Here is a 126588-nt window from a genome sequence, read left to right on the forward strand (position 1 = left end):
GGCCTCAATTACTCATTGACTGCCGCAGAGCAGATTTCCGTGCTTAAGCCAAGGGCGCTTGGGAAATTGCTAAATTAATTTTAAGACCCTTGCAGGGCTATTGAGAAGCTACATGCCATCAGGATCAGCTGTAAGCTTGTCCCCAGAGGATTTCTTTATGGTTTGGGCAACGGCTTGGACGTACAAAGGCATGGCTTTTAAACCATCTCTGCAGTAATCCACTCAGAGGGAATATGTTCCTACTTCCCAGGCCTGCGCCTCATGCCTTCTCTTCAAGACCTACTGCATGATCCCCTGAGCAAATCTACAGAGACATCACTTTGCTAACAAAGGTCCGTTTAGTTAAAGCTCTGGTTTTCCCAGTCGTGATGTATGGAAGTGAGAGCTGGACCATAAAGAAGGCTGATCGCCGAAGAATGGATGCTTTTGAATTCTGGTTCTGGAGTAGACTCTTAAGAGTCCCATGGACTGCAAGAAGATCCAACCTCTCCATTCTGAAGGAAATCAGCCCTGAGTGCTCACTGGAAGGACAGATCCTGAAGCTGAGGCTCCAAGACTTTGGCCACCTCATGAGCAGAGAAGACTCCCTGGAAAAGACCCTGATGTTGGGAAAGATGGAGGGCACAAGGAGAAGGGGACGACAGAGGACGAGATGGTTGGATAGTGTTCTGGAAGCTACCAGCATGCGTTTGACCAAACTGTGGGAGGCAGTGGAAGACAGGAGTGCCTGGCGTGCTCTGGTCCATGGGGTCAGGAAGAGGTGGACACGACTAAACGACTAAACAACAACAGAGGGAGCTTGCTTCTTATTAAGAATACATGGGTGATAAATTGAGAAACTGGGTGATCCAGGCAGCTCTCCCAAATCAGCCTCCTGCCCCCACCTCCAGGTGTTTTGCATCACAACTCCCAGTATAATACAGCTGAGCTTGCTAGAGCTGATGGGAGTTGTAGTCCAAAGAAAAACATAGCAGGGTTTCCCAGCCTTGGCCCTCAGCTGTTGTTGGACTACAACTCCCAGCATCTCTACCTAGTAGGACCTAGAGCAGGCACCCCAACCTTCGGCCCTTCAGATGCCTTGGACTACAATTCCCATCATCCCTGACCACTGGTCCAGTTAGCTAGGGATCATGGGAGTTGTAGGCCAAAACATCTGGAGGGCCGCAGGTTGGGGGTGCCTGACTTAGAGGGAGCCAGGCTGGAGAAGGCCATCCTATGTCCTTTGACTGTTTTATTGGAAAAGAAAATCTCAAGTTGTCCACTTTAAGCCATAAAGTGGACGGCCAAGGAACCAGAGCAAAATGGCGGCCCTTTAGATTGTCCTTCCTGCTGTGCCATTCAGAAATCCCCAATTCGCTCTCGCTTGACCCGGGGTTCTCACGCTATTCCATGCATCTTGGCACCAGAGCTTGAGAGAGAATAATTAATAATAATAATAAATTTTATTTTTACCCCGCCCTCCCCAGCCAAGACCGGGCTCAGGGCGGCTAACACCAAATAGAAAAACTGATTAGAATACAGCTTCAAAAACAAATTTAAAATACAACATTAAAACATTAAAATGCAGCCTCATTTCAGTGGAACTTTTTGGGGGATAAAAACGTCAAGTCTTCACCAAGGCTAACTATCCAGACTGGTCCTAAATGGGCCAGAAAAAAGCCAGGGAAGTCCCCAAATAGGAGTTCCAACACAGAAGGAGAAGGGAAGAAGGGGAAGGAATCAAATTGATTCCAAGCCAAAGGCCAGGCGGAACAACTCTTACAGGCCCTGGGGAAAGAAATCAGATCCCGCCTTGGTCTCATGAGACAGAGCGTTCCACCAGGCCGAAGCCAGTGTTGAAAAGGCTCTGGCTCTGGATGAGGCTAATTTGACTTCCTTAGGACCCGGGACACCTCTAGGGTGTTGCTATTTATGGACCTTAAGATGCTCTGGTCGTGCCACTCCACAAACCGTCCTAACATTAAAAAGGAAAGCAACACGCTGCCTGTTTCGAGGATGAAGATGATCAGCACATCAAGGCCAGTCACACCTTACCGTTGCTGCACCATGCAACAATTGTGTTTGTGGGATGGCAAAGAGGGGGAAGCTGTGTCGGCCAGCAACAGTCACGCCCCGTTGCAGCCGTTCTGGATTAAGCTCCTGGTTATGGGTATATTTTAATCCACCTATTTCTGCTCGTTTGGGAGCAAAAATAAAAATGAGGCAGCTGCAACTGGATACTGCAAATGGCCATTTAAAGCCATGTGCTGCCCTTTCATCAAATCCAGCTGTTGCCCAGGCAAGACTCGTCCGAAGGGAGCATCACTTTTTGGACTGGAGAAAGAAAAAAAAGTTCCAGAATTCCAGGAACGTGGCCCAGCTGCCCAATTTTCCGCCAGAACTGCCTCCGAGTCAAAGCCAGAACGGTGGAGGGTCTTTGGGAAACAAACCGTGTTGCCTGGAGCCTTCGCCAACCTGGTGATGCCCAGCTGCTCTGGACTGTGGGCTGATGGGAATTTTAATACAGAACAGCTATACTGCACTGGGCTGACAATGGCTGGGCCGAGAGGTTAACAATACAATTTGCGTTAAGGCAGCAAACATCTGAAAGGAATAATAATAATAATAATTTATTATTTATACCCTGCCCATCTGGCTGGGCTTCCCCAGCCACTCTGGGCGGCTTCCAACAAAATATTAAAATACCGTAATACACCAAACATTAAAAGCTTCCCTAAACAGGGCTGCCTTCAGATGTCTTCTAAAAGTCTGGTAGTTGTGTTCTCTTTGACATCTGATGGGAGGGCGTTCCACAGGGCGGGCGCCACCGCCGAGAAGGCCCTCTGCCTGGTTCCCTCTAACTTCTCGCAGCGAGGGAACCACCAGAAGGCCCTCGGCGTTGGACCTCAGTGTCCGGGCTGAACGATGGAGGTTATTACCTTATTAACTTGTTCTGACAGTTGGTGTCCAACTGTTCTAATAAAGCAGCCTTTTTCAACCTGTGGGTCCCCAGATGTTGTTGAACTACAACTCCCATCACCCCTAACTAGCAAGGCCAGAGCTCAGGGATGATGGGAGTTGTAGTCCAACAACATCTGGGGACCCACAGGTTGAGAACCGCTGGAATAAAGGAATCTCCCTATTGTTCCACACTCAAAACATACCAACTTGGTTGTCTCTGCTTTCCATGTGACCTCTACAAGCTAGCTGCATCACCTATAGCAAAGTACCGTATCGGCCTGAATATAAGCCTCAACCCCCCCCCCCAAATTCCGACCATGAAAAGTTAAAGTGCAGCTTAAATTCGCAACCTTACAAAAATCGGCTTCTGCGATATTGCTGCTGAAACAGACATACCGTAAAACTGGGCCAAAACAAACAAGATGAATTTTAACAGGGAGAAATGTAAAGTATTGCACTTGGGCAATAAAATAAAGTATTGCACTTGGGCAAAAAAAAATGAGAGGCACAAATACACCTGGCTTGAGAGCAGTACATGTGACACCTGGCTTGAGAGCAGTACATGTGAAAAGGATCTAGGAGTCTTGGTTGACCACAAACTTGACATGAGCCAACAGTGTGACGCGGCAGCTAAAAAAGCCAGTGCAATTCTGGGCTGCATCAATAGGAGTATAGCATCTAGATCAAGGGAAGTAATAGTGCCACTGTATTCTGCTCTGGTCAGACCTCACCTGGAGTACTGTGTCCAGTTCTGGGCACCACAGTTCAAGAAGGACACTGACAAACTGGAACGTGTCCAGAGGAGGGCAACCAAAATGGTCAAAGGCCTGGAAACGATGCCTTATGAGGAGCGGTTAAGGGAGCTGGGCATGTTTAGCCTGGGGAAGAGGAGGTTAAGGGGTGATATGATAGCCATGTTCAAATACCGTATTTTACGCACCATAGGACGCACTTTTTCCCTCCTAAATAGCAAGGGAAAATGTGTGTGCGTCCTATGGAGCGAATGCAGGCTTTCGCTGAAGCCTGGAGAGCGAGAGGGGTCAGTGTTTGACAGTGGAATTTGCTGCCAAGGAGTGTGGTGGAGTCTCCTTCTTTGGAGGTCTTTAAGCAGAGGCTTGACAACCATATGTCAGGAGTGCTCTGATGGTGTTTCCTGCTTGGCAGGGGGTTGGACTCGATGGCCCTTGGGGTCTCTTCCAACTCTATGATTCTATGATTCTATGAAAACGGAAAGAGTGCGAGTGCCTGCGGAATTTTAAGAGAGAGGCTTGTGTTTGTTATTGTCTTTTTCCCTCCCCGACCCCTATGAATTTTAAAGGTGCTGCTTATATTTGGGTGAGGCTTATATTCGGGCCAATACGATAATTCGGAAGGACAAGGTTTGGTGGCCAGGCAAACCTGCAAGATGCTACAGGACATACAGAAAAAAAGCACTGGAATAAAGCGCCTGCGAGGCCACCCAACTCAGCCAAGCACAGAAGATTAAAAACACGTCCAAAGCGCGACTTAAAAGATCCTGGAACTGAACTGCGCCTAGGGCCCGAATGACTGTCGTCCGATGAGAAAAGCTGCCAGCCTGTTTAGAATCACTCTGTCTGCACCGTCACTAAGCGAAGTGTCTGGGGCGGCTCTGCTGCCACCTTCTGAAACGGTGGTGGCTGCAGATTTCTGCGGTGGGAAAGGCTCCACTAAAAATAGCTCGTTTCCCACAGTTATGTCCCAGGCGGGAGGGTGGGGAGCCAACGGGATGCCAAGCTTTCATGTGCAGTTAAATGGGGATGAGCTCAGAGGCTGCCACTTCTTGCAATGAAGATCCTGGAATGAAGCGAGTGAGTGTATACACACAGAAACACAAGTTTCGGTTCTCAGTCTCGCCCTGTGTGCTGTTAACACGATCCAAGAGAACATTGCTTTTTTAAACAAGGAGCAGAGAGTGCTGATTTCATGTACACTTGGGAGGAGGCTCTCTTGAGAAGGTGAGACTTGAGGCGTTTAGGGATCCGTGTCGCTGGCAGTTCAGTTCTAGTTATTTACGTTTGTGAGCACAATTCAAAGTGTTGGCACCGACCTTTCAAGCCCTAAACGGCCTCAGTCCAGTATACCTGAAGGAGCGTCTCCACCCCCATCGTCCAGGCCAGACACTGAGGTCCAGATCCAAGGGCCTTCTGGCGGTTCCCTCCCTGCGAGAAGTGAGGTTGCAGGGAACCAGGCAGAGGGCCTTCTCGGTGGTGGCACCCGCCCTGTGGAACGCCCTCCTATCAGATGTCAAGGAAATAAACAACTACAGTGGTACCTCTGGTTGCGAATGGGATCCGTTCCGGAGGCCCGTTCGTAACATGAAAAGAGCGCAACCTGCAGCAGCGCGTCTGCGCATGGGCAGCTTGCGATTTGCCGCTTCTGCGCATTATGTCATTTTGCATTTCTGCGCATGCGGCAAAACCCGGAAGTAACCCTTTCCGGTACTTCCAGGTCGCCACGGGATGTAACCTGAAAGAACGTAACATGAAGCGGACGTAACATGAGGCATGACTGTATCTGACTTTTAGGAGACATCTGAAGGCAGCCCTGCTTAGGGAAGTTTTTAATGTTTGATGCTTTGTTCTGTTTTTAATATTCTGTTGTGAGCCGCCCAGAGTCGCTGGAAAACCCAGCCAGAAGGGGCGGGGTATTATTCTTATTATTCTTATTCCGCCTTTCTGACACAGAGCTCAAGGCAGGCAACCAGACTTCTGTCTTGCTCCCTTTTCCAATCCTTACAAAAATCCTGAGAGGTAGGCTTGGCCGAGAGACGGGAGACAGGCCCAAGGTCATCAGGAATTCTGTGGCAGAACCTACATCTGGCTTGCTCTAACCACGACTGGAACTCACAGTGTTTTATCAAGGTGGATAAAGGGGGATGCAGAATCATCCTTTGATCCAGATGCACAGGCCCTCAAGGCAAGGGCAGATATTCCGCTGGAGGAAATGAGATAAGGTCAAGAATCGTATCTCTCACCAAGCAGCTCAAGGTGGAGTATGTGGCTCTCCCCTTCTTCATTTGATACCCCCAATAACCCTGTGAGGTAGGTTAAGCTTGAGAGGCAGTGACCGCTCACACTCTAACCGCTATTCTATTTATTGTGCTTGTGAAATACAGCAGCCTGGCATTGGAGTGGGGGGTGATGTTGTTGTTGTTTAGTCGTTTAGTCGTGTCCGACTCTTCGTGACCCCCTGGACCAGAGCACGCCAGGCCCTCCTGTCTTCCGCTGCCTCCCACAGTTTGGTCAAACTCATGCTGGTAGCTTTGAGAACACTGTCCCACCATCTCGTCCTCTCTCGTCCCCTTCTCCTTGTGCCCTCCATCTTTCCCAACATCAGGGTCTTTTCCAGGGAGTCTTCTCTTCCCATGAGGTGGCCAAAGTCTTGGAGCCTCAGCTTCAGGATCTGTCCTTCCATTGATTGGGCTGATTTCCTTCAGAATGGATACGTTTGATCTTCTTGCACTCCATGGGACTCTCCAGAGTCTCCTCCAGCACCAGAATTCAAAAGCATCCATTCTTTGGCAATCAGCCTTCTTTATGGTCCAGCTCTCACTCCCATACATCACTACTGGGGGGTGATAAAGGACTTTAAACATTCAGAGTCAGTAATTAGTTCTGCGGCCATCTCCGTACGAGATGTTTTATAAGCAAGTTGTTCTCTTCCACCCACTAAAAAAAAAAGATTCAGGGCCCAATTTCTCTTCCAGAATTAAAACTGAACTAAAATTAGCTTCAAATATTAATTAGAACACGACTCTTGGGAAGGGGCCCAAAGAACATTTGTGAGCAAGTCAGGCTGAAACGAAGGCCATTGCTATCCTTTCATGGCGTTTCATTCATGTGCGATAACTGCCTTCTAAACAACTTCCATTTAACATTATACAGCATTCTTTCTGAGAAAATCCTGGGTCAGATAAACCGCTCCCGTGCCAGTTTCTTTGCGAATCAGTTCGGTTGTGTACTCACAAACACGAACCCCAGAAATACACACAGTTGCAGGCCAGCCTCCAAGAAAATTTTGTTTCAGGACGACGGGAAAATTGCAACCACCTTCTGGAGGAAAATGCACCAATTCCCTCCATAAAGTCCCTATCTAACCACAGCGCAGCTGAACAGGAAGAACAGAGGAAGGGCGGAAAGCCAAAAGCTTCCATCAACTCGACCCAGCCCTGGAAGGAGTGACTTTAGGAGATCTGAAAGCACCAGTCTTGTGGCCACACTGGAACATCACTTGAATACCCAGGGGCAGGAATCAGGGGGTTTTCCAGTCCAGGAATCACATGCCAAGAGAAGAATGCCCGGCCTTACATCAGGCTGACGACACAAATTGCTGAGCCAGTCTCATACTTTGACATCCAAGAAAGGTTTATCTCTTTTCTGTCTTGTCTATCAGGTATTTGGCTAACTGAACACTCTGCGGCCTTTTAAACTGTGCATGGCGATGGTGGGTAATTGTTTTTGTTTGTTCCTACGTTATACATTGGAGACGCGGGTGGCGCTGTGGGTTAAACCACAGAGCCTAGGGCTTGCCGAACAGGTCAGCGGTTCAAATCTCTGCAACGGGGTGATTTCAAAAAGCACGTCAAAGTGCAGTTCAAAAGCATGCCGAAGTGCAAGTAGATAAATAGGTACCACTCAGGCAGGAAGGTAAACGGTGTTTCCGTGCGCTGCTCTGGTTTGCCAGAAGCGGCTTCGTCATGCTGGCCACATGACCCGGAAGCTGTACGCTGGCTCCCTCGGCCAATAAAGCGAGATGAGCGCCGCAATCCCAGAGTCATCCGCGGCTGGACCTAATGGTCAGGGGTCCCTTTACCTTTATGTTATATATTTTGGGTTTTTTTTCTACTGTAAACAGTCCTGTGGTCCTTGAATGAAGGGCGGTATAGAAATTTTTAATAATAACAACAACAATAATATCATCAACTCGTGGGTTTCAATCCTATAGAAATAAAGATCTTGGGCCATCAAAACACTCGTTCGTAAGATTCCAGCTGATGCCCCTATGTGGTTTCTTCCAAATTGTTCAAACCTTTACATGTACTCTGCCAGGAATCTGTTCTCCCACCCCAGCTCCCTCTATCAAAACCCACCAAACCTGCCATGACGTTTGCCATTCAACTGTGCACATCACACCAGGAGAGCAAGGCCCATGCAGACCAGCGTCCTGTTCCACAGTGGCCAACCAGATGCCCGTGGGACAAACTGACAAGCAAGACCTGAGCACAAGAGCATCCTTCTCTCCTCCTGAGGTTTCCAGCAAGTGGGATCCAGAAGCATTGCTGCTTCCAGCCATAGAGGCAAAGCAGAGCCTCAATAGCCCTCTCCCAACTAAGGCCCGGGGGTTGGATCCGACCCAATCGCCTTCTAAATCCAGCCCATGGACGGTCCGGGAATCGGCGTGTTTTTACATGAGTGGAATGTGTCCTTCTATTTAAAATGCATCTCTGGGTTATTTGTGGGGCCTGCCTGGTGTTTTTACATGAGCAGAGTGTGTGTTTTTATTTAAAATGCATCTCTGGGTTATTTGTGGGGCACAAGAATGCGTTCATATTTTTTTTCCAAAATATAGTCTGGCCCCCCCACAAGGTCTGAGGGACGGTGGACTGGCCCCTTACTGAAAAAGTTTGCTGACCCCTGAGATAGGGGCTCAGCTGGGCCACGGAAATTTGAAGCCCCAGGATGGTATTCCTCCAAATTCTTAAGGATTATGGTGGGTTCTATCGTGGAGGGGGAGTGGGCAGGAAACTCTCTCGCTCAGCGCTACAGATTTAGAACACTCAATTGAATACACCAACAACTGCTGAGACTAGAGGGGCTGCGTTCATTTCAAGCCATCATCAACCTTTTTATTCGACCGTCAGTCAGAAAAAATACATTTGTCAATACACAGTTAAAACATCCAGGAAGATTTTAGAGCTTAGCCAACACTAAAATGGGCTAAACAGATAGCCCCATATCAATACAGTCAATTATAGTCTTGCGACGCTTAAAGGCTAAAAGAAGAAATTTGGCCACCAAGGAAGGTATAGCTCTAGTGACATTATTCTGCAAGTGTAAAACCTGGTTTTCTCCGGGTAGAAAGCTAAATTGACATAGGAGTGGGTCTATAAAGTTTTGTCTAAGCTCTGCATAAGAAGGGCAAGTCAAGAGAATGTGTTCGGTGGACTCAACCACACCCATGGCACAATGACAGGTTCTCTGGGCGTATGGTACTCCCCTGTACCTTCCCCACAATATCGCAGAGTCAAGGACATTTAATCTAGCCGCTGTAAGAAGTCTGTGGTACATTTCAAGCCCTCCCAAATGCAAGGCTGGATTTTCTGCATTCTGCTGTTCCAGGGTTCTCATTTGCTTTGCTTCATTCTGGCTCCCTCGCTATTTCAGCTTGCTTTTGCATGTACTGTAGAAATCCACCCACCTATTCCATTTCCTTCAAGTGCCCGAGGTGAGCTGTCAGAGCTGCCTCCTTCATCCCCATGCAATCGAGCACACACAAAAAATGCCTTGGTGCTTTGCAGGATTTTAATTTTTTTTTGGAGCAGGGTGGGTATGGTTGCTTTGTTTGAAACTAAAACTGCTAACTGCCTGAAATCCTCACACCCCCAGAGGCCTTTTTAAATTCTAGGTAGTTCAACACCTCTGATGTCCTAATAGCCTCACCATGGGATTCACCTGGGAAGGTAGGAAAAGGAAAATTCTGGTGCTAAACCACCACTGCCTCGCAGACATACTCATTTGTCAGAAAGGCCACTGAGACCACATAACACAGGTCCTGAAAGACCTACATTGGCTCCCAGTATGTTTCCAAGCACAATTCATTCCAAGCACAGTGTTGGTGCAGAACTTTCAAGCACTAAACGGCCTCAGTCCAGTATATCTGAAGGAGCGTCTCCACCCCCATCGTTCAGCTCGGACACTGAGGTCCAGCACTGAGGGCCTTCTGGCGGTTCCCTCCCTGTGAGAAGTGAGGTTACAGGGAACCAGACAGAGGGCCTTCTCGGTGGTGGCACCTGCCGTGTGGAACACCCTCCCACCAGATGTCAAAGAGAACAACAACTACCAGACTTTTAGAAGACATCTGTTCCCTGTTTAGGGAAGCTTTTAATGTTGATGTATTATGGTATTTTAATCTTTTGTTGGAAACCGCCCAGAGTGGCTTCGGGCAGGGTATAAATAATAAACTATTATTGTTATTGGGGACGCGGGTGGCGCTGTGAGTAAAACCTCAGTGCCTAGGACTTGCCGATTGTATGGTCGGCGGTTTGAATCCCCACGGCGGGGTGAGCTCCCGTCTTTCGGTCCCAGCTCCTGCCCACCTAGCAGTTCAAAAGCACCCCTAAGTGCAAGTAGATAAATAGGTACCGCTTTATAGCGGGAAGGTAAACGCCGTTTCCTTGTGCTGCGCTGGTGCTGGCTCGCCAGAGCAGCTTCGTCATGCTGGCCACGTGACCCGGAAGTGTCTCCGGACAGCGCTGGCCCCCGGCCTCTTAAGTGAGATGGGTGCACAACCTTAGAGTCGGACACGACTGGCCCGTACGGGCAGGGGTACCTTTATCCTTTATTATTATTCTTATTATTCTTATATTATTATTTATTATTATTACTATTATTATTATTTTGTTATAAAGGCTTTGGGCGGAAACCCTGGGAAGCAATCTGTACCTGCTGCCTTGCGGGACACATTCGAATGTGTCCTTTTATTTAAAATGCATCTCTGGGTTATTTGTGGGGCATAGGAATTCGTTCATTTGCAACCCCAAAAAATATAGTCCGGCCCCCCGTCAAGGTCTGAGGGACAGTGGACCGGCCCCCTGCCGAAAAAGTTTGCTGACCTCTGTCTAGCCCCATGTGCACATCCCTCTCCATATGAGCAAGCAAAAGGCTTTGTCAAGGACACATTCCAGCTGGGCAAAAGGTGCAAGACATGAGTTGGGGCTGGGTAAAATGAGTCAAAATAAAAAATTAATCCTAATGCACAACCAGAGCAAGAGCCACTAAATTCAGAAACATGCTGAGGACCTCTGAACAAGAAACCAATAGCCTTTCTTGACCATGGTGCACATAAATGGGACACACAGACACATCTCACGCACTTCAAGAAAGAAGATTCCACCTAAACATTAGGAAGAACTTCCTGGCAGTAAGAGCTGTTCGACAGTGGAATTTGCTGCCAAGGAGTGTGGTGGAGTCTCCTTCTTTGGAGGTCTTTAAGCAGAGGCTTGACAACCATATGTCAGGAGTGCTCTGATGGTGTTTCCTGCTTGGCAGGGGGTTGGACTCCATTGCCCTTGTGGTCTCTTCCAACTCTATGATTCTATGACCTGTACTTGCCAGGCCAGAGCAAAAATGTTGCTGAATCCCTGGAAGTCAGCCCGATCCGAGTACCAGATGGAATTTACTCCAAGACAAATAGAGAGATAGAGGCACAGCACACGGCTCAAACACAACTAGTACCGTATTTTTCGCTCTGTAAGAAGCACCAGACCATAAGACGCACCTAGTTTTTGGAGGAGGAAAACAAGAAAAAAATATTCTGAATCTCAGAAGCCAGAAGAGCAAGAGGGATCGCTGCTTTCGCTTTTTTCAAAAGCAGCAATCCCTCTTGCTGTTCTGTCTTCTGGGATAGCTGCGCAGCCTACATTCGCTCCTTAAGACGCACACACATTTCCCCTTACTTTTTAGGAGGGAAAAAGTGAGTCTTATAGAGCAAAAAATACGGTAATTCTATTCCGAGACTACGCTTCCCATTAAGTTTTCCAGAGGGGCTTCTTTAAGAAAATGAAAAGTTGCTTGACTAACACAACTTGTTCTTAAGTGACCTAGGGTTCAGGGGTCAGGTGGCCAAGTTTGCTGAAGGCACAGGATTATTTGGGATAGAAAAAAAAGAAAATAGTGTGATGAAGGGCTCTAAAAGAATCTTTCTGAAAACGAGTGACTAAGCAAGAAAATAGCAAATGTGGTTCTCTGCAAGCAGGTGCAGAATGATGCATATTAGGACAAATAAATACCGTATTTTTTGTTCTATAAGACTCACTTTTTCCCTCCTAAAAAGTGAGGGGAAATGTGTGTGCGTCTTAATGAGCGAATGCAGGCTGTGCAGCTATCCCAGAAGCCAGAACAGCAAGAGGGATTGCTGCTTTCACTGCACAGCGATCCCTCTTGCTGTTCTGGCTTCTGAGATTCAGAATTTTTTTTTTCTTGTTTTCCTCCTCCAAAAACTAGGTGCGTCTTGTGGTCCGGTGCATCTTATAGAGCGAAAAATATGGTACATAAATCCTCACTTCCTGTGGGGTCCGAGCTGGCAGTGGCTGATTTCTGAGGAAAGTGCAATGAAAACGTCATCTAGCTGTGAAAGTGGATGAACTTTGTGCCAGGGATCATTAGGAAAGGGACTGAAAGCCAAAGCGTCATAATCTTTGGGCTTTTATATAACTCTGTGATGCAATTGCACCAGAAATATTGTGTACAGTTCAGGACACGAGCCTTCAAAATAAAAATATATTGCCGAGTTGAAAAGGATGAAGGGCAACGAAAGAGATTTGAGGGTTAGATCAACGCATCTGTGAGGAATATAATTCTAGAAACTGAGCGCTGGGAGACATTGGAAAGACTAAAGACCTCTTCGCAGTCACATACCTTCGGCTATGGAATTTGCTTCCACAAGGAGTGGTGACAGCCACCAGGCTGAACAGCTTTTAAATGGGATTAGATAAATTAATGGAGAACAGTACCAGTCACAATGGCAGTGTCCTAAATGTATATTCAGAGGCACCAGGTCTCTAAAGACCAGTCACCGGGGAACAACAAAAAGAGAGCTACAGCCCTTATGTCCTGATTATGAGCTTCCTACAGCGAACTGATTAAGCCTTGTGGGATGAGGCCATGGGTAGGCAAACTAAGGCCCGGGGGCCCGGATCCGGCCCAATTGCCTTTTCAATCCGGCCCGTGGTCGGTCCGGGAATCAGCATGTTTTTACATGAGTAGATTGTGCCCTTTTATTTAAAATGCATCTCTGGGTTATTTGCGGGGCATAGGAATCCGTTCATTCCCCCCGCAAAAAAAATATAGTCCGGCCCCCCACAAGGTCGGAGGGACAGTGGACCAGCCCCCTGCTGAAAAAGTTTGCTGACCCCGGACTAGGCAGACCTTATGATCCAGAAACTAGGAGCTCTCTCCTTAAGTCCTTAACTCATTGAATACGTTAGTACAGAGCAGGCTGCTGAGGAGCAAAGGAATTCATCACACAGCAAGCAAAAGCAAAATACCGTATTTTTTGCTCTATAGGACACACTTTTCCCCCTCCAAAAATGAAGGGGAAATGTGTGTGCGTCCTATGGGGCGAATGCAGGCTTTCGCTGAAGCCTGGAGAGCGAGAGGGGTCGGTGCGCACCAACCCCTCTCGCTCTCCAGGCTTCAGGCAGCTATCTCCCGGGTGGAGAGGTTGCGCATGACTAAAGAGGCCTTTAAAGCCCTAAACGGCCTCGGTCCAGTATATCTGAAGGAGCGTCTCCTCCCCCATCGTTCTGCCCGGACACTGAGGTCCAGCTCCGAGGGCCTTCTGGCGGTTCCCTCACTGCGAGAGGCCAAGTTACAGGGAACCAGACAGAGGGCCTTCTCGGTGGTGGCGCCCGCCCTGTGGAACGCCCTCCCATCAGATGTCAAAGCGATAAACATCTACCTGACATTCAGAAGACATCTGAAGGCAGCCCTGTTCAGGGAAGTTTTTAATATGTGACATTTTAGTGTATCTTTCATCTTTGTTGGAAGCTGCCCAGAGTGGCTGGGGAGACCCAGCCAGATGGGCGGGGTACAAATAATAAATTATTATTATTATTATTATTATTAAGAGGAAGCCAAGACAGCCAGCGGAATGGATCCTGCTCGCTGTCTTGGCTTCTTTGCTCTTTGGGGCTGGGGGGGGTTATAATTTTTTTTCTTTATTCCCCCCCCTAAAAACAGACCCCCTATGGTCTGGTGCGCCCTATGGAGCGAAAAATACTGTATTCAACAATGGATGAGTCTGGTCTGGCACAGATCTTCTCCCCCTCCACTGCCAAATATTACCTGGTGACAGCAGAATCACCAGACCTCCCCAAGGGAAGGATTTCACAAGGTGCCTAATGGAAGCCTTTTGGGTTTGACAATACCCCCTCTACCCCAATACTTGCCACCTATGAAATACTGAGAGAGGGTGAGATGGAAAGGAAGACTGCAAATGTAAAACTCTCTGGCAACTGGGGGAACGGGACAAGGAGCAGGACGATATCACGATTCGTATCATCTAAATATTTCAAACATAATATTCCCCCCCCCGTCCAATTATTGCCAGCTGTGAAATATTTGAAGTGGGTGGGGTGGAAAGGCGTCCTGCAAATGTAGAACTATTTAGAAATTGGGAGGGGGAGCAGGGAGTAGAAAAACATTAAACTTGATATGATGTAAATGTTTTAAAGATACCAACCAAGACCTTCTTTATTATTGGCATACGTGAAATGCGAGGTGTGGGGAGAGGAAGAGGAAAATCCGGAGGATCTACCTCTGATAAAATTGAGGAGAGAGAGAGGAAAAACAAGAGCAGGACTGCAAATCGATCATGTTTTATTTCATTAAAAAAAGAAAAATCTCTCCCCCCCACAAACACACCTGGCAAGTTCTTATGAGCTGTGCAACAACACTCCCAACTCCAATTCTTATTTGGGGTGATCTGGTTTTTAAAAGAAAAAGTGGGGATAACAGGACTTCAGTTTGATCTTATTCTATTTAATTAAAACATCCGCACCCCGCAAATTTTATGGGTTGTGTGAACACCCCCCACTCCAATTCTTATGGGGGATATTCTGGTAAAAAAAGGGTGCAGGAGGACTTCAATTTGATCTTGTTTTATTTAATGAAAACATCTGCACCCCCCAATTCTTATGGGTTGTGTGAAGACTCCCCAACTCCAGTTCTTATGGGAAGGTATTTTGGTAAAAAAGGGGGCAGCAGGACTTTCAATTTGATCTTGTTTTATTTAATTAAAGCCTCCCCACCCCCCAATTCTTATGGGTTGTGTGAACACCCCCAACTCCAGTTCTTATTGGGGTGATCTGGTTTTAGAAACAAAAAGTGGGGATAGCAGGACTTTAATTTGATCTTGTTTTTTTTTTAATTAAAGCATCTCCAAGCACCCCCAACTCCAATTCTTACTTGGGGTAATCTGGTTTTTAAAAGAAAAAGTGGGGATAACAGGACTTCCATTTGATCTTGTTCTATTTAATTAAAACATCTGAACCCCCAATTTTATGGGTTGTGTGAACACCCCCAACTCCAATTCTTATGGGGGGATATTCTGGTAAAAAAGGGGGCAGCAGGACTTCCATTTGATCTTGTTCTATTTAATTAAAACATCTGAACCCCACAATTATTATGGGTTGTGTGAAGACTCCCCCAGTTCTTATGGGAAGGTATTCTGGTATAAAAGGGGGGCAGCAGAACTTTCAATTTGATCTTGTTTTATTTAATTAATGCCTCTCCACCCCCCAATTTTTGTAGGTTGTGTGAAAACCCCCAACTCCAGTTCTTATTGGGGTGATCTGGTTTTAGAAACAAAAAGTGGAGATAGCAGGACTTCCATCTGATCTTGCTCTATTTAATTAAAACATCTGAACCCCCAATTTTTATGGGTTGTGTGAATATTCCCAACTCCAATTCTTATGGGGGGGATATTCTGGTAAAAAAAGGAGGCAGCAGGACTTCAATTTGATCTTTTAAATCATCCCCACCCCCACCCCAATTTTTATAGGTTGTGTGAATATTCCCAACTCGAATTCTTATGGAGGGGGGGTATTCTGGTAAAAAGGGGGGGCAGCAGGACTTCAATTTGATCTTGTTCTATTTAATTAAAACATCTGAACCCCCTATTTTTATGGGTTGTGTGAACACCCCTAACTCCAATTCTTATGGGGGGATATTCTAGTAAAAAGGGGTGGCAGCAGGACTTCAAATTGATCTTTTAAAACAACACCCCCCCCCATTTTTATGGGTTGTGTGAATATTCCCAACTCCAATTCTTATGGGGGGGTATTCTGGTAAAAGGGGGGTGTAGCAGGACTTCAATTTAATCTTGTTCTATTTAATTAAAACATCTGAACCCCCAATTTTTATGGGTTGTGTGAATATTCCCAACTCCAGTTCTTATGGGGGGGATATTCTAGTAAAAAGGGGGGGCAGCAGGACTTCAAATTGATCTTTTAAAACATCCCCCCCATTTTTATGGGTTGTGTGAATATTCCCAACTCCAATTCTCATGGGGGGAGTCAGCCCCCCAACTCCCCCCTGCTCCCCCCGTGTATCTGCCCCTCCCCCACCCTTCCCCTAAGGCCCCGCCCTCCTCCCAGGCCCCGCCCCCTCTCCCCCCCCGGCGCCCCCGCCCTCCCCGCCTCACCTTTTTGCCCCTCTTGCCTTCCTCCTCCATGTCTCAGGCGGGGCCCGGAGGCATCTCCCCGCCCGGGCCGCGCGCTCCCTTCACTGCGCCGCCATCCCGGAAGAGCAGGAGCCTCAAGCCGAGCCAGAAGAGCCGCCGCCGCCGCCGCGGCAACAACTTTTCAATCCTGCCGCCATCTTGGGCGTCGGCGTTCCCGGCGTGCCCCGCGCCAGCGCTCGCCTTCATTCAGGCCGCGCCGAGAGGCGCCCAACGGCCCGGCGCGGGAGGACTGACGTCAGTCCTCCGGGAAGGGGGGAGCGGAGAGGGAGAGGCGGGAGAGAGAGGCTCGGTTGCCCAAAGAGGTAGGGGGAAATGTATGAGTTCCGGTTCGCCCTCAGTTCCGGTTCTGATGGGGTGGTCAAAGAGGGTGGAAGAGTGAGTGTTGCACCTGAAAAAAGAAGCGCCTTAATGACTATTATATATTATTATATTATATTATATTATATTATATTATATTATATTATATTATATTATATTATATTATATTATATTATATTATTATATTATATTATATTATATTATATTATATGTAATCTATTGTATTATAATCATATTATATTAATTATATTATATTATTCCAGTTACAGATAGGTAGCCGTGTTGGTCTGCCATAGTCAAAACAAAATAAAAAAATTCCTTCCAGTAGCACCTTAAAGACCAACTAAGAACTAACTTAGTTGGTCTTTAAGGTGCTACTGGAAGGAATTTTTTTATTTTGTTTATATTATATTATATTATTCCTGAGAAATCTCTATGTGGGACAAGAAGCTACAGTTAAAATTGGATATGGAACAACTGTTTGGTTCAAAATTGGGAAAGGAGTACGGCAAGGCTGCATATTGTCTCCCTGCTTATTTAACTTATATGCAGAATTTACCATGTGAAAGGCTGGGCTGGATGAATCCCTAGCCGGAATTAAGATCGCCGGAAGAAGTATCAACAACCTCAGAAATGCAGATGACACAACCTTGATGGTAGAAAGTGAGGAGAAATTAAAGAACCTTTTAATGAGGGTGAAAGAGGAGAGCGCAAAACATGGTCTGAAGCTCAACATCAAAAAGAATGAAGATCATGGCCACTGGTCCCATCACCTCCTGGCAAATAGAAGGGGAGGAAATGGAGGCAGTGAGAGATTTTACTTTCTTGGGCTCCATGATCACTGCAGATGGTGACAGCAGCCACGAAATTAAAAGACGCCTGCTTCTTGGGAGGAAAAAACCTAGACAGCATCTTAAAAAGCAGAGACATCACCTTGCCAACAAAGGTCCGTATAGTTAAAGCTCTGGTTTTCCCAGTAGTGATGTATGGAAGTGAGAGCTGGACCATCAAGAAGGCTGATTGCCGAAAAATTGATGCTTTTGAATTCTGGTGCTTGAGGAGACTCTTGAGAGTCCCATGGACTGCAAGAAGATCAAACCTCTCCATTCTTAAGGAAATCAGCCCTGAGTGCTCACTGGCAGGACAGATCCTGAAGCTGAGGCTCCAAGACTTTGGCCACCTCATGAGAAGAGAAGACTCCCTGGAAAAGACCCTGAAGTTGGGAAAGATGGAGGGCACAAGGAGAAGGGGACGACAGAGGACGAGATGGTTGGACAGTGTTCTCAAAGCTACCAGCATGAGTTTGCCCAAACTGCGGGAGGCAGTGGAAGACAGAAGTGCCTGGCGTGCTCTGGTCCAGGGGGTCACAAAGAGTCGGACACGACTAAATGACTAAACAACAACAACATTGAATCATCTCTCAGCCTCCAGCATTTCTGACGCTATAGCAAAGCTCTCCCCACCCAGCTGTTTTCCAGCTGTTTCAGACACCACCTCCTAGTGTGTGATGGAGCAACGCAGGACAAGAATGAAGGCTGCTGAATAGATCTGGCAGGAGGCCAAACTTGAGAAAAGGCTTTGTTTTTAACCGTGTGCCGAGGAAGAACTCCAGAGTGGAATTTTAATGGGGGAGACTGGACATGTATTCTGTCAACTATTTAAGCCACAGCCCATACGCAAGTTGGTGGACAGCGGAAGGAGTGGAATGTGACCTTGAACCATCCAGAAAAACACAACAAAAGAGCCCAGTGACCCCTTACAGCAGAACATGGAGGTGGCAACACAGGGATCATATTTTGCTGTAATAAAATCTGCCATCCTTTGAGGTGCCTCAAGGTTTTTCAACTCTACATGGATTTCTCTATACAGTATTTCCACTCTTCTTAATCCAGATTTCCACCAACTACAACTGACGACCGAAAGTCTCTATAGAGAACCAGTTAGACTGCATCCCCTTTGCTCCTCTGCCCCGCCCGCTCCGCGCAAGGCGAGACCCATTGCCGCCACCTGCTGGCGAGCGGCGCGATTGCAGTTCTATTGAAGCCATCCCTATAGAGATGCACGTAAGCCGTAAGGCCTGTGAGCCGCTAGGGGGCGAAGGGGAGACTTCGGGGAAGGAGGAGGCGGGGTTTCGACGCGGTGGCGTCACACGCACGGAGCAGGCGGGTCTTACGAAGCAGATGGCGGTTTCTGCTTCTGGGCCACCAGGAAAATGGATCTGTCGCCATCCGCGGCGACCGAGTCCGCTCCGCGGCCTGGATTGGTGCAGGTAGGTACTTTAGTCTCTGGTGTCTTGTGGGGATGTGGCCTTTAACCCGGGTTGTTGAGTCTCGGCGCTAAACGGGCTGCTGTGTTGGTCCTTATGGTCTTGGGTGGACTACAGTTCCCAGAAAGCAGCGCGGCCCGTTCTCCCTAGTCTACATATAAGAGGAGGAATGGGCGATGCTGGGAGTTGTAGTTTAGCTGTAGCTTTATATGCTGGTTTTCCATTTACTGCTGCATTTTCGAGCCTGTTTTCCCTTTGGGATAGATCTCTCGTTAGGAAAAGGCATGCTTTCGCAGCTGTAGGCTGGATTGCACGTGGTGTGGACTAGAAACTTGACTCTTTGGGGAAAACGTGGGCCAGGGGTGCTTAGAAACAGCCTTTTCCTTTTTTAAAAAAATCATTTTTATAGATTTTCCAATAAAAAACATCCAATGAATATATCCAATCATAACACTCCAATTAAAATAAAAAACTAAAATTTAAAAAGACCAAATTATAGTCCAAATTATATTTATTAATTTTTTGGAGCTCCCCAAGGTCTGGGGAGCAAATCTCCACATCTTAGTCCTGCTTCTCCTCCTTGTTTCAGAAACAGCCTTTTCGAATCTGCTTTTACTTTTATTTTTCTGTGCGTTCTCCCAATGCCCTGGAAGGAAGATTGTGGTTAATCACGAAGTTCTCCTTCCATTTTGTACTGTGGTCTTGGACCCAAAGCCTTGCGCTGCGTTCACCGGTGCTCTTCCCAATTCCTCTCCTTTTTTAGAAAATATTTTTGTTAGTTTTTTAACATATGATTTTCAACAATTATTAAACATACTTTTATATCTTCAAATTTTTTTTACTTCAATCACATCTGAAAATTTTTCAATCTTTTCCACTTAATTTACATTTCATATGTTCACTATTACATTTAAATATCATAGTTAATACAGTGGTACTTCGGGTTACATAGGCTTCAGGTTACAGACTCCGCTAACCCAGAAATAGTACCTTGGGTTAAGAACTTTGCTTCAGGATGAGAACAGAAATCGGTCTCTGGTGGCGCGGCAGCAGCAGGAGGCCCCATTAGCTAAAGCGATGCTTCAGGTTAAGAACGGAGCTCCGGAACGAATTAAGTACTTAACCTGAGGTACCACTGTATGTCTCTTTCTCTTCTTTGCAATATTTCATATTTTCCTCCTTACAAAACTTCTTGTAGTCCTACTACCGTAATTTGTTGATTAAAGTTCCTCCCAATTCCTCTCCTCCTTTTCCTCTTTATTTCTTAGGAACAGCCGCGCTTGTGTCCTGCTGGCTGGAGGCGTCCGATTGGCTCCTGCGATGACAAAATGGTGGACCAAAGGCACCTTTGGCTTGATCCAGAAAGGTCTTTGGGAGCTGGAGAAATTAACGCTCCCTTGGAGAGAGGTAACAAAGTGTTTCTCCATTTAAAAAGATGTAGAAACTCCCAATACTTGCAGCGTATCTCAGGATAGCGGACAGAAAAAGTTGGAGTTCAAGAACATCGTATGAGCTTCGAAGCGATTCTGTTACTTAGTTTATGCTTTGCTATATCGCCACAACACATTGGTCTTTGGCTGTGGCCGCACCGTATGCTTAAAGCACATGACTCCCCCAGAGAATCCTGGGAACTGTAGTTCTGTGAGGGGGTGAACTATAGTTCCCACAGTTCTTTTGTGGGGGAGCCATGTGCTTTAAATGCAGGCATGTATGTAGTCTTACACGCTGTGGGTTTTGCTACCCTAGTTTAACACCATTAGCAGCACTGTTAGAAACTTAGATATTCAACGGATGACTCCTGAAGTGATACCATACAATGAAATTGAAAAATCTACATAAGACATTCAAAAAACCTAAAAACTCTGAAACCCCATTTTAAACTACAATATACTCCTATAGAGACTCCTTATACCGTTCTGCGTTTAAAACCAGAATTGCATTTGGGTAGAAACTGTTTCTCAGGCAGCTAGTCCTGGTCTTTATAACCCTGTACCTTCTTCCAGAAGGCAGAAGGTGAAAGAGATCATTTCTGGGGTGCGCACTATCCTACGCTATCTCTGCCGCATTCTTATGGCACCTGGAAGCGTAGATTTGATCCAAGGTGGGAAGAGTGCACCCAATTATTCTCTCCGCAGTCTTTACAACCCTGGACAGCATTGTTTTCCCCCTGACCGTGCGACTCCCAAAACACACAGACCATACGTTAATACACTCTCCACAGTACAATGGTAAAATGCCATCAACAGGTCCTTTGAGAGATTGTTATGAGCCCCACAACAGACCGTCTAGTTGCTCTTTTTTCCAGTCGCGCTATTTGTGTTTCCCCCAAAAAATGCAAGAACTAATAGACAATTCACATCAGGGACACGTCGTTAAGATCACATTTCTAATAACAATTCTTCATCAGATACCACAAACATAAAAGGGGCTCAGTCCCTGCGATAGTGGCCAAAACCATAATATTTGCAGAAACCTCTGTGTGTTTGTGTGTAAAGTGTTATACTAGATTTGAACTTGCATGTCTGGGATGGGGAAGGGAGGCAAAGCAGCAAATTTATCCGACTCGGGAGCTGGGCTGGAAGACATTTCTCCTCCTGAGCCTCCAGCACCAAGCAATGTTAACCCTGAATCTCAGTCACATGTATGGTAACCGATTTTATGAACTGATTTTATATTGAATTGATTTTAGAATGTTGTATTATTTTACTGTTGTTAGCCGCTCTGAACCCGGCTTCGGCTGGGGAGGGCGGGATATAAATAAAATTTTATTATTATTATTATTAACCGGACTTCTCAAATTGCTCGCAATCGGACAGTTCCCAGTCACAAAAGCACCTGGCTTCTGCCTGATATTAGAGGCTGCTTAGCAGAAAACAGTACAGTCATATTTCAGGTTACAGACACTTTAGTTTGCGTGTTTTCGGCTTGCGCACCACACTGAACCCAGAAGTACCGGACGGGTTACTTCCGGGTTTCGGCGCTTGCGCATGTGCAGAACCACTAAATTGTGCCATGCGCAGAAGTGCTGAATCGCGACCCACACGTGCGCAGACGCGGCGCTGTGGGTTGCGAATGTGCCTCTTGCACGGATCACGTTCGCAACCCGAGCGTCCACTGTACTAGGCCAGAGAGAGAGACATGCACGGTGCACATCATAACAGTCCATTGTTGGTGCATTTGATCCAGAACTTCCATTTCTTAACCTCCGGTGCAAAGGATAGAGACCTCGAAAGCAAAGATCGCGCTGCACTCGTGAGACAACCTTTCCCAACCTGTTGTCCCACCAGAAGATGTGGGTCTCCAGTGCTCATGAGCCCAAGTCAGCGCCACTCAGCAGGTCTAGACAATGTGGTCTTGCTGGTGGGAGTCCAGCGTCCTCTGAGTGGCAAAATGTTGGGGAGGTTGTTGTAGCAAGATTGCGGGCCTTTCACTTTAGGAGGGTTCTGTGCTGCTGAGTTCTTCCCCTGCCTGTTGCACTAGGTCTAAATAGTAACACAACGAAAAGGGGGCATTTATTTATTTCGTAAAATTCATACACTGCTTGCTGGATTTGTTAAAACCTGAACTCAAAGTGGTTTACAAAAAAAATAAAGCAATGAAATACAGTTGTACCTTGGAAGTCGAACAGAATCCGTTCCAGAAGTCCGTTCGACTTGCAAAACGTTCAACTTCCAAAGCGCAGCTTCTGATTCAATCGGAAGCCCTGTCAGATGTTTAGCTTCCAAAAGAACGTTCAAAAACCAAAACGCTCACTTCCAGTTTGCGATCGTTTGGGAGCCAGAACGTTCGACTCCCTAGGCGTTCGGGAGCCGAGGTACGACTGCAATAAGAATTAGTAACAATAATTTAAGACTTTGGCAAAGTTAAAAGAAGAACAGCAGGCTAGAAACAGATTAAAACTCACATCAGCTTTCTAAACACAGGAATAGGGAATGCTGGACCATTCTATATTATTTTTGTCTCCCTCCCGTTTGCAGATTCTCTTTGTGATGGTGCCATTTAGAGAGGAACTTGGCTAAGAAGACTGCGATGTTCCGCATGCTTACAAGAAAATCCAGTTGGGCTTCCTGACGAAGGTGCCAGGCTGTAAGTCTCCTGCTCTGAATTATGAGCCGCCCGTTTCTCCTCGCAAGCCTTCCAGCATGGCTGGGTCTACGCTGTGACCCTGATCATTCCTGCAGTGCTTGCCAGAGCAGTTGTGAGATGGTTTGAGGCCTCCTTCTGCCCCAACTTCGGAGGGAGGTTATAGAAATCTCGGCCAAGCACTTTCCTGGGAGGCAGCTGAATTGCAGGCTTCACGTTTCACTCCTCACCCCTGGTCTCCCAGAACCAAGAGAGGCGTGAAGAGGGCGACGGAGAAGTTAGCTTTGTGTAGGCGTAGTCTCTGATTTCTTGGGGAAAACCCTGGAGTGGAGGGGAATTAGGCAGATGTGGTGAGGCAGTTAAAAAGTTAACTCCAACTTGCTCAGTATTATTTACTGCTGTCGCGCTCCTGTCAGAAGGGGAGGCAGTTAAAAAGGAATTAGATAGCGCCACACACCCTTCCTCATTTCGTCTCGCTTCTAGGCTTAGCTGGGCAAGATCTCTGCCTCCTCAGTCCCAACAATAGCCATTCATTTCTCTGTCTCTTTAGTTCGGGATGTGAGCTCGGATCACGTTGGATCCAGCAGCGCCGAGTGAAGTGGATCCTTCCTTAGTGACCTTCTCAGACCACACCGCCTGGCAATTAACCCACCTGACGGACTTGAGTCCCAGCTCCGAACAGTGTTTCAGCTCCGCGAAAGGTGAACAATTCGCTCTTGGGACTCGGCTAGATTGGTAAAGGAAAAATGTTTGATATGCGATACAACACCGTGGCACCAGATGGCGCTGTGGCGTTCTGTTTTTGCCAACCTGATTTCTCATTGTAAAGGTCATTTTTTCTGAAACCCTTTTTTTTTTTTTATGTGTCTAAATCCGACCTTGGCTTGAGGCTTTTCAAAGTTTGAGAACTCGTTCAGGCTGTAGTATACAAATTTAATAAATAATCCTTGATCTCTGGGGCTTTCTAGTGGCAGGTTGTGCTGGTCTGACTGCAACTGTCCAGTCTCCCAAGATGGTGCAAGATTTCCCAGTTTAAAAAGTGTTGTAAACAATAAAAATGTGGCCTTATTCCCTTATGGGGGACACAAGAGCCCTTATAGAGTCCTTTGCAGGTTCTCCGTTGGTCGAAGAAAATAGGCCAACCGGAGAATATTGAGAAGCATAGCAGCTAGTAAGCCTGATCTTTATTGATCTGTTGCAACAGGTGCTCCCCTCACACGCAGGAAAGGAGGACGACCTCGAACAGTGGTGCGCAAGGCCTTATATAGACATTTGAAATTCCCTGCCCTGGAGCTCAAGACCACCCCTTCATACATCACGGAAAAGGTGGTCTACAACAGAAATTTGAATGCTGCTGTTTTTCCTGTCTGCCAGGTTATCTGATAATTCCTTATTTGGTTGCCTTTCCTGGTAGTCTTTTCCTGGTACAGTGGTACCTCGGGTTAAGTACTTAATTCGTTCCGGAGGTCCGTACTTAACCTGAAACTGTTCTTAACCTGAAGCACCACTTTAGCTAATGGGGCCTCCTGCTACCGCCGCGCCGCCAGAGCACGATTTCTGTTCTCATGCTGAAGCAAAGTTCTAAACTTGAAGCACTCTTTCTGGGTTAGCAGAGTCTGTAACCTGAAGCGTATGTAACCCGAGGTACCACTGTAGTCTGTCACCCTTTGAAATGGTGTTTACTAAATTCCTGTGACAAGGAAGGTTTTTTCCCACCGTGTTGCTTGGTACATATATGAACATTTATTATATATCTAAGACCTTAAAATTCTTATTACAAAAACTTGAAGCTTCTGCATCTGTTTATCAAGGCTGGTGGACCTCTGCCTTTCCAGTTATGTTTACACTACATATCCCAGTGTGATAGGAATGTTATGGTCTTAGATATATGGTAATGTTCATAACCGCACATACATAGATCAGCACAGGGAGACCAACCTGGAGCCATTTTGATTCCCAAGCTGTCCCAAACTGAGCAAATGTTTTCTCTGCAAGGTCAAAGTGGAAAAGCCTCCCCATTGTCTTTTCCTTCACAAATCCTGTCTTAAGGGTATGTCTGTGTTTGAATAAGGGTGAGAGCCTTATCATTACAAAGACTGGCCAAACTCCTCAGGCAATCCAATCAAGTAACTTGCCAGACAGGAAATAAACAAGGATAAGAGAAAAACAATATTGAAATTTCTGTTTTAAGACCACCTTTTCTGTGATGTATCTGAGGGGTGGTCTTAGGTTACACCCCTTCTGTGATGTATGCATAATGTTTCTGGGGGTGGTCTTGATCTACAGGATGGGAATTTCAAAAGTCTTTATAAGCCCTTTGTGTGTCTTCCTCCTTTCCTGCGTGTGAGGGGAGCACCCTGTTGCAACAGATCAATAAAGATCAAGCTTACTAGCTGCTTTGCTTCTCAATATTCTCTGGTTAAAGGTAAAGGTACCCCTGCCCGTATGGGCCAGTCTTGACAGACTCTGGGGTTGTGCGCCCATCTCACTTAAGAGGCCAGGGGCCAGCGCTGTCCGGAGACACTTCCGGGTCACATGGCCAGTGTGACATCGCTGCTCTGGCGAGCCAGAGCTGCACACGGAAACGCCGTTTACCTTCCCGCTGGTAAGCGGTCCCTATTTATCTACTTGCACCTGGAGGTGCTTTCGAACTGCTAGGTTGGCAGGCGCTGGGACCGAGCAGCGGGAGCGCACCCCGCAGCAGGGATTCGAACCGCCGACCTTTCAATCAGCAAGTCCTAGGCGCTGAGTCTTTAACCCACAGCGCCACCTGTGTCCCTTCATTCTCTGGTTGGCCTCTGTTATTTTCTCCTACCAATAGGGAACCTATGTAAGGACTCTATATGGGCATAAGGGAAAAGGGCATACTTTTATTTACAACACCAGCATTCCTGAGCAGTGGCCATGTTGTCTGGGGGCTGATGGGAGTTTGACAGCATCTGGAGGACCTTTGCTTCGTCGCCCCTAGCCGAAGGCAGATGGGGATTCTTCATGTCGAAGAATACTGACCTAACAGCAGCTCTTGGGACCGAGGTTGTGTGCCTGTCTTTGCCTTCTCATTCTTCTCCTCCCGCAAGCCTTCCAGCGTGGCTCGGTCATACCCGTGACCCTGATCATTCCTGTAGTGCTTGCAAGAGCAAATCTGTGACGTTTGAGGCCTCTCTCTGCTCCGTCTTCGGGGTGAGGTTATAGAAATCTCAGACAAGCGATTCCCAGGAGAATCGGGTGCCAAAGAAGGCGCAGCTGCTGCAGTTAGAACAGGGCAAGCTGAGGGCACTGAAGCTTTTAAAACCATCTTGCAGTCTTAAGGGGTCTCGTCAACCGCAGGGCTGTCTAATCTGGAAATCTGTTGCCAGTGGAAATGAAAACGAGTTTATACATCTCTTTCAAAAAGCAAACTAGCAAAACCCTTTTTGTTTTGAACGGGTGCTTTTGTCGGACGAGAGAATCTTTCTTTAGTTGCTGTCCTGGGTGGATTCATGTGGAATTTGCTTCTGAGTAGGGAGTGCATCTGCTCATACCTTGCGTTTGACTTGGAGAGGCTTGGGTTGGCAGTTGTTTCAGAGGGGTGGCGAAAGCGAGGACTCCTGAGATCCTGAATGGGGTAACCGTGCCCCTGAAGGACCAGGTGCGCAGCCTGGGAGTCATTCTGGACTCACGGCTGTCCATGGAGGCGCAGGTCAGTTCTGTGTCCAGGGCAGCTGTTTACCAGCTCCATCTGGTACGCAGGATGAGACCCTCCCTGTCCGCTGTCTGTCTCGCTAGAGTGGTGCATGCTCTGGTTATCTCCCGCTTGGACTACTGCCATGCGCTCTACGTGATCTTCCGCTTGGACTACTGCCATGCGCTCTACATGGGGCTCCCTTTGAAGGTGACCCGGAAACTACAACTAATCTAGAATGCGGCAGCTAGACTGGTGACTCGGAGCGGCCGCCGAGACCATATAACACCGGTCTTGAAAGACCTACACTGGCTCCCAGTACGTTTCCGAGCACAATTCAAAGTGTTGGTGCTGATCTTTAAAGCCCTAAATGGCCTCGGTCCAGTATACCTGAAGGAGCGTCTCCACCCCCATCATTCAGCCCAGACACTGAGGTCCAGCTCCGAGGGCCTTCTGGCAGTTCCCTCACTGCGAGAAGCCAAGTTACAGGGAACCAGGCAGAAGGCCTTCTCGGTGGTGGCACCCACCCTGTGGAACACACTCTAATCAGATGTCAAAGAGAACAACAACTACCAGACTTTTAGAAGACATCTGAAGGCAGCCCTGTTTAGGGAAGCTTTTAATGTTTGATACATTACTGTATTTTAATATTCTGTTGGAAGCCGCCCAGAGTGGCTGGGGAAACCCAGCTAGATGGGCAGGGTATAAATAATAATTATTATTATTGTTGTTGTTAAGTACGGTAATTATTACTGTTGTGGGAGAGGAAGGGAAAGGAGATTGTTAGCCGCTTTGAGACTCCTTAAGGTAGTGATAAAGCGGGATACCAAATCCAAACTCTTCTCTTCTTCTTTCTCAGCTAGATCTTTCAGCATTACTGTGCAGATTTTAAAGCTCCTGCCTGTTTTGTCTTCCAGATCCCTGAGGAAGAGGTGCCTAGCAGCCCAGCGCAGCTGCTAGGATAAATGACCCATCCCTGCTGGACAACTGCTGTTCCCTTAACACCTGAGCCCGGCCGGCAGGCTGTTGCATTTAACCCGTGGGCGTGGCGTTGCGCTTTTCCGCAGCTCACCCACCCCGTTCTGAGTCATTTCGCTGGGTGACAAAATCTGGGCAGGATGTCAAACCTGAAAGAAGAAGTCTCTGGTCATAGCGCAAGATTCTTTTAATAAATAAGCAAATACAGTAAATCGTGCGGCGTTTTGTCTCTTGGGAGGGCGGCGTTTGGCTTTTTTCCTCTACTCTGAAAAGGGAAGTGCTTTTGCAAAGGGCTGGTGGGCTGAGCTCTGGGCAACAGGGTGCGGGCAGGTAATCGGGCATCTTATTAAGCTGTTTCCTGAGTGTGTGTTCGTTTGCCTTCCTCTATTCCAAGGAAGGAGGAAGTTCGCTCACCCTGAAAAAACATTTGCCATTTTTTTCCCCACCTGCTTTTATCTGCTGGACTAGTTAGCTGCAAAGTGGGACGCTGCAGTTGTTTAGAAGTTGGAGGGCTAAGGCTGATATACGACATCTTTATTGTCATTGTCCCATGCAGAACAATGAAATTGAAAAACTACATTCAAAAAACTCTGAAACCCCATTTTAAAATACACTATATTATAGAGACCCCTTATGCTGTGTTTAGAACCAGAATTGCATTTGCATAGAAACTGTTTCTCAGGCGGCTAGTCCTGGCCTTTATAACCCTGTACCTTTTTCCAGAAGGCAGAAGCTGAAAGAGATCATTTCTTGGGTGCGCACTATCCTGCGCCGTCTCTGCCGCTTTCTTATGGCACCTGGAAGCGTAGATTTGATCCAAAGTGGGAAGAGTGCACCCAATTATTCTCTCCGCAGTCTTTACAACCCTGGACAGCGTTGTTTTTTCCCTGGCCGTGCAGCTCCCAAACCACACACAGAGACCATAAGTTAATACGCTCTCCACAGTGCAATGGTAAAATGCCATCAGCAGGTCCTTTGAGAGATTGTTTTTCCGGAGAATTCTCAAAAAATATAACCTCTGCTGTGCTCTCTTCACCAGGTCTTTGCTGTTTTCTCCCCAGGTTAGGTCGTCTCTCAACTCCATTCCCAGAAATCAAAACACCGAGACCTGTTCCACGCACTTCCCCTCAATAATAAGTGGCTGAATATGGACCGGGGAAAGTGGCAGGAATAAATTCGGGACACATAAAACAGTTGTTTTTTTATGCAGCCCATAGTTAAACTGTGGAACTCACTTCCGCAATGATTGTGAGGCTCATGGGCTGGGGAATTTTAGGATCATGGGCACATTTTGCCTGGTTGTGGGTTCCCCATCACCCTCTTGTTAGTTGGGGCTCCCTTTCCAGGCTGTTCAGACATGCAAAATTGGATCACAACGTTCTCGCACTGCTTCTGCAAAATTCACTTGTAGCAAAGGAGTATATTCTTATAGCCGTATATTTACTTAACATCCCACGTTTTCCCCAGACTAAAGGTGGCTTAAACAAACTAAAACGACACAGGAAAAAATGCACAAAGCGAAAAACATAAAAGTGCAATAGTTAATGAGGAATTAAATCTAATAGGATTAAAACAATCTGGGAACAAATGATGAAAATGCAAATAGTAGGAGCAACGCAGCATTATTAAAGCCCTTTCCTTCTCGTAGGCTTGATGGAATAAAACAATCTTCATCTGCTGGTGGAAGGTAAATGAGGAGGGAGCCGTTCTGGCATTTATAGGGCAGCATTTGCAGAATTTGGGAGTAGCCTAGCAAGGAAATCTCTGCTGCCTACAACTATACGTGCTCAATAATTGGCTGCAGTTCTTTGAGGCAGCCCCATGTTAGACCACTTTACAGTACAGTGGTACCTTGAGTTAATAATAATAATAACTTATTATTTATACCCTGCCCATCTGGCTGAGTTTCCCCAGCCACTCTGGGCGGCTTCCAATCAAGTGTTAAAAACAATACAGCGTTAAATATCAAAAACGTCCCTAAACAGGGCTGCCTTCAGATGTCTTTTAAAGATAGGATAGCTACTTATTTCCTTCACATCTGAAGGGAGGGCGTTCCAATTCGTCCTGGAGGTCCGTTCTTAACCTGAAACTGTTCTTAACCTGAAACACCACTGTCAGGGAACTGCCATCGGAGCCAGAGGCGGAGGGAAGGCTCCAGAGGGATGCCGGAGAGGGTCCCAGTAGGGGGAGAGGCAGCCCATCTGCTGGGGAAGGAAATCAGCGTAACACCAATGGAGAAGGGGGGCAGATGGGGGAATCGGAGAGGAGGCTCCAGGACTCCTCGCCAGAGACCAGCGGGGAGAGCACAGGTCCTCCGCTGCCCACACCCTCCCTGCGCAGAAGACTTCCGCGCAGGGAGAGTAGGAGGAGACTTCAAAGAACGTCTTTGCTGGAAGAAGTTCAAGAAACGTCCACTGACGGATTCTGCCAGCGATTGAGACAGCCATGGGTGAAAGGCTGTCCAGACAGGGTTCCCCCAGGTAACCCAGCCAGGTGTGGCGACGACTTACGCACGAGCAACCCCTAGAACCATTACAACCACTTTAGCTAATGGGGCCTCCCTCTGCTAATTAGGATGTATTGGATTTAGAGGGCGTAGAGACGAGATTTTGGATGGCGTGCCTATCCAATAGATGAGAAAATCAAAGTACATAAAGGCTTCCTAGGGCTGAAGCAAAGTTCTTAACCCGAGGTACTATTTCTGGGTTAGCGGAGTCTGTAACCTGAAGCGTCTATAACCTGAGGTACCACTGCAATCCAAATTGGATGCAACTTAAGGCACATAGTAACTGTGTAATAACGCTCGGCCCCAGAGGGCGGCTGATTCAGCAAGGATGGTTTAGGGCTCTCTGATCCGAGCTAGAAGCACTTTCTGGTGCAAAGGCCTCTCGCAGAAGGGAGGAAATTACATCACTAGCCACAGGCCAGCGCCGAATGCCGGGGTGGCTGAGCAAGTGCTGCAAAATCGAACTGTGGAGGGTGCAAGCATCTCTTTCAAAGTGGGCAAAGCAAGGGAGAGGCTGGGTCTTCTCATCGGTCGTCCTGCTAGGACACTGTCCCTAAAAGTCTTTTAATTGCTCCATCACCTGCCTGGCTCAGAATGGAGAAGAGACAAAAATGGCACAAGGGATTGGAGGAAATGCTCTTGGGGAGATGGGGACAAAAATGAGGTTTTTAGGGTCAGTTGGGGTGGGAATAGGAAACGTCCCTATTTTCATTGGAGGAAACTTGGAGGACGTGTAAATGTGTGACTGTTCCATTTCAGAACTTGCTGGCCAGGGGACACGGGTGGCGCTGTGGGTTAAACCATACAGCCTAGGACTTGCTGATCAGAAGGTCGGCGGTTCGAATCCCCGCGACGGGGTGAGCTCCCGTTGCTGGGTCCCTGCTCCTGCCAACCTAGCAGTTCGAAATCACACCAGTGCAAGTAGATAAATAGGTACCGCTCCAGCGGGAAGGTAAACGGCATTTCCGTGCGCTGCTCTGGTTCGCCGGAAGTGGCTTAGTCATGCTGGCCACATGACCCGGAAGCTGTACGCCGGCTCCCTCGGCCAATAAAGCAAGATGAGTGCCACAACCCCAGAGTCGGCCACGACTGGACCTAATGGTCAGGGGTCCCTTTACCTTCACCTATAGGAAGAAAGGGGTGGAATAACTTGTTTCTCTTTCTCCACGCAAAGTCCCTGTGTTATAAACCTCTGGTGGCTTTTTACCATATGTGGTGGGAATGTGGAGAAATTTAAAAATTCTGGGAAATGATATATAATGAGTTGAAGAAAATGTTTAAATTAACATTTGTAAAAAAAAACAAAACAGAAGCATTTCTGTTAGGTATTGTGGGAAAAGACCTGCCAAGGAAAATAATGAACTTACTCATGCATGCGTCAACGGCGGCGAGAGTCTTAATAGCACAAGGATGAGGAAATCCCGACAAAATAACAGCAGCACGAGAAATTGATGGGTTATGCAGAATTGGCGAAATTGACATGATACAAACTGCGAGATAAGGACAACTGTGACTTTAAAGAAGAATGGGAATTCTTTACAAATTACAGTGGACGCTCCGGTTGCGAGCATGATCCGTGCAGGAGGCACGTTCGCAACCTGCAGCGCTGCGTTTCTGCGCATGCGCAGAGTGTGATTTGTCACTTCTGCGCATGCGCATGCGCCAAAACCTGGAAGTAACCCGTTCCAGTACTTCTGGGTTTTGGCGCATCTGTAACCCAAAAACGCGCAACCTATAACGTCTGTAACCCGAGGTATGACTGTACTTAAAAAAACGAACAAAATCAATTGGCAGGCTTTGAATAAACTTACACAAATTTATTGACGGTTGACATAATAGATAATTTAAGGATCTTTACAATTTTACAATATGCAGAGAATGACACGTGTTGGAAAATCAGAGAGAGGAACTGAGGGAAGTTTCGGGGGGGAACTGGGGGTGGGAAATGAACATGATATGATAATTTGTTATGTAAAATTCGTAATAAAACTATTTAAAATAAAATTAAAAATAAACCTCTGGAGGCACCCCCTCTCCCTAGTCATCATTCGTGTGAGTTTGGTCTATGGGTTTGCAAGGGTGCAATTTATTTTTTCATGCACGATGACACCCGAGCGAGCGGAAACGCAAGCTTCTCAAAAGTCCCAGCTAACCACAGGTCTCCACCCTCGCCTCTTTGAAGGAAGCTCTCCCCGCCATCCGCGACTTGAGTCATTTGCTTTCGGTCTGCTAGTGGTGGGATCCGGCCGCCCCACAAGCCTCTCTCTTTCTCTCTCTCCCCATCTCTGCACCCTTCACACGGCGGATCATGGCCGAGCAAGAAAGCCTGGAGTTTGGGAAGGCCGATTTTGTCCTCCTAGACCAGGTCACCATGGAAGACTTCATGGAGAACCTGAAGCTGAGGTAACAACTTGGAAGTCCCGAGGGTTGCGAAAGATGGCGGGGCCGGGGGTCAGTTGTGTCGGGCCTGTGGGACTCACTGCCTCAGGATATGGCTAGGGAGGGTCGCTGGCAAGAGACTGAAGAGGAGACGCAGGAAGAGAGCTGCTGGATCAGGTCCAAGGCTGGTTTCCCATTCCCCACAGTGGCCAGTCACAAGCCACAGCCATTTAGCTGGGACTGCTGCACTGCAGGCGGGTCAGGCTAGATGACAGCTGCTGTCCCCTCCAGCTCCACAGCTCTATGATTTCGGACAGCTGATGGGTAATCTACCTCTCCTTTAAATCGGAACCAGTGAAGGCGGTGAAGGTCCTGTGTGAGTGCCTGGAGGCGGTTGGAGGATGGATGGCAGCTAACAGATTGAGGTAGAATCCTGACAAGACAGAAGTACTGTTTTTTGGGGACAGGGGGCGGGCTGGTGTGGGGGACTCCCTGGTCCTGAATGGGGTCACTGTGCCCCTGAAGGACCAGGTGCGCAGCCTGGGAGTCATTCTGGACTCACAGCTGTCCATGGAGGCGCAGGTCAAGTCTGTGTCCAGGGCGGTTGTCTACCAGCTCCATCTGGTACGCAGGATGAGACCCTCCCTGCCCGCAGACTGTCTTTCCAGAGTGGTGCATACTATGGTTATCTCCCGCTTGGACTGCTGCAATGCGCTCTACGTGGGGCTACCTTTGAAGGTGACCCGGAAACTGCAATTAATCCAGAAAGCTGCAGCTAGACTGGTGACTGGGAGCAGCCGCCAGGACCACAAAACTCCGGTCCTGAGAGATCTGCATTGGCTCCCAGTACATTTCCGAGCACAATTCAAAGTGTTGGTGCTGACCTTTAAAGTCCTAAACGGCCTCAGTCCAGTATATCTGAAGGAGCGTCTCCACCCCCATCGTTCAGCCCGGACACTGAGGTCCAGCTCTGAGGGCCTTCTGGTGGTTCCCTCCCTGCGAGAAGTGAGGTTACAGGGAACCAGGCAGAGGGCCTTCTCGGTAGTGGCACCCGCCCTGTGGAACGCCCTTCCATCAGATGTGAATAAGCAGCTATCCTATCTTTAAAAAAACATCTGAAAGCAGCCCTGTTCAGGGAAGTTTTTAATATTTAACACTGTACTGTTTTTAACACTTGATTGGGAGCCGCCCAGAGTGGCTGGGGAGACTCAGCCAGATGGGCGGGGTATAAATAATAAATTATTATTATTATTATCATTATTATGATTTATCAAATACTCCATCTTTCCTGCAATGAGCTCAGCGCATGCTATGAGGTTCTGCCAACCTCCCCCCGTTTTATCTTCACAACAACCTGGCAAGGTAGGCCTGGCAGAGAGATGATGACTGGCCCAAGGCCGGCTGCTGAACTTCAAGCAGGGATTTGAACCCTGGCTCAGATTTAGTGCTGTCATCACCTCCGAATCTAAATATGATTTCCATATAGCTACCATCGTTGCTACCAGCCACTGAAAGGACAGCCCACACATTTGTGGCTTAGGGCCCTCGAATTTACAGGACCGCCTCTCCTGGTCTGCCCTGCAGAAGACCTTAAGGTCCATGAATAATCATAGTTTAGAGGTCCCGGGTCCTAAGGAAGTCAGATTATCCTCCACCAGGGCCAGGGCCTTCTCAGTGGTGGCTCTGACTTGTGGAATGCTCTGTCCCAGGAGACCAGGGCCCTGCAGGATTTAACCTCCTTCCGCAGGGCCTGTAAGACAGAGCTATTCTGCCTGGCTTTCAATTTGAACTTAGCCTGATCTTTTATTCCCTTCCTTCCCTCCCTCTCCCCTTTTTATGAAGATTACCCGCTCTGGGATCCCACAGCTAATTCTCCCCTGGTCTCCTCGCTGGCCCAAATAGGACTAATTTAGCCAGCTAGCCCTGGTGATCATCTAATGTTTATTGGATGGATTTCCCCTCCTAAATTGATTTTTGAATCCTGAATTTATTGCTATTCACTTTTTATACTGTATATTATGCTGTTTTTTGTTGCATCAATTACGTGTTTTAAATTTGTTGTTAGCTGCCCTGAGTTTTTGAACTGGGAAGGGCAGGGTATAAATTATTATTATTATTATTATTATTATTATTATTATTATTATTATTATTAGTCATCTCATGTTCTTTCCAAGTCACCTGAGCCGGTGGCTGTTGCCACATCTTGTGGCAGTGAGTTCCAAAGGTTAAGGGTGCATTTTGGGAGCCAAAAAAGGAATGCCCGCCACACACACACACACACACACAGAGGTGGTTGCTGTGACTTCAGGTTCCCAAACCAAACTGGTGACAAAAAGCGAGGCAGAAAAACAAAGAAACTGGGTAGGAACCGAAGAGGTTTGGACGCAGAGCAGACCCTCCCCGTCACTCGCAATGTTGCTGAGCAGCTTGGGCAAATGAGAACTCAAAGCAGTTTGCTGCTTCTCTGCTTCCCTGGCCAGGAGACGGAAGGAGCGATGGATGAAAAGGCAGAGGAAGATTGGAGGGGTTTTTTGAGTGGGTGGAAGCAAAGGCTTGCGATTGGGAATTCAGGACTCTGCGTGACAAAGTGAGAAGCCGCGATGGCTTACGGGTTTGCGTGAAGGTTCCGGCGGTTTCGTGGCAATTGGAGACTATGCTGTCAGCATCCTTAGACATTTAGTCGTGTCCGCCTCTTCGTGACCCCCTGGACCAGAGCGCGCCAGGCACTCCTGTCTTCCACTGCTTCCCGCAGTTTGGTCAAACTCATGCTGGTAGCTTCAAGAACACTGTCCCACCATCTCGTCCTCCGTCGTCCCCTTCTCCTTGTGCCCTCCATCTTTCCCAACATCAGGGTCTTTTCCAGGGAGTCTTGTCTTCTCCTGAGGAGGCCAAAGTAGTGGAGCCTCAGCTTCAGGATCTGTCCTTCCAGTGAGCACTCAGGGCTGATTTCCTTCAGAATGGAGAGGTTGGATCTTTTTGCAGTCCATGGGACTCTCAAGAGTCTCCTCCAGCACCATAACTCAAAAGCATCCGTTCTTCGGCGATCAGCCTTCTTTATGGTCCAGCTCTCACTTCCATACATCACAACTGGGAAAACCAGAGCTTGAACTAGCAAACTGCAACTCTCAGAATTATTTAGGGGAAGCTATGGCGATTTAAAGTGGCCCTAGCCATTCTGGGCGGCTTCCAACAGATATAAAAATGTAACAAAACATTAAACTTCCCTTCAGGGCTGCCTTCAGATGTCTTCTAAAGGTTGTATACTTTCTTATCTCCTTTGCTCGGGGGTCGCATAACCACCCAACATTTCTCCGATGAAAATAGGGGCAGCTTAAGGAAAAGTGTGACATTCCCGGATAAAATCAGAAGCCGGGACAACTTCTGTAAATCCGGGACTGTCCCTGGAAAATAGGAACACTTGGAGGGTCTTGCAGTAGGAGACTGCAAAGCTTCAGAGTATGAGTTTCTGGAAATCGCATGACGGGCGAGTTCTCTTGCATTCAAATGCTGCTTGCGGGTTTCCCATGATATCTCCACCCCCATTGTTCAGCCCAGACCCTGAGGTGCAGCTCCGAGGGTCTTCTGGCGGTTCCCTCGCTGCAAGAAGTGAGGTTACAAGGAACTAGACAGAGGGCCTTCTCGGTGGTGGCACCCGCCCTGGGGAACGCCCTCCCAGCAGATGTCAAGGAAATAAGCAGCTATCTTATCTTTATTTTTATTTTATTTTTAAAATATTTTTTATTAGGGATCTCAACATGACAATTTCTTAAAAATACATCATTCACATTCCCCCCATTTTCCCCCCTAAAAAAGAAAAAAACACCTCCCTCACATCCCTAGTCTTCCCTCAGCTCCTCTCTCTGATTTCTCAGCACATGTTATTCTCTGCATGTTATAAAATTGTAAAGATCCTTAATTTATCTTTATATATGTTACCAATAAAAGGTTTGTGTTTGCTTATTCAAAACCTGCCAAGGAGTCATTTTGTTGTTTCTTTAAGTACTTTGTGAAAGGTTCGCATTGTTCTTTAAAGTCACAGTTGTCCTTGTCACGAAGTTTGTGTGTCAGTTTTGCCAATTCTGCATAACCCATCAGTTTCCCTTGCCACAGTTCTTCGGTCGGGATTTCCTCATTCTTCCATCCTTGTGCTAATAAGACTCTTGCCGCCGTTGTCACGTACATGAAAAATGTTTTCCAGTTTCCTTGGCAGGTCTTTTCCTACAATCCCTCACCAAAATGCTTCAGGCTTTTTTTTACAAATGTCAATTGGAACATTTTCTTCAACTCATTGTTTATCATTTCCCAATTTTTTAAAAATCTTAATACAGTCCCACCACATAGGGTAAAAAGTCCTTTCTTTTTCCTTCCATTTCCAGCATATATTTGAAGCAGTTTTAGACATTCTTCTTATCTGCACTGGTGTTATTCTCCTTGTGTTCTTATGTTCTTATTTTCTTGCTGCCTGGCTCACACAGCTGTAGGACACACATGTTGGTAATAATAATAATAATAATAATAATAATAATAATAATAATAATAATAATAATAATAATTTATTATTTATACCCCGCCCATCTGGCTGAGTTTCCCCAGCCACTCTGGGCGGCTCCCAATCAAGTGTTAAAAACAATACGTTACATATTAAAAACTTCCCTGAACAGGGCTGCCTTAAGATGTCTTCTGAATGTCATGTAGTTGTTTATCTCTTTGACACCTGATGGGAGGGCGTTCCACAGGGCGGATGCCACCACCGAGAAGGCCCTCTGTCTGGTTCCCTGTAGCTTTGCTTCTCGCAATGAGGGAACCGCCAGAAGGCCCTCGGCGCTGGACCTCAGTGTCCGGGCAGAACGATGGGGGTGGAGACGCTCCTTCAGGTCTACTGGGCCAAGGCTGTTTAGGGCTTTTAAGGTCAGCACCAACACTTTGAATTGTGCTTGGAAACGTACTGGGAGCCAGTGTAGGTCTTTCAAGACCAGTGTTATGTGGTCCCGGCAGCCACTCCCAGTCACCCGTCTAGCTCCCGCATTCTGGATTAATTGCAGTTTCCGGGTCACCTTCAAAGGTAGCCCCACGTAGAGCACATTGCAGTTGTCCAAGCAGGAGACAACCTGAGCATGCACCACTCTGGCGAGACAGTCTGTGGGCAGGGAGGGTCTCATCCTGCGTAATAGGTGGAGCTGGTAGACAGCTGCCCTGGACACAGAATTAACCTGTGCCTCCATGAACAGCTGTGAGTCCAAAATAACTCCCAGGCTGTGCACCTGGTCCTTCAGGGGCACAGTTACCCCATTCAGGACCAGGGAGTCCTCCACACCCACCCGCTCCTTGTCCCCCAAAAACAGTACTTCTGTCTTGTCAGGATTCAACCTCAATCTCAATTAGCACATCTGAGCCTGGCTGTCGCAGCTTGCGTCCTTGTTTTTATTGCACAACGGTTGCGTACGCCGGAGAAGGGCCGTCGCTCCAAGGCGGGGCATCAGTCCTTGCATTGCAGGAGGCGGCTGAGGTGAAGATGGTTCTGCCCATCTTCCGTCCTCCAACCTGGCCTCTGTGGTTAGTCTCCCTTCCTCTTCTCAGTTTGACGCACCCTGGGAGTTTCCTGCAAGCCGCCCTTCTTCCTCTGTTTACAGGAAGGCGCTGGTTTCTCAACTTCAGAGCAGACGTTTGCCCTTGACAGACAGGGGAGCAGAATTTTGTTTCTGTAGCCCCTGCAGGTAGCTAGTGCCCAGGGGCGCCCAGTGGGCAGAGACAGGGCAAAGGGACCTGTTGTAGGTGGCGCCGTGTTGGGGGTGGACAGAGGAAAGGCAAAGAGTGGCCACTTCCGGACTGTCACTCTTTGGCAGGTGGGACTCAGTCGCATTCTTGCAAATTCAGTTTGCAGAATTATAGCGGGTTTGGCACTCTAGCTTATATGCCGTGCCCCCATAAACAAGCTTATAACATATTATAACATATAAGCTAAACAAGCTATAGCTTGGGGCTCTACTGTCTTGGGGGCCCCAAAAAAAATTAAAGGGGAAAAAACTGGATGTACATTTCCCAAATATAAGATAAAAGAGAAATACAGTGGTTACATACGCTTCAGGTTACAGACTCTGCTAATCCAGAAATATTGCTTCAGGTTAAGAACTTTGCTTCAGGATGAGAACAGAAATTGTGCTCCGGCGGCACAACAGCAGCGGGAGGCCCCGTTAGCTAAAGTGGTGCTTCAGGTTAAGAACAGTTTCAGGTTAAGAACGGACCTCTGGAACGAATTAAGTATTTAACCCGAAGTACCACTATGTTGTATTTTTCTGTGTATAAGACTATATTTCCCCCCAAAAATTTTTGTAAGTTTAAAATTGGGGGTCGTCTTATACACAGAATGTTGCAATTAATTATTTCTTAATTTTGGGCTCAAAAAATAGGGGTCGTCTTATACATGGGGGCGTCTTATGCAGGGGAAAATATGGGAGACGTCGGTGGGTTACTAGACCCAGAGGCTGCCTCAGCCTCTCCTGACCCAACCGGCAGTGGAGCAGCTGTAAGTGATGGCCCAGCTGGAGGCAACGAGGTCATCCCCACACCTGGAGCCAGGGCAGGATGAGGCCCCTGACTCGGCCCAGCTGGTGTTTGTTGCAGGGGAACCTGCGCAGACTGGGGCTCTTCAGGATCAGGCCCCAGACTTGGTTCAGATGATGGATCTGGTGCAGACTGGGACTCCTCTGGTTCCAAGTCCTAGCCCTAGCCCCAGTCCCAGGCCATCACAAAACCTCTTTTGTTGACCACCAGCATTACGCTTTCCATTTTTAAGTTGGGAAGAGAGTAGTTGCTCTGGAAGATGATAATCAGGCATGCCCTCCTAACTCTGCTCCTCTGGCCTCTCCAAGGTTTGAGAAAGGGAGGATCTACACGTACATCGGCGAGGTGGTGGTCTCCGTGAACCCCTATAAGCAAACAGTGCTTTATGGGAAAGATGTGATTGAGCAGTATCGTGGCCGGGAGCTCTACGAGAGACCGCCCCACCTCTTCGCAGTGGCTGACGCAGCTTACAAGGCCATGAAGCGCCGGGCAAAGGACACCTGTATTGTCATCTCAGGTATGGCAGGGGAGAGGGCTCTTGGTGCTCGAATCCTGTTTGTGGGTTCCCCTGTATAAACTGTTATAAGAAAAAACTGCTCCTCTTCCCTTATGGGGTACCCAAGAGCCATAGCTGTCAAGTGTCCCTTATTTGACAGTCCCTTATTCCAGACCATGTCCTGCTGCTGTCCCTTATTGATGGATGTCCCTTAAATGTCCCTTAAATGATGTCCCTTAAATTTCAAAGGAAGCAGCTCCTCTCCCTCCTTCCCTGCTGGCCAGGGAGGAGGGAGGCTCCAACTGTGTTGCTTGGCTGTGTTGCTCACCCAATAAGAAGTCTAAGAACGACGGGGGGTGGAGCTTGCATGCCTTGTGTGTGGCTAGTTAATGCAAGCTGAGGGGGGTTTTGAATGCTGGACGCCATTTTGTTGCACGTGCTGCTGCAAACTTTGCAGTGCAAAGCCAGGCCGGGGAGCCACCTTAAGTTGAGGCTGCATAGGCCTTGTGGTGCATGTGATTCAGATTCTATTCAGTTGAACCTCTGGTTACAAAGTTGGTTGGGCAGTGTTCTTGAAGCTACCTAGCATGAGTTTGACCAGACTGCAGGAGGACAGGAAGACTGGAGTGCCTGGAACAGGTGAGGCTGCAGGTCCCTTATTTTCAAGGCTGCTGGTCCCTTATTTTCAAATCTGTAAGTTGACAGCTATGCCAAGAGCCCGTATAGAGTCCTTATGTAGGTTCTCTATTGGTAGGAGAAAATAACAGAGGCCAACCAGAGAATATTGAGAAGCAAAGCAGGTTCTAAGCCTTATCTTCATTAAACTGTTGCAACAGGGTGTTCACACCCCCACACCCTCACACAGAAGGGAGGAGGAACCCAGAACAAAGGAGTGCAAGCCCTGATATAGATTTTTGAAATTGCCACCCTGTAGCTCAAGTCTACTGAGCCTAGGACTTGCCGATTGGAAGGTCGGCGGTTCGAATCCCCACGACGGGGTGAGCTCCCGTTGCTCGGTCCCTGCTCCTGCCAACCTAGCAGTTCGAAAACACACCAGTGCAAGTAGATAAATAGGTACCGCTCCGGCGGGAAGGTAAACGGCGTTTCCGTGTGCTGCTCTGGTTCGCCAGAAGCGGCTTAGTCATGCTGGCCACATGACCCAGAAGCTGTACGCCGGCTCCCTCGGCCAATAAAGCGAGATGAGCGCTGCAACCCCAGAGTCGTCTGCAACTGGACTTAGCGGTCAGTGGTCCCTTCACCTTTACCTAGCTCAAGACCACCCCCAAATACATCATACATACATCACAGAAGGGGTGGTCTACAGCAGAGTCCTGTCCGGCAGGAAACTTGTTAATGGGTTTACCTGGACAGCTTGACCATTCTTTTGTGATGATAAATACTTAATTCCTGAGTCCAGGTCACAGGCTCACCCTATTCATACCCAAATGTGCCCTTCAGGCAGGATTTGTGAGCACAGAGACAGTGGGGAGGCTTTTCCCATTTCCATCCAAACTGCAGAGGAATATCTGAGGTCACTGAAAGAGTCAAAATGGCTTTAGGACTGTTTTCCTGTACTGTTTTCCGACGTGTGGTTTAAATATCCATATATGTGTTTGCCTGGTACATTTATGAACAATTATTTTATATCTTAGGGCGACCTTAAAGTTCTCATAACAATAACAAAACCATCACATCACCACCCGCAGTCTGAAGGGGGACCTGTCCTTATCCCTATTGATGGAGGAAGCATCTCCCAGCTCCACTCCTTTCCTCAACGTCTTCTTCCCTTCTTCTTCTTCTTCTTCTTCTTCTTCTTCTTCTTCTTCTTCTTCTTCTTCCTCTTCCTCTTCCTCTTCCTCTTCCTCTTCCTCTTCCTCTTCCTCTTCCTCTTCTTCTTCTTCTATATTTTGAAAGTTGTTTGTCTCTCTGTCTGTTCTCTATGCTTTTTAAAATATATATATATATATTAACAATTTCAACATAACAAATTATCAAAACGAATCATCTTCATTATTCCCCCCTTTCCCCCCTTTCCCCGCTCCCCAACAAACCCTCCCTCCCCAAAAAAACTTCCCTCAGCTCCTCTCTCTGATTTCACAACTCATGTTATTCTCTGCATATTGTAAAACTGCATACACCCTTGTATTATCTATCTACTATATTAACCCTCAATGAATTTGTGTATGCTTGCTCAAAACCTGCCAAGGAGTTCAGTTCATTTTGTTGTCTTTTTAAATGATTTGTAAAAAGTTCCCATTCTTCTTTGAAGTCACAGTTGTCCTTGTCTCACAATTTGCATGTCAGTTTCGCCAGTTCCGCATAGTTCATCAGTTTCTCCTGCCACTCTTCTTTTCTCGGGGTTTCCTCATTCTTCGTGCTATCAAGACTCTTGCCGCTGCTGTAGCATACATAAATAAGTTATTTATTTTCCTTGGCAGGTCTTGTCCGACAATCCCTAACAAACATGCTTCTAGTTTTTTGTTTTGTTTTTTACAAATGTCATTTTAAACATTTTCTTCAACTCATTGTATATCATTTCCCAATTTTTAAAAATTTCTCTACATTCCCAAATGTCTTGTTTTTCTTTATAGGGGAAAGCGGTGCTGGAAAGACAGAGGCGAGCAAGTATATTATGCAGTATATTGCGGCGATCACAAACCCCACCCAGAGGGCAGAGGTGGAAAGGTAAGCAACTTTGTGGGTGCTCTTCCTGAAATTGTAGTCTAGAGTGTGTAGTTGTTTTTGGCTACTAGCCAGAGCAACAACTCGTAACGAAAGTGTGGAGGTTCCACACCCAGTCTGTCCCCAAGTTCCTGTGTTAACGGAGAAATCTGAGGGCTCCCTTTGACAAAAAAAACAAGGACACCAGCCAGGAATACCAGAGCAAAACAGCAGCCAGTAGGCTTGGTTTTTATTGAAGACTGTCGCGACAGGACTCCCACCTGCCACCAGGTGGAACAAGATGGAAGCCCTGAACAAAAGGGCCCCAAACTTTTATTAGCTGCTAATTCCCATGTTTAGTGATGTATGGAAGTGAGAGCTGGACCATAAAGAAGGCTGATCGCCAAAGAACGGATGCTTTTGAATTATGGTGCTGGAGGAGACTCTTGAGAGTCCCATGGACTGCAAGAAGATCAAACCTCTCCATTTTGAAGGAAATCAGCCCTGAGTGCTCACTGGAAGGACAGATCCTGAAGCTGAGGCTCCAAGACTTTGGCCACCTCATGAGAAGAGAAGACTCCCTGGAAAAGGCGGGGACGACGGAGGACGAGATGGTTGGACAGTGTTCTCAAAGCTACCAGCATGAGTTTGACCAAACTGCGGGAGGCAGTGGAAGACAGGAGTGCCTGGCGTGCTCTGGTCCAGGGGGTCACGAAGAGTTGGACATGACTAAACGACTAAACAACAACAACAATCCCCATGTTACACCCCCCATGTTACATGGTAAAAAATTACCTTTTTTTAAAAAAAATGATATTTATTAAAGTTTAACAATTACAGAAAAAAGAAAAACAAACAATAATAATAAAAAAGATTACAATACTTCAAAAAAATAAAAATACAATACTAAGAAGAAAAAAGAGAAAGAAAAGAAAAAACAAAAAACTCAAAAACAGTACAGCTAAACAATAAGAATGAAAAGGAAGAAAGAAAGAAAGAAAGAAAGAAAGAAACATTTAAAAACACTAACATCCAGTATTTTCATATCTTTATCTTTCATTTACTTGTTTCCTTGACTTCCTCACACCTCCCTTTTTGTATTCTAATTCAATTAGTTGTTTCAGCAAGTCCTTTCCCTGTTGCTCAGATTTTGTTCCATAATTTACCTTAACGCAATTTAACCTTAAGTTTTACACTTTGACCCATTAACAATCCATTTTTACTTAATTCTTTATAACCTTTCTGCTAAAACCATGTAAATTCATTCCAGCGTCTTTCTAGCATTCATTAATTTTACAATGCTTTTTAAAATATACTTTAAATTTTTTCCAATCTTCTTCCACCGACTCTTCTCCCTGGTCTTGGATTCTGCCAGTGATTTCCACCATTTCCATGTAGTCCATCAGTTTCATCTGCCATTCGGTAAAAAATTACCTTTTAGAACAGTTGATGTGCTTAGAGCCTTGTTACAACAGGAATATAAATTAATATTCCGATTGGGGACCATGTTTCCAAAAGGATTGAATACTGAATTTGATCTTGGATGTTATATATGAACTCAGATTAATGTCTTTGTTTGTGCTGCAATAGCAGAGAAGTGTAGCTGTACGTTTAATTATCTGTGATGATTGATTTTATACACCTGTGATGTTGGTGTGGTTTAGTATCCTAAGAATTTTTTTAAGTAATGTTCAGGATTCGGGGTGTGTGTGAACCCAAGTCCCACAAGCCTGCAGTGTGTTGCACTGAAAAGTTGCTGCAAATCCAGCAAGTTTTGCAGGGATGGGCGTGGAATTTGAACCTGGGTCTCTCCACTCGGAGCCGAGCCCAGCAATCGCTACATCCCCCTGATTCTTCCCTCTCTGTCTTCCTTCCTCTCTGCTTTCCTTCAGGGTGAAGAACGTCCTGCTAAAGTCCAACTGCGTCCTGGAAGCTTTTGGCAACGCCAAAACCAACCGCAACGACAACTCCAGCCGGTTTGGCAAATACATGGACATCAATTTTGACTTCAAAGGGGACCCCACGGGTGGCCACATCAACAACTACCTCCTCGAGAAGGTACTGGATGTGGGTGAAGGTGGGGTGGCCCAAATGAACCATTCTGTTATAAGGAAAAAAAACTGCTCCTTTTCCCTTTTTACGGAGAAATCTGAGGGCTCCCTTGGACAAAAAAACAAGGACACCAGCCAGGAATACCAGAGCAAAACAGCAGCCAGTAGGCTTGGTTTTTATTGAAGACTGTCGCGACAGAACTCCCACCTGCCACAAGGTGGAACAAGATGGAAGCCCTGAACAAAAGAGTCCCCAAACTTTTATTAGCTGCTAATCCCCATGTTACAACCCCCAAACTACATCACGGTTACATCATGAAAGGGGAGGTCTGGTGGCAGTCATCTGAGCATCCTGGACCCTGCCCCATGGTTCTCCTTGCCCTCCACCAAACACCCATCAAGTGTAAAAAAGGCAGTGGCGTAGCGTGGGTTGTCAGCACCCGGGGCAAGGCAAGTAATTTGCACCCCCTAACCCGTGGATTTGCGCCCCCTAACCCTAACCCCCAAGGACGCAGGTGGCGCTGTGGGTTAAAGCCTCAGCGCCTAGGACTTGCCGATCGAAAGGTCGGCGGTTCGAATCCCTGCGGCGGGGTGCGCTCCCGCTGCTCGGTCCCAGCGCCTGCCAACCTAGCAGTTCGAAAGCACCTCCGGGTGCAAGTAGATAAATAGGGACCGCTTACCAGCGGGAAGGTAAACGGCGTTTCCGTGTGCGGCTCTGGCTCGCCAGAGCAGCGATGTCACGCTGGCCACGTGACCCGGAAGTGTCTCCGGACAGCGCTGGCCCCTGGCCTCTTGAGTGAGATGGGCGCACAACCCCAGAGTCTGTCAAGACTGGCCCGTATGGGCAGGGGTACCTTTACCTTTACCTTTAACCCTAACCCCCAGATGTTGCGCCCGGTGCGGCTGGCCCCCCCTGCACCCCTGAAATATACTCAGAGTCGCAAAGTGATTTCATGCTCTTTATTCAGATCATAGTGGTGAGGAGGAGTGAATGAAAGTCCCCTCAAAGTATCTGCTTTATATACATTATTTACACAATGGGCTGCACATGATTGGCTAATTCTGGAATTCTACTGTAAGCCAATCAGGTTGTGGATTCACTTCTATCTGGAGCATGATTGGGTGGTTCCTGCCAACCAATCATACTGCTGCATTGTTCTAAGACCAATCAGACTGCTGCATTCTGAATCCTATTGTTCTAGGACCAATCAGACTGCTGCAGTTTGGATCCTATTCAATTCAGTACATAACAACCCCCCACGCTATGCCACTGAAAAAAGGAGATCTTTACATTTCCCTGTTTCCCAGCCAAGTTAATCACACTCTTTTGTCTTCATCTGGGTTTGGTATTTCTGGAATGGCTACCTGTCTGGCACTCAAGATGCCAGGAATTATCACTCAGGCAGAGGGGCTGCTGAGGAGCTGAGCTCACAGGTCTATATGAATTTCTGAAGTTTTCCCAGTGAGCCAGTACTGAGATACACCCATCAGTGAATTGCCACATTTGGTATCATGCAGCAAAGTCCCTTCGAACAGAAACTGCGATGAAGTGTATTGTGGGGACAAATCACAAAAGTCACAAAAGTGATTGTGCTGATTTTGGTAGTGGGCTGCATGTACATGATATCTGCTGGAGGGGCACCCCCCCTCCAACCTATACATAAATTCCTGCAACACCCGTATGGGGTATCCAAGAGCCCATATAGAGTCCATAAGGGATAACAGAGGCTAACCTGAGTATATTGAGAAGCAAAGCGGCTAGTAAGCCTGATCTTTATTCAAGGAACTGAATTTCCGGCGCCGCAAAAGTGAGTCCCCACGCTGTCCTGGTTTAGCGCAGCACGCGGGGACTCGCCGAATGGGTGGCTTGGTTTGGGGGCCGGTAAAACAACCGCCATGGGCTGCTTGTGATCCATGGGCCTTAGGCCCCTGAATTAAACTTAAGCATATTGGTTATGCTTAAGGGACGCGGGTGGTGCTGTGGGTTAAGCCACTGAGCCTAGGACTTGCTGATCGGAAGGTTGGCAGTTCGATTCCCCATGACGGGATGAGCTCCCGTTGCTCGGTCCCTGGTCCTGCCCACCTAGCAGTTCGAAAGCACATCCAAGTGCAAGTAGATAAATAGGTACCACTCTGGCGGGAAGGTAAATAGCGTTTCCGTGCGCTGCTCTGGTTCGCCAGAAGCGGCTCAGTCATGCTGGCCACATGACCCGGAAGCTGTACGCCGGCTCCCTCGGCCAATAAAGCGAGATGAGCGCCACAACCCCAGAGTCGGCCACAACTGGACCTAACGGTCAGTGGTCCCTTTACCTTTGTATTGGTTATATGAGGCTGGTTATCCCACAGTTCAAAGATGCATTCTGAGTCTTCCCTTCCCTTGCAGTCTCGCATTCTCAAACAGCAGCCGGGCGAGAGGAATTTCCACACCTTCTACCAGGTGAGCAAACCTCCAGAAGAGGACCCAACCTTTCCCCTTCCTGCTGGGATTTCTCCTCATTAGTTATTTGCTTCTCTGTACTCAGATTGTGTGTTGATGTTGCTCCCTTATCCCTCAAGATCTCAAAGCGACATATGCCATCAGCTATATATTTTGGAAAGTGGTTTTCCGTCCATTTGTCCCCTAAAGGTTTGGAAGCCTCTTGAGATATCGTTGCCAAACTTGACTTGAGGGTTCCCAAGAGTGAAGGCTGTGGTTTCCATCAATGTTTGACCGCCATTTTGAATCAAGAAGTCACTTTGGCATGGCTTTGCCCGTTTTTGGCATAGGTTCAGCTGTCGCTCGAAATACTGTCGCTAAACATACCCTAAGGTGGGGGTAGCAGTCTTTGCCAATGTTTGGACGCACAGCATCATTTTGATTCAATATGGCAGGCTGAAACAAGACCATGGTGTGACTGCGCCTGCTTTTTGTCATAGGTTTGGCCACCTCCTAAGATGCTGTTGCCAAACTTGGTACTCTTTGTCAATGTTTGGTTTCCAGGCACCATTTTGAATCAATATGGTGTACCAAAATGCGTTGTAACGTCACCTGATTTCAGAGTGGCAGGCTCAAATTCACAAATTACACAATTCATTTGAAAATCAATATATATATTTTTTGTTTTCTAAAAATTCCCAGGCAGCATCAAGCACTCCTTACTACCACGTATAGATATTAAAAGTATAAGTCATGGGTAGGCAAACTAAGGCCGTTTACGGTCTGGAAATCAATGTGTTTTTAAATGAGTAGAATGTGTCCTTTTATTTAAAATGCAACTCTCCCCCCCCCAATTTTTTTATTCATTTTATAACACAAACAGAAAAGACAAACAATACGAACAAATTCTTGTCATATCCTTATTTTCCTAAACATTGTTAATTGGGCTTCCCCAAGTCCCACCTATCTGATTTTCATTTTACTTCATCTTTAGACATTTACCAGTACATATATCATAATTTCTTTCGCTTTTTGACTCAAATTAGTCACTTTCTGTTCCAAGTTATCAATTTTAAAAATCGTGTCATCTGTCTTCTTATGAAGCTGTTCCAGCGAATAGCTTATCTTACATAATACAGTCACAATGGCTTCTCCTGTCAACATTTTGAATGGTCCAAGATCAATCTCTAGTTCTCAGAATCCTTATCTTGCAGCTGGAGATCTCCCTGTTACACTCCTGTAACAGTTTCACATGCTCCCTCTAGAGGGAAACAGTCTCCACTTGTATCAATTCTTTCAAGTACAACTCACGCAATAAAAATAGTTTCAATTTTCAGTTACTTTTTCCTCCTTTTTAAATGCAGAAGAGTACAATGGAAACAGTATCTTTCTTATTTTAGCTAACTGTCAAATCCGTTCTGTCAATGAACTTTGCCCAAACGTCATCTGGCAGCCCGTTTCCAGGTTCAGAGCAATGGTAATTTGATTTTTCACTCTCTCCTGCAGGCTCACTAGGTCCAAAATTCCCCCCCTCTTCTCCTGCTTCCAAGGGGGGTTTTGTTTTTTTAACCGATGGAAATTTAATCCTTTGTCAAAAGCTTTCAGAGACATTAGCTTGTGACGTCTTTGCTTCAGTCTATTTACAAAAGCGGAAGGCGGACTTCCTGTTTAGAACCTTCCCACTTTGGCGCCAAATTAAAGTATTTAAAGGTCTAATTTTCCGTTCTACTCACGGGTAGTTGTTTAAAATCCAATTGTCCACAGGAAAAAGTCAGCGCTGTCCGGCAGCAGCAATGCGGCTTCACTCCGTGAAAGAAGCAGTCGATTCAAAGCACTGCGCCACTCACCCCACGTCGCTCCGGATCCCCAAAACAGGGTTTCCCCGCGAGTAGGGGAGGCGCAAAAGGTGCCAGCTGAATCCCAAGTTCACAGGCTTCTCCCGCCTGTGATTTCTATGGGTCTCTGCCTTTGCCGTGGCAGTCAGACCCTGCTTTTCACAGAGCAAGTTCCTCCCAATCGGAGGAGCTCCGCCATTGCCGGAGGCGCCAACCCGGAAGTGCTAAGTTGGCAGGAGCGGGGACTGAGCAATGGGAGCTGACCCCGTCACGGGGATTTGAACCGCCAACCTTCTGATCAGCAAGTCCTAGGCTCTGTGGGTTAACCCACAGCGCAAAGAAACAACACAGCAAATGCAGAGTTCTGGTGCACAATCGGATTTAGCATTTCAGGCCACAATTTTATATTGCTCCCTTGCACGCATGCCTCCCTCCTTCTGCATGTCGCATTTTTGTCCAACGACACAACTTCAGAATCTGGCTGCTCAGACTTGGGTTCGAAAGCTGCTGTGCTGGGCTGTTTACGAGAGAGTTCTTCTTTCTTGCAGCTGCTGCTTGGAGCCTCGGACGCTTTGCTGGAGTCCCTCCACCTGAGCAGGGATCCAGCAGCCTACAGGTTCACCAGAGAAGGTGCCAACAACCACGTAAGTTTCCCAGGGGGTTCATTTCCCCCCAAAACACCTTTTAAAAACGCTTCCGACTAATTCCAGCTTTTCCCAGGCTAATTAATCTGCACACATCTTCTCCTCGCCCCCCGTCTCTCCTTATTTATTATAATTAAACATGTAAAGGTTAATAAACTGACACACTCCAGAGTTAGTAGGTTGGTATTATAACATTTATTAAAATAATGCTATGGATTAATAGAAACAGCAAAGAACCAAAGAATTAAAATGCAAGCTCTGTAAAAACCCAACTAAAACCCATATATGTCTAATGTATTCAATCCAGTAGGTGACTAAAAGCCCAAAGACAACACTCCCAATATAAGAATAAAGTACTGCAAAACAATTGGCAATTTTCAGTTATCAAAATTGTGGGTTTTGCATTTTTGTATCCATTTCTCAATCAGGAAAAAAATTCTTCTGAATGTTACCGTATTTTTTGCCCTATAGGACACACTTTTTCCCCTCCAAAAATGAAGGGGAAATCTGGGTGCGTCCTATGGGGCGAATACAGGCTTTCGCTGAAGCTTGGAGAGCGAGAGGGGTCAGTGTGCACCAACCCCTCTTTCTCTCCAGGCTTCAGGAAGCTATCAGCAATCCTGAGGAGCACGTGGGAGTTCCCGCAGGGCTCCCTAGGCTGCGGATAGCAGCCTGCTGCCCGGAGCGCAGGGCGCTGTGCTGGTCCCGGGGGGAAGGTTACCGTTGGCGTAGTCAAAGTCCGGTCCTGGGTCACTAGCCTGGACACAGTTCACAAGGAGCAAGGCGAGGTCCGAAGCAGGAAGCCGGGCGGGGACAGGAACACTGGAGGGTCAGGTCTGGGTCCGGGCAGGAACAGGTACTCAACAACGACATTGCTCCCGCAACCTGGGACCGGGCTGACTGGCCTTTATCTTCTCTGAGGCCAGGGGCGGTCCCGGCCCCCAGGAGACCCACCTCTCCTGGCCTTAAGGCGAGCACTCCTCCTGGGAGAAACTAGTTCCCTTCGCCTCTCTGCCCTGAGCCTCTGCAGTTCAGGAGAGGCTGAAGGGTTACTGGGCCCAGGGGGAGACTCACCTGTAGGCATTGAGTCCTCAAGCACCTCTGGAGCCAGAGTGGATTCACCTGGTGCCCGCTCCTGAGGATCCGGCACAGGTGTAGGCGCTTCAGAATCAAGGCCCTGCCCCAGCTCAGCCGGCCCTGGAGGCGGGGACTCCTGTGCCGGCTGGGATTCCTCCGGTTCAGCTTCTGAATCAGATTCCCAGGCCATCACAGGCGCGCTGAAGCAGAGCGCCCCGCACTTCGGGCAGATATCCGCAGCCTAGGGAGCCCTGCAGGAGTTCCTGCAGGGCTCCCTAGTCTGCGGATAGCAGCCTGCTGCCCGGAGCGCGGGGCACGCTGAAGCAGAGCGCCCCACTCTTCGGGCAGACATCAGGCAGCCCCACAAGCTCGGGGGACAGCGGGGAGGTGCAGCGGCGCCACCCTGCTGTTCCTCGACCTGGTTTGGGGGCTGGTGCTAGGGAGAAGCATGCTTCTCCCCAGCGCCAGTCCCAAAAGCTCGGGGGACAGCAGGGAGGCGGAGCGCCGCCATCCCACTGTTCCCCGACCTGGTTTGGATTCCCCGACCTGGTTTTAGGGGGGAAATAAAGGAATTTCCCCCCTTTATTTCCCCCCCAAAAAACTAGGTGCATCCTATGGGCCGGTGCGTCTTATGGGATGAAAAATACGGTATATAACATACATATAAAACAAGATAGAAAAATACATTATAAACTTGTAACACATCTGATCTGTCAGCAGGTATCTTGGAGCATCAAGTAACGTAAGAATCTACCTTTAATACTAATAATAAGCCTCTTCAGCAGAGAGGAAATAAAAAGCACATGACACCTCAAGTTTCATATCCCCCAAATACTAAATCAATGGGTTATTTTGGTAAAAAACAAAACAGAACGAAGAAACCTTCCCTTACCCTGGGATCCAAGGTATGTTTTTAATTTTAGGATCCAAGTATAGCGTTTTTCTTGCTGAATGCGGTGGCAGGATTTGGGTTACTGCAAGAGCAGAGATCCCAAACCACCACTGGGGGGCACTGACATTTCATTCCCCACTGAAAGCTTTCCATTCCCAGCTTGTCTTGGAGGAATAAATGCTGCGCTTTTTTCCCTGGGGGTACGCAGGGGTATACATACCGCTAAACATTTTGGGAATCTAAGTTTGGCCTCACTGAGGGGCATTATTTCAATAGGAGTAGGGTAATGAGAGTACCCCTAAATATATATTTTTTAAAGAAAAAAGCACTGAATACATGGAATTTAAAAAGGCAAACCCGAAAGAGTTCATCTAGCTCTGTGGTCGCCCAAAGATTTTTCGGGCTGCTGCCCCTTTGGTGCCACAAATCCACCCCATTGCCCATTATCCTACCTTATAAAATGCATTCTTCAGAATACCTGTCTGCACAAGCGAGATAATTACACAATGTTCAAAGCAAAAACAATGAATTGCACATTTATCCAAAATCCAATCCGTTCATGTTTTTATATATATGTAAAAAGTCTTCCTGGCAGTGCCCAAGCATCATTATTTTTATTTCCCCCTCTTTTCTTCCTCCTCATTCATTCCTTCCCGGTTCTCCCCGGCATCCCCTTGCAACCCCAGTCCTCGGGGAGCGAGAAATCCAGCCACCGGGCCGTTGCAGACGCCATGACCGTGATCGGTTTCACTTCGGAAGAGATCAACTCCGTCTACAAGATCCTGGCGGCCATTTTGCACTTGGTAAATGAAGGGGGGTGTTGTGTTGCTTGCTGGCACCAGGAACATAGCTGTCAACTTGCAGATTTGAAAATAAGGGACCAGCAGCCAAAATAAGGGATTTTCCGGGCACAGGTATGTTCACCTTCTGAGCCCCTCTGAGCCAAAGGCTGAAAGCCCAGCCAACAGCCAAACGAAGCCTCAAGCGGTGGTTCCCACAGCGCAGCAACCCGGCAAAGGGGATGCAGCAAGGAAAACCACCGTCCCCTCTCCGCTGGGAAGCGCTGAGCAAAGGCGAGTCCCCAGGCAACGCGGCCAATTTGATCGGCACAAGGCATGCAAGCTCCACCCCCCAGTCATTCTTAGACTCCTTATTGGGTGAGCAACGCAGCCAAGCGACACAGTTGGAGCCTCCCTCCTCCCTGGCCGGCATACCCCACAAGTGTCACAAAAAAACCGGTTTTTCTCGTGACATGACAGCAGACATTTTGGGTGCTGCGATCTCGCATGATTTCATGCCACGATCTTTTCCCGGGGCCACAGTCTCACTTGGTGCCCCAAAACACACTTTTTTGGGTGCCATGACTGGACAAAAACTATTGGGGGGGGGAACTGTGGTTCAAAATTGCATAAAATCACAGCACCCAAAATGGCTGCCATCCTCTAGCAATCAAAAACAGGAAGATGGCGTCCTGGTTTTTGCCTTGAATGTGTTGGAGGGTATGGCTTGGGAGCATTATGGTCTGCTTATGTGGAACAGGGCGATGCTGTATTTGGGATTCTGAGCCCAGTTTTTGAGAATATTTCTGCTGAAGACTCCCTTTGAGTTACACTGCAAAGATCTGAGACTTGAGAGTCTTGTGTCTGTGGTTTGGTCCTGAAAACGCTTGTCCAAAAAACCCTTTGGTATCTTATGGGAAAGGAGTGATTGACATTTCATGGTTTGGTCCATTTAATTTCAGGTTTCATATACCCTCATACTGAAATAAAACATTTGTTTGATAAACCTTATCTTTCCCCAGAATCCCAGGAAGCATGTTTATTTCAGAATCAAATGAAGCACATTCTTTCACTCAAAGAATGCTGGGAAATGTAGTTTGTTAAGAGTTGCTGCTCTGCGAAGGGTAAATTGCACTGCCCAGAATGCTTTGAGGGAAAGAATGTGTTTCGGATGTGCAGAATCAGGTTCGTTATCCAACTTGGAAGATCCCTGATTCTTTTATATATATATATATATAATATTTATTAACGTTTCAAAAAAGTTACAAAAATGAGAAAAAAGGGGGGGAAAAGAGAACAGAAAATACAGAAAAGTAAAAACAATTAAAAACATTTCCATCTTTCCATGTCTTGTCTTTCATTTACTTGTTTCCCTGACCTCCTCACACCTCCCTTTTTTGTATTCTAGTTCAATTAAATGTTTCAGCAAATCCTTTCCAGCTTGCTTTTTATCCTAATAATTTATCTTAATGTACTATAATTTTACATTCTCGTTTCACCAATTAAAAATCAATTTTTACCTAATCTTTTATATCGTTTCTGCTAAAACCACATTACTTCATTCCAACATCCTTCTAACATTCCTGGATCTTACAATGTTTGGGAGATCCCTGATTCAATCCACTGACAGTGACCGCCATTTTGGAGGAAGCTGCCAGAGAGAATCACTTGACTGGGATGGGGCCTGGGAAGGAGGCCCAGTGGAACATGAGGAACATGGAATCCGGCCACCATTTTGGAACAGGCCTCCTGTTGGCTTCATGGTTGCTTCCATACCCTCCAACATCTGGGCGATCCAAATTGTGACGTTCGTTTTTTGGGTTGCGGGATCCAGATGACTCACATCAGAATGCAAAACCAAAAAAGAGCATATTTTCATCCGGTGTTCTGGTGCAAAACCAGCTGACTTGCTCCGGACTCTAAAACTGGAATGTTCCAATAACCTGCAGTTACATAAGAGTATTCAGTGGTACCTCTGGATGCAAACGGGATCCGTTACGGAGCCTCGTTCACATCCTGAAGAGAACGCAACCTGCGTCTGTGAATGTGCGTGTCGCGATTTGCTGTTTCTGCGCATGCGCATGACATCATTTTGAGTGTTTGCGCATGCGCAAGCGGCAAAACCCGGAAGTAATGCATTCCGTTACTTCCAGGTCGCCGCGGAGCGCAACCCGAAACTCTCAACCTGAAGCAACTTTAACCTGAGGTATGACTGTATATTTAAAGAAGATAAATACAGTGGTACCTCAGAAGTCGAACGTAATCCGTTCTGGAAGAGCGTTCGACTTCCAAAACATTCGATTTCCGAGGCACAGCTTCTGATTGGCTCTTGTAATCAGAAGAGCCAATCAGAAGCCGCTTGTCTGCCACGTCAGACGTTCGGCTTCTGAAAAACGTTCAAAAACCGGAACGCGTACTTCCGGGGTTTCGACGTTTGGGAACCGAAATGTTTGGCAACGGAGACGATCGAAAACCGAGGTTTGACTGTAAATGAGTAAATTAAGTGAATATGGTTATGCAGAAGATATTAAAAATAAACTTAAGGAACCGCAGAAAGAGAGGGAAGGATGTCAAGTTTTAAAATGTCAATATATATATATATCTGGAATGTTCCATGATCCAATCAGAAGCCAGGATGGCTTCTGTAATTCCAGGGTGTCCCGCTTAAATCGGGACGATTCAGTGATATGTGCTTCTGATTGATTGCTCTTGTCTCGCCGGACTTCCCAGGGCAACGTGTGCTTTGTCACCACGGGGGACGACGTGGAGATAGAAAACGCCGAACTGGTGCCCTACCTGGCTGAGCTGACCTCCACGGAGCCGGAAAGTCTCATCAGCACGCTCCTCTACCGGACAGTGGCCACCGGGGGCGGGGAAGTAATCCAAAAGGGCCACAGCGCCAAGGAGGCCAACTACGCGAGGGATGCTTGCGCCAAGGTAGTAGCTATGGCAAGGTGTGGGAATGTTCAGGGAGGCAGGAGAGGGTATATTGTTTAATCATAGCCTTCCTAACTTGTGTTAGCAAGTCCCTTTACTTATCAGAGTGTATTCCCCTTTTAAACACACAGCGGTTAGCTTCTTGCAAGCTTGTTTAAGCTTCTCAATATAGGATTCCTGGTAATAATAATAATAATAATAATAATAATAATAATAATAATTTTTTATTTATACCCCGCCCTTCCCGGTTCAGAAAACCGGGCTCAGGGTGGCTAACAACAAATTTAAAACACTTAATTGTAGAAGCAGCATAAAATACAGTATAAAAACATGAATAACAATAAAATTCAAAGTTCAGAACTCAATTTGGGGGAAATCCATCTAATAAGCATTAGATAATCCCCAGGGCTAGCTGGCAGAATTAGTCCTACTTGGGCCAGTGAGGAGACCAGGGGAGAATTAGCTGTGGGGTCTCGGAGAGGGTGATCTTCATAAAAAGGGGAGGGGAGGGAAGAGAAGGGAAATAAAAGATCAGGCTGAATTCAAATTGAAAGCCAGGCAGAATAGCTCTGTCTTACAGGCCTGATGGAAGGAGGTTAAATCCAGCAGGGCCCTGGTCTCCTGGGACAAAGCTTTCCACCAGGTTGGAGCCATCACTGAGAAGGCCCTGGCCCTGGTGGAGGATAGTCTGACTTCCTTAGGGCCCGGGACCTCTAAACTAGGGTTATTCATGGACCTTAAGGTCCTCTGCAGGGCATGCCAGGAGAGGTGGTCCCGTAAATACGAGGGCCCTAATCTCCTTTTCTCCCCCTTAAAAGGAATAGACAGGACACAATTTTGTGTAAAGTATTATAAAAGAAGTTTACTCACACATTCAGTTCACAGATGGATCCCTGAAGGAATGTTATGTTACAAAGTACCGTGTTTTTCCGTGTATGAGACTAGGTTTCTTTCCTAAAAAATAATGTCCAAAATTTGGGGGTGTTTTATACACAGATAGATCTTCCCTCATTTTCGTAAATCGGAGTCCCCCAAAATGGGGCGTCTTATAGATAGACAAATATGGTATATACACGTGGAACTACGCCATATGGGAGTTAGTCCCAGGGATGCAGACAGGCAGCCACTGCTATTCACATGGCGAAAGCAAGATGGAGAAGAGAGAGAGTGGTGCCTGCCTTGCCCCTTTTTGATACCTGGGCAGGTAAGGTCATGCCCACCTCTAGTCACATGCAGAGGAAGTTTGTCCCAGCTCAGGAGGAAACAGGAAGTTTTCTACTGACTGGAGCAAACATCCCCTTTCATGTCCCCTCTAGGAATGTTGTAAAGGTAAAGGGACCCTTGACCGTTAGGTCCAGTCGCGGACGACTCTGGGGTTGCGGTGCTCATCTCGCTCTATAGGCTGAGGGAGTCGGTGTACAGCTTCCAGGTCATGTGCCCAGCATGACTAACCATTTCTGGCAAACCAGAGCAGCGCATGGAAACGCCATTTACCTTCCTGCCGGAGTGGTACCTATTTATCTACTTGCACTTGACATGCTTTCGAACTGCTAGGTTGTCAGGAGCTGGGACCGAACAACCGGAACTCACCCCGTTGTGGGGATTTGAACTGCTGACCTTCCGATCGGCAAGTCCTAGGCTCTGTGGTTTAGACCACAGCGCCACCCGTGTCCCAGGAATGTTGTACTTGACTGCTATCTATGTGTCACATCCCACAGAAGGTAGGAGGTGCAGACCCATAACCAGGATACCTGAAGTACCGTCTCCCTCCTTATTTATTTAATCCATTTACTCATTATGTTTATGTTCCATCTTTTTCTGCAAGGAGCTCAAAGTGGTTCTCTCCATCCCCATTTAAGCCCCACAACAACCCCGGGGAAGTAGGTTCAGCTGAGAGGCCGTGACTGGCGTTCCAGTAGTAGGAAACCAATGCAGAAAGGCCTGTTCTTGTGTTGCCACTCTCCGGACCTCTTGCAAAGGAGGCACACGGTGGTCTCACGATGGTCTCCTGAGGCATTTAGAGCCTTTGAAATCTGAAAACTCTGTTCAACCAAAAGATGACACGGCCGCCACCGTGTTTTCCCCTACAGGCCTTCTATGAGCGTCTATTCTGCTGGATCGTGGCCCGCATCAACACGGTCATCGAGGTCAAGAACTACGATGCCCGGATCCATGGCAAGAATACGGTGATTGGAGTCCTGGACATCTATGGCTTTGAGATCTTCGACAACAATAGGTAGGTGTCTTTCACCCCCCGAGGCAAACAAAATACAGTTCTGCACCTCCTTCTGCACTACACATTTAAAGCAGTGTGATAACTATTTAAACAGTCGTCGCTTCCCTCAAAGGATCCTGGGAGATGTAGTTTGTTAAGGATGCTGAGCCCACAAATTCTCAATGGGATTTACGTTCGGGGAATTCCCTGCCCAATCAAGTACCTGTATTTGTCATATATTTCTTTTTATATATATAAATATTTATTGGGGTTTTAGATACAAATGCATAAATAATAAACAATATAACATATGTCATAACATAGTTTCACAACTTCTTTGGACACCCTCACATCTCCCGCTCCCACTTTCATCATTGTAAATTTTTACCAGCAATTTGTCATCATGTTTACATTCTTACGTCCCATATATTTATTTCTAATCTAATAATTCTCCAAAAGGTTTATGTTTTCTCAATCTCACTTATCATCCTAAATCCATCTAGTTTAGTGGTGCTCAATTATTTATGATCTAGCATCCTGCTTAACATTCAATCAAATTACAGTATTTTTGTAAATAAATCTTGAATTTCTTCCAGTCCTCTTCCACCCTCTCCTCTCCCAGGTCACGGATTCTGCCGGTCATCTCAGCCAGTTCCATATAGTCTATCAGTTGCATCTGCCATTCTTCCAGTGTGGGTAGATCTTGAGTTTTCCAGTGCTTCGCGAGGAGTATCCTTGCTGCTGTTGTTGCGTACATAAAAAATGTTCGGTCCTTCTTTACCACCCCTTGGCCGACAATACCCAGAAGGAAGGCCTCTGGTTTCTTAGTGAAGGTATACTTAAATACCTTTTTCAGTTCATTATAAATCATTTCCCAGAAAGCCTTCACTTTAGGGCAGGTCCACCAGAGGTGAAAGAATGTTCCTTCACACTCTTTACATTTCCAACACTTATTATCAGACAGGTGGTATATTTTTGCAAGTTTGACTGGGGTCATACACCATCTATATATCATTTTCATTACATTTTCTTTCAAAGCATTACATGCAGTGAAATTCATCCCAGTACTCCACAACCTTTCCCAGTCCTCAAACATGATATTATGCCCAATGTCCTGTGCCCACCTTATCATAGCCGATTTAACCATTTCATCTTGTGTGTTCCATTTTAGCAGCAAGTTATACATTCTTGAAAGTACCTTAGTCTTTGGTTCTAACAGTTCTGTTTCTAATTTCGATTTCTCCACCTGGAATCCTAACTTCTTGTCATTTTTAAAAACTTCTTTAATCTGAGCGTAGTGTAACCAGTCTCGCACTTTATCCTTCATTTTCTCCAAACTCTGCAGTTTCCAATTGTCTCCATCTTTTTCTAGTATTTCCCAATATTTTGGCCATTTGGCCTCCATATTGGGTCTTTTTCGGGCCTTAGCTTCCATATTTGTCATATATTTCTTCACCGCTTTCGATGTGTGACAGGGGGCTAGGTCCTGCTGCAATATCCCAGTACGGTCAGGATTCCTCTTTTCCATCTCTGGAATAACTCTCTTTCGTAGAACCTCAATATATTCAATATATTCCTTCTGTTGGCTTCAGGCTTCTGACACCATAATAACTGAAGCATCCCTAAAACATCTTCTTTTGTGGGTGCTTGACAGACTGATCGATGTGGCAATCACAAAGCTTTTCTCCCTGTGACCTTCGAACATCCTGACTTTGTTTCAATTAATTTGCACAAGGGTGTGTGATGTGAACGGGGCCTTTCTCCTCTTCCATACCACTGACCGTCTTCCTGGCGCTCCTCTGAACCTCTTCCAAACTGCCTACGCTCTTTCCGAAAGTGTGACGTCCAGAATTAGGCCTGCTCAAATTTGGGCTCCCCAATCCTAAAATGACATTGATGGACAGGCATTTCAGGGCCAACAAAAGAAAGCCCACTCTGCCCCGCGAAAATGCGCCATTAACCTATGGAACTCACTTTCACAAGATGCAACGATAGCCACTGGCTCAGGTGACTTGAAAAGAAAATTAGACAAATGTGTGGGCTGTCTGGTCAATAACTTGTAGTCGTGACGGCTATATAGAAATATTCTTTAGACCCAGAGGCACTATGGCATTAAAACTGAAGCAGGGTTCAAATCTCCGCTGTGAAGCTTATGGGCTCACCTTCCATAGTAATTAAATAAGTCTAGACTCTATGGTTTTGCCCTGGGGTGCAGAATCCCCTTTGCTCTGTGGGGTGCAGATTGGGGTCCTGAGTCTTGCCTGCTCCCTCTTCCTTTCAGCTTTGAGCAGTTCTGCATAAACTACTGCAACGAGAAGCTGCAGCAGCTGTTCATTGAGCTGATCTTGCAGCAGGAGCAGGAGGAGTACCAGCGCGAGGGGATCGAGTGGCAACACGTGAGTCGCGGTGGCCGGTGAGGGGGAGATCATGGCAGGATGGGAAAGGTGTGGGTTTTTTTGGTTACATGCTTTGTGGTTTTATGTTGTGAACTGCGCTGTGATCTTTGGGTGAAGGGCGATACAGCGGTACCTCGGGTTACAGACACTTCAGGTTACAGACGCTTCAGGTTACAGACTCCGCTAACCCAGAAATAGTACCTCGGGTTCAGAACTTTGCTTCAGGATGAGAACAGAAATCGTGCGGTGGCGGCAGCGGGAGGCCCCATTAGCTAAAGTGGTACCTCAGGTTAAGAACAGTTAAGAACGGACCTCCAGAACGAATTAACTCCTATTTGGAGACTTCCCTGGCTCTTTTCTGGCCCACGTATGACCAGTCTGGATAGTTGGCCTTGGTGAAGATTTGACGTTTGCATCCCCAAAAAGTTTTTGATTGGAGTTTCTACTGAAATGAGGCTGCATTTTAATGTTCCATTTTTATCTTGTTTTTAAGTTGTATTCCAATCAATTGTTTTTATACCTCGTGTTAGCCTCCCTGAGCCCGGTTTTGGCTGGGGAGGGCGGGGTATAAATAATTTTTTTTTATTATTATTCTTATTAACCCGAGGTACAACTGTATATCATTTAAATAAAAAATACAGTAACAACCACAGAGTCCCCAATCTGGGATTTCACAGGGGAACTGCGTGAGTCTTAACCCTTTGCTTATCTAGCAACAAGTGGAATTTTATTTTGGCTGCAATACTATTCCCCACACTACCCCTGAGTCACAGACCGAAAGGTGTCCCGGAAACTTTGTTTTCACCATTTTGTTGCCTCGCCCTTGACAGATTGAATATTTCAACAACCAAATCATTGTGGACCTGGTGGAGGAGCCGCACAAGGGCATCATTGCTGTGTTGGATGAGGCCTGCCTGACTGGGGGGAAAGTCACCGACACCCTGTTCCTGGAGTCCATGAATGCCAGGCTTGGCAAACACCCACACTATACCAGCAGGAAGGTAAGGTAAAGGTAAAGGGACCCCTGACCATTAGGTCCAGTTGTGGCTGACTCTGGGGTTGCGGCGCTCATCTCGCTTTATTGGCCAAGGGAGCCGGTGTATAGCTTCCAGGTCATGTGTCCAGCAGGACTAAGCAACTTCTGGCAAAACCAGAGCAGCGCACAGAAACACCGTTTACCTTCCTGCCAGGGCGGTACCTACTTATCTACTTGCACTGGTGTGCTTTCGAACTGCTAGGTTGGCAGGAGCAGGGACCGAGCAACGGGAGCTCACCCCGTCACGGGGATTCGAACCGCCAACCTTCCGATTGGCAAGTCCTAGGCTCTGTGGTTTAACCCACAGCGCCACCTGCGTCCCTAAGGAGGGGATATCCCAAAGCAAAACAGAGGCAGCTCCCCACCCCTCTTCAGCACATGAGCCAAAGGAAGGAACAGAATTAATCTGAGCCTTGAAAAGTACATAGCACTGGAAGGAAAAGTGCGCAAGAGCGCCATTCTTCCAACTTCCTCCGTTGACTCTATGGCTGGTTCAGTGCCGGATTTAGGTTTGATGAGGCCCTAAGCTACTGAAGGTAATGGGGCCCTTTAGATGTCCAGCTGTCCTTTGTCAACAACAAATTGTCGCTGTTTTTGTGTGTGTTAAGTATAGGCTATATGGTAATTTATGGACCTCATAGGTATCGAAAGCCATTTGCACATACATTTGCACATGCAGAATGCAGGCACCCTATATATGTTGTTGTTGTTGTTGTTGTTTAGTCGTGTCCGACTCTTCATGACCCATGGACCAGAGCACGCCAGGCACTCCTGTCTTCCACTGCCTCCCGCAGTTTGGTCAGACTCATGCTGGTAGCTTCAAGAACACTGTCCCACCATCTCGTCCTCTGCCATCCCCTTCTCCTTGTGCCCTCCATCTTTCCCAACATCAGGGTCTTTTCCAGGGAGTCTTCTCTTCTCATGAGGGGGCCAAAGTATTGGAGCCTCAGCTTCAGGATCTGTCGTTCCAGTCAGCACTCAGGGCTGATTTCCTTCAGAATGGAGAGGTTTGATCTTCTTGCAGTCCATGGGACTCTCAAGAGTCTCCTCCAGCACCACAGTTCAAAAGCATCCATTCTTCGGCGATCAGCCTTCTTTATGGTCCAGCTCTCACTTCCATACATCACTACTGGGAAAACCATGGCTTTAACTATACGGACATTTGTGAGCAAACCAGGCGAGCACATGGGGCCCATGACTAGGAGCCTACACAACACAAAACACTGCTGCTGTATGTAGGTTTGATTTTATTTGCTTTTTATCTTATATTTTGGAATTGTACATGCAGGTTTTTTCCCCTTTAAATTTTTTTTGAGCCCCCAAGAGAGTGGGGCCCCAAACTATAGCTTGTTTAGCTTTTACGTAAATCCGGCACTGGTTAAGGGAGAGAAAGGAAATCTCCAGAGGAGCAGAGTGTACCACCTTCTGAGGTAGCCTGTTCCACTGTTGAGCAGTTCTTTCTGTCTATTTATTTAGATCATTTCTACAGCAGTTTATTTAAAAGAAAAGCAATTAACACGGATAGAACATTGATAAAGGTAAAGGTAAAGGGACCCTGACCGTTAGGTCCTGTCGTGGCTGACTCTGGGGTTGCGGCGCTCATCTCACTTTATTGGCCGAGGGAGCCGGCGTACAGCTTCCGGGTCATGTGGCCAGCATGACTAAGCCGCTTCTGGTGAACCAGAGCAGCGCAGGAAACACCGTTTACCTTCCCGCTGGAGCGGTACCTATTTATCTACTTGCACTTTGACATGCTTTCGAACTGCTAGGTTAGCAGGAGCAGGGACCAAGCAACGGGAGCTCACCCCGTCGCGGGGATTCGAACCGCCGACCTTCTGATCAGCAAGCCCTAGGCTCTGTAGTTTAGACCACAGCACCACCCGCTTCCCTCTAGAACATTGATAGAGCATTGCAAAAGAAAATCAAACAAAAATAAATGTGCAGTGGAAGCTGCATCCTTGGCAGCAAAATAAAGATGCTCTTCAACATGAAGAAGTCGCAATCAAATGCAGATATACAATGGAAAAGCATTGAAAGCATTGTTAGCAGCTGAGCAAAATCGCTGTGATCCAAGCGGCGCCCACACTCCACACTCCCCCAACAGTGACTTCTCCAAACACAAACTGAGCGGCTTCCCACATACAGACGTCACTTTCCTCCCTCCCAGCCATTCATACCCATATGAGCAGAGCTACCTCCTCCGGAATGAACCAAGAAGACCTAAACTTCAATAAAGAATGGGGAAATTTGTATAATTTATCTAGGAGGTCACTGTGAACCAGGCACCCCCAAACTCGGCCCTCCAGATGTTTTGGGACTACATCATCCCTAGCTAATAATTATTATTATTATTATTATTATTTATATCCCGCCCTCCCCGGCCAGAGCTGGGCTCAGGGCGGCTAACACTAATAAAATCACAGTAAAAACATAATAGGGGAAAAAGAGAGAGGGGGGGGGGAAACCCAATTTAAAATACAGGTTAAAATGCAATTTAAAATGCAGCCTCATTATAAAATAGCCGATAAATCAAGACCATAAGGGGAGGGAAACAGGAGGGTCAGACTGAGTCCAAACCAAAGGCCAGGCGGAACAGCTCTGTCTTGCAGGCCCTGCGGAAAGATGTCAAGTCCCGCAGGGCCCTGGTCTCTTGTGACAGAGCATTCCACCAAGTCGGGGCCAGTACTGAAAAGGCCCTGGCCCTAGTTGAGACCAATCTAACCACCTTGCGACTTGGGACCTCCAAAGTGTTGTCATTTGTGGACCTTAAGAGGACCAGTGGTCAGGGATGATGGGCAATCGAAGTCCCAGCAGGGGATGTCGGGACTGGGGGTAAGATAGAGGGGTTGGAGCAGGAACGGGGGTCCAGAAACCAGGAGTCAGGAAGCCAAGGGTCCGAGGGTCAGAAAGCAAGGAGTCACGAACTCAGGGGTCCAAGGATCAAGAAGCAGGGAGTCAAGAAGCCGAGGTTCATGGATCAGGAAGCAAGAAGCCAAGGCAAGAAACATGTTGCTGGGGCAAAGAGCCGAAGGGAAATGCTGACCTTATATCCCTTCCCGGCTCTTGCCAGAAGGAACTGCCAGAAGGCTGGACCTCAGCGCAGTGGCGTAGCGTGGGGGGTGCAGGGGGGGCCGGCCGCACCGGGTGCAACATCTGGGGGTTAGGGTTAGGGGGCGCAAATCCACGGGTTAGGGAGCGCAAATCCATGGGTTAGGGGGCGCAAATTACTTGCCTTGCCCCGGGTGCTGACAACCCACGCTACGCCACTGCCTCAGCGTCCGGGTTGAACGATGGGGGTGGAGTCGCTCCTTCAGGTATATTGGGCCGAGGCCCTTTAGGGCTTTCAAGGTCAGCACCAACACTTTGAATTGTGCTCAGAAACGTACTGGGAGCCAATGCAGATCTCTCAAGACTGGTGTTATGTGGTCCTGGCAGCCGCTCCCAGTCACCAGTCTAGCTGCCACATTCTGCATTAATTGTAGTCTCCGGGTCACCTTCAAAGGTAGCCCCACATAGAGCGCATGGCAGGAGTCCAAGCGAGAGATAACTAGAGCATGCACCACTGGCGAGACAGTTGGCGGGCAGGGAGGGTCTCATCCTGCAGCTGATAAACAGCTGCCCTGGACACAGAATTGACCTGCGCCTCCATGGACAGCGGTGAGTCCAGAATGACTCCCAGGCTGCGCACCTGGTCCTTCAGGGACACAGTTGCCCCAATCAGGACCAGGAAGTCCCCCACACCCGCCCTCCTCCTGTTCCCCCAAAACAGTACTTCTGTCTTGTCAGGATTCAACCTCAATCCATTAGCCGCCATCCATCCTCCAACCACCTCCAGACACTCACACAGGACCTTCACCGCCTTCACTGGTTCCGATTTGAAAGAGAGATAGAGCTCTGTATGGTACCACTCAGTGCAAGAGGCTATGCCAGTACAGAGATCTAACCTTCGGTAGGGGACAGGGGGGAAAGTGGTTCCATTGGTGTTAGCGCTGAACTCCATTGCTTTAGATAGAGGTGGGTGAAGGAGCAGCCTGAAAATTATATTTCCATGACACAGAGCAGAGACACCTGGGCTAGTAGCCATCGACAGCCTGATCTCATCCACAAATTTGTCCAATTGTCTTTTAAAGCCGTTTTAAAGTTGGTTGGCCATCACTGTGTCCTGTGGCAGGGAGTTCCGTAGACGAACCATGCTCTCTGTGGAGAAGTCCTTCCTATTTTCGCCTGCCCTGATTCTCCCCACATTCAGCTTCACTGCATGGCCGTGAGTTCCATTGTGAATGGAGCTGAATCTTCTTCGCAGTGATATGTTTAAGTTTCATGTTGTGAACCGCCCTGAGATTTACAGCTATAGGGTGGTCAAATGAATGAATGAATGAATGAATGAATGAATGTCTGCTTCCTTCCTCCTGCCTGCAGCTTAATCCTGCTGACAAGTCCATGGATTTCGGACGCGATTTCCGCATTAAGCACTACGCAGGAGATGTCACGTAAGTTTTGCTCTGGCTTGATACTCCATTATTTGTGGAAGGGGGGCATGGGGTTTGTAATAATAATAATAATAATAATAATAATAATAATAATAATAATAATAAATAAATAAATAAATAAATAAATAGAAGTGGTGCCATGCGCAGATGCAGGTTGCGTTCGCTTCAGGATGCAAACAGGGCTCCGGAACGGATCCCGTTTGCATCCAGAGGTACCACTGTAGTTGTTCTTCTCTTGTACATCTGCTGGGAGGGTGTTCCACAGGGAGGGCGCCACCACCGAGAAGGCCCTCTGCCTGCTTCCCTGTAACCTCACTTCTCGCGGTGAGGGAACCGCCAGAAGGCCCTTGACGCTGGACCTCAGAGTCTGGGCTGAACGATGGGGGGTGGAGATGCTCCTTCAGGTATACTGGACCGAGGCTGTATACCTGCTGTAGTGTAGGGTAGAGTAAGCCCGTGTATTGGTTAGAGTGTTGAACTAGCGCCTGGGAGAAACCAGGGTTCGAATCCCCGCTCAGTGTCAGGTCAGGGACTGGTTAGACATGGAGGAGTGGTGCGAGGAACCAGCCGGGGAACCGCCAAGGGGAGAGGGTTCAGATCCTGGGGAGCGGTGGCGGGCCAATCATGAGCGGTCGGAGGGAGAAGAGGGGGGAGACTGGAAGGAGGAGGCATCAAAAGCATGGGAAGCTACACAGCAAGCAAACCGGTCGGGTTTTTACAAGCCTCTACGGATCTGTGTTTCAGGTACTCCGTGGAGGGATTTCTGGACAAGAACAAGGATACGCTTTTCCAAGACTTCAAGCGGCTGATGTACAACAGGTATGTAGGCCTGAGCCAGGCGGAGCTTCCAGGATGACCTTGATCAAATGGCAATATATATCAGGTCAGAACATTTGTCCGCCGTGCCTTCCCCGACCAGAGGGAGAGAGTTCACTCTTTTTTTTTTTATAAGATATTTATTAACATTTCAAAGGTTATACAAAAATAATAATTAAAAAAACACAAACAAAAAAATAACAAAAATACAAAACTAAAAACAATTTAAGAACACATAAAATTTCATTCACTTATTTTCTTATAACTTACTTCCCAGACCTCCTCATACCTCCCCTTTTTGTATTCCAATTCAAATTATTAATTCAGCAAATCCTCACCATTGATTTTCACTTAATTTTCAACCTTTCTTTCTCCCCCCCCCAATTATCTTAAGCATTACAGCTGAAAACCACTTAATTTCTAACCAACATCATTCTAACATTCATTAATTTTGCAATATTTCCCAAGATAGTCCTTAAATTTCTTCCAATCTTCTTCCACCGACTCTTTTCCTTGGTCTCGGATTCTGCCAGTGATTTCTGCCAGTCCCATATAATCTATCACCTTCATCTGCCATTCTTCCAGAGTGGGTAGATCTTGTGTCTTCCAATACTTTGCGATGAGTATTCTTGCTGCTGTTGTTGCATACATAAAAAATGTTCTGTCCTTCTTTGGCACCAATTGGCCGACCATGCCCAGGAGAAAGGCTTCTGGTTTCTTCAGAAAGGTATACTTAAATACCTTTTTCAATTCATTATAGATCATTTCCCAGAAAGCCTTAATCCTTGGGCACGTCCACCAAAGGTGAAAGAATGTTCCTTCAGTTTCTTTACATTTCCAACATTTATTGTCGGGCAAATGATAGATTTTTGCGAGCTTGACTGGGGTCATGTACCACCTATATATCATTTTCATAATATTCTCCCTTAAGGCATTACATGCCGTGAATTTCATACCGGTGGTCGAGAGTTGACTCTTTACTGTCGGAGATAACACTTTCTTCTGCAGTTCCAGATACTGAATAAACTGTTAGAATATTCCGTTCCACCTTAAGAGGAACAGGCTGTTGTGTGTCACATGCCTGTTTACATTCCAGCACAGTTTGCTGGGCACTTCCCTTTGTGTATAGCTTTTCCTTATGCTGCTTGCTTGGATACGAAGGGGAGAATATATGTTTTTCCCTTTGTCCTGATGCTGAATAAAATGCTTGTTCGAAAGTGCGTCAAAGTGCAAGTAGATAAAGAGGTACTGCTCCAGCGGGAAGGTAAACGGCTTTTCCGTGCGCTGCTCTGGTTCGCCAGAAGTGGCTTAGTCCTTCTGCTCGCATGACCCGGAAGCTGCACGCCAGCTCCCTCGGCCAATAAAGCAAGATGAGCGCCGCAACCCCATAGTTGTCGGCGACTGGCAGTGGCGTAGCGTGGGGGGTGCAGGGGGGGGCCGGCCGCACCGGGCGCAACATCAGGGGGAGGGCACGCTCGCACTCACAGCTCTCTGCCCCTACCTGGCTCACTCAGGGTTAGGGGGCGCAAATTACTTGCCTTGCCCCGGGTGCTGACAACCCACGCTACGCCACTGGCGACTGGACCTAACGATCAGGGGTTCCTTTACCCTTTACCTTTAGGGCACTGCAGCAGGGGAGACAGGTGGCGCTGTGGGTTAACCCACAGAGCCTAGGACTTGCTGATCAGAAGGTCGGTGGTTCGAATCCCTGCGACGGGGTGAGCTCCTGTTGCTCGGTCCCAGCTTCAGCCAACGTAGCAGTTCAAAAGCACATCAAAAGTGCAAGTAGATAAATAGGTACCACTCTGGCGGGAAGGTAAACGGCGTTTCCATGCGCTGCTCTAGTTCGCCAGAAGCGGCTTAGTCATGCTGGCCACATGACCCAAAATCTGTACGCCGGTTCCCTTGGCCAATAAAGCGAGATGAGACCACAACCCCAGAGTCGTCCGTGACTGGACCTAATGGTCAGGGGTCCCTTTACCTTTAAATACACTTTAGACCAGTGTTCCTCAACCTTGGGCCTCCAGCTGTTTTTGGACTACAACTCCCATCATCCTTGACCACTGGTCTTGCTAGCGAGGGATTATGGGAGTTGTAGTCCAAAAACAGCTGGACGCCCAAGGTTGGGGAACACTGCTTTGCACAGCCTCTATCTGCCCTTCTGTTGCGAAGAGTTTTTATCTCTGCTGGCTTGCGTGTTCAGCTTCTGAAGGTTTCTGAAGCTCGAGTTGCAGTTACATGCTGGTCCAAGGACCAGAGATTGCCCGGCTGCTAGCCGGTGGGCTGGAGCCAGCTAGGGACCTGCCGATTGCCCCCGCCTCCTTGGACGCATCCCAACAAAAACACCAACCTCACGTCTAGGCAGCTGCTCCCAGGTCTGCGCCCTACGGAGCAGTTGCAGCAGCTGGGGACCACTCCCCTTCATAGGGGCCAAGGCCCCTTCGGGCCCCCCAATAAAATATTTGAGGGAGCCAACCCCCTTCTCAAAGTTGATGGGCATTGCCTTTCAAATGGTGTGTGTGCATTGCATCATGTGATCTATTGGTAGGCAAACTAAGGCCTGGGGGCCGGATCTGGCCCAATCGCCTTCTCAATTTGGCCCTTGGACGGTCCGGGAATCAGTGTGTGTTTACCTGAGTACAATGTGTCCTTTTATTTAAAATGCATCTCTGCATTATTTGTGGTGCCTGCCTGGTGTTTTTACATGAATAGAATGTGTGATTTTATTTGAAATGCACCTCTGGGTTATTTGTGGGGCCTGTCTGGTGTTTTTACCTGAGTAGAATGTGAGCTTTTATTTAAAATGCATCTCTGGTTTATTTGTGGGACATAGGAATTCATTCGTTCCCCCCCAAAAATATAGTCCGGCTGTTAAGTTGTGGGCGAACATATCAGACGACACAGCGATTCCTCCAAAGCAGCTCTTTATTTGTAAGCTGGAACTGAACTGAACTGAGGAGCTCAGTCAGCCTCCTTATACAGAGCTCCAGAACAATCGTAACTGTTGCAACTTTCTAAAACTATCCAATCACTGAACGTCACTTTCGATCCTTCATTTGCATAACTATCTACAGTATCCCCCTGCTGGCCCAGGGTGAGGGGCAGTGGACTGGCCCCCTGCTGAAAACGTTTGCTGACCCCTGATCGATTACGTGGGACTTACTTGCCCCCCTCCAATATTCAAGTTGGCACTCCTGCTTCCCCACTGCTAGTTTATGTACCTTCCTCTAACAGGCTTCCCCACTGCTCCTCTGTCATGGAATTCTACTCAGTATTGATCCAGAGCAGATTCTGATGTATAGTTAGCAGAGTGAAAGCTTAAAACACGTTGCAGGAATCCCAAAAAATAGACCAGAGGCAGTGAATATTTGATCCAGCAGAGCTTTACTGCTAATGAAGGCAAAGGAGCATAATGTTCACAAATCCAATACGTTGAGGATTGGCACTGGTCCGTAAGAAATCCAGTTGCAGCAGACTTCACTTAAACTTATAATAAATCTAAACCTTAACACTACATACAGAACACCACACCAGAAAGAGAGAGATATAGAAAAGAGTGAAACCCAGGCTGCTTCTGGCCTTATTATTATAGTCAGCATGACCTGGACAGAAAGAGATAACAGAACCAGTTTAAGCCAGCTGGACTCAGCTTCTCTGAAGGAATAACCCAAACATCAGGAACCCTCGGCTTGCTTCTTTCACACAGAGAAGCTTAATACGATACTATAATCTTTATTGTCATTGTCCCACACAGAACAACGAAATTGAAAAAAATCTACATCAGACATTCAAAAACCAACAAGCCTGCTATCCCAGCTATCCCAGCCTGGTTAACCCCCTAAAAACTCTGATACCCCATAATTAAATACAATATACTCCCACAGAGATGATGATGGTGATTATGATTATGATTATGATTATGATTATTATTTATTTGTACCCCGCCCATCTGGCTGGGTTTCCCCAGCCACTCTGGGTGGCTTCCAACAAAGACCAAAAATATACTAAGATGTCACACATTAAAAACTTCCCTGAACAGGGCTGCCTTCAGATGTCTTCTAAATGTCAGGTAGTTGTTTATCTCTTTGACATTTGATGGGAGGGTGTTCCACAGGGCGGGTGCCACCACTGAGAAGGCCCTCTGCCTGGTTCCCTGTAGCTTTGCTGCTCGCAGTGAGGGAACCGCCAGAAGGCCCTCAGAGCTGGACCTCAGTGTCCGGGCAGAACGATGGGGGTGGAGATGCTCCTTCAGGTCTACTGGCCCAAGGCCGTTTAGGGCTTTAAAGGTCAACATCAACACTTTGAATTGTGCTCGGAAACAGACTGGGAGCCAGTATAGGTCTTTCAAGACCGGTGTTATATGGTCTCGGCGGCCGCCCCCAGTCCCCAGTCTAGCGGCCGCATTCTGGATTAGTTGCAGTTTCCGGATCACCTTCAAAGGTAGCCCCACGTAGAGCGCATTGCAGTAGTCCAAGCAGGAGATAACCAGAGCATGCACCACTCTGGAGAGACAGTCTGCGGGCAGGTAGGGTCTCATCCTGCGTACCAGGTGGAGCTGGTAGACTACCTTACAATGCGTTTAAAACCAAAATTACATTTGGATAGGAACTGTTTCTCAGGCGGCTGGTCCTAGTCTTTATAACCCTGGACCTTCTTCCAGAAGCTGAAAGAGATCATTTCTGGGGTGGCTTCCAGAACCCACTTGAATGACTTAGAATAGGAGAGATCTCTGCACATCAGATCAATGCTTTCTGCACTAAGAAATGCAAACGGACCCATCCAGGGCAGGCTGATGGGAGCTGGTTGTTGGGTGTGTTTTCTGGGCTGCTGAGAAGCCTGGCCAATGGTACACAGCATTTAACTGGAAATGCCGGGGCTTGAACCTTTGACCACACTACCCTTAAGCCCCTCGGGTGGATGAGTTGCACCCTACAAGTTCTTAGCTCCTCTGTTACCTGTGATGTTCACCCACGCATGGTCACCAGTGGGCCATGCCCAGAGAGGGTGAGGGTTAAGGAACGGTTGGCGTTAGCAGTGGCCTGCACCTCCTCACTCCCGCTCTGTGCTCTTTCCCCAGCGCAGACCCTGTCCTCCAGGACATGTGGCCAGAGGGCCAGCAGAGCATCACCGAGGTCACCAAGAGGCCCCTGACGGCTGCCACCCTCTTCAAAAACTCCATCGTGGCGCTGGTGGAGAACCTGGCGTCGAAGGTAACTTCAGATAACACCCACACACAGCCCTGCGCAACACACACCCTGTAATTGAAATTCTACTTTATCGATCCAGTGCAGATTCCAATGGGGAGGAGGCGACAAACCCCTCTTCACGGCCTAGGACCCTCATACCTACGGGACCGCCTCTCTCGGTATGCCCCACAGAGGACCTTAAGGTCTATAAACAGCAATACCCTAGAGACGAGGGTGGCGCTGTGGCCAATCAGAAGGTCGGTGGTTCGAATCCCCATGACGGGGTGAGCCCCCGTTGCTCGGTCCCTGCTCCTGCCCACCTAGCAGTTTGAAAGCACGTCAAAGTGCAAGTAGATAAATCAGTACCGCTCCGGCGGGAAGGTAAACGACGTTTCCGTGTGCTGCTCTGGTTTGCCAGAAGCGGCTTAGTCATGCTGGACACATGACCTGGAAGCTGTACGCCAGCTCCCTTGGCCAATAAAGCGAGATGAGCACCACAACCCCAGAGTCAGCCATGACTGGACCTAACGGTCAGGGGTCCCTTTACCTTTACCTTTTAGAGGTCCCGGGCAACTAAGGAAGTCGGATTGGCCTCAACCAGAACCAGGGCCTTTTCAACACTGGCCCCGGCCTGGTGGAACGCTCTGTCTCATGAGACCAGGGCCCTGCGGGATCTGATTTCTTTCTGCAGGGCCTGTAAGACAGAGTTGTTCCACCTGGCCTTTGGCTTGGAGTCAATTTGATCCCCTCCTTCCTTTTTTCTTTCTCCTTCTGTGTTGGAACTCCTATTTGGGGACTTCCCTGGCTTTTTTCTGGCCCACATAGGACCAGTCTGGATAGTTGGCCTTGGTGAAGATTTGACGTTTTCATCCCCCAAAAAGTTTTTGATTTGAGTTTCTACTGAAATGAGGCTGCATTTTAATATTGTATTTTAATCTTGTTTGTTAAGTTGTATTTTATCAATTGTTTTTATACCTGGTGTTAGCCGCCCTTAGCTGGGGAGGGCGGAGTATTAATAAAATTTATAATTATTATTTGGACCACCTCCCCATCTCCATTTGCACTCTGTTTCCCTCGATTCCTGCAACAGCTGGTCCTGAGAAGGCGCTGGCGAGAGCAGGCCGCCGGGGGTCCTCAGCTGCCTTGGTAACCATTGGCAGGCACCAAGGCTCCCCCTGCTTTCCTTGGCTCCCGTCTCTCTCGCCGGGAACCAAAATTAGATGCCTCTGGGAGAGGAATCGGAGCGCCGTGGAGAGACAGGAGAGCCCAGATGGTCCCCCATTGCGTGCCACCGGGGCTCTATAAATAAGCCTGTTGTGATTATCGATCGCATTCCCAGCTTCTGCGCCTCCAGGGAACCCGGGGGCAAGCACACAAAGCATGGCTGCCTCTCGCCCGTTTTTACCCATGCAACTACTCTGTCGGCTAGGCAGAGAGAGGGGGAGAAAGAGGGCCGACTGGCTGGAGATGTGGGCTCAGAATATAAGAACCTGTGCACAGAATTCCAGGTGTGGCAATGATCTACGTTCTGCCCTGCCCCAGCCTAGATATTGTTGTTGTTTGGTCGTTTAGTCGTGTCCGACTCTTGGTGACCCCCTGGAACAGAGCACGCCAGGCCCTCCTGTCTTCCACTGCCTCCCATAGTTTAGTCAAACTCATGCTGGTAGCTTCGAGAACACTGTCCAACCATCTCATCCTCTGTCGTCCACCTAGATATTGCTGCGTTCCAAATCCACCTGTTTTTGTTCTCCACCAGCTATATATTTATCTGTCTCCTTTATACCCCACCTTTTCCTCCAACAGCCTCCAGGTGGTGTATGTGGTTCTTCTCCCTCTCCTCCTTTTGTTGTTGTTGTTGTCCGACTGTTCGTGAACCCCTGGACCAGAGCACGCCAGGCACCCCTGTCCTCCACCGCCTCCCACAGTTTGGTCAAACTCATACTGGTAGCTTCAGTCCAACCATCTCGTCCTCTGTCGTCCCCTTCTCCTTGTGCCCTCCATCTTTCCCAACATCAGGGTCTTTTCCAGGGAGTCTTCTCTTCTCATGAGGTGGCCAAAGTCTTGGAGCCTCAGCTTCAGGATCTGTCCTTCCAGTGAGCACTCAGGGCTGATTTCCTTCAGAATGGAGAGGTTTGATCTTCTTGCAGTCCATGGGACTCTCAAGAGTCTCCTCCAGCACCAGAATTCAGAAGCATCCATTCTTCGGCGATCAGCCTTCTTTATGGTCCAGCTCTCACTTCCATACATCACTACTGGGAAAACCAGAGCTTGAACTATACGGACCTTTGTTGGCAAGGTGATGTCTCTGCTTTTTAAGGTGCTGTCTCTCCTCCTTTAACCCCCTCCAAACAACAACCCTGCAAGGTCACCCAGCAAGCTTTGCGAGTCGGGGTTCGAGCCCAGGTTCCTAGTCCAACACTCTAACCACTGTGCCACACTGCCTCTCCAGGAGGCAGAATTCCTCAGTGAGTTGCTGGCTCTCTGCAAGCGTTTGGGAAGGGAGGGAGTGTCGCCGAACCTCACCCATTGTTCTTTGATTCCTTTCCTGCGTCTTCTGAACAGGAGCCGTATTACGTCCGTTGCATCAAGCCAAACGACCAGAAGTCGCCCTTGCTCTTCGACGCGGAGCGCTGCCGCCATCAGGTGTCATATTTGGGGCTGCTTGAGAACGTGCGTGTCCGGAGGGCAGGATTCGCCTACAGGCAGCCTTACGACCGCTTCCTCCTCCGGTAAGCACCACCGCTAGGCCTTCTGTACAAAGACAGCACCGCAAATTTTCCAAAAGTGGCAAATTTTTCCTTTCCCGCTAGCACCCTGGGCCTGGCCCGATACACCCAATGGCAAAAATCAGTGGAAGTAGTTTCTCAAGGTAGGAATATTGGGGCGTGGTAAGTAAGCAAAAGGGATGCGGTTGGCGCTGTGGTCTAAACCACAGAGCCTAGGACTTGCTGATCGGAAGGTCGGCGGTTCGAATCCCCGCGATGGGGTGAGCTCCCGTTGCTCGGTCCCTGCTCCTGCATTCTATCACCCCAAAAACAACATTCCACAATGGAGGCCTGGGTAAGGGAGCCAGCAACCAACCACACATTCGCTCCATAAGATGCACAGACATTTCCCTTACTTTTTAGGAGGAAAAAAGGGCATCTTATGGAGCGAAAAATACGGTAATTGGCAGCCAACTGGCCTTGGCTTCCTAGCATTGCAAAGATCTCTCTTTTCGTGGATGAGTATGAATCTGTCCTTCCACCTCGAGAAGATGGGTGGGTCGCTCCTTCATAATTTGGCCTACAAAGGTCAAACGCCTTGTGTGAACAAGAAGGGGTCCGCACCTCCTACCTTCTGTAGGATGTGACACATAGATAGCAGTCAAGTACAACATTCCTGGGGCACGGGTGGCACTGTGGTCTAAACCACAGAGCCTAGGACTTGCCAATCGGAAGGTCAGCAGTTTGAATCTCCGCGACGGGGTGAGCTCCCGTTGCTCGGTCCCTGCTCCTGCCAACCTAGCAGTTCGAAAGCACGTCAAAGCGCAAGTAGATAAATAGGTACCGCTCTGGCGGGAAGGTAAACGGCGTTTCCGTGCGCTGCTCTGGTTCGCCAGAAGCGGCTTAGTCATGCTGGCCACATTTTTTTAAATAAGTTTTTTTATTCAAAATTTAAACAAAACATATTATCCAAAAACATATCATCCTTGTTTCCCCCCATTTTCCTCCCTCCACCCCCACCCCCCGACTTCCCTCAGTTCCAGGCTTTGGTTTCTCTGAGACTGCTGTTTTCTGCATGTTACAAAGTTGTATAGATCCTCAAACTATTTAGGTGATTATTATCAATAAAAAGTTTGTGAATGTTTATTCTAAACCTGCCAAGGAGTCCAGTTCACTTTGTTGAGTCTTCAAATACTTTGTAAAGGGTTCCCATTCATTTTTAAAGTCACAGTTATCCTTGTCCCGTAGCTTATATGTCAGTTTTGCCAGTTCTGCATAGTCTGTCAATTTTTCTTGCCATGATTCTTTAGTTGGGGTTTCTTCAGTCTTCCATCCTTGTGCTACCAGAACTCTCGCAGCCGTTGTAGTCAGTCCCTACTCCTGCTCCTGCCAACCTAGCAGTTTGAAAGCACATCAAAGTGCAAGTAGATAAATAGGTACCGCTCCGGCGGGAAGGTAAACGGCGTTTCCGTGCGCTGCTCTGGTTCGCCAGAAGTGGCTTAGTCATGCTGGCCACATGACCCGGAAGCTGTACGCCGGCTCCCTCAGCCAATAAAGAGAGATGAGCGCCGCAACCCCAGAGTCGGCCACGCCTGGACCTAGTGGTCAGGGGTCCCTTTACCTTTAAGCAAGCAAAGTATAATGAGACCTGGGAGAAGGACCCCAATTTCCTCTCCCAGAATGAGGTTGTGCAGTCCCAAAGTGGCAGCTTTCACATTTTTGCATTGAACTCCCCTACAAAAAAACAATAAGAACAATGATCCATGCAAGCAGAAAGCTAGCACAGCAGGTAGTGGCCTGAGCTACTACCTTTCTCCTTGCATGGAGTGTCAGTTTTGCCTGCAGCTCTGTGAAAAGGCTGTTGGGATGGTGCTCTCCCATCCCGCAGTCCAGCAGCCAGCATTTCCTAGACCCTTATCTCAGGCCAGGCCAGTCACCGGTAAATTCCTCCCTTCCCAGGTATAAGATGACCTGTGAGTACACATGGCCGAACCACCTCATGGCTACCGACCGGGAGGCCACGCAGGCCTTGATGGAGCAGCACGGCTTCCAGGACGACGTCGCCTACGGACACACCAAGATCTTTATCCGCACGCCCCAGACGCTTTTCACCCTGGAGCAGGAACGAGCCCAGCTGATCCCCATCATTGTGCTGCTACTGCAAAAGGTACTTGTGTTTCCCTTTGCACCTGTGCAAACACTGTGCTGACGGTTGCAAGTATGGACAGGAGGAATGTGGCCCTCGATTCCACACCCGAAGGGCTGCCATACCTCCAGGTCAATAATATCCAAGGCAACACGATGACCAAATACAATGATACTGTATCAATATACGCTCTTTATATAATATGAAATACCATATTTTTCGCTCTATAAGACGCACCAGACCATAAGATGCACCTAGTTTTTGGAGGAGGAAAACAGGGGGAAAAATATATTCTGAATCTCAGAAGCCAGAACAACAAGAGGGATTGCTGTGCAGCGCAAGCAGCGATCGCTCTTGCTGTTCTGGCTTCCCGGATAGTTGCGCAGCCTGTATTCGCCCCATAACAGACACACACATTTCCCCTTACTTTTTAGGAGGGGAAAAGTGAGTCTTATAGAGCAAAAAATACGGTATATGAAATCACATAAACAGAAAACCTATGAATCTCTGTAAGTCACAAAATGCGCACTCTTAATGGATTCTCTTGAAAACAAAAAACCAAAGTCTTTATAAGTCTCTGAAAGTCTTTGAAGACTATTCAAGTCTCTGAAAGAAGCAATGTATCAGATTTTGATCTGGTGAAAAAAGGCTGTACAGCTTTGTTTATGGCGTCCAACGCTGCCGAAGTAGTTTGCAAACAGACGTTGTGAACAGTGATTCCGGATATACCCACTGTTTCGCAGAATTCTTCTTCAGCACAGAAGGAGGATACAGAAATGCTTCATAAAGCCATCTATAGGGTGAAACGAAAAGTATAGTAACAATTGCTATGGAGCAGTGGTCATAAAGTTATGTATATAAAGAGTGTATATTGATATTGTATAATTGTATTTGGTCATCGTGTTGCCTTGGATATTACTGACTATTGTTTGCAACACAGGGGTTAAATTGTTTGGTACCTCCAGGTCAAAACAGGGCAACAGAGTCTTTTTTTAAAAAAAGAATATTTATTAAACTTTACAATAATAATACAATAAAAAGAAAAAAGAAAAAGAAAAAAGAAAAAATAACAAAAATACAAAAATGAAAATATTTAAAAAAACACATAAGGTTTACAATGCTTATTTTCATTAACTTATTTCCCAGACCTCCTCATACCTCCCTTTTTTGTATTCCAGTTCAAATTGTTAGTTCAGTGTGATGGGACGATGAGCTGCTTGTGCGTAAAATGCAAGTCCCTCAGAGTTTGATCAGGTTTTCAAACCTCTGCCTGTGACGGAGCCCCTCCAGCATGGCTGCGTCAATCACTAGTAGAATCCGAAAGTGGCTGCTTTCGGAAACGTTTCCAACATAAAAGCTCCTTAACGGAAACACGTCGTCTGGCCTCTCGGCGTGACAGTTTCCGTCGAGGTGTGGGTGTCCCTATAGGAGGTCCTGAGACCTCCCCACTGGTTTCGCTTGAAGCGTCTCTGAGCCATCCCTCCGACTCACTTTCCCTTGGAGTTCTTGCTCGCCCTCTACTGGTTCCCTCTTCCGCTGCTACTGCTCTCTCAACCTCAGGGAGCCTTTGCACCTGCGGCGCTTTAGATGTCAGTTCCCTGACATCCACCTCCCCTCCAGGGCCCCCTTCACCCCCTCCCGTCTCCTCTCCTACTGGCGGTGAGGAGGTAAAACCCCTGAAAGAACCTCCCTCATCTTCCGACGTCGCTAACACTTCCTTCCACTTGTTGCTGTTCCTACTCTCTAGGTACTCTTCGTCATCAGAGTCCACTCCATCTTCCAACTCCGACTCCGCGAACCCTTCCATTTCCTCTTCCTCATCGGTGGTGCCGAAATACTCCCTCCTAAACCTTGCTATAGGCTGAGGTTTCCTCGGGAACCTTTGGTGGAACGTTTCTGTTAAAACCTCGTCATTGACTTCCTCTGCACTTACCCAGGTGTTTTCTGACTCCGGTTCCCCTTCCCACGCCACCAAATACTCCACCTGATTACCCTTCCACCTGGAATCGAGGATTTCCGCTACATGGTTGCGGCGTTCCCTCTCTTCCAAGGCTGGTCCCCTGACGTGCTCCCCTTCACGTCCCCCCCTGTATGGTGACAGTAACGACCTGTGGAACACTGGGTGCAATTTCATGTGGTTGGGTAATCGGAGTTTGAAAGCTACCGGGTTGACCTGCTGAATCACCTCAAAGGGTCCCAATCTTCTGGGCCTCAGTTTCTTACAACCCCCTTTGAACGGCAACCCTTGGGTTGACAACCACACTTGATCCCCCACCCTTATGGTTTCACCTTCCCTTCTGTTCTTGTCTGCCTGCTTCTTATATTGTGCCTTGGCCCTTTCTAAGTTGAGCTGGAGCTGCTGATGGATGGCTTCCATCTCTTCTACAAAATGTTCAGCCGCTGGAACGCTCCATCTCTCCCCTCCTTCCCCTGGAAATGCCCTGGGGTGACACCCGTAATTAGCCAAAAAGGGACTCATCCCTGTGGACACATTCTCCGCATTATTGTAGGCAAATTCTGCCAACGCCAACTTTTCGACCCAATCGTTCTCTCTGTCATTGACATAACACCTAAGATATTGTTGAAGAATGCCATTTGCCCTTTCCGCCTGCCCGTTGGTTTCAGGGTGCCGGGCAGTTGAAAAATTAACTTCCACGTGTAGCAAGCTCATGAGCTTCCTCCAGAACCTGGAAGTAAATTGTTTGCCTCGATCTGAGATCACCCTCGAGGGAGCCCCGTGCAACCTAAAGATATGTTCCACAAACAACTTCGCCGTTTCTTCCGCTGTGACTGCATGTGAGCATGCTACAAAATGGCACATCTTAGTTAACAGGTCTACTACTACCATGATGGCTGTTTTCCCCTTGGACCTTGGCAGATCCGTCATAAAATCTATTGATATCGCTTCCCAAGGCCGTTCTGGTGTGGGTAAAGGTTCTAATAACCCTGCCGGCGCCCTTCTTTCCCCTTTGGCTCGCTGACATTGGTCACACCCTCTTACATACTCCCTTACATCTTCCCTCACCTTAGGCCACCAAAATTCCCTGGTAACCAACCACATGGTTTTGTGTTGCCCAAAATGTCCCGCCGTGGGGCTATCATGCAACTGCTTGAGTACTCTCCCCCTCAATTCACCTTCGGGTATATACAGTGCCCCTTTGTAATACAATGCCCCATTTCTTTCCTCAAAACCTCCGGGGCTCTCGCCCTCCCCCCTGAGACCTCTGAGCTTATCCTGGGCATATTCATCATTTTCCGTTTCCTCCACCAGTTCCCGTTGCCCCACCAGCGCCGCCCCACACACCCAGCGGTCCTCCGGGATGACATGTCTCTCTTCGATCACCTCCTCCCCTTCCCAATATTCTGGTTTGCGTGAGAGCGCATCCGCCCTGACGTTTTCTGGGCCTGGCACATAACAAATCTCAAAGTTAAATTTGGAGAATTCCTGTGCCCATCTCACTTGTCGTTGGTTGAGCACTCGAGCTGTTCTCCAATACTCTAAATTTTTGTGGTCGGTGCACACTTGCACCTTGTGTTGTGCCCCAATTAATAAATGTCTCCACCTCCGGAATGCTTCGTGAATGGCAAGTAGTTCCCTGTCATACACCGTGTAATTCCTCTCGGACTTATTCAGTTTCCGCGAGAAGAATGCACACGGTCTCCACTCCGACGCACTCCTCCCCGGTTGAAGAAGGACCGCCCCTATAGCCCGGTCGGATGCATCTGTTTCCACTCTCATGGGTTTTTGTAAATCCACATGCAGAAGTTGTTCTTCCGAGGCGAAAGCCCTTTTCAGTTCTTCAAAGGCTCGATCCGCCTCCACCGTCCAAACAAATTTCTTCTTGCTGCTGAGGCAGTCGGTGATGGGCGCCGTCAAGTGGGCAAAGTTCTTGATGAACTTCCGATAAAAGTTCCCAAACCCCAAGAATCTTTGCACGTCCTTCTTGGTCTTCGGTGTCTTCCATTCCAGTACCGCTTGAACCTTGCCTGGATCCATGGCCAATCCCTTGTCTGACAAGCGGTACCCCAGGAATTCCACCTCCTTGGTATGAAACTGGCACTTCTCCAGTTTCACCCACAGCTGGTTGGCTTGCAGCCTGCCCAACACTTCTCGAACGTCCCTCACATGCTGTTCCTCATCTTCCGAATACACCAACACGTCGTCTAAAAAGGCCACACAGTTCTTGTAGAGCAAAGGTCCCAGAACGTGGTTTATAAAAGCTTGAAAACAGGCGGAGCCCCCTTGTAGACCGAAGGGCATAACGAGGTATTCAAAGGCTCCCAAAGGGGTAAACATGGTGGTCTTCCATTCATCTCCCTTCCTTATGCGTATCAGATTGTACGCCCCCCGCAGGTCCAGTTTTGTAAAAATCTTTCCCTTCCTTACTCTGGTCAAAATGTCGTCAATTCGGGGCATAGGGAAAGCCAGGGGCTCCGACACTGCATTGAGGCCCCTGAAGTCACACACCAGTCTCGGTTTGTCTGTGTTCTTTTTGTCCACAAAAAACACTGGGCTGCCCCCCACCGCTCGGGACTCTCTGATGAAACCTCGCTTCAAGTTTTTGTCAATGAACTCCCTCAGCTCCTGCATCTCCCTGTCTGACATGGCGTACAGCTTGCCTACTGGGAGTTGGGCCCCTGGGAGTAGGTTGATTTGACAGTCAAAGGGTCTATGCGGTGGCAGTTTGTCTGCTTCCCTTTCGCTGAATACGTTGCTCAGATCTGCGTATTGCGGGGGCACCTTCCCTTTGCCCATCACTTCCATCCCCGCTAGGGTGACTCTGTCTCCTCCCGAGACCTTCCCCTCCTTGCAGTGTTCTAGGCAATGCGCTGACCCAAAGGAGACCACCCTCTGATGCCAGCCCACTAGCGGATCGTGTAGCGCCAGCCAGCTCATCCCCAAAATGATGGGCGCTCCTCCCAGGATGGCCACATTAAACGCTATCTGTTCGGTGTGCCTTGCCACTCTCATTATCATCGGGACAGTCTGTTGGCTAACTTCTCCCCCCAACAGCTCTCTGCCGTCAATCGTAGTCACCTGCAAGGGGTTACTTAAAGGGATGGTCTGTATCTGGTGCTCAGCTGCAAACTCCTTACTCATGAAATTACAGGAGCTGCCTGAATCCAAAAGCGCCTTGACCTTTAGTGGGTGTCCGTTTGGCAGTTCTAGTAACACCTCTATCACTAAAGCAGGTCTGGGAGGTTCTGGCATGGGCACTTTCATTGCTCTTTGGCCTGGCTGCTGTGCCCCGACGGTGGCAGCCAGGCGTTGGCTTTTACTTGCTCCTTGCTTTCCTCTTCCTTTCCCCCAACAGCTCCTGCCATCCCTTGCCATTCCTTTCTTTGTGGGCAGACTCTGGCAAAGTGCCCTGGCTGTTGGCAGAGATAACATCTCTTGGCGCTCTTTCCCTCCTTCTTCCGCCCTTCACTGGGATTTGAAACTGCGCGCGCCCGCGCTGTTCCAACTTCCATCGGCTCTGCCGGCGGGAAAGATGGCTCTGGAATGTCTGGAATGCGGAACTCCCTCCAACGGTCTCCTTTCCCTTCCCGCCTTTCCAAAGCCCTCGCCTCCTGGCGCGCTCCTATGGCCAGCGCAGATTTGGTTAATTGGTCCATAGACTCCGCCCTGGGCCCCCGGGAAAGCTCATCTTTGACGGTTGAAGAAAGCCCCTCTTCGAAAAGCATTTGGATGGGCTCCGCCGATAGGTCCCACCCCAATTTATGAATCAGCATAGTAAATTCAGTCCAGTACTCACGGACAGATCTGCTTCCTTGCTGGCAAGCCATTAACTGCCTTCGCACCACCCCCTGCTCAATATCGCTGGAAAACATCAGGTCCATGGCACGAAAAAACTTCCTCGTGTCCTTTAAGATCTCATTATTCGCTGCCATCAGGGGTCTAACCCAATCTTTCGCCCCGGATTCGAGATGGCCAATCACATACGCCACTCGCGATTCCTCGTCGGGGAAGTCATCAAACTGCAAGTTTAGAGCGTATTGCATCTCTGTTCTAAAGGCATGATAGTTCCTGGGATCCCCCCCGAATTTCTGCACCAATCCTGGTACCTTTCTGGCGAGCGGGGTGGTTTTCTCCTTTCCCTTTTCTGCATCCTGAGCCCTCCTCTCCTCAAGCCTCGCCGTTTGCAGCGCCAACTGGATCTCCAACGCTCTGTACCTTTCTTCCAGGCTTGGACCCCCTCCAGCTGCTCCTGCCCCCCCGGTTCCGGCTGGGTTGCTCATGATGCTTCTCTCTGCACAAGCTGGCTTTCGGTGTCTTTCGGATTGCTGTGATGGGACGATGAGCTGCTTGTGCGTAAAATGCAAGTCCCTCAGAGTTTGATCAGGTTTTCAAACCTCTGCCTGTGACGGAGCCCCTCCAGCATGGCTGCGTCAATCACTAGTAGAATCCGAAAGTGGCTGCTTTCGGAAACGTTTCCAACATAAAAGCTCCTTAACGGAAACACGTCGTCTGGCCTCTCGGCGTGACAGTTTCCGTCGAGGTGTGGGTGTCCCTATAGGAGGTCCTGAGACCTCCCCACTGGTTTCGCTTGAAGCGTCTCTGAGCCATCCCTCCGACTCACTTTCCCTTGGAGTTCTTGCTCGCCCTCTACTGGTTCCCTCTTCCGCTGCTACTGCTCTCTCAACCTCAGGGAGCCTTTGCACCTGCGGCGCTTTAGATGTCAGTTCCCTGACATTCAGCAAATCCTTATCAATAAATTTTAACCTGTTTCTAAACCTTTGTTTCCATATTCTCTTAAAGCATTACAGCTGGAAACCACTTAATTTCTATCCAACATCATTCTAACATTCATTAATTTTGCAATATTTCTGTAAATAGTCTTTAAATGTCTTCCAGTCTTCTTCCGCCGACTCTTCTCCCTGGTCTCGGATTCTGCCAGTCATTTCTGCCAGTCCCATATAGTCAATCATAGGGCAACAGAGTCTTGAACCTGGGACCTTTTGCCCGCAAGGCAGACATTCAGCCACTGAGCTACACCCCTGATGGGTTCCTTAGCGGGAGTTTTCCCTGGATATTCCATCAAGGATGGAGCCTGGGAACCTTCTGCATGCAAGCCAAGGCCGTTCTGCCCCTGAAATCTGGACGCGAGTGGCGCTGTGGTCTAAACCACTGAGCCTCTTGGGCTTGCCGATCAGAAGGTCGGCGGTTCAAATTATTATTATTATTTATTCAACTTATACACCGCCCTATACCCGGAGGTCTCAGGGCAGTTCACAACAAGATCACAACCTATTAAATCAAACCAAAAGCAATAACCCAATAACTCTCACACACCTCCATGTCACATTCTGGTTAAAAAGGAACATTTTTGCCTTGCGCCTAAGGGTGTATAGCGAAGGCGCCAGATGAACTTCCCTGGGGAGAGCATTGCATAGACGGGGAGCCACTGCAGACAAGGCCCGTTCGAATCCCCGTGATGGGGTGAGCTCCTGTTGCTCTGTCCCAGCTCCTGCCAACTTAGCAGTTCAAAGCACACCAGTGCTAGTAGATAAATAGGTACCACTGCGGCAGGAAGGTAAACGGCGTTTCCGTGCGCTCTGGTTTCCGTCACACACCGTTGCGCCAGAATCGGTTTAGTCCTGCTTGCAACATGACCCAGAAAGCTGCCTGTGGACAAACGCCGGCTCCCTTGGCCTGAGAGCGAGATGAGCGCCACACCCCATAGTCGCCTTTGACCGGAATTAACCGCCCAGGGGTCCTATACTTTTTACCTTTTTTTCCAGGAGGCTGGGTGCAGGGAGAGTTTGGTGGTGGTGGTGGGTTACTTGTCATGGCTTGGCTGGCCCTGATTTGACTCGTCCGTCCTATGCAGGCCTGGAGGGGCGCCCTGGCCCGCAAACGCTGCCGTTACCTGCGGGCCACCTACACCATCATGTCTCACTACAAGCGCCACAAGGTGAAGTCTCACCTGCTGGAGCTGGTGGAGAGATTTCAGGCAGTACGCAGCATGGCGGACTACGGCAAGGGCGTGGAGTGGCCGGAACCGCCGGCCGTGCTGGCTCAGTTCCAGGAGAACAGCAAGCTCATCTTCCGCAGGTAACAGCAGAGGGCGCCGTGCCCAAATACCTTTTCGATTGGCGGAGCCTGTGGCCGATCTTGAGTTCCGATCTGTGGCAGTACAGATGCAAGAATTGTTTGATACAGTACTTGTGTTTTGCTCCGAGGAGGCGCCCTGAAATGATTGGGCATGGCTGACTTTGACTTCTTCGTTTCAGAGCAAAACAGATCTGGATAGCACCCACCCATGCCGCATGGGCCAAGCCCACCCAAGCAGACTTCGGCTGGATCTACACTCACCTTTTAAACGTTGTTAGAACGATACTAAACAATATTGTTCCAAAAAAACCAAGACATTTGGTTTCTCTTTCGCTTCCTTTGCTGCATGTCAGTCAGTCAGTTTTATCCCACATAGCCAAAGGCTGCCGCAATGTACAGTGGTGCCCCGCAAGACGAATACCTCGCAAAACGAAAAACTCGCAAGACGAAAGAGTTTTCCATTTTTGAGTCGTTCCGCAAGACGAATTTCCCTATGGGTTTGCTTCGCAAGAAGAAAGCCCATAGGGAAATCTCCGGGGACCTCTTTAAAATGCTGGCGGTGGGGAGCAAAGCCTTTCGCCCCCCCTCCGGCCTTCAGAAGAGGTCCAGGAAGGCCGTGGGGGGCCGAAAGGCTTTGCTCCCCACTGCCAGCATTTTAAAAGCAGTCCGGGATAGCAGGGAATTGGGCTGTGCTTTCGCGCTATCCCGGACCGCTTTTAAAATGCTGGCCGTCGGGAGCAAAGACTTTCGCCCACCGCCAGCCTTCAGAAGAGGTCCTGGACCTCTTGTGCCCAGGGGTCCTGGACCTCTTCTGAAGGTCGGCGGGGGGCAAAAGTCTTTGCTCCCCCCCCCGCCTGCCTTCCCGGGATAGTGGAGAAGCGCAGCGCGTTTCTCCGCTATCCCGGCGGCTTTTGAAGGCAGGCAGGGGGGAGCAAAGACTTTCGCCCTCCGCCGGCCTTCCTGGACCTCTTCTGAAGGCCGGAGGGGGGTGAAAGGCTTTGCTCCCCCCCTGCCTGCCTTCCCGGGACAGCGGTGACTTCTCCGCTGTCCTGGGGCGATCTTAAAATGCTGGCGGGGGGCAGCGAAGCCTTCGCTGCCGCCCGCCAGCATTTTAAGATCGCCCGGGACAGCGGAGAAGTCTCCACTGTCCCGGGGGCTTTTAAAATGCTGGCGGTCGATAGCAAAGCCCTCCTGTCCCCGGAGCTTGCGGGGCGAGAGGTGGGGAGAAGGGCTTTTCTTCCCACCGCCAGCCTTCAGAACAGCCTTCTGAAGGCTGGCGGTGGGGAAAAAAGCCTTTGTCCCCTCCCCCAGCCTTCAGAAGAGGTCGGAGGACAGACTGTCCCCGGACCTGGTCTGAAGGCGGTTTCCATCGGAACGCATTGATTGATTTTCAATGCATTCCTATGGGAAACCGTGCTTCGCAAGACGAAAAACTCGCAAGACGAAAAAACTTGCGGAACGAATTAATTTCGTCTTGCGAGGCACCACTGTACACAGAATCATTCAACAATTAAAAGAAAATATACTGGATTGATACAAAAAAAAAAACTTAAAACATTTATATTATCAAGATATTACCTACTCTAAACAGAGCTATAAAAGTACCTTCATATACAAGTTAAGACATTAAACAATAAAATTTCTAAGCTAAAATTATCACATGGCCGCTAATATATTAAAAAAATAATGTTAATTAACACAATGTGCAATTATATTCGGAGTTTGGTGATAAAGACAGAATATAGCTTGATGTAGATAGGGTCAAATAAATTCATCTCCTTTACAGTTGGTGGCTACCTTGGCTATATAATTTGCTCTAATTTTCCTAGCGGCAGTTGCAAAGAGTGCTACACGCCAGGTCACATACTTATCTGTGTCTGCGAGGAGATATAAAATCATGTCAGAGGGGTTCTGGCCAGGGGACCTTGTCCTTATAGGTGCTAAAAATCATTCTCTGGCTTCATGATATAAGGGGCAGTGTGATCTACCGTATGATCTTTGCCGTACGATCTACCTGGTTTGTGGGGGGAGGGGAGCTCTTGACCAACCTCTGGAGTCACATTTTAATAACACAGTTTTAACTTTGAAAAAGAATGTCATGTGGCTATACAGTGGAACCTTGGTTCTCGAACTGAATCCGTTCTGGAAGCCCGTTTGACTCCCAAAACAATTCGAAAACCAAGGCGCGGCTTCCGATTGGCTGCAGGAGCTTCCTGCACTCAACCGGAAGCCGTGGAAGCTGCGTCAGACGTCCGGTTTCCAAAAAACATTTGCAAAACCGGAACGGTTAACTTCTGGGTTTTCGCCATTCAGAAGCCCGTTTGGGAAGCGTGGGTTGGACTGTATAGTTACCAGAACCTTAACTCTTTTTTAGCGTTAAAAACCACACGTGTAGATCCCTCCGCTCTCTCTCTCTTGTAGAATAAAGTTCTTCCTGATGTTCAGTCAGAACCCCTCTCTCAGCATCTCCCGGGATCTCTGAGGTTACAGGGAACCAGGCAGAGGGCCTTCTTGGTGGTGGCGCCCGCCCTGTGGAACGCCCTCCCTTCAGATGTGAAGGAAATAAGCAGCTATCTTCTTTTTAAAAGACATCTGAAGGCAGCCTGTTTAGGGAAGTCTTTAATATTTAGTGCTGCATTGTTTTTAACAATTGATTGGAAGCCGCCCAGAGTGGCTGGGGAAACTCAGCCAGATGGGCGGGGTATAAATAATAAATTATTATTATTATTATTTCTCAAGGTGGCGAGCCAGACAGATCGTGAAGAACATCCCTCCCTCCGACATGGACCAGATCAAGGCCAAAGTGGCGGCGCTGGACGTCCTGCAAGGCCTGCGGAAGGACTGGGGCTGCTCCAGGAGCTGGGGGAGGAACTACTTGGTCTCGGTAAGTGGTTCCGGAAGTGGAGGCGAGAAGCCGATGCCCAGCCATTTCTGCACCCTCCTGCGCAGTTGGTAGCTGGTGGCCCTTGGGAATGGCAGAGAGAGAAGGTGAAGAGCCCAACTGTAGGCGGAGCCAGAGCCACTGACAGGCAGGGCCAGGGCCCAATGACCAGGCAGGGCCAAAGGATCCTGCTTTTGTCCCCACCCTCCTCCCTGCTGAGTCTCGCAAGCAGCAGCTGGTGTTGGAAGCGAGCCTGCAATAAATCACACTGAGGAGGCGAAATTAACCCTTTACTGGAAAATACACATCGAAGCAGTTCACGGCGATAAAAACCGAAAGAAGGGAAAAGCAGGCATCAGTCAATGGTTGTGGAAGGACTGCTGTCCTGCTCATGAGTTGGGGGCCAAACGAAGCAAACCTCTCCCACTCAGGGCCTTGCAGAGGCCCGGGCCAGGTAGATAATGCGCCCCCCCTTTTTTTTACCCTGGGGATAACGGAAGTCTTATAAATAAGTATATAAATAATTTTGTGTATATGCTGACTGTGGCCCCCTTTGGAATCGGGGGCCCGGGCCAAGTGGCCCATATGCCCCCCCCTCTATCTGGGCCTGCTCCCCCTCCCCCCCTTTACACTTTTTGGATGCTGCCTTCCAGTTGCCATAGTAACTGCAGAGCTTTTGGAAAAGCCCAACTTCCTCCTCCTCCTGCTCAGCTCATCCATTTCCCCCCCACACACACTCTGCACCCCCCCTTGATAAAACCTCTCTTCCCATTCTCCTCTACAACCCCTGCCTAGCCTGAATCAACGCCCCCTCCTCCCAAATTCAGAAGAACCTTATGATTCAGCATTTTACTAGCCTTGGGGGAATAACAGACTCAAAGAATTGGAAGGGACCCCCAGCGGCCATCTAGTCCAACCCCATGCAATGTAGGAATTGCAGCTCAAGAATCCCTAACCGATGGCCACCTGACCTCTGCTTACTCTTCCTAAAAGTTGCTGAGAGACCCCCTGTTTCACTCACAAAGCTACAATTCCCAGAGTGGTCTCTGAAGCAAACCCCTCTTCTCAGAGGACTCTGGGAACTGTAGTCTCCTCACAACTATCAGACCCATTTAACAAACTACAGTTCCCAGCATTCTTTGGTCTTGGTTGGGGGGAAGCCAAGGCTGTTTAAAGTGGCGTCATACTGCTTTAACGAAAAAGCAGAGACATCACCTTGCCAACAAAGTCCATACAGTTAAAGCTCTGGTTTTCCCAGTAGTGATGTAGGGAAGTGAGAGCTGGACCATCAAGAAGGCTGATCGCCAAAGAATGGATGCTTTTGAATTCTGGTGCTGGAGGAGACGCTTGAGAGTCCCATGGACTGCAAGAATATCAAACCTCTCCATTCTGAAGGATCCTGAAGCTGAGGCTCCAAGACTTTGGCCACCTCATGAGAAGAGAAGACTCCCTGGAAAAGACCCTGATGTTGGGAAAGATGGAGGGCGCAAGGAGAAGGGGACGACAGAGGACGAGATGGTGGGACAGTGTTCTCGAAGCTACCAGCATGAGTTTGCCCAAACTGCGGGAGGCAGTGGAAGACAGGAGTGCCTGGCGTGCTCTGGTCCAGGGGGTCACGAAGAGGCGGACACAACTGAACGACTAAACAACAACACTGCCTGCTTTAACAACATGGTGTAGGGCCTGTGTTTGGCTGCAGTCTCTACCTGCAGTTGTTTTCTCTAGTATTTGGCGCAAGAGCGTCATGCTTGGAACAGGGAACAGGGAAAGTTAGCAAGCATCAGCTGGGGGAGGGAAACTCTAGATCTGTGGTTCCCAAGTTTTCTGGATCCATAAACTCTTTTCCCGATGCCCCTTACCCTACCATATAAAAAGCGTTATTGAGGTAGATAAGTTGGTAGAGCATATGAGACTTTTAATCTTGGGGCCACGAGTTCGAGTCCTGCGTTGGGTGAAGTTCCAGCGTTGCAGGTAGTTGGACTAGATGATGCTTGTGGTCCCTATGGGATGATTCCTCTCTGAATTAGGGGTTTGTGTGACCTCCAAGGAAGGTAATGACACAGGGAAATTCAAAACAGGAGCAATTAATTGCACGTTCATTCAAAATCCAGTTAGAACGATTCAGTTTAATTCATTCAACAAAACTGACGGACTTGATCCAGGGATACCAGACTTTTCAAAGGCTGAGGGTCATTTATACCTCCAGTATATACCCCCCTCAGACACGGATGCCGCTGTGGGTTTAACCACAGAGCCTAGGACTTGCTGATCAGAAGGATGGCGGTTCGAATCCCCGTGACGGGGTGAGCTCCCGTTGCTCGATCCCTGCTCCTGCCAACCTAGCAGTTCCAAAGCACGCCAAAGTCCAAGTAGATAAATAGGTACCACTCCAGCGGGAACGTAAACGGTGTTTCTGTGTGCTGCTCTGGTTCGCCAGAAGCGGCTTAGTCATCCTGGCCACATGACCCGGAAGCTGGACGCCAGCTCCCTCGGCCAGTAAAGCGAGATGAGTGCCGCAACCCCAGAGTTGGTCACGACTGGACCTAATGGTCAGGGGTCCCTTTACCTTTACCTATATACCCCCCTCGGACATGGGTGGCACTGTGGGCTAAACCACAGAGCCTAGGGCTTGCCGATCAGAAGGTCAGTGGTTTGAATCCCCGCGACGGGGTGAGCTCCCGTTGCTCGGTCCCTGCTCCTGGCAACCTAGCATTTCGAAAGCACACCAAAAAGTGCAAGTAGATAAATAGGTACCGCTCTGGCGGGAAGGTAAACACATTTTTGTAAGCGCATTTTTGTGTGCTGCTCTGGTTTGCCAGAAGTGGCTTTGTCATGATGGCCACATGACCCGGAAGCTGTACGCCGGAAGCTGGCCACATGACCCGGAAGCAATAAAGCGAGATGAGCGCCGCAACCCCAGAGTCCGCGACTGGACCTAATGGTCAGGGGTCCCTTTACCTTTTTATATACCCCCTGATGCCCCCCTGCCTTTTAGTGGCTCCCCACCCCCGGCCAATGTAATCCCACTGTCCACTTTGAGAGGACGGAAGGCTCTAAGGCGAAGGCAGGGAAGCTGACATGAGGGAATCTGTGAAAACAACAACAACCGAGACACCTCAAATGTGCAAAGAGGGTGAATACAGGGAAATTGTTTATTTATATCCCACGGACGGCGCAAGGCAGTAAACAACAGAACAGAGAGAGAGATGTGAAAGACTTTGCCATGAAACATTTATCAAAGCAGTCTATAGCAGGCTATAAAAAAAACCCAGCAGCCGCCTGCCTAAATTGCTGGAACCCTAAAGGAGACATAGAGCATCATTTCACAACTTCCCGGCGTGTCTTTCATCCGCCTTCCTCAAAATCCTGATGGAGGAGAAGGAGGGAAGGTTGGCGGGTTTGCTTGCTGAGAATCTAAAACTGTTATCGGAGCTTCTTTAGCTTGTGTGTGGGGAGAGTGAAGTCCACAGCTATTATTTTCTCAAAGTGCTAGCGTGGATTCATTTAGACCAGAGAGGTGGATGGCCGTTACCATATCAAGTGAGGACCCCCAACCCAAATAGCCATTTTTGTGCATGAAGCTTAGGTAATGGCTATCCTGGGTCACTTCCCAGAGCCTAGGTCTTGCTGATCAGAAGGTCGGCGGTTCGAATCCCTGCGACGGGGTGAGCTCCTGTTGCTCAGCCCCAGCTCCTGCCAACCTAGCAGTTCAAAAGCACATCAAAGTGCAAGTAGATAAATAGGTAGCGCTCTGGCGGGAAGGTAAATGCCATTTCCGTGCGCTGCTCTGGTTCGCCAGAAGCGGCTCAGTCATGCTGGCCACGTGACCCGGAAGCTGTATGCCGGCTCCCTCGGCCAATAAAGCGAGATGAGTGCCACAACCCCAGAGTTGGCCACGACTGGACCTAATGGTCAGGGGTCCCTTTACCTTTACTATGACCTCTTTATGGAGCATTCGTCCCTATTGGTCTTTTGGGAGATTGACGTTGCCCCCAGCAATCATTAAACCCACGATTGCCAGTTTGTGTGTTGCTTTCCTCCGCAATTCCCAGCTTTTGCGGGGGTGCAATTAGTGCCAGAGACGTCCGTTAAGAGTTTGGGTGTAATCTTCGGCACCTCCCTTTCCATGGAGGCACAGATTGCAGCTATAACAAAGGCAGCATTTTTTCATCTCCGCCAAGCTAAGCAGTTGGCTCCTTACCTCTCTCGCCCTGACCTAGCCACTGTGATCCACGCGACGGTCACCTCCAGACTGGATTATTGTAACTCACTGTACATGGGGCTGCCCTAGAGACTGACCCAGAAACTCCAATGGGTGCAGAATGCCGCGGCAAGGCTCCTTACTGGGTCCTCGCCGCAGGATCACATTCACTCGGTGCTATACCAGCTGCACTGGCTCCCGGTAGAGTACAGGATTAGGTTTAAGGTGCTGGTTTTAACCTTTAAAGCCCTATACGGCCTAGGACCCTCGTACCTATGGGACTGCCTCTCCTGGTATGTCCCACGGAGGACCTTGAAGGTAAAGGTAAAGGGATCCCTGACCATTAGGTCCATTCGTGGCCGACTCTGGGGCTGTGGTGCTCATCTCACTTTATTGGCCGAGGGAGCCAGCGTACAGCTTCCGGGTCATGTGGCCAGCATCACTGAGCTGCTTCTTGCGAACCAGAGCAGTGCATGGAAATGCCGTTTACCTTCTCGCCAAAGCGGTACCTATTTATCTACTTGCACTTTGACGTGCTTTCGAACGGCTAGGTTGGCAGGAGCAGGGAGTGAGCAATGGGAGCTCGCCCCGCCGCGGGGAGTCGAACCACCGACCTTCTGATCAGCAAGACCTAGGCTCTGTGGTTTAACCCACAGCACCACCCGTGTCCCTGTCCCATCTGTCCTCCTTAGAGAGGAGGAAAACTGAAATGCAGGAACAGATGAGGAATTGCCAGACAAATCTTCAGCCGGCAGGAGGACTCTCTTTTTGCGAGATGCAACTGTATTTCCAAACCCAAAGCTGGCTGGCGTGGAAGACTCTAGCTGCCCACGTGTTCCCCACTTGGTAGCAGTGTCACCTGCCTTTGTTTATCCCTTGAAACGGGATTCCTGAGTCACCCCAGGCCTGCTGAGTCAGCCCAAGCCCACACACCAGGCCGAGCAGATGAGTTTTCACCCACAGCTGAGTCCTGCTGCCTCGTGGGCTCTGGGTGGGGTGGTTTTGGGGAGGGTGCCGAAAACCACCCTGAAATAAGACGGGTGCATCTGTTCCTGGAGCTTGAAGATGCGGCGAGCAGAAAGCTCCGTATGAGGAGGAACTTTTCTCATGCACCGTCTCCATGGCGACGTCTCCCCCAAAATCCTCTAAGTCGGGAGCAAGAGGCTGTGTGGGTGGGTGGCTGCCCCTGCAGACGTTTCCGGCACTCGCTAGCTGTGGAGTCATACTGCGTTAATAGATTAGCCTCTGCACACGCACACAGGCAAACGCCCATTTTCTTACAGAGGGAGAATTGCTACCTCGGTTCAGCATCAAGAGATAGAGCGGCGGTGGGGAGATGTCGTACATTAGTATTCAGCCATCCTCGATTTGTTGTCAAAAGCAGCATTGTCCCAAAAGGCGGGGTTGAAAGGAAGGCCTTGTAATAAACCAAAATCTGCCCTTGTTCCCTTATGGGGGACACAAGAGCCCTTATAGAGTCCTTTGTAGGTTCTCCATCGGTCGGAGAAAATGACAGAGGCCAACCAAAGAATATTGAGAAGCAAAGCAGCTAGTAAGCCTGATCTTTAGTGATCTGTTGCAACAGGGTGCGCCCCTCACACAGGAAAGGAGGAGGAACCCCGAACAAAGGTGTGCTTGCCCTTATATAGACATTTTTAATTGCCTTCCCTGGAGTTCAAGTGCACCCTCAAAAACATCATACATACATCACAGAAGGGGTGTAACCCAAGACCACCCCCCAAAAACGTCATTTGTTGTTGATTAGTCGTGTCTGCCTCTTCGTGACCCCCTGGACCAGAGCACGCCAGGCACTCCTGTCTTCCACTGCCTCCCGCAGTTTGGTCAAACTCATGCTGGTAGCTTTGAGAACACTGTCCCACCATCTCGTCCTCTGTTGTCCCCTTCTCCTTGGGCCCTCCATCTTTCCCAACATCAGGGTCTTTTCCAGGGAGTCTTCTCTTCTCATGAGGTGGCCAAAGTCTTGGAGCCTCAGCTTCAGGATCTGTCCTTCCATTGAGCACTCAGGGCTGATTTCCTTCAGAATGGAGAGGTTTGATCTTCTTGCAGTCCATGGGACTCTCAAGAGTCTCCTCCAGCACCAGAATTCAAAAGCACCCATTCTTCGGCGATCAGCCTTCTTTATGATCCATCTCTCACTTCCATACATCACTACTGGGAAAACCAGAGCTTTAACTATATGGACCTTTGTGAGCAAACCAGTGATATTTTAGGGAGCAGGCTAGCAGGCGGGGCCCATGACTTACATCATAGGAGCCTACACAACACAAAACACTGCTGCTGTATGTAGGTTTGGTTTTATTTGTTTTTTACCTTATATTTTGGAAATGTACATCCAGGTTTCCCCCCCTTTAAATGGTTTCAGGGAGTCAAAATGGTTTCAGGAAAGTCTTCCTGTTCTGCTCCAGACATTTATGAACATTATATATATATATATATATATATATATGCAGGTTTTGGTGTCCTCGGGTGTCTTCCCGTGTAAAAGTTGGGGTGTCTAGGCGACGTTTCGACGAGGTCTCACTCGTCATCTTCAGGCTGGTGCTTTCGGCTTCTTGTTACTGGAACAGAGCAGGATCTCAGTGTTTGAGTTCCTATAAATACTGTTGAGGGGGTGTGGTGTATAGCCTCCAGTGTTCTGGGCAGAGAGGAAGTTCCCAGGCTAGTGTGCCTTTTCTTCTTTTGTTCCTTAATTACTTGAGGGATATCTTGAGTGATTTCTTGAGTGATATCCTGAGTACCACTTAGGTGGGTCATTAGGTGTGGATTAGTTGCTAAAGTCTTTGTGTCTTGACCTCTTGAACTTTGTGAAGAGTTTTTCTGAGAAGATGGCTGTACTGCACTTAGTTGTGCTCTGGCTTGGCTTCGTGTATAGGGGCGAGCTGTGGTTTTGTGGCCTGTGTCAGCCAGATCTGTGTAGGGATTGCAGGGGGGTGCAGCCTAGACACCCCAACTTTTACACGGGAAGACACCCGAGGACACCAAAACCTGCATTCCTGTACCCGTGAAAATCTACGAAAGCAAATATATATATATATATATATATGACCTTAAAATTCTTATAACAGTGTAGCAGTGGGCACCCTGTTGCAGTCGTTAATAAAGATCAGGCTTATAGCCGCTTTGCTTTCATATATCCTGGTCTGGTCTCTGTTCATTTTCCGACCTGTTCAAGCCTTAAAAGGTCTGCTCTCTCCGAAGGTCCAGTCTTCCAAAAGAAGCCCTTGAAGGGACCCCTCAATATTCTTGTTTCATAATTATTATTTCCCTGCCCTCCAAATGGGAAAATAACAATTGCCAGTAATAAAGGGGGGACACAATAATTGGTGCCCTTCTCTGCCCTACTCAGGCCACCCAGCTCACGATCTCTCTTTTAACTCTTCCAGGTGGTGGAAAACCCTACAATGGCCGACCAGTTTGCCAAACGGGTGTCAGCCCTGAAGGAGAAGGTGCACTTCCGTTCCGTGCTGTTCTCGTGCCACGTCCGCAAGGTGAGCAGCTGGCAGAAGCAGAGGCTGCTCCTCTATCGCTCCCTCCTGACTCAACGCAGAGCATCAAATGCACCGCTGAGCTAAATTGGGTTGAGAGCAATTTCCTTTCAAATCTCAGGGTGTTTCGTACTGCTAATTCAGGTGTCTTGGGGACTTGGCAAAACCACCAGCTCTGTTTTCCCCTCCTGCCTTTCTGGTGGGTCAGTGATCCAGGTGCCATAAGAAAACTGCAGAGATAGCACAGGATAGTGCGCACCCCGGAAATGATCTCTTTCAGCTTTTGCCTTCTGAAAGAAGATACAGGGTTATAAAGACTAGGGCCAGCCGCCTGAGAAACAGTTTCTATTCAAATGCAATTTTGGTTTTAAACGCAGTCTCTAAGGGACACGGGTGGCGCTGTGGGTTAAACCACAGAGCCTAGGACTTGCCGATCAGAAGGTCGGCGGTTCGAATCCCCGCGACGGGGTGAGCTCCCGTAGCTCGGTCCCAGCTCTGCCAACCTAGCAGTTCGAAAGCACGTCAAAGCGCAAGTAGATAAATAAGTACCGCTCCGGCAAGAAGGTAAACGGCGTTTCCATGCGCTGCTCTGGTTTCTCCAGAAGCGGCTTAGTTATGTTGGCCACGTGACCCAGAAAAGCTGTCTGTGGCCAAACGTGGGCTCCCTCGGCCAGTAAAGCGAGATGAGCGCCACAACCCCAGAGTCGTCCGCGACTGGACCTAACGGTCAGGGATCCCTTTTTAAGGTGCTAAAGGTAAAGGGACCCCTGACCATTAGGTCCAGTCGCAGATGACTCTGGGGTTGCGGTGCTCATCTGGCTTTATTGGCCAAGGGAGCCGGAGTACAGCTTCCGGGTCATGTGGGCACTCTTGCCCAGTGTATCATTACTGATGATGTTCTCTCCTTGCAGATCAACCGCTGTAACAAGAGCACAGACAGAGCCATCCTCATCACAGACCAGCACCTATACAAGTTGGAACCGAGGAAACAGTACAAAGTGATGAAATCGATTCCTCTGAGCATGGTAAGAGGGATCTCTCCTGGCAATGGGCTTGGGGAGGTGGTGTGGTGAGCTGCTTTCGTGGTAGTTAAGGTGGTAACGTTTCACAAGGCTGTCGCTGTTTCTGCAAACGTCTTCTGCAACATGCCATCGGCACAACTATAGCGGTGGATTTTTATAAAATGGTCCAATCTGTTGGGATGCTGCTAAGGAATTGGGGCAGATTAAGGCGTTCTGGGAAATGATATATAATGAACTGAAAAAGGTATTTAAATATACCTTTCTGAAGAAACCAGAGGCCTTTCTCTTGGGTATGGTCGGCCAATTGGTGCCAAAGAAGGATAGAACATTCTTTATGTATGCTACAACAGCAGCAAGAATACTCATTGCAAAGTATTAGAAGACACAAGATCTACCCACCTTGGAAGAATGGCAGATGAAGGTGATAGACTACATGGGACTGGCAGAAATGACTGGCAGAATCCGAGACCAGGGGAGAGAGACAGCGGAAGAAGATTGGAAGAATGAAAGAATGAAAAGAAAGGCTAAAAATTAAATGAAAAACAAGGGAAAGGATTTGCTGAATTAATAAATTAGAAATTGGAATACAGAGAGGGGAGCTATGAGGAAGTCGGGGAAGTAAGTTATAAGAAAAAAAGGATTGAAATTATACTTGTTTTTTATTTTTGTCTGTTTTTATTATTGATTTGTTTTGTTTTTATACAACTTCTGAAAACTTAATAAAAATCTTTTTTTTAAAAAAAGGAATTGGGGGCAATTGGCAAGCCTCCAGCTGGCTCCAGCCCACTGGCCAACATGCCAGTCGAACTCCAGTCCTTGGTGCAGCATGAATCTGTGAGCCAAAGCTTCAGAATCTGGGCACACAACTCAGCAGAGTAAACGCACAACAGAAGTGGCAGGGAGAGGCTGTGTAAAGCATATTCACAAGCAGTTTATTCAGCGCACATTAGGACAAGAGGAAAAAACATGTCTTCTCCCCTTTGTGTCCAAGCAAGCAGCATACACAAAAGCTATGCACACAAACGGAAGTTCCCAGCAAGCTGTGCTGGAATGTAAACAGACATGGTGTAAGTCCACCGAGAATGAGTTGCTGTGCTCATTAGGCCTGGCGAAGTCTATGGAGATCGTGTTTTTACTAACAGAGTTAACTCCAACTTTGAACTGTGTGAACTGGCCTTCTCGGTGGTGGCGCCCGCCCTGCGGAATGCCCTCCCATCAGATGTCAAGGAAATAAACAACTATCTGACTTTTAGAAGACATCCGAAGGCAGCCCAGTTTAGGGAAGTTTTTCATGTTTGATGTTCTATTGTGCTTTTAATATTCTGTTGGGAGCTGCCCAGAGTGGCTGGGGACACCCAGCCAGATGGGTGGGGTAGGTATAATAAATAATAATAATAATAATAATAATAATAATTACTGACCAGCAAGCTATTGTGATAGAAAGGTGTTTCACTCAATAATAATAATAATAATAATAATATTTTATTTATATCCTGCCCTCCGCAGCCGATGCTGGGCTCAGAGCAGCTAACAACAATAAAAGTAACACAGCATTCTAAAATCCATTCATTCTAAAATCAATTCAGAATCAAATTCACGGCAAGCATTTACTTTCATTATTACCATTTTGTGTGCGTGTGCGTGTGGGTGTTTGCACATATGTGTGTTTTTGTATGGAATTTATTTATTTTTAAATTTATTTATTTTTTAAAAAGAAAGGAATATTCCGGTCTTTTGGCATGACCCTCATCAATCCAGCTGGCCAGACTTGCAGTGGTCTCTCTGGTAAATGTCTGGTTGTTAAGTTTAGACCTTGTTTCGTCCTTGCCTTGGCCGCCTAGCTTCCACTTGGAGGGGAGGCGCTGAAACCTTTTTGCGATTTGTCTCTCTCGACAGGTGACCGGGATGAGTGTGACCAGCGGCGTGGATCAGCTGGTCGTCTTCCACACCCAGAACCACAACGGCCTGGTGGTCTGTCTCCACAAAATGAAGCCGGAAAACGATGGCCGTGTCGGGGAGTTGGTTGGCGTGATGGTGGACCACTTCAGAAGGTGGGTGGCTTTTAAAGCAAAATAAATAAATAAAATGGTGTTGATTGATTGCAGCACGGAGTCAGAATACAGCTGCGGTCGCATCTGCACCTTCTGCTGAAAGTACAACCCTGGGAACTGTACAGGTGAAACTCGGAAAATTAGAATATCATGGAAAAGTTTTCAGCAATTCAACTTAAAAGGTGAAACAAATATATGAGATAGACTCATGACATGCAAAGTGAGATATGTCAAGCCTTTATTTGTTATAATTGTGATGATCATGGCGTACAGCTGATGAAAACCCCAAATTAATAATCTCAGAAAATTAGAATATTAAATGAAACCAGCAAAACAAGGACTGCAAATAGAGCAATACTGGACCTCTGAGAAGTAGAATCATGCATATGTACTCAGTGCTTGGTTTGGGCCCCTTTTGCATCAATTACTGCCTGAATGTGGCGCGGCATGGTTAATTAATATTGTTGTTGTTTAGTCGTTTAGTCGTGTCCGACTCTTCGTGACCCCATGGACCAGAGAACGCCAGGCACCTCTGTCCTCTACTGCCTCCCGCAGTTTGGTCAAACTCATGCTGGTAGCCTCGAAAACACTATCCAACCATCTCGTCCTCTGCCGTCCCCTTCTCCTTGTGCCCTCCATCTTTCCCAACATCAGGGTCTTCTCCAGGGAGTCTTCTCTTCTCATGAGGTGGCCAAAGTACTGGAGCCTCAGCTTCACAATCTGTCCTTCCAGTGAGCACTCAGGGTTGATTTCCTTCAGTATGGAGAGGTTTGATCTTCTTGCAGTCCATGGGACTCTCAAGAGTCTCCTCCAGCACCATAATTCAAAAGCATCAATTCTTCGGCGATCAGCCTTCTTTATGGTCCAGCTCTCACTTCCATACATCACTACTGGGAAAACCATAGCTTTAACTATACGAACCTTTGTTGGCAAGGTGATGTCTCTACTTCTCAAGATGCTGTCTAGGCCTGTCATTGCCCTTCTCCCAAGAAGCAGGCGTCTTTTAATTTCATGGCTGCTGTCACCATCTGCAGTGATCATTGAGCCCAAGAAAGTAAAATCTCTCACTACCTCCATTTCTTCCCCTTCTATTTGCCAGGAGGTGATGGGACCAGTGGCCATGATCTTCGTTTTTTTGATGTTGAGCTTCAGACCATATTTTGCGCTCTCCTCTTTCACCCTCATTAAAAGGTTCTTTAATTCCTCCTCACTTTCTGCCATAATATTAATTAATATTATGATTAATTAATTATTAATTAATATTTATTTAATTATAAATTAATCCGAAGATCACAGGGCAGTTTACGAATGAAAGAAAGAATGAATGAATTTTATTATTTCGGTCACAGACCAGTTCCAGCCCACATACAATATCAAGGAAGTCATAAAACACGATGGAGGTACATTTGAATTTGCAGTTAGGTATGTTGTTGTTGTTGTTTAGTCGTTTAGTCGTGTCCGCCTCTTCGTCGCCCCCTGGACCAGAACACGCCAGGCACTCCTGTCTTCCACTGCCTCCCACAGTTTGGTCAAACTCATGCTGGTAGCTTCGAGAACACTGTCCCACCATCTCGTCCTCTGTCGTCCCCTTCTCCTTGTGCCCTCCATCTTTCCCAACATCAGGGTCTTTTCCAGGGAGTCTTCTCTTTTCACGAGGTGGCTCAAGTCTTGGAGCCTCAGCTTCAGGATCTGTCCTTCCAGTGAGCACTCAGGGCTGATTTCCTTCAGAATGGAGAGGTTTGATCTTCTTGCAGTCCATGGGACTCTCAAGAGTCTCCTCCCGCACCAGAATTCAAACTCATCCATTCTTTGGCTATCAGCCTTCTTTATGGTCCAACTCTCAATTCCATACATCACTACTGGGAAAACCAGAGCTTTAACTATACAGACCTTTGTTGGCAAGGAGATGTCTCTGCTTTTTGAGATGCTGTCTCTCGTGCCCTTGAATGATAGGCCCCCCTCCCCGGCGGCGGTGGGATTAGAGAGAGCCGCTCTTGACCCAGTGACCTCCGGAGCACCCTAATGCAGATCTGAAGATGGAGGAGGCTCAGGAGTCTGAGCTGGGATTAGGAGTGGCGGTAGGGCTGACCCTGGCACACACACAGAGCCCCTTCTCTGGGCTCGCACATCAATTCCCGAACGAGGGTCTGAGAGCAGGCTTCTGAGCACTCCAGAAGTATGCCTGGCACAGTGACTTCACTTTTGGGGTGTGCACATTAATGAAACAATGGAGGCAAAAAAATTGAGAAAGCTTGGAGGGCAACAGAATGCTTAAAGGTAAAGGGACCTCTGACCATTAGGTCCAGTCATGGCCGACTCTGGGGTTGCGGCACTGTGGGTTAAACCACAGAGCCTAGAGCTTGCCGATCAGAAGGTCGGTGGTTCAAATCCCTGCGATGGGGTGAGCTCCCGTTGCTCGGTCCCTGCTCCTGCCAACCTAGCAGTTCAAAAGCACGTCAAAGTGCAAGTAGATAAATAGGTACCACTCCAGCAGGAAGGTAAACGGCATTTCCGTGCGCTGCTCTGGTTCACCAGAAGAGGCTTAGTCCTGCTGGCCACATGACCCGGAAGCTGTATGGTGGCTCCCTCGGCCAGTAAAGCGAGATGAGCGCCGCAACCCCAGAGTCGGCCACGACTGGACCTAATGGTCAGGGGTCCCTTTACCTTACGATTCCATGATTTCAAGGACGTTTCAGGGGCCTGGAGCCAGGGGGGTGCATCGAGCGGCATGATTTGTAACCCTGAAGAACTCCAATTAGCAACTTCCCTGTTCAGTGAAGCTTTTTATATTTAATGCTGTATTGTTTTTAACATTTGATTGGGAGCCGCCCAGAGTGGCTGGGTAAACTCAGCCAGATGGGTGGGGTATAAATAAATAATAATAATAATAATAATAATAATTATTATTATTATTATTATTATCCGTATTGGCAGAGAAAGGGGAATGGAAGCCGGGGGAATGCAAGCCTGGGTCCTTCGCCGTCGCAGCAGGTGACAGATGGGATCCTTCTCTGGGAAACCCCCCATCCTTGCAGGGTCGAATCATTGCCATCTGTTGTGGCAGCTGCAGGCATGCGCCGGGACACTGACCAGGTGCAGGAGAAGAAAGGAACGATGGTGAAAGGGGAGGGAGGGCTGGAAGGAAGGGAGGGGGGCTGGACTGTTTGCTGTGCGTCTCCCTGGAGCTTCACAAAGGGGATTGTGAGAAATTACTGCACAGCGCTGGCAGGTTGGGAGTGATGGACTGCAAGGCAGCTGTCAGGGCTGGGCTGGATTACCAGTGGATTTCTGGCTTGGTCTTCACATCCAAAGGCAGCAACACTGAGACACCAGTTGCTGGAAAACGCAGGAGGTTGAGAGGGCTCTTGCGTTCGAATCCTGCTTTTGGGTTTCCCATGCAGGGAATCATGAGGTTGGCCACTGTGAGAAGGCTGGACTCAATGGACCGCCTTTGGCCTGAACCAGCCGGCTCCTCTTGTGTTCTGATCTGGGTGTGCACAGCAGAAGAGAAAGCGCGGGAACTTGTTTATATAACGTATTTTTCGCTCTATAGGACGCACTTTCCCCCTCCAAAAATTAAGGGGAAATGTGTGTGCGTCCTATGGAGCGAATGCAGGCTCCTTGGCTTCAGCGACAGCAACACGAAGCCTCCAAAGTGCAGAGGGAGTGCTTTCTCCGCGCTCCGGAGGCTACGCATTGCTTTCACTGAAGCCTGGAGAGTGAGAGGGGTCGGTGAGCACCGACCCCTCTCGCTCTCCAGGCTTCAGGGATAGCCACCTGAAGCCTTTGGAGCGCAGCGGGAACATCGGATTCTGCCAGTCCCAATATAATCTATCACCTTCATCTGCCATTCTTCCAAGGTGGGTAGATCTTGTGTCTTCCAATACTTTGCGATGAGTATTCTTGCTGCTGCTGTAGCATACATAAAGAATGTTCTATCCTTCTTTGGCACCAATTGGCCGACCATGCCCAGGAGAAAGGCCTCTGGTTTCTTCAGAAAGGTATATTTAAATACCTTTTTCAGCTCATTATATATCATTTCCCAGAACGCCTTAATCTTTGGGCACATCCACCAAAGGTGAAAGAATGTACCTTCATTTTCTTTACATTTCCAACATTTGTTGTCAGGCAAGTGATAAATTTTTGCAAGCTTGACTGGGGTCATGTACCACCTATAAATCATTTTCATAATATTCTCTCTTAAGGCATTACATGCTGTAAATTTCATCCCGGTGGTCCACAACTTTTCCCAGTCAGCGAACATAATGTTATGACCAATATCTTGTGCCCACTTAATCATGGCTGATTTCACCGTTTCATCCTGTGTATTCCATTTCAACAGCAAGTTATACATTTTTGACAAATTTTTATTATTGGATTCTAACAATTCTGTTTCCAATTTTGATTTTTCCACCTGGAAGCCAATTTTCCTGTCCATCTTATAAACCTCCATTATTTGATAATAATGAAGCCAGTCTCGCACTTTATCTTTTAATTTCTCAAAACTCTGCAGTTTCAGTTTGTCCCCTTCTTGTTCCAAAATTTCCCAATATTTTGGCCATTTGGACTATTACATTTAAATCTCATAACTAATAACTCTATTCTTTCTCTACACTGCAATGTTTCATACATTTCTCCTTACAAAACTCCTTGTAGTCCTACTAGTGTAATTTGTTGATTACAGTTGTTCTTCAAATAATTCGTATATTTCTTCCAATCTTCTGCGAATCTCTGGTCCCGCAGGTTTCGAATCCTTCCTGTCATTTTGTCCAATGCTGCGTAGTGTATTAATTTTGTCTGCCATTCTTCTTTCGCCGGAAGGCAACAGCAATTCTTTGCCAGACATGCCTGAGCTGATCTCTCTCTCCATTAGCCCAGAGCTTTCCAAACTGTGTGTCGTGACGCATGTGCCGGCGGCAGTGTGCAAGTGTGTCCCCGTGCGTCTCCTGGGGGTGGAAAGGGGTTAGTTTGACATGGGGGCAAATAAAAGAAGACGCCTTCACCCCGGTATGGTCGTTCCCTTTTATCGCCGTCTCTCAGACCACATGGGGGAACGGACTATATTTTGAGGGGGGGGGGAATCAACACATTCCTATGCCCCACAAATAACCCAGAGATGCAATTTAAATAAAAGGACACATTCTACTCATGTGAAAACATGCTGATTCCCGGAACGTCTGAGGGCCGGATTTAGAAGGCGATTGGGCCTCATCCGGCCCCTGGGCCTTAGGTTGCCCTGTCATAAGTAGACTCTCCTTCAATGAAGGCTTCTCAGCAGAGGTTGGACAGCCACCTGTCAGGGTTATAGTTGACCCTTGGGGTCCCTGCAAGCTCTACATTTCTACAATTCTATGCTTCATGGACCTGAAGTCTGTGATCTCCAGCCACCCTTCCCAAAGGAAAAAAAAAGAGGTCTTTGGAGGAGGAGCTGGCCATGGTACTGAATCTTCTTATTTTTCTTCTTTGGTGATCCCTTATGGCTGAGTAAGATTGTCTTCCATGAACACGGTTTTAACAGTGAGTCCGTGAGTGCCTGTGGAGGCCAATTCTGGGTCCACACGTCCTTCCACAGTGGGGACATATGTTCCGGGTGGGAGTTGATCCTGGTGTGGATTTGCCAAGTGTTCCTTCCTCTTAGTACGTTTCTCCCTTGTGTCCTGAGTTCGAGCGTCTTCAAAGCCCATGACACCTTTGGGAAAGGCTGTTCTCCAGCTGGAGCGCTCGCAGGCCAGTGTTTTCCAATTGTTGGTGTTTATACTACATTTTTTTAGATTTGCCTTGAGAGAGTCTTTAAACCTCTTTTGTTGACCACCAGCATGACGCTTTCCATTTTTAAGTTGGGAATAGAGTAGTTGCTTTGGAAGACAATCATCAGGCATCCGCACAACATGACCAGTCCAACAAAGTTGATGTTGAAGAATCATCTCTTTGACACTGGTGATCTTTGCTTCTTCCAGTACACTGGCCTGTCTTCCCAAGTGATGTGTAAAAATATTCGGAGACACCGTGGATGGACACTCGCTGGCACTGAATAGCAAAGTCCTGACCAACATACATGGGATGTTGCCTTATACCAAATCAGACCACTGGTCTTTCTTGTCACCTCCTATGGTTCCCAAACTTTTTTGGCCCACTGCCCTTTGGTTCCACAAACTCATCCCTAGTGCTCACTATAAAAAGCCTTATTCAGAACAGTGGCTTGCGTGATCCACTATGGAAGATAAAGGTAAAGGGACCCCTGACCATTAGGTCCAGTCGTGGACAACTCTGGGGTTGCGGCGCTCATCTCGCTTTACTGGCCGAGGGAGCCGGCGTACAGCTTCCGGTTCATGTGGCCAGCATGACCAAGCCACTTCTGGCGAACCAGAGCGCACAGAAACACCATTTACCTTCCCGCCGGAGCGGTACCTATTGATCTACTTGCACTTTGATGTGCTTTTGAACTGCTAGGTTGGAAGGAGCAGGGACCAAGCAACGGGAGCTCACCCCGTCACAGGGATTCGAACCGTCAACCTTCTGATCGGCAAGTCCTACAAGGCGTCCCTGCCTTGTAAAAACAGTGGAAAAAACAGGTGTTCTGCCCCTGAGCCGCTTGGAAGAGCCCTTTGACGTACTTGCACTTTGACGTGCTTTCAAACTGCTAGGTTGGCAGGAGCAGGGACCGAGCAACGGGAGCTCACCCCGTCGCAGGGATTTGAACCCGACCTTCTGATCGGTAAGTCCTAGGCTCTGTGGTTTAACCCACAGCACCACCCACGTCCCCACTATGGAAGATAGCAACACAATAAAATTCAAAACAGTAGCAATTAATTGCATGCTTATTCAAAATCCAATTAAAACTATTCAGCTTAATTAATTCCACAAAACTGATGAACTGCATGTCCGAGATCTGCCTTTCCCCCAGCCGAGCTCCTGCTCGCGTCGACAGAAGGCCTCCAGAGATAGTGGCAGGTCCCCAGAAGAAGTGGACATCACACTTTGTCACGTGCTAGAGCAGCCTCTTTATCTGTAAGGCCAGAAGCTCCTGTGTGTATTTTTAATTATGGCTGGGAATAAATAGTGCATAATTAACGCAAGCTGCATGAAATTTGTGCGAGGAGGCTGGACGTGTCGCACTTCCCCCTGTGATGCTGTTTTGCGCCGTTTCCAAGTGCGAGACGCGAAGCGACAGCTCTCCGGAATGCGATCACCTGTTAGCGGAGTCTTTAATTTGCACTTCTTAAGATTTGGCAGCGGGAAAACGTGTCCTGACAAAATGAAGGTGCTGCTGTCAAGGAGGGAATTGCCCCCATCTGTGGGGCACGAAGCTCGTGCCCATGTATTTTTTTTACTTATAAGATTCCTTTGCCATAAGGGACAAGGGCGAGTTACAGCAACACACAGAGAATCGTCGACTTGGAAGGGACACCAAAGGACATCTAGTCCAACCCCTGGCAATGGAGGAATCACAACCACTGATGGGTGGCCACCCAACCTCTGCTTAGAAACCTCCAAGGAAGAAGAGTCCATTGCCTTCTGAGGCAGTCTGCTCCGCAACCAAGCAGGTCTTACTGTCAGAAAATTATTCTTTTTTTAAAAAAAATCATTTTTATTTGATTTTTCTAATACAAAGTTATAAAAATCCAAATGCAACTGTTCTTAACCTGAGGTACCACTTCAGTTAATGGGTCCTCCCTCTACCACTGCACGATTTCTGTTCTCATCCTGAAGCAAAGTTCTTAACCCGAGGTTCTATTTCTCGGTTAGCGGAGCCTGTAACCTGAATCTTCTGTAACCCGAGGTACCACTGTACAGAGATTTATCGGAATCTCAGGACTTTCCCCCATCCCTTCCCCAGAGTCCTGATTTAAATATTTAAAACGGCATCTTCTTCCAAACTCAAACTTTTACGTCCATCCATATTGTCCGTGGTAATTGTTACACCACATGCGAAATCAAAATCCTGCCAATGTTTCAATCTACTTTCTTAAATAACTTAGAAATTTTCCCCATTCTTCTGTCAAGTTTTTGTCCTCTTGGTTCCAGAGTTTTCCAGTCAGCTTTGCCATTTTGGCATAGTCCGTCATCTTGGCTTGCCATTCCTCTGATAGGGAGTCTTTCTTCTTTCCATCTCTGGGCTAGTAGCATCTGTGCGGCTGTTGTTCCATACATAAAAAGTCTTTTCTGGACCTTTGGAATGTCTATACCTGTAATTCCTAATAAAAAAGCTTCTGGTTTTTTAAAATAAAATTTTTAAAAACTTTTTTTTCATTTCATTATATGTCATCTCCCAGAAGGCTTTTACCACCTTACAGGTCCACCACGTATGAAAATGGGTACTTTCTTTTCCTTTATGTTTCCAGGACATATTTGTACTTGTCCTATACATGTTTCCCAAGTTTGCAGGAGTCAGATACCACCGGTACATCATTTTCATATAATTCTCTTCCAAAATATAAACATGTCGTGAACTTCAGGTCTGTTTTCCATAACTTTTCACAATCTGCCACCTGAATATTATGCCCCAGATCCCTTGCCAAGTGTATCATTACCGGCTTGACCTGTTCATCCTTTGTACAGAAATTTTTCTTAATGTGTATTCAGGAATCTTCTTTCTCGCCATTTGAATTCATCGATTGGGGTCCTACTAGGGCTGTCTTTAGCATATGCGCTGTCAGGGTACAAAGATCCGTCCAGTGGCCCCTCCCAATTTAGTTTAGCCCCTGTAAAGGGAATTGGGGTTGCTCGTGCGTAAGTGGCCGCTGCTCTAGGCAACGTTGTCTGGCTAAACTTTTCCCTGGCTGAACAGCACTTTTTCCGCGGCTGTGTCAGTCACTGGCAGAATCCGTCAATGGGCGTTTCCTGAACTTCTTCCAGCATAAAAGCTCTTTGACACCAAGTCGCCGCCTAGCCTCCCTGCGCGGATGTTTTCTGCGCAGAGTGGGTGTGGCCAGCGGAGGTCCTGGGCTCTCCCCGCTGGTCTCTGTGGAAGAGTCTTGGAGCCATCTCTCCGAAGTCCTTCCCGGCTCCCTTTTCTTCCTGGTGTCACGCTGATTTCCTTCCTCCGAGGAAGTGTTCCCTCTCTCCCGGCTGGGCCCTTCTCCTGCATCGCTAGGGAGCCTCACCTCTACTCTTGGCTCCGATGGCAGTTCCCTGACAGCCCCCAAATTAACTTTTATAATCCTTATGTCAGACACCACGCTTACGCCTTATCTCTTCTTTACGAAAGAAGGGAGGAGAAAGAAAGAAACTTTTTAATTTATATTTACAATACAATTATACTCGCTGAGTCTGACAAGCGCTGCCGCTAATGTGTTGCGTCTTTGGTAAATGAGCACACAGAGTCGTAAGTCCTTTAGTGAAACAGTAGGTAAACATTTCAGTAATACCTAGGTATATCTGTATTTTGTTTTTCTAGCTTGACCAAAATTATTTATTATTTCATAACAGGTAGATACAGTCATACATACTTCAGGTTGCGTTTTTTCGGGTTACAGATGTGCCAAAACCTGGAAGTACAGGAACGGGTTACTTCCAGGTTTCGGTGGTTGCGCATGCACAGAAGTGCTAAATAGTGCTTTGCATATGCGCAGAAGCGCCGAATCACAACCCGCGCATGCGCAGATGCGACGCTGCAGGTTGCGAACGTGCCTCCCGCATGGATCACGTTCATAACCCAAGCGTCCACTGTAGTTAAGAACTTAGGCGGTTTCAGCGGTGGGTGCCTGGCGCCCCCCAGAATTCAGCGCCCGGGTGCCCCGCACCCCTTGCACCCCCGGGTAAAGACGGCCCTGGGTCCTACCCTCTGGAGCAGAGGAAACAAGCTTGCTCCATTTTCCATGTGAGAGCCCTTTAGTTATTTGAAGACGGCTAAGCTTTTCTCCCTCTTCCTCAAAGCTGGAACGTGTGAACATCCCCTGAAGTTGACTCTTGGAAGATTCAGGACAGATAGGCATTCTTTGCACAGTTAGACTATGGAACTCCCTGCCACATGAGGCATTGATGGCCGCCAACCCGAATGGGTTTAAAAGCGGAAATCCGTGGAAGAAAAGGCTATCAGTGGCTGCTAGTCATGGTTGCCCCACTCTGTCTCCACTCAGAGGCAGCATGGGAATCTCGGGTGGGCTGTTGTCCTCCTTGCGTCTCATTGGCCACTGGATAGGCCTTTGGCTTGATCTCCAGGGCTCTTTGCATTTTTAACCCCCCAATTCTTAACACCTGCTTTCGTTTTGCTGTTAGGAGTTCTGGGGGAGCAGCTAGAATTCAGATCCTGCCCTCGTAATCTTTCGCAGCTCCTTTGCGGTTTTGGGTCGCCCGCAAAGATGCGCCTCTTTTCCTCTCTAAAGCCAGAGTAGGAAACCTGAATGCCCCACTTTGCAGATGCCTGGGACACGGTTGCTAGGGAACTGCCAGAAAGCTCATTAACAGCTGAGATTAAGCAGTGAGCCTGGAAGGAAGCAGAAAGAGAAAGAAAGAGAGGTGAAGAAAAGAAAGGAAGGTGTCAAGGTGAGGGAGGGTGAAAGGAGAGAGGGAGAGAAAGAGGAGGGAGGGAGCTCTCACAAGCACTGAAACTGCATTGGGGTCCTAACCAGTGCGGTTTTATTTATTTTATTGCATTTATATCAGACCTTTCCCCCCCCCCCCAAGGAGCTCAAAGTGGCATACATGGAGGTGTTCAGATCCTGCCTGCAGGTTGGCCACTGTGAGAACAGGCCACTGGCATGATGCGCTGGCCTTCTTACGTTCCTCTCTGTGGCATGTGAGATGGCAAGCTGTAAACACCCTCCATGCATTTACGTGAGTGTGCACTCAAGGCCAGATGCGTCCGTTCCGCATGCAGAGGTTTTTATTTCAGAGCACAATTCAAAGTATTGGTGTTGACCTTGAAAGCCCTAAACGGCCTCAGCCCAGTATACCTGAAGGAGTGTCTCCACCCCCATCGTTCTGCCTGGATGCTGAGGTCCAGCTCCGAGGGCCTTCTGGTGGTTCCCTCCCTGCAAGAAGCAAAGCTACAGGGAACCAGGCAGAGGGCCTTCTCGGTGGTGGCCCCCGCCCTGTGGAATGCCCTCTCATCAGATGTCAAGGAAATAAACAAATACCTGACTTTTAGAAGACATCTGAAGGCAGCCCTGTTCAAGGAAGTTTTTAATATGTGACATTTTAACGTAGCGCATTTTTCACTCCATAAGACGCACCAGACCATAAGACGCACCTAGTTTTTGGAGGAAAAAAAACAAGGAAAAAAATATTCTGAATCTCAGAAGCCAGAACAGCAAAAGAGATTGCTGTGCAGTGAAAGCAGCAATCCCTCTTGCTGTTCTGGCTTCTGGAATAGCTGCGCAGCCTGCATTTGCTCCATAAGACGCACACACATTTCCCCTTACTTTTTAGGAGGGGAAAAGTGAGTCTTATACAGCAAAAAATACGGTATTTTCAGTCTTTGTTGGAAGCCGCCCAGAGCGGCTGGGGAAACCCAGCCAGATGGGCGGGGTACAAATAATAAATTACTATTAATATCTGTGGCATGTGAGATGGCAAACTGTAAACACCCTCCACGCATTTACGTGAGTGTGCACTCAAGGCCAGATGTGTCTGTTCCGCACGCAGAGGTTTTTATTTCCCGAGATGCTCCAAGGAAGGAGCTGGGCCCAGGAGCACTTGGAGTTTTTTATCTTCTTCAGGTGGACAGTGGCTTTGGAGCGAAGCGTTTCCCAGACATCAAACAGGCTGCGCTCTGTACATTAAGCAGCAGGAGGTGCCGATGACTTGGCAACCCCAGTTTGATCCTCAAAGCTGCTAGAGGATCAAAGTCACAAGGGACTGCCAAGTCATTGCAACTGATTCATCCGAGGGTTTGCTGTTGGCACAGACCAAAAACCTGCAGGTGTAACCCGGGGATGTGGGCAGGCTTGATGCAATTCTCTCACCGCCCTGGCAGGTTGCAGAAGGAAGGCCTCTGGAACGCGGATTGGTTTTGCCGCGTATCCCTTCAGAATATTTCTGTCCCACCTTTCTGCGTCGAAATTTTGAAGCGGACTCACAAGGGTACAGTGAAAATGGCTGCAATGCTACAGTACAGAGACAGTGCGGTGCAGTGGTTAGAGTGCTAGACTATGGCTTGGGAGAGCAGGGTTCGGATTCCTGCTTAGCCGTGAAGCTCACTTGGTGGGGAGCCTAGCTGAGAACGAAAGAAACACCAAAAGCCAAACCCCTAATAAAACAGCAATAGAACAATTAAAATGATTACTTTCTGGAATAACGTCTTTTTTTAGACAACCAAGCAGAAATGTTTTAGGTTCCAAGGGTATATCATCGCCTAACAAGAAATAGTGTTCAACCTTTTAACTGCTATCAAGATTATAATAGCTAATAACTGGTGGGGGGGGGAGCATATCTTCTACTATATCTGAATGGATTGAGAAAATTTGGTTCATTGTTACTACCACTAAGCTAACTTATTGCAAAATGATTCATATCAACCAGCCTAACGCGCTTATGGGCATTCTTGGGCAATGTTTTGGAACAACAAGCTCAAGGAAAATGCCCACCCTTAAGTCGTTTCCAATCTGCTGCAATTGTATTTATTAATGTCCTTTTATCTTTGGTTTAAAGGGACGCGGGTGGCGCTGTGGTCTAAACCACTGAGCCTAGGACTTGCCGATCAGAAGGTCGGCGGTTCGAATCCCCGCAACGGGGTGAGCTCCCATTGCTCGGTCCCTGCTCCTGCCAACCTAGCAGTCCGAAAGCACGTCAAAGTGCAAGGAGATAAATAGGTACCGCTCCGGCGGGAAGGTAAACGGTGTTTGCATGCGCTGCTCTGGTTTTGCCAGAAGCAGCTTAGTCCTGCTGGCCACATGACCCGGAAGCTGCACGCCGACTCCCTCGGCCAGTAAAGCGAGATGAGCGCCGCAACCCCAGAGTCGTCCGCGACTGGAGCTAACGGTCAGGGGTCCCTTTACCTTTACTTTTCTCTTTGGTTTATGCTGTTTATTAATGAACGAAATAACATAATTACAGCATCCTCTCCAACATCCCACTGAAGAAAATCAGGGCCCATGTCTTTCGGCGCCATGCTCTTGTGAGAGTCGGCTGTCTCGCGTGGGGCCACGATGCCAAAAGTCGCGCAAGACTTGCACGAGAGCCTGGCACCACCGCTGGCTGCCAGATCATCTTCCTCCCCGAGTTTGGCGGTTGGCGGGACATCCCAGGATCCTTTTGGAAGCTGGGACGTTCTTCTGTAATTCCAGGATGCCCTGGGGAAACCGGGATGGTTGCAGGGCATGTTGCAGCAAACATCATGAGCAGAACAGGTTGTCTGCTTTAAGCATGGGTGAGAAAGCTCAGGTCTGCAAGGCTGCTGGTCGCTGGTGCTACCAACCATGCCATCTCCTCCAGGTATCTCCAGGGCAAACTTGGTGCTGAGCCTTGAAGCCGTGTTGTATCTCTGCGGCAGCTGCAGAGGGCAGTTTCGTTCTCCCACCCAAAGCCGCAGGTCTATGAATAGTGCAGTGGATTGCCATAAGGGCCTCTTTGTTCACCCTGGTGGCATGTGAGCTGCCTGGGGCTGCTTGCTCCCAGTAGCATCCGGGATCCTGCGGATCCTTGATCTGCTGGGTTCCTCTGTCAGGACGCCTGCTTCCTCGGACAGGGAGGAGAGAACACAGTTGGGTCCTTACAGACAGGTAGTAACATACGGCGGTGAAGGTCCTGTGTGAGTGCCTGGAGGCGGTTGGAGGATGGATGGTGGCTAACAGATTGAGGTTGAATCCTGACAAGACAGAAGAATTGTTTTGGGGGGACAGGAGGCGGGCAGGTATGGGGGACTCCCTGATCCTGAATGGGATCACTGTGCCCCTGAAGGACCAGGTGTGCAGCCTGGGAGTCATTTTGGACTCACAGCTGTCCATGGAGGCACAGGTCAAATCTGTGTCCAGGGCAGCTGTTTACCAGCTCCATCTGGTACGCAGGATGAGACCCTATCTGCCTGCAGACTGTCTCGCCAAAGTGGTGCATGCTCTGGTTATCTCCCGCTTGGACTACTGCAATGCGCTCTACGTGGGGCTACCTTTGAAGGTGACTCGGAAACTACAACTAATCCTGAATGCGGCAGCTAGACTGGTGACTGGGAGCGGCCGCCGAGACCATATAACACCGGTCTTGAAAGACCTACACTGGCTCCTAGTACGTTTCCGAGCACAATTCAAAGTGTTGGTGCTGACCTTTAAAGCTCTAAACAGCCTCAGTCCAGTTTAGGGGGGGAAATCCATCCACTAAACATTAGATGATCACCAGGGCTAGCTGGCTAAATTAGTCCTATTTGCGCCAGCGAGGAAACCAGGGGAGAATTAGCTGTGGGATCCCAGAGCGGGTAATCTTCATAAAAAGGGGAGAAGAAGGGGAATAAAAGATCAGGCTAAGTTCACCTTGAAAGCCAGGTAGAATAGCTCTGTCTTACAGACCCTGCGGAAGGAAGTTAGGTAAATCCTGCAGGGCCCTGGTCTCCTGGGACAGAGCATTCCACCAGGTCGGAGCCATCACTGAGAAGGCCCCGGCCCCGGTGGAGGATAATCTAACTTCCTTAGGGCACTTTGTGGTTGCAATAAGTCGGTGGTGTGAAAAAGGAACTTTTTGCATGCACAGGTGCCCTGTGCTGGTTGGGGCTGGCGGGAGTTGGCATTCACAGAGCCTTAGCTTTTGGAAGGCTGGCCCAGATTAACTCCTTCCTCTCTTAACAGCTTTGGGCTCCATCCGTGAACCTATACTTGAACACTTAATGCTCTGAGACGATCTTCTCTCTCTCTGTCTCTCGCTCTCTCTCATTCTCTCGCTCTCTCGTGCTCCCCATCCCATTGAAAACACAAGAGGGGGAGGATTGCAAAACACAGATGTCGTCGCCCACCGCAGGGCGGAGTGGAGGGAATCGATTACCCAGTCTCTAAAGACTCAGGTCAAGTCTGGGGCCGTCAGAGGTCGCCTTCCAGATGGCGAGACGTGTGTCTTGAGAAAAGAGGGGCGACTTGCTTTGTAAGGTGATAAGGCAGCTCTCAAAGGAACTCCCCCTTCGAGGCGGCTCAATGAATCAAAGCACCGATCTCACCCAAAAACCCTCGCTCAGAAAAAGGGGCGTCCTACGGAGCTCTATTGTACACTTCCCTGCTTGGGCGCTCTCTGCGGAGCTCAGGAAGCCCACCAGCCCAAAGGTTTACGGCAATGTATATTATCAAGCAGGAAAACAGGACTGAGGGAGAGGGATATGGTACGATATTGTCATTGTCCCATGCAGAACAGCGAAATTGAAAAAATCTACATCAGACATTCAAAAACCAGCAAGCCTACTATCCCAGCCTGGTTAGCCCCCTAAAAACTTGGATACCCCATAATTAAATACAATATACTCCCATAGAGACTACCTTAAAGGTAAAGGGACCCCTGACCATTAGGTCCAGTCGTGGCTGACTCTGGGGTTGTGGTGCTCATCTCGCTTTATTGGCCGAGGGAGCCGGCATACAGCTTCCGGTTCATGTGGCCAGCATGACTAAGCCGCTTCTGGCGAACCAGAGCAGCGCACGGAAACGCCGTTTACCTTCCCGCCGGAGCGATACCTGGTTATCTACTTGCACTTTGACGTGGTTTCAAACTGCTAGGTTGGCAGGAGCAGGGACCAAGGGAGATCAGGACCTGTTTACCTGGCTCAGTTGGTAGTGCGTGAGACTCAAGGTCCTGGGTTCGAATCCTTCATTGGGCAAAAGATTCCTGCGTCGCAGGGGGTTACAGATGACCATTGTGGTCCTTTCCAGCTCCACGATTCTGTGATTTAATATCATTCAAAGCAAGTACCCTGCAGTGCAGACCTCCTTAATATAAACCAGGGTTTCCCAAACTTTTTTTTCAGGATAGGTTCCATAAATTCATTCCCAGTGCCCCCTCCCCTATCCTACAAAAATATAGCTGACAGATAAAGAAGGGGGGGAATGTAAATGGATATATTGATTGATAATCTGGTTGTATACACACACACACACACATATATATGTGTGTGTGTGTGTGTGTGTGTGTGTGTATACACACACATATATACATATAAAGAGTAAAGGGGCAGCACACGGAAATGCCGTTTCCCTTCCCGCTGGAGTGGTACCTATTTATCTACTTGCACTTTGACGTGCTTTCGGACTGCTAGGTTGGCAGGAGCAGGGACTGAGCAACGGGAGCTCACCCCGTCGCGGGGATTCGAACCGCCAACATTCCGATCGCCAAGTCCTAGGCTCTGTGGTTTGGACAATAAAGCAAGATGAGTGCCGCAACCCCAGAGTCGTCCGCGACTGGACCTAGTGGTCAGGGGTCCCTTTACCTTTACTCTAAGTAGAACACATTTGGCTATAAACCCATTGGGCTCCATCTTAGTGCTTTAGGTGTGGGCACCTGGGTTTCTCCTCGCCCACATTCCTCACTGCCATTCACAGCCAGAGCGAACGACCTCGATTGACTCATATCTGTGTGGTCATCCCAGCCGTGACAACACATCCTAAGGTAAAGGTAAAGGGACCCCTGACCATTAGGTCCAGTCGTGGCCGACTCTGGGGTTGCGGTGCTCATCTCGCTTTATTGGCCAAGGGAGCCAGTGTACAGCTTCCGGGTCATGTGGCCAGCATGACTAAGCCGCTTCTGGCGAACCAGAGCAGCGTACGGAAACACCATTTCCCTTCCCGCCGGAGCGGTATCTATTTATCTACTTGCACTGGTGTGCTTTTGAACTGCTAGGTTGGCCGGAGCAGGGACCGAGCAACGGGAGCTCACTCCGTGGTGGGGATTCGAACCCCTGACCTTCTGATTGGCAAGTCCTAGGCTCTGTGGTTTAACCCACAGCGCCACCCGCGTCCCTTCCAGGTCCTCGTCTTCCAACATCCTGCTGCCATATTTGGACAGCAGGAAGAAGCATTTGGACCCAGTTGCCATGGTTCTTGCTGAGTGCCCAGTTGCCGTGGCAACGGTTGGCCAGGAAGAGACGAGTTTTGACGTGGGTTAAAATGATCTGCTCCGTCTGCTGAGGGTGGAGGGGCGGATTCTCCACCACAAGATGCGTTTCGGGATTTTTATATATTTTTAAAATTACATTTATATCACACCTTTTCTCTCTCCAAAGGAGTACAAGGTGGCGAAAATGGTTCTCTCTCTCTCACATCCCACCCCTATTTAATTCCCACAACAACCCTGTGAGGTAGGTTAGGTTGACAGGCAGTGAGCCTCATGGCCGGGTGTGGATTCGAACCCTGGTCTTCTCCCAGGTCCTAGGCCGAGACTCTAACCACTACGCCACACTGTCTATCTGCTGACTGGTCCTTCTTGGGTACCAACATCATGCTTAAGCAGGTTTTAGGGCAGGGGTCAGCGATCTTTTTCAGCAGGGGGCCGGTCCACTGTCCCTCAGACCTTGTGGGGGGCCGGACTATATTTGGGGGGTGAATGAATTCCTGTGCCCCACAAATAACCCAGAGATGCATTTTAAATAAAAGGACACATACTACTCATGTGAAAACACCAGGCAAGCCCCACAAATAACCCAGAGATGCATTTTAAATAAAAGCACACATTCTACTTATGTAAAAACACGCTGATTCCTGGACTGTCCATGGGCTGGATTTCGAAGGCAATTGGGCCGGATCCAGCCCCCGGGCCTTAGTTTGCCTACCCATGTTGTAGTAGACTAACTTGGGACGTCCCAGCTCCACCAGTGCCCCAAAGATGCTGAAACAAATATCCCCATGTTCAGGGCAATAGGCAGTAGGAGATCAGGACCTGTTTACCTGGCTCACTTGGTAGTGCGTGAGACTCAAGGTCCTGGGTTCGAATCCTTCATTGGGCAAAAGATTCCTGCATCGCAAGGGGTTGCAGATGACCATTGTGGTCCTTTCCAGCTCCATGATTCTGTGATTTAATATCATTCAAAGCAAGTACCCTGCAGTGCAGACCTCCTTAATATAAACCAGGGTTTCCCAAACTTTTTTTTCAGGATAGGTTCCATAAATTCATTCCCAGTGCCCCCTACCCTACCCTACAAAAATACAGTGGTACCTCGGGTTAAGTACTTAATTCGTTCTGGAGGTCCGTTCTTAACCTGAAACTGTTCTTAACCTGAAGCACCACTTTAGCTAATGGGGCCTCCCGCTGCTGCTACTGCGCCGCAAGTTCTCACCCTGAAGCAAAGTTCTTAACCCGAGGTACTATTTCTGGGTTAGTGGAGTCTGTAACCTGAAGCGTATGTAACCTGAAGCGTATTTAACCCAAGGTGCCACTGTATAGCTGACAGATAAAGAAGAGGGGGGAATGTAAATGGATATATTGATTGATAATCTGGTTGTATATACACACACATACATACATATATATACCGTATTTTTTGCTATATAAGACTCACTTTTTCCCTCTTAAAAAGTAAGGGGAAATGTGGGTGCGTCTTATGGAGCGAATGCAGGCTGCGCAGCTATCCCAGAAGCCAGAACAGCAAGAGGGATTGCTGCTTTCACTGCGCAGCGATCCCTCTTGCTGTTCTGGCTTCTGAGATTCAGAATATTTTTTTTCTTGTTTTCCTCCTCCAAAAACTAGGTGCGTCTTGTGGTCTGGTGCATCTTATAGAGCGAAAAATACGGTATATATACACACACACGCGCGCGCATATATTCATATATATATATATATATATATATATATATATATATATATATATATATGCAGGTTTTGGTGTCCTCGGGTGTCTTCCCGTGTAAAAGTTGGGGTGTCTAGGCGACGTTTCGACGAGGTTTTGGACACCAAAACCTGCATTCCTGTACCCGTGAAAATCTACGAAAGCATATATATATATATATACACACACATACATACACACACACACAAACAAAGACAATACGTAACATAATATTTTGATGTAAGAGTTAATTTCACATGCCGGCATCGTCGTGAATGACAGGCACCGTCGTGGAGTCAAGTGCCGCCGTTGTGAATGACAAGTGCTGGCGCGGCGCATCTTTGGTAAATGAGCGCACAAAGTCAAAAGTTCTTTAGTGAAACAGTAGGTATACATTTCGGTAATACCTAGGTATTTTGTTTTTCTAGCTTGAATAAAATTATTTATTATTGCATAACAGGTAGATAGTTAAGAACTTAAGCGGCTTCAGCGGGCAGCTGCTTGGCGCCCCCGAGAATTCAGCGCCCGGGTGCCCCACACCCCTTGCACCCCGGGTAAAGATGGCCCTGACTTTAGGCCTCATCCTACCAGCTCCCCTATGCAGGAGTGCCAACTTGGCCCCAGAGCCGTGGATCCCTGGGGCCATGGGTCCCCGGGGCTATGGGTGCCATAGAATCATAGAATCATAGAGTTGGAAGAGACCACAAGGGCCATTGAGTCCAACCCCCTGCCAAGCAGGAAACCCCATCAGAGCACTCCTGACATATGGTTGTCAAGCCTCTGCTTGAAGACCTCCAAAGAAGGAGACTCCGCCACACTCCTTGGCAGCAAATTCCACTGTCAAACAGCTCTTACTGTCAGGAAGTTCTTCCTCATGTTTAGGTGGAATCTTCTTTCTTGTAGTTTGGATCCATTGCTCCGTGTCTGCTTCTCTGGAGCAGCAGAAAACAACCTTTCTCCCTCCTCTATGTGACATCCTTTTATATATTTGAACATGGCTATCATATCACCCCTTAACCTCCTCTTCCCCAGGCTAAACATGCCCAGCTCCCTTAGCCGTTCCTCATAAGGCATCGTTTCCAGGCCTTTGACTATTTTGGTTGCCCTCCTCTGGACACGTTCCAGTTTGTCAGTGTCCTTCTTGAACTGTGGTGCCCAGAACTGGACACAGTACTCCAGGTGAGGTCTGACCAGAGCAGAAGACAGTGGCACTATATATAGTGGTTTCCCCAGCCACTCTGGGCGGCTTCCAACCGAATATTAAAAACACAATACAGCATTAATCATTTAAAATTTCCCTAAATAGGGCTGCCATCAGATGTCTTCTAAAAGTTTGGTGCTTTTTTTTTCTCTTTGACATCTGGTGGGAGGGCGTTCCACAGGGTGGGTGCCACCACCGAGAAGGCCCTCTGCCTGGTTCCCTGTAACTTGGCTTCTCGCAGGGAGGGAAGCGCCAGAAGGCCCTTGGCACTGGACTTCAGTGTCCGGGCCGAACGATGGAGGTGTCACATAATCCCCGTTCCGCAATAGTAAGAAATTGATATTTTTGTTTATTTATTGTGTTTACACCCCACCCTCTCTCCAGCACCCATACGTTGGAACTCCCTTCACCATCCTCTTTCCAGAGCATGCTAAGAATTCTCTGGGGTTTTTTTTTTTTAGGAAAGCCCTCCCAGATATGTAGGCATGGGTTTTAATCCTATGGGTTTCTTAGCCTGTGTTTGATTTTATTCCCCAACTGCCCAATATTTTAAATAATCTTTTTTTAAAACTGCTTTGCTGATGATTTCATTGTTCCATTTCGTTGTTTTCATAAACTGCTTTGAGGTAGTTAGGGTTTTTCTTTTTGCTGAGGTTTTTTTTCCTTCTCCTTTCGTAACAATAGAGTATTATATACTTTTTCTGAATAAATAACAAAATGAAAGCACTTCCTCAAGGGAGAATTGGGTCAGTATCTCCTCTCCTTCACCTTACAAAATTCTGTAGGTAGCACAAGAATTCTGGTTCCCAAGATCTCCACAAATCTCTTGTTTTTACGTTTATGTGTTGTTGTTGTTTTAAGACATAATTTTTTTATTGATTTTCACAGATGTTGCAAATTTATTTATATTTCAATACATGTTTTTCTCAAAATTTTGACTTCCCATCCTTACTTTTATTCTTACCTTATTCCCACTGCTTTATATGACATATTTTGATAGAATTATGCTCTATTTCGCTTATTGTTGTTTTCACTCCTCTGCTCGTAATTCGAACCCTGCCCACGTTTTCATTTGAATATAACGGTTCTTCAAATAGTCTGAAAAGGGTCTCCACTCTTCCATGAACAGTTTGTCCCTTTTGTCTCTTATTTTTGCTGTCCTTTTCGCCATTTCCACTTAGTCCATTAACTTTTGGTTTTTTTAAAAGAATTTTTATTAAAGTTTCAACAAATTTTTATCATAACAAAACAAAACAACACAATAACAGACAAAACACAGTATAAAACATAAAAAACAAAAAGAAAGATATAAATTCAAATCTTAGTTTCTTGTAGCTTACTTTCCCGACTTCCTCACACCTCCCCTTTCTGTATTCCAATTTCTAATTTGTTTTCAGCAAATCCTTCCTCTATTTTGACTAATTTTAATATTGCTTATTTTCTTTTAAATTAACCATTACCGCTACTAACCATTTATCTTCTAATCCCCCATCATTTTAACATTACCTTAGTCCATTAACTTTTGAAGCCATTCTTCTCCTCCTTACTCTGAATTTCTCCTTGTTTCTATTTTCTGCATATTCAGGATTCTGGCTTCTGCTGTTGCAAACCTAAATAATTTTTTGGAACCTCCCTCCCTATTATCCCTAGGAGAAAACTTTTGGGAATAACGAATTTGAACCTTTTCTTCCATTCATCGTGTATCATTTCCTCAAAGCCTTTTTACATGACTGCCACATATTCAGGCATGGGCAAACTAGGCCCTCCGGATATTTTGGGACTACAATTCCCATCATCCCTGACCACTGGTCCTGTTAGCTAGGGATGATGGGAGTTGTAGTCCCAAAACATCTGGAGGGCCAAGTTTGGCCATGCCTGACATATGGGGGGGGGGGAATAAGGCCCTTCAGTATGTTTACACTTCCAAAATTTACTTGACACATTTTTATACTTCTTAGCCACTTTTTACATTTGTGTTTTAAAGACAGCTAACTTTTTCATATTTCCCGGGAAGCAGTTTGAGCTCCTACCCTCAGATTTTCACTCTTCCTTTCCCATGTTTGCAGGACTAAGAGGGATCTCCGGGTTCAGGTCTCGGATTGCATTCAGCTCAGCCTCCACGGGCGGAAAAAATTGGTCTCCGTAGAGACGCGTGCAGAACAGGCCACGCCCGACTTCGCCAAGAGCCGTGATGGCTTCGTGCTTCTCTGGCCGAGAAGATAAACACGGGTCAATTTTGGAGGACAGGACTTCATCCTGACAGCCCCTCAACGGAGAGTAAAAATAATAATCATCAAGGCTTAGAATCGTGTTTTAGAATCATGCAGCAAAGCATCGCTGCTTGGACTGCTAGTGTGGAGTAGGAACCCTATCAAACAAAAGGAAAAAAGTACCTAGCCTTAGATCCTTTCCTTCGTTCTCTCTCCTTTTTTTAATACTTTATTGACAATCTTATGCAACAAATACAGTATAGTGGTACCTTGGGTTACATACGGTTCAGGTTACAGACTCCGCTAACCCAGAAATACAGTGGCACCTCGGGTTAAGAACTTTGCTTCAGGATGAGAACAGAAATTGGGTGGCGGCAGCGGAGGCCCCATTAGCTAAAGTGGTGCTTCAGGTTAAGAACAGCTTTAGGTTAAGAACAGACCTCCAGAACGAATTAAGTACGTAACCAGAGGTACCACTGTATAAATATTCTTTAAATCTTATAAACAACAACCATATACAAGTAATACCCCATTTGTCAACAAACAATAAACTTAATTTATATTTCTACTATTTCTTGTTTTCTTCTCTGTTTATTAACATGGATTAAAAAAACTAAAAAAACACATAATGGGACTTCCTATCGTTTCCTTCGTTCTCTATGCTGATCTGCATGGTGAAACTTAAAAGCCTCCTTATCGCCGCATTCACTGGACAGAGCAAGGAAGGTCCCTCAGTTACTCGGACACTCTTCCCGATCGTGACATCATTCCTCCTTGTTCAGGGTGGTGGTGGAGGGAGAATCCTTAAGCCACGCTACCCTGTGTTTTCCCCTTCAGTACGCCATGGGAGAATGAGCCGGAATCTGCGGAGACCTGTGTGATGTGGATTACGAGAAAGAGGCCAATCGAGTTGTGTTCCCTGGGGCTGCATAGCTCAGCCTTCGGTCCAGTAGACCTGAAGGAGCGTCTCCACCCCCATCATTCAGTCTGGACACTGAAGAGGAGGTTAAGGGGTGATATGATAGCCATGTTCAAATATATAAAAGGATGTCACATAGAGGAGGGAGAAAGGTTGTTTTCTGCTGCTCCAGAGAAGTGGACACGGAGCAATGGATCCAAACTACAAGGAAGAAGATTCCACCTAAACATTAGGAAGAACTTCCTGACAGTAAGAGCTGTTTGACAGTGGAATTTGCTGCCAAGGAGTGTGGTGGAGTCTCCTTCTTTGGAGGTCTTTAAGCAGAGGCTTGACAACCATATGTCAGGAGTGCTCTGATGGTGTTTCCTGCTTGGCAGGGGGTTGGACTTGATGGCCCTTGTGGTCTCTTCCAACTCTATGATTCTATGATTCTAGGTCCAGTGCTGAGGGCCTTCTGGCGGTTCCCTTGCTGCAAGAAGTTACAGGGATCCAGGCAGAGGGCCTTCTCGGTGGTGGCGCCCGCCCTGTGGAACGTCCTCCCACCAGATGTCAAAGAGAACAACAACTACAAGACTTTTAGAAGACATCTGAAGGCAGCCCTGATCAGGGAAGCTTTTAATGTTTGATGCATTACGGTATTTTAATATTTTGTTGGAAGCCGCCCAGAGTGGCTGGGGAAGCCCAGCCAGATGGGCGGGGTATAAATTATTATTATTATTATTATTATTATTATTATTATTATTATTATTATTATTTGCTGCGGGAGGTCAGCTTGGGTTTCTTCCGCAAGCAAAAGCAAACTCTTGCTCTGCTGCAGTGGTTCTCAAAGTGGGTGATAGCAACCCCGGGGGGGCGGCGGGATTACCTGGGGGGGGCGCTAAGAGGCAAGCGGGGAGGCATGGAGGTACAATGACAGTCAGAGTTTGAAAACCTGGTCAGTTTTCTTAAGCCAATTAAACAGTTCTAATTGGATCTTGACTAAATGTGCAATTAATTGTTTCTGTTTTGCATTTTGCTGAGTTGTTATCATTCGTAGTGCTTTTTTTAATGGGGTAGGAAAGGCAGCGCTGGGGTTGAGATCATGGAACCAAGAGGCCCGCGAAAGTTTGGGAACCACTGCTCTGTTGCGTCTTCTAGTAAACATCACAAATGTTCTTATAAAAAATACAGAACTGCAGACAGTTGTCTTTGTAATAAACTGTTTGTTTACAAAATGTGTGGCTTGATTGGGCGGTACCTATTTATCTACTTGCACTTTGATGTGCTTTCAAACTGCTAGGTTGGCAGGAGCAGGGACCGAGCAACGGGAGCTCACCCCGTCGCGGGGATTCGAACCGCCGACCTTCTGATCGGCAAGTCCTAGGCTCTGTGGTTTAACCCACAGCGCCACACATGTTTGAGGGGAGTATATAGGTAAAGGTAAAGGGACCCCTGACCATTTAGGTCCACATTAGGTCTGGGGTTGCACGCTCATCTCGCTTTACTGGCCGAGGGAGACGGCATACAGCTTCCGGGTCATGTGGCCAGCATGATTAAGCCGCTTCTGGTGAACCAGAGCAGCGCAGGAAACACAGTTTACCTTCCCGCCGGAGTGGTACCTATTTATCTACTTGCACTTGGACGTGCTTTCGAACTGCTAGGTGGGCAGGAGCAGGGACCGAGCAATGGGAGCTCACCCCGTAGCGGGGATTCGAACCGCCAACCTTCTGATCGGCAAGTCCTAGGCTCTGTGGTTTAACCCACAGTACCACCAGCGTCCATTATTATTATTATTATTATTATTATTATTATTATTATTAGTGCAGAAGCAAGCAAAAAACATTAATAAAAGGAGCTGTTCTTTAAACCTAAAAATTGCATATTAAAATACGTGTCAGATTTACACGTCTGGAGAGGTCTGTGTAAAGAAACTGTTTTGGGGGGTGCATCAAAAACAGTACAGCGAATTGCCTGATATCAAGTGGCAGGGAGTTCCACAGTTCGGAGTCAGGTGAGCATGACACTCTTCATCTCAGAGTCATGGATTTGAGCCCCGTTTGGGGCAAAAGATTCCTGCATTGCAGAGGGTTAGACTAGTTGATCCTCGTGGTCCCTTCAAACCCTATAAGTCTATGATTCCACTCTCTTGCATTCAGAAGTGAAGGAGCGAGAAGCAGGCGGCAATGTTACTGTGGGTTGTTGCTTTTAATGTTATAGAACAGGAGCTCCTAAGATGTTGAGGCAAAGTGAATCACCGAGAGCTGGAAATTGCCATTAACGACTACGTGAATTTTCTTCCCTTGCTGTGGGGTAGGAGAGGAGCTATTTTGTCGCAAAGCATCTCTGGCTATGATGGTTGGACACACCTCTTGGCTGATTCCCCACCCCTAGAATGCCCTCCTCCGTACCAACATGGTCTCATCAGTCAGAAATGACATGCACTTAGCAAGTGCGTCAGCCGATGACGGAAAGGTATGCGGTGGCTCAGCTCGTCACAGATATGAGTCAATCGAGGTCGTTCGCTCTGGCTGTGAATGGCAGTGAGGAATGTGGGCGAGGAGAAACCCAGGTGCCCACACCTAAAGCACTAAGATGGAGCCCAGTGGGTTGATAGCCAAATGTGTTCTACTTAGAGTAATGGGACCCCTGACCATTAGGTCCAGTCGTGGCCGACTCTGGGGTTGTGGGGTTGTGGCCAGCATGACGAAGCCGCTTCTGGCGAACCAGAGCAGTGCACAGAAACGCCGTTTACCTTCCCACTGGAGTGGTACCTATTTATCTACTTTGACGTGCTTTTGAACTGCTAGGTTGGCAGGAGCTGGGACCGAGCAACGGGAACTCACCCGTCGCAGGGATTCGAACCACTGACCTTCTGATCGGCAAGTCCTAGGCTCTGTGGTTTAACCACATGAAAGTGCAAGTAGATAAATAGGTACCGCTCCGGCAGGAAGGTAAATGGTGTTTCTGTGCGCTGCTCTGGTTCGCCAGAAGCGGCTTTGTCATGCTGGCCACATGACCTGGAAAAACTGTCTGCGGACAAACGCCCGCTCCCTCGGCCACTAAACCAAGATGAACGCTGCAGCCCCAGAGTCGTCCGTGACTGGACATAACGGTCAGGGGTCCCTTTACCTTTATCTTCCATAGTGGGTCACAACCTGCTACTCCAGCAACCTTCAAAACCCCCAGTTCACACTACAGGGCAAATGGGGAGGACAATTCTTTTGCAGTGGCCCTGTATTATTTCTTAAGGGCCCTATCTTGTCTTTTTGCCTAGGCTAGCCCCGGAATTCCTCTGCAGCTTGTATTTCTCCCTTCACATCCTGAATACCGTAATCAAAATCCTACCAGTTATTAATTTCTAGGGTTTACGGCAGGGGTAGGCAAACTAAGGCCTGGGGGCCGGATCCAGCCCAATCGCCTTCTAAATTCGGTCAGCAGATGGTCCAGAAATCAGCGTGTTTTTACATGAGTAGAATGTGTTATTTAAAATGCATCTTTGGGTTATTTGTGGGGCATAGGAATTCATTCATATTTTTTCCCCAAAATATATTCCGATCCCCCACAAGGTCTGAGGGACAGTGGATCGGCCCCCTGCTGAAAAAGTTTGCTGACCCCTATTTTAGGGGGTGTCTCCCCCCACCTCAGAATCTACAACACCATTAGAGGAGACAAAAATCCTCCTCCATCTTTATCTCTGGGTATACAGTGGAAGTTCTCCTTTTGTTGCTAAGTAACCGCAGCCCACCCAAACGCTTCTGGGATGTGGAGAGATGAGGGCTTACAGCTCCAGAGCGCCTGATTTTGAGGCGTGATGGGCCTTCTGGACTCCAGATTCTCAGATGCCATCCATCAGTCCCACGATTGTCCTCCAGAGCCCACTTGTATTCGCTCAGCGAGACACATCCCGTCAAAACATGCTTGACCTTGGAGGGGGAAAATATTAACTTATCAGCAGCGAAAAAATACCTCCCACTCCTGATGCGTGCGAATATTGCATCCTTGACGGAGACCTCTTCATGTGGAGTCTATTGTTGGAAAGGATATCTCTCAGCTGTCAATCTCTCCATCTTCCTTCCCCCTCGTCCTCCAGCCTTGGCACAACACATCCCTGGCCGGGCTTCTAAGGCTGAGTGCATCAGAACCAGGAAGGATGAGGAGACGACTCTGGGTTCGCTGGCCCTAAGAAGAAGCAGCCTCATCTGGTCCAGCAACTCAGTATTGTCTGAACTGACTGGCAGCAGCTCTCCAGGGTTTCTTTTTTTAATTTTTTAAAATTAATTTTCAACATATCATTTTCAACTGTAATTAAACATACTTTCATTTCTTACACCATTTTTTTTTTTTACTTCCATCAATCACATCTGAAAATTTTCCAATCTATTCACTTAATATACATTTCTTACTTCCACTATTACATTTAACTTGCTGAGAGGTCCTCCTGTCCCAGATGGTGGGCTGATCTGACGTTTTGCGTTCCGGTTGTGATGGCTTGGGACTGGGGCTGCATAGCTCAGCCTTCAGTCCAGTAGACCTGAAGGAGCATCTTCACCCCCATCACTCAGTCTGGACACTGAGGTCCAGCGCTGAGGGCCTTCTGGCGGTTCCCTTGCTGTGAGAAGCCAAGTTACAGAAAACCAGGCAGAGGGCCTTCTCGGTGGTGGCGCCCGCCCGGCGGAACGCCCTCCCACCAGATGTCAAAGAGAACAACAACTACCAGACTTTTAGAAGACATCTGAAGGCAGCCCTGTTTAGGCCCTGGCCAACCGTGCATGCGCCCGGCCACCGAAGTGTGAAGGGGACGCATCAGTGTCGTGATGCAACTCAACCCCACTCGGTTCCACTACACAGGCAGCGTTGAGTTGAGCTGGCATTTGAAGGCAGCCCTGTTTAGGGAAGCTTTTAATGTTTGATGCATTACGGTATTTTAATATTTTGTTGGAAGCCGCCCAGAGTGGCTGGGGAAGCCCAGCCAGATGGGCGGGGTATAAATTATTATTATTATTATTATTATTATTATTATTATTATTATTATTATGTACTGCGTGAGGTCATTTTGGGTTTCTTCCGTAAGCAAAAGCAAACTCTTGCTCTACTGCAGTGGTTCTCAAAGTTGTGATGGCTTGGGACTGGGGCTCAGACTCGGAACCAGAGGAGTCTCATTCTGCACCGGATCCTTTGCCTCAGGCATCATCTGAACCTTGTCTGGGGCCTGATCCTGAAGAGCCCCCGTCTGCACAGGTTCCCCTGCAACAAGCACCAGCTGGGCCGAGTCAGGGGCCTCATCCTGCCCTGGCTCCAGATGCGGCGATGACCTCGTTGCCTCCAGCTGGGCCATCACTTACAGCTGCTCCACTGCCGGTTGGGTCAGGTGAGGCTGAGGCGGCCTCTGGGTCTAGTAACCCACCGACGTCTCCCAAGCTGCAGAGACTAAGGTCTGAGAGAAGGAGAGACCTGAGTACTCGCAGAAGAAGAGGAGTTTGGATTTGATATCCTGCTTTATCACTACCCAAAGGAGTCTCAAAGCGGCTAACATTCTCCTTTCCCTTCCTCCCCCACAGCAAACACTCTGTGAGGTGAGTGGGGCTGAGAGACTTCAGAGAAGTGTGACTAGCCCAAGATCACCCAGCAGCTGCAGGTGGAGGAGCGGAGACCCGAACCCGGTTCACCAGATTATGAGTCTACTGCTCTTAACCACTACACCACACTGGCAGGAGGAGTGCTTGCCTTCAGGTGAGACAGGGAGGTGAGTCGCCGGGGGATCAGGACCGGCCGCTACCCCGACAAAGATAAAAGGCTGTCGGACCCCGTTCCAGGTTGCGGGAGCAATATTGCTGTACGCCAGATCCTGCCTGTACCTGTCCTTGCCTGGTTTCCTGCCTCGTGTCCTGCCTTGGCCCTGTCGGACTGACTCCTAACAGAACCTCTGGATTCTGGACCAGTCCTGGACTG

General features: G+C 48.0%; 3 protein-coding genes across 5 annotated transcripts in view; 2 read left to right on the plus strand and 1 right to left on the minus strand.

The window, feature by feature from the left end:
* CCM2 (CCM2 scaffold protein) overlaps positions 1 to 16591 on the minus strand; it is a 46368-nt gene extending 29777 nt beyond the window's left edge. Inside the window, exon 1 of the mRNA XM_081882568.1 lies at positions 16384 to 16591. Coding sequence (XP_081738694.1) covers positions 16384 to 16413 — 30 coding nt within the window. The 5' untranslated portion in view covers positions 16414 to 16591. The remainder of the gene's footprint in view (positions 1 to 16383) is intronic.
* Positions 16592 to 18643: 2052 nt separating this feature from the next.
* LOC309353354 (uncharacterized protein) lies at positions 18644 to 27940 on the plus strand. Of its 2 annotated transcripts, XM_081882765.1 has the most exons (5): positions 18644 to 19009; positions 20275 to 20413; positions 22984 to 23092; positions 23640 to 23790; positions 27668 to 27940. In XM_081882765.1, exons 1-3 carry the CDS (start codon positions 18798 to 18800, stop codon positions 23023 to 23025), a joined length of 393 nt encoding a protein of 130 aa, XP_081738891.1. In that variant the 5' UTR covers positions 18644 to 18797; the 3' UTR covers positions 23026 to 23092; positions 23640 to 23790; positions 27668 to 27940. The 2 variants fall into 2 exon arrangements, 1 of the variants encoding a protein (XP_081738891.1); XR_014161746.1 differs by lacking the exon at positions 20275 to 20413 and having other exon boundaries at positions 18865 to 19009.
* A 4491-nt stretch (positions 27941 to 32431) lies between these two features.
* Positions 32432 to 119960, plus strand: MYO1G (myosin IG). Of its 2 annotated transcripts, none has more exons than XM_081931547.1 (22): positions 32432 to 32637; positions 39483 to 39691; positions 42262 to 42355; positions 44224 to 44389; positions 46766 to 46819; positions 49182 to 49277; positions 51933 to 52049; positions 54756 to 54962; positions 57053 to 57198; positions 59459 to 59573; positions 60404 to 60574; positions 65029 to 65099; positions 65844 to 65918; positions 70993 to 71125; positions 73664 to 73830; positions 75766 to 75973; positions 83785 to 84008; positions 86748 to 86892; positions 94495 to 94599; positions 95508 to 95621; positions 97515 to 97669; positions 119598 to 119960. In XM_081931547.1, the coding sequence occupies exons 1-22, from the start codon at positions 32543 to 32545 to the stop codon at positions 119752 to 119754; spliced, it is 3024 nt and encodes a 1007-aa protein (XP_081787673.1). In that variant the 5' UTR covers positions 32432 to 32542; the 3' UTR covers positions 119755 to 119960. The 2 variants fall into 2 exon arrangements, with proteins under 2 accessions (XP_081787673.1, XP_081787674.1); XM_081931548.1 differs by lacking the exon at positions 32432 to 32637 and adding an exon at positions 38242 to 38456.
* Positions 119961 to 126588: the final 6628 nt, after the last annotated feature.

This window comes from Podarcis melisellensis, assembly GCF_964234715.1.
Source record: "Podarcis melisellensis genome assembly, chromosome: 12".
NCBI lineage: Eukaryota > Metazoa > Chordata > Lepidosauria > Squamata > Lacertidae > Podarcis > Podarcis melisellensis.

What these genes read in the sequence shown, in the direction of transcription:
- LOC309353354 (XM_081882765.1), top strand. Translation starts at nt 18,798, where the DNA reads ATGCACGTAAGCCGTAAGGCCTGTGAGCCGCTAGGGGGCGAAGGGGAG. An exon ending in CGCGGCCTGGATTGGTGCAG is followed by an intron (nt 19,010 to 20,274) that starts GTAGGTACTTTA and finishes TTTATTTCTTAG; the next exon opens with GAACAGCCGCGCTTGTGTCC. An exon ending in TAACGCTCCCTTGGAGAGAG is followed by an intron (nt 20,414 to 22,983) that starts GTAACAAAGTGT and finishes TCCCGTTTGCAG; the next exon opens with ATTCTCTTTGTGATGGTGCC.
- MYO1G (XM_081931547.1), top strand. Translation starts at nt 32,543, where the DNA reads ATGGCCGAGCAAGAAAGCCTGGAGTTTGGGAAGGCCGATTTTGTCCTC. An exon ending in ATGGAGAACCTGAAGCTGAG is followed by an intron (nt 32,638 to 39,482) that starts GTAACAACTTGG and finishes GGCCTCTCCAAG; the next exon opens with GTTTGAGAAAGGGAGGATCT. An exon ending in CACACTATACCAGCAGGAAG is followed by an intron (nt 60,575 to 65,028) that starts GTAAGGTAAAGG and finishes TCCTGCCTGCAG; the next exon opens with CTTAATCCTGCTGACAAGTC.